This window comes from Esox lucius, chromosome 7, assembly GCF_011004845.1.
Source record: "Esox lucius isolate fEsoLuc1 chromosome 7, fEsoLuc1.pri, whole genome shotgun sequence".
Classification (NCBI taxonomy): domain Eukaryota; kingdom Metazoa; phylum Chordata; class Actinopteri; order Esociformes; family Esocidae; genus Esox; species Esox lucius.
In genome coordinates, this window is record NC_047575.1 from 44,882,478 (window position 1) to 45,026,656 (window position 144,179).

Sequence of the window (144,179 nt, forward strand, 5' to 3'; positions counted from 1 at the left end):
GTACCCAATATTAGGTTCTGCTTTTCTGATGTATCAAATACTTATGTTGTGCAATAGAATGCAAATTAATTACTTAAAAATCATACAATGTGATTTTCTGGATTTTTGTTTTAGATTCCGTCACTCGCAGTTGAAGAGTACCTATGATAAAAATTACAGACTTCTACCTGCTTTGTAAGTGGGAAACACTGCCGATTCTCCCCACTGTAGGCAGAGGACTACTGGGTCAAAACGCGGGTGTTTCATGTGTACCTGGACAAAGTGTGTGTACAGTGAGCTGCAGATGCGGTTATCAAAGGATAACATAGTCATTCTTATGTATCATATTGTTTACAGGCACAGCAGAGCAACAGTTAACTGTGAACGCTGAACATGACCGCATGGGTGCATCAGCTTAACCATTGCAAATAGGGGTCATCTTGCAACATTTATTGCATAATTTTCCCCTTTAATTTTTTTATATTCATAGTCCTCTATCAACGTTCCTGACCCAAATGGGAAAACAGAAAACAACTTCTATAGCCACTGAGGAGGATAACATTTGCAGTATGGATTCGTACCTTATTCCCAGTAATTACTTTGTCTTTCACATTTTAATTGCCCTGGTGATAGCCCAGTGGTAGCACTCAGTATGTTGTAATGGATGTGCATTAAACTACCACACATTTCCATTATTCATCAAGTCACTCTCATAGTGCAACAAAAAAGAAGTGAGCTGAGGCACTTCTCCATCCGTGTTAAACCCATTTCCTATTTTCAGTTCTTTCCGTACCATATACAGTTTTGTCTGGATATATTTGGACCCTGACACAATTTTCTTAATTTTGGCTCTGTACGCCACCACAATGGATTTGAAATGAAAGAAACAAGATGCATTTAAGTGCAATCTTCAAGGGGTTGAACAAAAATATCATATGAAACATTTAGGAATTGCAACCATTTTCATACACAGTCCCCTTATTTCAGGAGCTCAAATGTAATTGGACAGATTAACACAATCATATACAGTGGGGAGAACAGGGATTTGATACACTGCCGATTTTGCAGGTTTTCCTGCTTACAAAGCATGTAGAGGTCTGTCATTTTTATCATAGGTACACTTCAACTGTGAGAGATGGAATAAAAAAAAAATTCCCAGCTCTCTTCCAGTCATTGACCAGGTCCTGCCGTGTAGTTCTGGGCTGATCCCTCACCTTCCTCATGATCATTGATGCCCCACGAGGTGAGATCTTGCATGGAGCCCCAAACCGAGGGAGATTGACCGTCATCTTGAACTTCTTCCATTTTCTAATCATTGTGCCAACTGTTGTTTCCTTCTCACCAAGCTGCTTGCCTATTGTCCTGTAGCCCATCCCAGCCTTGTGCAGGTCTACAATTTTGTGATTTTCTGGATTTTTGTTTTGAAGCGTACCTAGATAAAAAATTACAGATCTCTGCATGCTTTTCAAGTGGGAAAATCTGCAAAATCGGCAGTGTATCAAATACTTGTTCTTCCCACTGTATAAAATGTGCATTTTAAATTTTTTGTCGAGCAGGCAATGACTGCTTGAATTCTGATATGCCAAACATTGGGTTTCCTCCTTTGTGATGTTTGTTCATGGGTCTTTCTGCCTTAAGTTTTGTCTTCAGCAAGTGAAATGAATGCTCAGTTGGTTTGAGATCAGGTGATTGACTCGGGCATTGCAGAATATTCCACTTCTTTGCCTTAAAAAACATGGATGCTTTCGTAGTATGTTTTGGGTCATTGTCCATCTGTAAAGTGAAGCGCCGACCAATCAGTTTCCCTGAATTTGTCAATCTGAGCAGACAATATATCCCTATACACTTCAGAATTAATCGGGCTGCTTCTGTCTTCTGTCTCATCATCAATAAACACTAGTGACCCAGTGCCATTGGAAGTATGTCCATGCCATCACACTGCCTCCAGCGTGTTTTACAGATGATGTGGTATGCTTCAGATCATGAGCCGTTCCAAGCCTTCCCCATACTTTTTTCTTCCCATCATTCTTGTACAGTTGATCTTCGTTTCATCTGTCCAAATAATGCTCTTCCAGAACTGGGCTGGCTTTTTTAGCTGTTTTTTAGCAAAATCTTTTCTATTCTTGAGGCTTATGAATGGTTTGCACTTTGTGGAGTACCCTCTGTATTTGCTCTTGTGAAGTTTTCTCTTTATGGTAGACTTTGATAATGACATGCCTACCTCATGGAGAGTTCCTCACTTGACTGGATATTGTGAAAGGGTTTTTCTTTACCAAACTGTTGATTTGGCCATTCCTTATGGTCCTGCTATCTCTCTGATGGATTTCTTTTTTGCAGCCTAAGGATGGCCTTTTTTCATTGAGAGTTCCTTTGACCACATGTTGTCGGTTCACAGCAACAGCTTCCAAATGCAAATGCCACATCTGGAATCAACTCCAGGCCTTTTTACTGCTTCATTGATGAAGAAATAACAAAGGAATAGCCCACAACTTTCCATTAAACAGCTTTTGATTAAATTGTCCTATTATTATTGGTCCCTTGAAAAAGAGGGGGTAACATATTAAAGAGCTGTATTTCCTAAACCCTTCCTCCAATTTGGATATGAATACCCTCAAATTAAAGCTAAAAGACCTTAAGCCCATATTCATTATTTAACTGTAACTTGAATATATTTTGGTTAATAGCCAAATAACAAAACGTGTCAGTGTCCAATTATTTCCAGACCTAACTGTATTTTTCTTATTGTTGCCTTATCACAGTCCTTGAATGTACATCTGAAAAAACAATTTGTCATTTACATTTATTTAACCAACAAATAAATGGAGAAACTCTGTAGAAGGCTAGGCTGGCTGAGATGCCATTCTTGTCCTTGACACATCTAACCACAACATCCTCTGGTGACTTCCTACATGCTGTGAGACGATGGAAAGAACACATCAGGACATCTAAGAACACAAGAACAGTGAGGAACTAAACCTGTACTGGCCAGGTGAGGCATCCATGAAGAAGGGAAGTAGACCATGACCATGACATGACAAATGTCTTTCAGAATCTTAGAAATCTATGTTTTTTAAAATGTAAGCTGTACAACTAGCTGGAGCCATGAAAGGGATCAAACTAAAAAATCCTTCAAAGTCGAAGAAAGGAACCAGTGCGGGCTGTCTCTGTCTGTGGAGGTTGAGTTAGGTCAAATCACTCAAACCAATCAGTCTAATTTTTTTAACAAAGCCCTTTTAACGTCAGCAGTTGTCACAAAGTGCTTTTACAGACACCCAGCCTGAAACCCCAAAGGGCAAGCCACAGTTAATGCGCAGTGGCTAGCAAAAACTCCCTCGAAGGGTCCAAATTTAGGAAGAAACCTAGGGAGGAACCAGACTGAGGGGTGGCCTGTCCTCTTCTGGCTGTGCTGGGTGAAGATTATAAGAGCACATAACCTTATGGGCCAAGTCAATGTTTTTCCGATTATTGTGCTTTGTAAATCAATGATTTTTAATCTACTGCATAACTGCCTTGGAGACCCACACTGAGTGTGTCTAAGGTACTTCTTATGCAATACTGTAAATTACCTATTATTGCCATGCCTGTTAGATTCAGTAGTACAGGGGACAGACGCTCCATCATTAATCATACTTACAGATCACTGATAAACGCTGACAGTTTAAAATGGAATCCTTGAGTTGTTCAGGCATTCCTAAGAAGCGCCTGTCTTTTGAGTGATGCCATCCTGTGGCTCAGAATGAACCTTCAAATGACACTTAGCAGGACAGGACGAGTCACAGGGGCGTGCGTGCGTGTATACAGCGTACGTGTGCACGTGACAGGGCATGCACGTCAGGTCCAGACCGCTGCTGACCTCGCAGATGTTTCTCTCCAGGCCCACGCTCGGACCAGATGGTGTCACTGCCTGCCAGCTCTGTTACAGGAGATGGAGTCACACATGGAGCTCGTTGGGCTTTGTCAATGTTATCGACACCTCTGGTGGGTGAAAACTCTGAGGAACAGCAGCGATGCAGGCCGGGATGTGGGTAAGCCATTCACGGCCTGCCTTCACCTCACTCATCATACTAAATCATTTAGCAGTCCATCTCCTCCCGGGTTATCCCCTCCCTGGTTGGGCCCCACACCACAGCAGTCAGGCCGGCATCCTGTGGAAAGGCCAACCACCGGAGAGGCTGAAAGTGTCGCTATTTGTGGTTTGCAGACTGATGGATGACATTTCAACATCACTACAAATGACCCACAACAACCCCAGTGGATTGGGTAAGAGAGGCTGAGATGTTTGCTTCTGGATCGATAGCGGTGCATGTGAAAACCAGAGGGGTATTGGGTTGAGTAAGTTTGGTCGTCACCAAAACACTGGGGAAAAGGGATCCATTTGCCAAGGCAATGCTACTGCTGGTACCGTCTCCTAGTTGGTTCAGAATGAGTGGACTTGAGCTAAGTGTCGTCTTTACACATCCTAAATCAATCCCTGACTCATGCAGTCACAGAGTCATCCCTCATTTTGGCCTTGCAGCAAAGCCATTCACTGCACCAACACAGGATGCTCAGAGATGAGCTTCAGCGTGCCGTTCTCAGCCAGAAAACCGCTGAACGTTCACGCACACTCGACGCTTAGAGACGTAGCAGACGGGTTAAGGCACGGGTGCGTTGGTGGGGGTGGGGTGGAGAAGCCTCCTCAGTGGTCCTATAGCAGCTCCACTCCATTTATTCAGCCCAGTCCACACGTGGCGGTGACTCACACCGCCTATTACGCAATGGGTCACACTCTTGCATCCAGTGGCGCTCATTCCACTTGGCTGAGCCGTGAACCCTCTCTCTCTCTTTCACAACATACAGTAAGCAGCTTCCACTACACAAGCCTGTCAGCTTGATTTCCACACACTGTTGAGGCCGGCATTGAAATGATGGACCACTCGGAAAATATCTGACCTCCTCAAATAGCAAAACAGATTAATAACGCTACACTTGGGATGATTTATCTTTATTTTTTATTTTCTTTATATGACCCGTCACTGGTGATATTTTTTAACGTTTTTGTAGCTTAGCAAAGGGTATAGTGTCCTACAAATCTGCTTAGGGCTGTCATAGATAGACCACTATCATTCGCTGTAATTGAAAGCATTGGAACAGCACTGTTTATCTACTGTATCCCACAGACGAATAAATACGCGTTTGTGAAAAAGCGTTGCTGGCGCGACAGCTAAGGGTAAAAAGGACAGAATTTCTGGGGTTTCAGAGTTGCCACAGGTCTGTGCTGTGCTCAGTAAGATCGCCTGGCCTCTAGGTAAGAGTCTGAAAAGAGGAAATGATGCACTTCTCATCTATTCCCGGGTTTCACCTCCGTCACTCGGTCGCGTTGTAGTCATTGTTATCATTGTTATTCTACAGAGCCTGCAGCCATAATGTTAGTCAAAAGAAGAACGGGATATTTCTAAATGACTTTGAATGGGGGACGATTACCGTTTCATGTCAATTTCACTATATGGGCTTGAACATGCAGTAGGTTGACATTGCTAGTTAAATATTTAGTAGAAAACATTGCAACTCTCATCAATATTACTTTAGACAAAAGACAAGGTTGTCCTTGCTGTACATTAACTGCAAAAATCATTCAAGGCAATGCAAATGTTAAAGTGGAGGTTCAGTGACACTTCATTAATCTAATAATATCATAAAACATGTTACGAACAGCCATCTTTTATATAACAGAAAACATTTTAAACAGTCCTGCTGACAGATAGGGTGCAGCCATCATGAAATGATGAGGTTGGTGGACGTCATGTGCATGGTTCTTCAGACTGACTGCTAGCAGGGATAACTTGATAACAGATTTCCAGATTGATAGCACCTAGTGCTTAACAAACCAGTAAAAAAGAAATGCATGGGGGGGTCCTAGAGTTTAGCCCAAGGCTGCACAAATTAATTTGACAGGAGAGAAATAATACAGAGCCATGCCCTACTGCTCAACACCAATCAGTTTTGGGAAAATAGAGGCGCATTTAAACCCACTGTTTACCATGGTTACCCATTTTTGTTACCTACAATATATTAAATTGGTGTGGTCCGCCAAGTGTTGCAATATGTCACAGTTTCATGGTACATTGCAGCTAGGTGCTGTGTCCCGGGCACATGCCCTGGTGACATGGTACATTACATTAAAGATCTGTCCTTAACTGACTATAATTTGGAACAGCATATCATTTTGAACACGCACGTTGTAGATTCAGACTCACAGAGTCTGCCCCTGAGAATTGAATTTAAGACCGATTTAACAATAACACCACACAAGAAAATACATAAGGACCCCAATCCGGCTGAAGTACTCACTGTTAGAGCAGTAAGCCTACTGTTAGTGCCACACCTCCAATCTCATCTGGAAACTTGCCTGTTAAGATTTCTATTGGGTGTTAGTTTTCACAGGTTTGTTGAAGGTGGGTTAAGTGTGGTTTCACTATTTCTTCAAACTGGATAGAACATTTCCTGAAAGTTTTTACTTCCTACATAAGTTGCAAAATATAAGAAAATAAGCAAAAAATTTAGGAAAAACTTTCTGTTTTGGAAGAACTGTGCTCTATTCATAAGACCGAGTCAATAAAGTCACTACAACTTTCAGATTCAGAAGAATACTATATTAATCCCGCGAAAAAATCTTTTGGCGTGCCTTTCTAAATGCTATGGTAAAAGTTCAATTTATCAAACATGGCCAGCCTGCTATTTATTGACATTAAAAATGGACTAGTGGTACAGTGATACTAGTGGTTACTCCTGGTTTCAATAATCAAGGATCAGATTCGTGTTCTGAATTCAAAAAGAATCGCAGCAGCACACGAAGGTCAAAACGAGACAGAGGACGAGAAAATTCTTTAGGCAAAAATCTTTTGGTAGCCTACATCTGGGGGTTGAGACTGCCACCTCCTTGCAACAAAAATCCTATTTTCCCACCTCTTTGCAACAAAAATCCTATAGGTATTCCCAGGGGTGTAGTGGTGACCAGAGAAATGGGTATACTGTAATCCAGTGGTGTAGTGGTGACCAGAGAAGTGGGTATGTTATAATCCAGTGGTGTAGTGGTGACCAGAGAAGTGGGTATACTGTAATCCAGTGGTGTAGTGGTGACCAGAGAAGTGGGTATATTATAATCCAGTGGTGTAGTGGTGACCAGAGAAGTGGGTATACTGTAATCCAGTGGTGTAGTGGTGACCAGAGAAGTGGGTATATTATAATCCAGTGGTGTATTGGTGACCAGAGAAGTAGGGATATTGTAATCCAGTGGTGTAGTGGTGACCAGAGAAGTGGGTATACTATAATCCAGTGGTGTAGTGGTGACCAGAGAAGTGGGTATACTATAATTCAGTGGTGTAGTGGTGACCAGAGAAGTGGGTATACTGTAATCCAGTGATGTAGTGGTGACCAGAGAAGTGGGTATATTATAATCCAGTGGTGTAGTGGTGACCAGAGAAGTAGGGATATTGTAATCCAGTGGTGTAGTGGTGACCAGAGAAGTGGGTATACTATAATCCAGTGGTGTAGTGGTGACCAGAGAAGTGGGTATACTATAATTCAGTGGTGTAGTGGTGACCAGAGAAGTGGGTATACTGTAATCCAGTGATGTAGTGGTGACCAGAGAAGTGGGTACACTATAATCCAGTGGTGTAGTGGTGACCAGAGAAGTGGGTATACTATAATCCAGTGGTGTAGTGGTGACCGGAGAAGTGGGTATACTGTAATCCAGTGATGTAGTGGTGACCAGAGAAGTGGGTATACTATAATCCAGTGGTGTAGTGGTGACCAGAGAAGTGGGTATACTGTAATCCAGTGATGTAGTGGTGACCAGAGAAGTGGGTATACTATAATCCAGTGGTGTAGTGGTGACCAGAGAAGTGGGTATACTATAATCCAGTGGTGTAGTGGTGACCAGAGAAGTGGGTATACTATAATCCAGTGGTGTAGTGGTGACCGGAGAAGTGGGTATACTGTAATCAGGGGCGTAGAATTAGGGGGATCAATGTGACCCTCCTGGAAAATCCTGGGATTTTGCTAATGACTCATAATTGTGTCCTAATTTAGTTACTTGGTGTTTGGTAATGAAGGGCCTACTTTGCATCAGCAACACTGACTCAACAACACTGAGTCATTCATAAGAATACAAAAGATGGCACCTTTATTCATATCAACTTGTTTCTAAGTCATCATTTGATTGTTTATCATAAATATAATAATAAATAGGTCAGGCTGTCATTCATGCAATGGTATCCAAAATCATGATCCTATTAAACAGCTACTTCAATTAGAGGTTGGAGTCTGTTTGATTGAGTGTGTGGACAGGTGTCTTTTATACAGGTAACAAGTTCAAACAGGTGCAGTTAATACAGGTAATGAGTGGAGAACAGGAGGGCTTCTGTGATTTTCTGGATTTTTGTTTTAGATTATGTCTCTCACAGTTGAAGTGTACCTATGATAAAAATGACAGACCTCTACATGCTTTGTAAGTAGGAAAACCGGCAGTATCGGCAGTGTATCAAATTATTGTTCTCCCCACTGTATTTGGAAGTTGAAAACAAACATTTCAGCACTTTGTTAACAATTATTAAATGATCAATATGTTTTGATTTTAAATGTAGCCAGAAACATAATCAGAAAGTAGCAACATAACTTATCAAGAAGTATTAACACAACTCCAACCACTGAATCTATTGAGAGATGCAGAATATAGATATAGACACATACACATTAATAGTGTAGTAAGAACATTTACTTGAACTCCATTAGAGAATACTACATTAGAGAATACTACATTAGAGAAAAACTAAAGACCATGTATCCCAAAACAGTTCAAAGGTTGTACCAAAAACAGTCAAACGTATGCATGACTGTGGGTGAGAAAGTAAGCATGTGATTGAGTGAGTGTGTGTGAGAGAGGGAGTGTATTGAATGAGTGTGTGTGAGAGAGGGAGTGTATTGAATGAGAGTGTGTGTGAGAGTGGGAGTGTATTGAATGAGAGTGTGTGCCCTTTGGCCTACATTGCAGAGGTCTCTTTAGCAACTGATGCCTTTAAACACAACTAACTTTTCAAAAGGTGTGGCATTGATGGGGCCGGTTGATCAGTCCAGCAAAGAAAAATAAACGCTCTACTGGAGCTGGGGATGGGATGATTGTGTTAAACGCTCTACTGGAGCTGAGGACGGGATGATTGTGTTAAACCTCCAAAAAGGTGCTTGATTAGGGGATACTCCTCCAAAGATGCCAAGTACATGTTTCTCACCTTGACCTTATTCAGGTACCGGTGCCTTTTCTGTTCTGATCTCGACAAGTCTGGGCAAATTACTGAGTAGGCACCAATCAGAGGCAGCATTTTTCTGTCATCATTTAGCCTTTTCACAAACTATTTGACAGTATTTTTAAGCTACAAAATACAAAATGCTAAAGTATTTTGATACAAAATATGAAAAACAATTCATCAAATACAATAATTTTTTGTATTTGAAATATTTAAAATACATATAAAAGCTTTCCCGCTGTCGGCTACTCAAGGGGAAACACTTCTAGTGATGGAAACATTTCCAGACGAGGCTTCTTTAGTGTTATTTTAGAAGCAGGATATTATGCTGGCAGCACTCAGATTTTCTTCATCACAATAAAAGCCATCATTGAAAATTATAAGGCAATATAGGTAACAATCTAGTCTGTAGAGAAGAACAGACAAGAACAACATTGGGACAGACATTAAACATAAAATGACAGACTAGATTGTTGATTATATTGCCTTATATATTTCAATGATGGCTTTTATTTTTAAAAAGAAAATCTGAGTTAGCGGTGCTAGCATAATATCCTGCAGCTAGAAGAACGGTAGTGAATGGCCATTCTGGCCATCCCTAAATACTACTAACATTATGACGTCATTCATAACGAAAACGTACAGTTTTCACAAACCGCGACACGCCCAGAACAGTGGGCCCACTCTACCGTATCATCCTTGGTGCAGACCGGTTCATATTTTTCTTTTGATTGCCTCTTCCAGTGCTGCAGAATCACTGTAAACTTTTGGACCATACCTTTCCATACACACTTGTCTGTTACTCGTTTAACTGTCAATATGTACAATGTCATTCATAAACATCCCATCCATTTTTCTAAAAGAAACATATTAACTTCAGTATAGCCGTGTTTCTTTTTTTTGGAAAGTATCTGTTATGCCCCTTCTGGTGGATTCAATTGGAATTGTAACCCTTTGTATTGCTTCATAAAAAAGGGCGATGCTTAAAACTAGGATCCATTTTCAATTCTCCAATAATGCTTGATTTTAATTTGCATAACGGCGATGGCTTAATTTACTTTTAATGACTTTCCCTACTTTTATTTATTTATTTCCTAAGACACTCACCAACAAAACTCAGGCCCAATTCCCATTCTCCCTCTGAGTGGCTGAGTAGATGAATGGGGCATACTAAGACACAAAGAATACTTGTTCTCCTGTATTATCTACCGGGCATGTCTGAGACCAGCTTACCTTGAAGTACAGAGAACCGTTCCTTTTGTCCTCATCAAGGTTCTGCCCTCCTTACACTGACTAATATAAACACACACACACACACACCTGCCTTATTCTGGACGTGTCATTGTGTGTTGCTCTGCTCTAGCCACTGACAGGTTGATGTCTGCAGACGTGCATCAGAGTGGGCGCTAGCACAAATGTGATATAATTGAATCCCTGATGCCACTTGTTCTCTCTCCCCGATCTCGCTCTCCAGTCGCAGTTTCTAGAAGTCTCTGTCAGCTCGTCTGCCTGGAATCTGTGTGTGTGTGTGTGTGTTCGTGTGTGAGTGTGAGAGAGTGTGTGTGAGGCATCAGCCGTACGGGTGTGTGTTGAGTGAATCCTGAGCTATTGCAACTGAAACAGTCAGACATGCTTCATCACCCTCCATTGTACTCTCTTCATTTGACACGTCATCCGCAAAATGGGTTTAGATCGCCAGATTGGACATGCTTCTTCGATCTTCTAGTCTATTTGAAGACAGACAGTGCTCATTTATATTTAGCGCTTGGTCATTTTTTTGAGTTCTATGAAATTTTAACTCTCTGATGGGGGAATATTATGATCAGTGGATAATAGCCATTATTATTTAAGTTACTGTAGTTAGTGTGGCGTCGAAGCAAGACAAGCACGAAATTGGGCATCATTGTTTTGAGATAAAGGCATCAAATGGAACAGTGATTTATGGACCCTGAAAATATGTAAATCTGGAGCCTCCTGAGATTTGCCTGTTGGAGGCTATTGCAGTTATCTTTCAAGATGACTAGTGATGGTGCCAATATTTCACAACTCTGAAGGACACATGTAGGATCATGGCATCACATTTGGAACAGATGTAGGACCCTGAGCATGTGTTGATGTGCACTCCCCCTATGCTAGGTTTATCCTACACTAATGTAACCCATGTTAAAATATGACATAAGTATGAATAAATAGTTTAAAAGCTGCATAAATAAGTTGGAAGGTAAAAGTGATTCATTTAATGTAAGTTAATTAAAATGTGTACAACAAAAATGTTGTGTTTAAGATTAAAATAAAATGCATGTCGCTGCCCCTTTAAGGGTCTAGTGACGCAAGACGCAGCACCTGAGTGACGCTGCAGTAGAGACCTGAGGGAGAGAGCGGGAGGAAAATCGGAGAGAACGAGTGGTGACTAATAAGTAGTGAAAAGAGTAGAAAAGTTGATTTTGCAGTTGAAAAACACAACTTATCTGGTCGGGAACTGACAGGGATTTTATGAGAACTAAGCCACACCGGTTTTAGTCAGTTTTTTTGGTGTTGAAGCTCGGTCGGAGCGAGGATTGGTCTGCAGCGTTCAGGCGTGCACGTGCATAGACGGGATTCAAGATGGCGAGCCAGGCCCAGACCTTCAATTTCTCCATCGCACCAGTGAGGAAATCTCTTGCGTATGGTGACTCGCTGCCAGAGTGGTAGGAGTGTCAGGAATTGTTTTTGAACTGAACTGGGAACTGATTTAATTATTATTTTTGGACTGAATCGAACTGAAACTTTTTATTGAACTGAATAATTGAACTGACATTTGGTCTTGAACTTGAATTTAAGGTGTTATACTTTTATTTTCATATTGAGTTCATATTTTTGAATGTGATCCGAAATGATTGTGGTCCATTTTGATTTGATTGTGTAATTGAAGGTATTCTTTGACCCTTAAAAGAAAGGAAAAAAGTTAGTTAACTCAGGAATAAAAATAGGAATTCTAAATTAAGTGCAACCTAGGAAAAAGAGACTGGTCTAACTTTGATTAGTTCGACTAAAATAACTTTTAACAAAAAGAGAGTCTTTCATTTATTATACTTACCTCAAAATTAAGAACCTGCAGGGTATTTTTGTTTTGTGTTCTGTATTTTATAAGTGTGTTTTGTGTTCAGTAAATTGCCGGCCTTTTTAATTTAAAGCAACGGTCTCTGGTGTAATAATCTTAGAACCTAGAACTGGTCCAGTGGCGCAGTAAGTGGTGCGGTACCGGTGATACACTAGGCCTGTAAAAATAGTTTAGCAAATGTGTTTAAAACCAGCAGAATGCCAGTGTAAATCAGACACTTCACAACATGTCAACCATATCAAATGCCTTGCATGGCTGGGGCTCCAAAGATTGCTGTCTAAATTGTAACATTGCATCAGGCAATGGCTGGGAAATTGCCAGTTAAACCACTTCTGTCAAGAACAAACAACCAGTCGGAAAACCACTGAAAAGGCTATGTTTATCATGTGTGAGGTGAAATGTAACATCATAGAAACCACATAGAAATATGATGGAAGCCACTGGAACATTCAAACCATTTTTGAAACATAAAACATTCAGATCTCCTAGCATTGTGAAAATATTTGGAGGTATGGCCTTCCAAGACTAACCCAAGAGCAGACTGACATTATTTTAAATTGAGGAGGATTGTAATCTGTTGGCCATGGGAGCCATCTTGGAAATGTCTACTGAAGGTGTTTTTTCAATGTTTTTCTATTAAATAGCATTAATAAGCAGTTATTAACTGTTATTGCAGCGAAAGATGTCTCTACCATGTTAATATCTCATCTTCATCCGCTTATCCGGTATCGGGTCACAGGGGCAGCAGCTCCAGCAGGGGACCCCAAACTTCCCTTTCCCGAGCCACATTTGCCAGCTCTGACTGGGGGATCCCGAGGCGTCCCCAGGCTAGTGTCGAAATATAATCTCTCCACCTAGTCCTGGGCCTACCCCGAGGTCTCCTCCCAGCTGGACGTGCCTGGAACACCTCCCTAGGGAGACGTCCTGGGGGCATCCTTACCAGATGCCTGAACCACCTCAACTGGCTCCTTTCGACGCAAAGGAGCAGCGGCTCTACTCCGAGTTCTTCGAGGATGGCTGAGCTTCTCACCCTATCCCTAAGAGAGAAGCCTGCCACCCTCATTCCCTACCTGGAGTTGGCACTCCATCGGTTTCCTGCTGTGAACCATGGCCTCAGATTTAGAGGTGCTAATCCTCATCCCAACCGCTTCGCACTCGGCTGCGAACCGGTCCAGTGAGTGCTGAAGGTCACAGACCGATGATGCCATCAGGACCACATCATCCGCAAAAAGCAGCAATGAGATCCCCAGCCCACCGAACTGTAATCCCTCCCCACCTTGACTACGCCTCGATATCCTGTCCATAAATGTTACAAACAGGATTGGTGACAAAGTGCAGCCCTGGCGGAGGCCAACCCCCACCTGGAACGAGTCCGACTTACTACCGAGAACCAGAACACAGCGCTCACTTTGGACATACAGGGATTGGATAGCCCTCAGAAGGGACCTCCTCACCCCATACTCCCGCAGCACCTCCCACAGTATCTCCCGGGGGACCCCATCATATGCCTTCTCCAGATCCAAAAACACATTTAGACAGGATGGGCATATTCCCAGGCCCCCTCCAGGATCCTTCCAAGAGTAAAGAGCTGGTCGGTTGTTCCGCGACCAGGACGGAATCCGCATTGTTCCTCTTCAATCTGAGGTTTGACTATCTGCCGAACCCTCCTTTCCAGTACCTTTGAGTAGACTTTCCCAGGGAGACTGAGAAGTGTGATACCCCTGTAATTGGCACACATCCTCTGGTCCCCCTTTTTGAACAGGAGAACCACCACCCCGGACCGCCACTCCTTAGGCACTTTCCCAGACTCCCACGCAGTGTTGAAGAGGCGTGTCGTCCAAGACATCCCCTCCACACCCAAAGCTTTCAACATTTCTGGACGGATCTCGTCAATCCCCGGAGCTTTGCCACTGGGGTGTTGTTTGACTACCTTAGTGACTTCTGCCATGGAGATTGACGATGCATCCCCATCAGCCTCCAGCTCTGCCTCCACTATAGAGGGCGTGTTAGTGGGATTTAGGAGTTCCTCAAAGTGTTCCTTCCATCGCCCAATTACCTCCTCAGTTGAGGTCAACAGTGTCCCATCCTTACTGTACACAGTTTGGATAGTTCCCCGTTTTCCCCTCCTGAGGTGGCAGACGGTTTTCCAGAAACACCTTGGTGCCGACCGAAAGTCTTTCTCCATGGCTTCCCCAAACTCCTCCCACACCCGCTGTTTTGCCTCTTCTTTAGTCGGACGGCTTCCCTGACCACCGGTGTCCACCAGGGTGTTCGAGGGTTACCGCCCCTTGATGCACCTAAGACCTTTAGCAACAGCTTCCCGCCACAGCTTCGGCAACGGAGGCTTTGAACATCGACCACTCAGGTTCAATGCCCCCAACCTTCACTGGGATGCCAGAAAAGCTCAGCCGGAGGTGTGAGTTGAAGATCTTTCGGACGGGGGCCTCCTCCAGACGTTCCCAGTTCACCCGCACTACCCGTTTGGGTTTTCCCGGTCTGTCCAGACTCTTCCCCCACCCCCTGACCCAACTCACCACCAGATGGTGATTGGTTGACAGCTCCGCCTCTCTCTTTACCCGAGTGTCCAAAACATGCGGTCTCAGGTCCGATGACATGATCACAACATCAATCATCGACCTTCGGCCTAGGGTGCTCTGGTACCACATACACTTATGAGCATCCTTATGTTCGAACATGGTGTTCGTTATAGATAATCCATGATTAGCTCAGAACTCTAACAACAAACGACCACTCGAGTTCAGATCAGGGAAGCCGTTCCTCCCTATCACGCCTCTCCAGGTGTCTCCATCATTGCCCACGTGTACGTTGAAGTCCCCCAGCAGAATTATGGAGTCCCCTACTGGAGCCCCATACAGGACTCCATTCAGGGTCTCCAAGAAGGCCAAATACTCCGAACTGCTGTTTGGGGCATATGCACAAACAACAGTCAGAGACCCCCCCCCCCCCCCACCAACCCCACAACCCGTAGGCGTAGGGAGGCGACCCTCTCATCCACTGGGGTAAACTCCAACATAGCGGCACTCAGCCGGGGGCTTATGAGTATCCCAACCCCGGCCCGGCGCCTCACACCCTGGGCAACTCCAGAGAAGAATTAAGTCCATCCCCTATCCAGGAGTATGGTTCCAGAACCGAAAATGTGAGTGGATGTAAGCCCCACCAGATCTAACTGATAGCGCTCCACCTCCCTCACAAGTTCTGGCTCCTTCCTCCACAGAGAGGTGACGTTCCACGTCCCCAGAGCCAGCCCCTGTCGCCCGGGTCTGGTCCACCGAGGCCCCTGGCCTTCACTGCCACCCATATGGCAGCGCACCCAACCCCAGCGGTTCCTCCCATGAGTGGTGGGCTCATAGGATGGAGAGGTGGGTGCCACGTTGCTTTTTCGGGCTATGCCTGACCGGGCCCCGTGGCAAACCCAGCCACCAGGTGCTCGCCGGCGAGCCCTCCCTCTGGGCCTGGCTCCAGACGGGTCCCCCGGGCTTCCTCCGGGCAAGGTAACTCCTCCTCTTCCTCGTTTATACATAGGGTTGTTTTGAACCATTCTTAGTCTGGCTCCTCCCCTGAGACCACTTTGCCATGGGAAACCCTACCAGGAGCACTAAGGCCCGGACAACACAGCCGTCAGGTTCATAGGAACAAACAAACCTATCCACCACGATAAGGTGATGGCTCCCGGAGAGGCCATATTGATATATAGGGGTTAAATATGTATATAACCAACACAAATATGTATATAACCACATTTAAACGTACCCATTCTACGTATATTTACACTGTACAGTAAAATCTAGCCTACAGTATTGTTTGATTTCTGTAACTTCAGTCACCAAGAATTTGTCCAGCCCGTGGACAGGACGTTTGTATATCACAGGTCTTTTGTTCTTAACTGTCTGTTTGTTGTTTACTAGTTAAGTAACATTAAGATCTGTAATTAGTAACCAAATATGTCTCTTGACATTAGTCACCTGACACAATTAGTTAGCCATCTCAAGGTGTGGTCATTCTAGTTGATTCGCTCTGGCCTCCAGGGGCCATGTCTAGGGTGGTGCCTAATCTACACCTCCTCAGGAGCTGTAAACATACACATGTTCCAAATAGGCAGCTTTCAAATCAAAACAATCCTTCTGATTTCCAAAGTACTGCTACCATCTGTTGTACATACTTCAGACCCCCCCCCACAGGCCCAAATCTGAAGTAGCTCCATATCTGAATCTGTGCAAACAAACATCTGTGCCAGAGTTAATTTCATCACAAAATGCACAACTGTTTCAGATTTCTTTAGCTTGGTTGCCACAATACATTGACTAATAAAGCTTGTACTGTTGTTGTTGTTGTAGTAATGAGCAAATTGTAGCTGGCAACATGGAGTCATTTGTAATGGATGCATTTTGGAAGTGGCAACTCATCTGTCTACTGAAATTATTTAGAAGTGCGTGTGTGTGTGTGTATCTACACATATCAGAATATATCTAATATGATTCCGTAATTAAACATATAGCTGCCACTGTTTCAGGAATAATACTGTAAATGGTGGAAAGGTTGCTGACGCGCTATCTTTTCCACTAGTGCTCTGTGTATTGAAGTTGGTGCTGAGGCCGGCATTCCACTGCAGGAAATATGACAAGCAAGTCTCCTAAACAGTGAAGCTTCAAGCGGACCCCCAGCCAGCGAGGAGAATCCACTTGTCACAGGACTATACATGCAGCTCAGTGATAAGCTAAGCCATTTCCTGCATTTGGTATCAAATGCACAGGGCACGGAAACCTGCCTTAAATCTCTCAAATGTTAGTGAAATTATCAATGGGGACCCACCCCCTGCTCCCACAGTTGCCTGCAGCACAGTACATTACTTAATTTGAAGTATTCATGGATTTAAATGCCTTCTTTTGCCACGGCGCCTTAATCAGCTGGTGACGTAGTGGTGTCGCCGTGAAATAAGCCAACTTGATGAACCCTCCAGCTCTGTGTTAGAGAACTGCAGAGATCCTTGGTTACTATGTGGTTTAACACATCTCCCCAACTCCCCTCAATCTGTATTCCCCTATAGACAAGTAGAACGACGGAAATACCCGCCTGAGCTACTATCCATCTTACAAATGAATATGCCAAAATAATGACTCGGGATGTGTAATGAAGTGCGGGGGGCCATTGAGTTAACTCCCGGCAGAAATTACTATCTGGATCCCATCCCTGTCAAGGGAGAGAACTACTTGCTTTATTGAAAGGATCTCAGTGGGTCCAAGGTCAGGTAGTCCTGATCACCCCAGTGATTGATTTAAAGATGCAGGTGAGATTTTTAAGAATACCAAATGTTTTTAAAACATTTCGTTTTGGGCTGGATGTGTAAAAAATATTGCCTTAGAATAACTATCGTATACCTCAGATAGCCATAGAATTTCAGGTTTGAAAGAGGTTGTTTTTTATGGCATGGGGCACATAGCCCCCTTTTTTTTTTTTTTACAGGCAGTGGCTAAAAGTCACAGAATGCATCTGTAATTTTCAGTGGGATAGCTCCAGGTCCTGTTGTTAAGGGAAAATGCAAGTGACCAACAACCTGATGTTTATAGTATCTGTGGACTCCGTGGAGGGAGCTGCTAGATACACATGAGTAACAAGACTGTGTTACCCAATGAGAAGGAGAGCAATGACATACTTAAACAGTGATATTGCATATGCTATTTTCTAGCACACTTTCAGGCTCTGAAGTGTTATGTCAAGAACTTTTAGCTGAACTACAAAAGTTAGCAAATGATTCTCTACGTGACAGATTTGCTGCTTGTGAGTTACTCAGAGAGTAAAAAGTTAATTGCAATATTCCCAGAGAAAACAATGAATAATTCCATTGAGGGATCGAGAATCTGGTATCTGACAAAAACCCTGCAAGGAAGGTGGTCTGGTCTGATGAATCACGTTCCCTTTTACATCACGTGGATGGCCGGGCGTGTGTGCTTAGCTAACCTGGAGAACACATGGCACCGGGATGCATTATTGGAAGAAGGCAAGCCAGTGCAGGCAGTGTGATGCCTTGGGCAATGTTCTGCTGGGAAACCTTGGGTCCTGCCATTCATGTGGATGTTACTTTGACACGTACCACCTACCTGAGCATTGTTGCAAACCATGTGCACCCTTTCATGGCAACAGTATTCCCTGATGGCATTGGCCTCTTTCAGCAGGATAATGTGCCCTGCCACAAAGCAAAAATGGTTCAGGAATGGTTTTGAGCAACACAACAAGTTCAAGGTGTTTAGACTTTGCCTCTAAATTCCCCAGATCTCAATCCAATCGAGCATCTGTGGGATGTGCTGGACAAATAGGTCCGATCTATGGAGGATCCACCTCACAACCTACAGGACTTAAAGGATCTGCTGCTAACGTCTTGGTGCCAGATACCACAGCACACCTTCAGAGGTCAAGTGGGTCAGGGCTGTTTTGGTAGCAGAAGGGGGTCCTAGATAATATTAGGTAGGTGGTCATGTTATGGCTGATCAGTGTATTTTTCAAATTTCTTACATTTAAAACTCATTATGGCTGCTTATGGGGACCCCAAACAACAACACCATTCAAAAGCCTATTTTTCCTACTGTAACTGTGACTTCTACCTTAACCCTTAACCGGAAAATGTCTTTTTCCACATGGGGAACAAGGAAATGTCCCCACGGGGTACTTTATTTCTTGTTTTACTATCCTTGCATGAAGTTTTTTTTCACTAAAGCATCAATGACATTCGATAGCTCTCGCCCCAATAAAAGCCCCTAACAGCCAGCAATAGGAGACTCCACGCCACAACAGATGAAAGAGCACCAACATCAATGGAGCCAGGACCTCCTGAATCCTGCACATAGAGCGAGATTAAAGACACATTACTTAACGGCAGGCCCCGGCACAACCTTCCTCATGAAGTGGTTATGCCACTACCGCTGGAGTGGCGAGCCAGGACGAGGAGGATGAGAGACAGACAGACGGGCTCCTTCTGAACAATGAGGCCTGTCCTTACATCAATCCATATACCTGGAGGGAGGGCGAGGGTGGGGCTCCGGCAATGACGTGCCCCCGAGCCAAGACACACGCAGTGGACAAAGAGAAAACACAGAGCACACTCGCTCTCCAAAACAAGACGTTGGTAAGAAGCCTAAATAATGACTGTCAACCCCTAAAGGCCTTGGGCTACGGTTTGTGACCATTCATGCGTCGCGTGTTACACAAAATGTCTCCCCTCCGTCTTTTATGGCCTAGCCGGGAATACAGTGAAATATTACACCGACTGCAAACCTCCCCTTCTGGCAGTGTCCTTCTGTAGGCTGTGGAGCCGGCTTGTACGCCAGGCTCCTAACATCTGAATCTCCCTCCCCAAGCATGTGCTGCTCAGGGAAGCAGTCTCTGTTATGTAAGCCCCAGGTGAACGTTGTTGCCCTGGGTAGAGTTATCACCGAGGGGACAACTCACCGTGCCAACTTCAGGTCCCCTGAAGCACACCTCCTTTGCTTACATCCTCCTACCCGCGTCATGTGCCGGTGCTTTGAGAGGCCGAGACGTGCTCCGCAGGAGGGAAACCTTCCTGGGCTGCCCACATTTCAGGAAACCTATTAGCGTGGCAACTCCGCTTTTAGGGATCGTTTCGACAGATGCTGGACACACACGAGGTCTGGTTCATGCCAACATGGAAGGGCTTTCCTCAGAGGAGACTATAGAGGAAGGCTGAGTCCATCTACTTAATCTGTGCTGCTGCTGTTGTTTTCCCCCATTTCTTCCCTGTCATCATCTACCATCAGCTCTGCAGTGGTTTGGCTCCAGCAGCGCGCGCCGTGCCCCCCTCCCCCCCACCCCCCAAGGCATTCACCACAGACAAACAGCATCACTGGCGCACCTGGTGCACCCATGCCGGGAACACGCACAGCTTTTACGATTTTCTGGCCGGGAGGCAGTGGAGCAGCGGCAACGCAACCCTGAGGCCACACCGCCATCTGTTGGCGGGACTGTGTAAACGCAGCAGGCTAATGCAGGTTATCCGGGCTACACAGCACACTCTTCTCCATCTGGCTCAGTCCAGATTGTCATTAGGCTGGCTAACCTTTCCCATAATGAGGGCATGATGCTGATCAAGGGTGGATGATGGAGTCCCCTGAAATGATGACACTATGTTTCCATACTGTCAGGCGCCAGCCAGCTCATTCGTGCACGTTTAATTCAAGGTCAAAGTGTATAGAAAGGGTTATATGTAGATTAACAGACAAAGATTATTTTAGAGGCAGCTATAGCTTTTTGGGGCCCTAAGTTAAATCAGGGAGGGGAGCCCCCCCCCCCCCCCCGTCTCACATGAAAACATTTCAGTGGCACATTTTGCTGTTCTATTTTCTTTTTAACTCTTCCACTCATATTTCACAGCAGCAAAACAGACATCTACTATTAAGACTCTGGCAATTATGTCTTGGGTTTTGAATGAATTCACATAACATTACAGCTTTAAAGCTACTTTTCTACACAAGTTTGCGTGGCCTTTGCCGTGTTCCAATGACTTCCCGGTGAGTATGACAAAAGAAATACAAATATTGGGACACCCTGAAGCTGACCACCGATTGGTTGGTAATCAGCCATGATCACTCCAAATGTAGACGCAGTGCCAATGTGAACATTGACAGGGCTAACTGGCAGTTGACCATCTGACATTAGAGACAAACTGGTGATGCATGATCAGATTTTGAAATTGCATCCGGTGCGTTCTTCTACTCGTACCAATCCCAAACAAGGGCCTGGAGTGACCGAATTTGCCTGTGGCAGACCTGGATACTTTGCCTGTTATGCACCCACTAACTCCGTTCAATGTGCCTGAGACACTTTCAAAATGTCCTGCATTTGGACGATTGATGCCGAATTAAACGATCCACAGCAGGTGTGGCACATCAGTAGCAGTTAGTAAATTGCATATTGAGCCTTGGGATACATCCCAGCCTCGTGAGTTAATGACATTTTCACATCCTGGTGTAGGCTGGCATTTCAGGTTCAGAAGAGGCTTGTGCACTATTAGATCAACAGGATTTTCAGTCAGCCACAGGGTAGGGTCTGACACAGAATAATAAAACAATAATGCAAACATGCAAACAGGTTTTATTATTTAGTGGCGGAGCCTACACAAAGCGTTTTGTAAGCCAGGCTAGAATTAGAGTTACAAACATGTAGATGTGCAACACTGAACCACCAAGCCTATACTGAAATTCCCCAAAATAATAAATAATACACTTAAAATGCATCTTCCTTACAAGTTGTTTATTTTGCATATCCAGGCACACAACAGAAATGACCTCAAAAAACCCTAGGACGGAACTTAATGGGCCCCCGTAGCAGGTTTGAACCTAACGGGGACCCGTAGCATGATGAACCCTCCCCCCTCCACAGGTGCTTACGATTGCCACCCCAAACACCTGTGACAGGACACGCCATGCTGTCAGGAGCACTGCAGCGCAGTAGACACCTGGTAAGTCTGGCTCTTCATCCTCCTCTTCGTCTCTCGGATCATCTGACAGACGGCCAGGGGGTAGCAGCAGTACACTGTGGTCCAGTCCTCACAGATGCTGCCCTACACATCCAACCACATCCACACACATCCATACACATACGCAAAAGAACAGGTGGCCGGGTCATATCTGTTCTCAGGCAAGGAAGGTATAATCTATCTGGCTACAGAAAACACTGGCTGGCATTGTGGTTTACTGAGACCTTAAATAACATATCATAGACCAACTGTCAGTGGCATGCCACAGAAAATAACTGGGTTACCCTGGAAAAAATAACAAACACTGAAACCTACATTGACACCAAGTTGCTCTGAGCGAACACTGTGTTGGTTCCACACGACATCAGCCGGTCTTTGGTACATTCTAATAACACCCACTAACTGGCCTGGCTGCAACGTAGTCATCCTCACCCGTATCTTGTACCTCTCCCGGATGCCCACCCGCATGGCCAGCGTGGAGCCGGGGAGCAGAGGCAGGCACAGACACTCTCCATACTGGTGGGCCAGCGCTAGGTCCAGGCAGCAGGGCACAAAGGCACCCAGCAGACCTAGGAGGGACGGAAGAGTGACACAGAGCTTTGGGGGAAACGATCAGCATACCTCTCCACTCTGAATGTCTAACAACCCGCGTGTACTGACAGACTGCCAGGGTATATCCCTCTACCCAATCTTCATGTTTACGATTCGCTCAAAATGGTAGAGAGCGGGTGGGCTGCCCACCCATACAGAGCAGTGAGCTGGAAGTGTGAGTGGGGGCGTGCAGCAGGGCCGGGTCGCCTCACATGTGGTCCGGTCCCCGAACACGTCGAAGAGGCCGCTGCTCCAGTCCCCTCCCGTCTGGGTGATGGTAGTCACCGTGGTGGTGGTCACCCCCAGGCCGGGCTGCGTGACAACGGGGAGGTCGGTCGCAGCGCCGTCGGCACCGCGTGGGTTCCAGCCGGCGCTTCCTGTTCCAATGTCCCAGCCCACGGCTTCCTCGTCACCCGGGTGCTGCCGCCTCGCCGCGCAGGTGCCGGTTGCCACGCGTCTGAGGTAAACCAAACAAACAGGACGTACAGGGGGTGTAGCTGCCTTCAAAGTGTAGAGCCGAGCTCAGGCTCAGCGAGCGCTGCAGTGCGACTCGCGCAGGGTAGAATTGAAAAGAAAAATGCAACAGAACACCTGGAAACATTGAGGACATGCCGGGCAACATGCAACGGACGGCCAACGGCGCTGATCTCTACTGATAAGGGCCGAACACTTACTTCTCAGAGGAGACCGTGGATGTGGTGTCATCCATTCTGACTGCGGCTCACTGCTCCCTGTCAGGGAAGGGAGGGAGGAGGGATGGGCTGGGCTTCCCGCCGACAGGGTGTGCTCCTTCAGATAGGACTGGAGCTCAGCGGCCCGGCGAGCGGCTGCTCTGAGGAGATAACACATTCTGTGGTCCTCTTCTAGGGTCTCATAACGGGCCTCGTGTCACAGAGGCGCTGAGCACGCTAGCACAGCAAACGGCAACAGAACACGGAGCTGACCCGTTCAAGAATGAAGCGTCTAATAGAACTGGCGAATACCACTGTGGCCAGGGTGAAGAGCCTGTGGGTTCATGACCCTGAACTGAAAGGGCACCTCGCTGGAAACGAACACACAAACACAGGCCAGACAGACAGAGACAGCATGTCCACTGCTTAAGAAAAAGAGCCACATACCTTCAATTACAGGCACCAGAAACACACGACTGTCTTGTCCCGTGGAGAAGACCAAGGATGAGAGCGTCTGACGAGGCAGGAGAGGCTCGGTGAACGTCTATGCGCACATCGGTGTGGTCTTAAAGCGTTTCCTGTTAACACAGGCTCTGCACACGTCCACCTGATCACATCTCCTTTTGTGGTGCATGGGGCCTGAGTGACAATTGGCTGGGGAAGGCCCACAAAACACTTGGTTTCTCTGTAGAGCCGAGAACACTTCCTGCTGGGTGAGCGTGAGAAGGAGGCGGTGTGCTGTGTAGCTTTTTACAGAAACAGAAGTGGAGGGTTTCAACCGTTTGACTGAATCAATAGGCAGTGTTCATATCCCAGTAGATTTGCTACAGTCAGAAATGTTTTTTTGTGTTGCATTGTTGTTTAGGGCTGGAAATTGCCAGGAAACTCACAACTTATAATGGCGATCTTTGTGTGGCCTTACGATATGTTTTGATTTTATTAGGGTTTCCAGACATAATGAACATCATGTGGCTGCTTAAGATGGACAAAAGACAGCCATGATAAAACATTACAGTCACAGAAAAAACCAAAATGTCTTCAAAAGAAAATAGTTTTTGTCACAGACTGTAAAATATTGCAATTTCGTCAAAATGATACATCCAATGATATGTAGACATGTATTTTCCTCCATGACTAGGCGTTAGTGTAGCCATCCCACCCAACTGGTCAGCTGCAGCATTGAAATGAGAATGAAAACAAAAGGAAAGACAACCTAAATATGCCAAATGTTCATTTTATTTTAGAAAACGTGTTGATTTCCCTTGTACAATGAATTTACACCATAGACAGCCTGCAACAATTATGCCTGAGGAAGAAAAACAATGTGGGAATAACTCTATGTGGGAGTTCAAGGACCTAACGAAGAGCACTGCTGAAGGTACATATTTAGAAGAAGCCTGCGCAGTGAACTACTCCACATACAAACACAAAATATAAGGGTCAGATCTGGTGGAAACACAGTAGCCAGAGAGCTGCACAGTTCTGCTTCAGACACTTTACTCGCTGACTACTAGATGACCACGCTACGACACACTGAACCGCTGGTAACAACATCATTGCATTTCATGTAAGATGAGTGAAACACGTTCCAATTTTTAACCACTTCAATAGAAAAGTTAAAGGCAAGACTGCTGTCTGGCTGTACATAGAACTGTCTGTCAGAGTAATATCCACAGCAGGGAAACGCGGTCTTGTCCCTCTGCCACACATGGGACCCTGTTCAAATACTGCTAACAAGCATCCTTCCTGCCTTCCTTGAGGTAATCACTTATATTCCCAAGAAGAGGGAAAAAGGACTGCTTGTGAAAGTATAGAAACGGTACCCAGACCTGTACTCTATTGTATCAGGTAGACCAGGGTGTCTCCTACATCAACACTAAGGCCATTGTCTGTCATGAAGACCTTCCTGTCGGCCAGGCTGATGCTGAACGAGGATTTGTCCGTGACTGTGACCTTGCCCTGCTCCTCCCTCCCCAGGATGGGCACCCGACGAGGACCCAGCACCGGGTCCTCGAAGCGCATCAGCTTCACTTTGGACAGGTCTGCAGGGGTACAGAGGGTTTGACCAGGATAAATACTAATGGAATCTGAATCCGTTTGAAATCAAAGGTTGTGAACAACTACTGCAAGCCTTAAACAGTTCACATCTTGAAAACAACAGGGGGGAAAAACTAAACTAAAATGAATAACGTTACGAGATACGGTCTAATCACACAGCATCGACAGAAAGGCAGTTAAGGTCTGTGGGAGGCCTAATGGTACCTTTAATGAATCTGTTGACTTTCGATAGTCTGCGGACGATGCTGGCCGCGCTGTCGCCCTGTCGGATGTCAATGATGGTGGTGAAGAGGCCGTTGGATGGTTGGGGGTTGACCAGGGACACTGCCACACCAGGCTGGGGGACATGAACACACAGCTCACTGACAGCCCAGCCACATGATCAGAAACAACGCAGAGTTATTTACCGTCCCTTTCAAAGTGCACATTGAGATAAGGACCGACTGAACACATTACTAGTAAAACTATGCTGATGTAACTACATGATAGTATGGCAAACAGCATCTAAAATCAGCCTGTTTCGCCAGAGCGCTGATCAAACAGAACTGGTAACAATGAAACAACAGACAGGTCTTTGTGACAGGTCGGACAGACAGGCCTTTGTGACAGGTCGGACAGACAGGCCTTTGTGACAGGACGACAGCTCAAACAAAAGGCTACCTCCGATCTGAAGACACTAAATGGTTTCCCCGGGCAACAGTCCTCCTTTATTTTGTCATCTGCCTCGGATGCAAACAGCACATCTATCTGATCAAGCTGGGGACAAAAGGAGGAGAGAGGAAGAAGGGAGACAATGAGAGAGGAGGAGTCGGACAGAGATTGAGAGTGAGATGGGGAGAAGCCATTAGCCCAGTAGTTTAATATTTGATGGGGTCAGTGTGACATGCACAGTAGTGTTGTGAATTCCTGCAGTGGGGAATGGGGGGGGACATCTAAATCCTGGTGTGAGTTTGTTGCTGCAGCAAAGCAACCCTCATTACACATTCAAGGCAATGGCTGTTGTTTCAGTATAATTGAGACGGGTTAGAGGGGGCAATACAAGCTCGTTACAGTAGGACAGGCCTGGGGTGCTAGTGAATGGCCCCACATAAACATACCCAGCCTGGATAAATCACTCGGCTCAATATGGGAGTGATTACAATACTCCAGTGGGCAGTTAGCTTTGATAACCAACAGGATGGGAGATTAGTTAGATTGGTAAAAACACAGGGTTGATGAACAATCGTGCTCTTAAGCAGATGGACAAACAGCTGCATTTAACTCTGGAGGACAATATATTCGCTCCAGGCAAACCGGTGGAGGAGTCCAGAGGAACGAAGGTGTTTAACCGCAAAAGGCTTGATGGATGCATGTACTTGTTCCAGTGGTTACCAGGGAGCAGGATTTAGAGAATTACAGTGGGTTAGCGGAGCATTGTTCAGCGTACCTCCAGAGAGTTGGTAAGATAAACGATGTTCTCCTGCAGCACAGCGCGCTCATCAAACTCCAGCTCCAGGTCCAGAACCCTAGAACCATTCTTCTCCAGGTTCTCCTGAGAAACACGACGCCAAGATCAGTTAGCCTGGGAGCCGTCACTTTCACGGCAATTGATTTGATACAAACACAAAATGCAACAGAGTCCAAACACAGCCAATCACCTGGCTTGGAATATTTCTTAGATACAGATACAGCAGCTGATCTCTCTGGCACAATCTTACCTACAACTATACAACATGCAAAGATCTGGACCACTGAAGTGTTGTGCTGTACTGACCCCCCCCAAGTCCAGGAACCAGGGGAGTGGAGAGGGCCCAGCCCTCCCGTCCTCAGCCTCACCTTGATCATGGCAACAAAAGGCATCACTCTCTTCATGTACTTCTTGAGCTCCGGCAGGGCGCCCAGCTCCATGGCAATGACCTTGTTATCAGGCAGAGAGCCCTTGTTGTTCTGGGGACACACACACACACGGGAGACTGTCAGAGTCTATGATCAGGGGGATTCCAGGTCGTCGGCTGCACATTCTCAGCCTCCGGGTGATTCACAGCTTCCATTCGGCAGCCAGTCCTCCGCGAAACGGGAAGAAACAGCTGGACCAAGCCCATTGCAGAACGTATATAACGGTGTTTTGTTACTAAAACGTTACAGCTCAATTACTCTCTTTTTTTCCCCACAAATATTTTGTGCATTTTGACCAATCATAGAAGCTTTTTTTGTTTGCCAATAGCTGGGAGAGCCAAGATGAGAAGGAGGTTGGCAGAGTGAACACATTCCCTTTCCATTCAACATTTAGGTCCTCAAACCCAGCCCAGTCAGGTTCATTCCTGCTTGCCTTGTCTGACTGCCTAACGGGCAGATCACAGGGAAAGGGGGGGGCACTCACCTTGAAATGCTTCCCCAGCAGAGAGAGGGCGCTGTGCTGCCAGGAGGGGTACGTCTTGGCCACGTAGATGGTGCAGTGGGAGGGCTTGGGTGGGGGCTTCACATCACCTTTCTGTGGAGGGAGTGGGACAGAGAGAGATTCATATGGAGAGAAAAACAGAGATACAGACAGAGAGATCCAGATGGAGAGACAGACAGAGAGAGAGAGAGATACAGACAGAGAGAGATGGAGAGACAGACAGAGATACAGACAGAGAGATCCAGATGGAGAGACAGACAGTGATACAGAGAGATCCAGATGGAGAGACAGACAGAGAGAGAGATACAGACAGCCAGAGAGACAGAGAGATCCAGATGGAGAGACAGACAGAGATACAGACAGAGAGATCCAGATTGAGAGAGAGAGAGAGGTACAGACAGAGAGAGATACAGACAGAGAGAGAGATACAGAGAGACAGAGAGATCCAGATGGAGAGACAGACAGAGATATCCAGATGGAGAGACAGACAGAGAGATCCAGATGGAGAGACAGACAGAGATATCCAGATGGAGAGACAGACAGAGATATCCAGATGGAGAGACAGACAGAGATATCCAGATGGAGAGACAGACAGAGATATCTAGATGGAGAGACAGACAGCCAGAGAGACCCAGATGGAGATACAGACAGAGAGAGAGAGAGATACAGACAGCCAGAGAGATCCAGACAGCCAGAGAGACCCAGATGGAGATACAGACAGAGAGAGAGAGAGAGAGATACAGACAGCCAGAGAGATCCAGATGGAGAGACAGACAGAAAAGAACAAAGCTGGGTCAGTCTGCCGGCTAGCGTCACGCCAGTCTCATACAACGGCTGAGGTAGCTGGTTAGCTGCGCTGAAATGGCTGTCAGCCCAGGAGGTGGTGATATGGCCTGACACCCATTACCACAGCACTTGGGCTAACATGACTGAGAAAAGTCTCTCTCCAGTTAATGCGGCAAAGCCCGCACTCCGCTTCATTACATAAGACCCCACCCCTCCCAAAAACTGGCAGAGGAGCATGCATTGTCCCCCTCTAAAAGCTACTGTGTATGAACTAGTCTCAGTGCCAAGTGGAGCTGGGCATCCGTGAACTCATTTTACATGACAGCTGTCGACTCTTTTCTAGTCACAGAGCAGGACACTTCGCCAAGTTCCTCTTTCCCCCCTTCTCTCTGAGGAGGGGCTGTGTGTGTGTGTGTATGTGTGTGAGAGAGCCATATATTAAATATGCTGTTTAGTCCCTCTGGCGGGAGGCTACAGCTAGGCTAATGGTCTCTAAATAGGTCCCTTTGAAGTTGAGCTGCTCTCACTGATGGTCACTAACTATCGTGCTCAAAGGGAATGTGTAATCGCATGTTTTTATGACTCCTATTGAATAAAGGTTTAATGTCTCGGCTTGATACACCAGAAAATATAAACATTAGTTAATCAAAAGCCATCTGTCAAGGCCGCCAGAATACAGCTTTGTGTTGCCAACTAAACCCGTGGCAACAAATGGGACCATACATGAGCGATATGATCTCTGGGCTCCTTGCTGCCTCCAGGCACTAGATGAGGGAAACACAGGGTCAAAACAGAAACAAAATGTACCATACAGATCTCCACCTGAAAAACTCCAACAACACATGAACAGGGTAGCAAATCCAGAGCCCACAGGATTTGACAGTGTGACATGACCACTGCTACATATCAATGAGATGGGACTGTCAAAACGATTGAAGTATGCAGAGAAGACCTCTGTGTAGTACTGCAACCACTTTCAATCCATTTGGAGTGACAGCTCATTGGTTTCGGCGGCGCTACAGGAACATACAAAACCTTTCGAGCTGACCGTCCTTGGGTCATGAGCGCTGAGGACATATGCCTGTAACCAAGGCTGCTTGGTATTTCGGGGGATTAAATTAAGATACTGGATTTCAGTCTCTGCAGAACCCAGTACATTCCATCCAACAGAAAGCCTCTTCATCAACACTACCAACAATGGTCCATTTTCTAGGGACTGTATTCAATGCGCCACATTTTCAGAGACATTTTGAACAGGACAGTAGATTGTTTTGTTATGTGTGCGCCACATTTTCAGTAGAGCACCCCCCCCCCCCCCCTTGCAGGGGTGAGGACGGAATCGTGACACACACACACGGCATGATTTTCCTACGACTGACGGCCGGAATCCTGCGTGGTACGTGGCTCAAACACACCAGTGTAAAGTCAAACGCTATGAAAACTTATGATAAAGGTATCTGGCGTTTTATTCCCTCTCTTGTAATGTAAACAAGCCCCTAGTTCAGCTTCATTACAGCACTAACAAACTCATTTTAATTTGCGCTATTGTCGTTACTGGTTGAAATGAATTGTGACTGCAATAAAACAGCGCATTCTAACTTGGCTTTCTGCCCACAAAATCTCTGAGAACTGAGAATGAATGTTACCTTGCTCTTCCAGCGCTATGTTGCTTGGTGTTAACTTGCACTTGGAAGGCCGCAGGTAGCTAGGTCTGACCTTATTCTTGGGGGCGCTGCAGGTAGCTAGGTCTGACCTTATTCTTGGGGGCGCTGCAGGTAGCTAGGTCTGACCTTATTTTTGGGGGGGCTGCAGGTAGCTAGGTCTGACCTTATTCTTGGGGGGACCGCAGGTAGCTAGGTCTGACCTTATTTTGGGGGGGACCGCAGGTAGCTAGGTCTGACCTTATTCTTGGGGGGGCTGCAGGTAGCTAGGTCTGACCTTGCTAGAGGGCTCACAAATGCTATTTTGCCTGAATGGGTACAAATTCCCCCAGAGACACCCGAAAATATAGTCCTCCCAGAAGAGAAGCCTTCCCAGAAGAGTGGCAGCTGTTATAGTTCCAAAAGGGGGGGGGGGGCAACTTGTATTAATGTCCATGGTTTTTGAATGGGATGTCAAATAAGCTGATATACAGTTGTGCTCAAAAGTTTGTACATGTAGCTATGTCTAACCTTGCTTTTAGAGGACTACAGGTAGCTACGTCTGACCTTGCTATTAGAGGGCTATAGGGAGCTACGTCTGACCTTGCTCTTAGAGGGCTACAGGTAGCTACGCCTTACCTTGCTCTTGGGGGGTGCCAGGTAGGCCTTGAGACGTATTCTCAGGTCATGGGCTGTCTCCATGACATATTGGGAAGACCTGATTAGCACCTCGTCCACTGGGCCTGCCACGGGCCACAAGGCCTTCATCAGAGAGTCAGTCTGAGGAGACAGAATAATTAGGATATTACTAGTATACAGAAGCTAGCCAGTTAGCAAGCAGTTAAACCGCAAGGTTAATTTAAGACAAGTCTATTTTTATAAACCTGTCAGGGTTAAACTTTAACAGTCACTTTTTGTGCTCCTGAAACGGTTCTAGTGGGTGACTGCAGTGTTGCTGACCAATAACAGTCCTCCTAAATCCTATGAGCATCACAGCCCCTGCTCACCTTGCCCAGGAGGCCCCAAGTGTATTCGCATAGATGTGGGCAGATAGGAGCCAGCAGCAGGGTCTGCTTCTCAATGAACTGGAAAACCAGGTCCCGGTGCATCCCCTCGATGGCCAGCTCCCGGTATTTATCCTTGGCCGCCTGCACGGATAAGGACACACTTTGAGTCTCGTCACTCGGGAAACACCCAACACACTGCCCTAACCATTCAGATTGTTACCTGGAACTCGAAGAAGCCGCTTTTTAACGCTTCCTTGTACATCATCCTCTCGTAGTGCAGCTCCGTCTTAACGATGCCTGCATTCATCTCACTGAGCGGGAAAACAAGGCAACATCTTAGAAACTGTGCTGAGCTCAGACATTCCTCCGTGCCGGGGAACGACCGGCTCACGTCCGTGACATGACGGCGAGTCACAAAGTACCTGGCGAACACGCGGTCATTGAAGGTGTTGGCCGGCCCGGTCCTCAGGTTGTTCTGATTGGCTATCATCTCCTTGACCCACTCCACCCAGGTGTACAGACGGAGGATGCCGGCGTCCGCCATGGCCTCCACAAAGTTGGCATCTTCCACCGTGTCCCCGGCGTCCGCCAGTGCCATGCGCATGCCTGGGCAGAGACAATACGGTAAGACTTGTGGTAATTCCATCCGGGGAGACAAGGGCGGTTGCCCTCATTACGTTTCCTGGGTAAAGAGGTGGCGGTACTCAGGAGTCTGGAAAGCCTACCGTCGGCAGAGAACTTGCTGATGGCTTCGCGTAAAGTCAGGAAGTTTCCTGTGGATTTGGACATCTGTTGAACACAGAGACCGTAAGGAGTATGATGACCGCTCTCTCACCTCCAGTAGTGCATGCATACACACAAACAAACAAACACACAAACAAACAAACACACAGACAAACAAACACACAGACCAGCTTGTGCACACAGGCAGAGAGAGACAGACAGACACACACACACACTCGCAGAGACACACACACACACACACACACACACAAGGAGACGCACACAAGGAGACACACACACACAAGAAGAGAGAGACACACACACACACACACACAAGCTGAGCGACACACACACAAGCAGAGTGACACACACACAAGCAGAGTGACACACACACAAGCAGAGTGACACACACACACACAAGCAGAGCGACACACACACACACAAGCAGAGCGACACACACACACACAAGCAGAGCGACACACACACACAAGCAGAGCGACACACACACACACAAGCAGAGCGACACACACACACACACAAGCAGAGCGACACACACACACACACAAGCAGAGCGACACACACACACACACAAGCAGAGCGACACACACACACACACACAAGCAGAGCGACACACACACACAAGCAGAGCGACACACACACACACAAGCAGAGCGACACACACACACACAAGCAGAGCGACACACACACACACAAGCAGAGCGACACACACAAGCAGAGCGACACACACACACACAAGCAGAGCGACACACACACACACATACACAGAGCGAAACACACACATACACAGAGCGAAACACACACATATACACAGACACAAGCAGAGCAAAACACACACACAGACAACAAGCAGAGCGAAACACACACACACAGACAACAAGCAGAGCGAAACACACACACACAGACAACAAGCAGAGCGAAACACACACACACAGACAACAAGCAGAGCGAAACACACACACACACACACACACACACACAGACACAAGCAGAGCGAAACACACACACACAGACAACAAGCAGAGCGAAACACACACACACACACACACACAGACACAAGCAGAGCGAAACACACACACACACACAGACACAAGCAGAGCGAAACACACACACACACAGACACAAGCAGAGCGAAACACACACACACACAGACACAAGCAGAGCGAAACACACACACACACAGACACAAGCAGAGCGAAACACACACACACACAAGCAGAGCGAAACACACACACCCAGACACAAGCAGAGCGAAACACACACACCCAGACACAAGCAGAGCGAAACACACACACACACAAGCAGAGCAAAACACACACACACACACAAGCAGAGCAAAACACACACACACACACAAGCAGAGCGAAACACACACACACAAGCAGAGCGAAACACACACACACAAGCAGAGCGAAACACACACACAAAAGCAGAGCGAAACACACACACACACACACACACACAAGCAGAGCGAAAAACACACACAAAAGCAGAGCGAAAAACACACACAAAAGCAGAGCGAAACACACACAGATAGAGAGACAGACACAACAAACAGAAAGAGGCAAATTCAATGCAGCGGTAACCTTGACCGTGTTTTTGGTAAACAAATCCTTGTTATGAGATGGTAATGGAGAGAACATACCTTTTCAGAATTCAATAAGAGGTGACCATTGGCTCGGACTGCCTGGGGCCATTTTCCACTGTGTACACAAAGATAAACATAGCCTTCTTCAAATCCTATGAGTGGCTGCAGCCATAACGAGTTTGACCGTGTAGCCGACTGCCACTAGGCTTATAACGGCTTTGACCATGTAACGGTCTGTCACTAGGCTTATAACAGGTTTGACCGTGTAGCGGACTGCCACTAGGCTTATTGCGGCTTTGACCGTGTAACGGACTGCCCCTAGGCTTATAACGGCTTTGACCGTGTAAAGGACTGCCATTAGGCTCATAACAGGTTTGACCGCATTATAATGTGCAGCGCTGCTAATACTACACTAGAAATAAATGGTTTCAGCTAATGTTCAAGTACATAGCCTTTTATGGTATAACAAGGAGAACAAATTACACAATTTAGTTTTACAAAGCCTATTTAGCATTATTTATTTACTGGAACTATTCTTTACAGGCTTTTTATTCCGTATGAGACATGAAAATCTAGAGAGCGATTGGGCACAGAAGTCCCCAAACGACATTTTGATTTATTGTCCACACACAGAATAACAACGCTAAAATCACCCCCAAAGCCCAAACCCCAAAAGTGACAAGAGTGTTGTATGACACTTTGTTAAATGACACTAGACCAAACCCCAAGGTAGGCCCAAAACCACGTCCTCTGAGTGATACGTAGGTAAATATTGTAAATACGCTTCAAACACCAATCAAGTCATTGACAGAAACACACCTCGGCATTTTCCATGCTCATTAAACTCAGCACAAAACAAAGGCCAAAGTAACTCCTAATGAACGTCAGAAACATCCCCTGGTTGCCCACCGGCTTCTCTCACCTGTCGCCGGGCCACATGGCCACGTGGTTGTACAGGTAATAGGACAAGTGGTTGGGCACCAGGTCCTTGCCAGACACACGTGCGTCTACTGGGTACCAGTACTCAAACTCTCTCCTCAGCCTCTGCAGGTGCTCCTTGGGGATGTCGGTCTTGGGGAAGGGAGAGCTTTTAAAGAAGATGAAATCCCACACCTCCCTGGTCATCTGCTCTGGCCTGAGGGAGGGAGGAAAAACAACAGAGAGGGAGAGCGACAGAGTGAGAGTCGGCAAGATGGGCAGCAAACAGACTGGGGTCTGTAACTGAATGCACAAGCAGTTGTAGGGATCTAGCACTTCAAAATCCCTACAGAACATGCATCCACTTCAGGACTGTACAGAGCCACATTTACGCTGCACATGCTATGATAAAAAAAAAAATCACTGTGTGCAATGAATTAATTTACCGCAGTAGCAACCGTGAGAGTGTTTTACACGTGTGGGTGTGTGTGCACGCGCAACAGAGTTTGTGTGAAGGTGTGTGCGCGGAGAATCGATGTCACATCGCTAATCTACTATGTGGTGGTAGTCTTATCGTGCGATTTAAAAGTCATGTGTGCATAGACGCCCATACAAAACAAAAGGGAACGTTTCCAGATATAACGCCGATTGGAAAAGGGACTTCCCTTGGCTAACTTCAGCTCTTTTCTATTGCCGCTGCAGGGAGGCCTTAGAGATTTACACACACTCTTCATTTAATATAAATCATGTTTTAAGTATGATGATACACAATTAAATTGAGATTTGCTCTGCTAACCTGAATTTATTTTTGCATCCAGTTGTTATTTCCCTGTAATTTACCATTATGAGCAAATAAACAAAATGTGTGTCTGATTTTGTGTGCAGCATTCATGTGCTTTTCCAGTCACACACCTGTTCCAAGTGATCAACGGCACTACCTGTGCTTGTTTTTAGGGACGGTAACAAGACGCTTCATACTCCTGCCACAATGTTGTGGCCTGTGCTAAAAAAAAAAATGTACGCAGGTTTGAAAAACTCCATCATTTTACATTTGCAAATGCTCCAGTAACAACGTGTGGTCCTTGTTCTGCGTGTGTCGGCCCTATACGGCTCACGGGAATAGAGTGGCGCTTACTTGATCCCTAGAGGCGAGGGCCCCTGTCCATTGAGCACGCCCCCCTGGAGGAAGTGAGCCACTGTGTAGTAGGCCATGTAAATAGTGGAGTCAGACAGGGATTCGATCAGCCACTGCTGGTCCCATGGCAACCGTGTTCCTATGGCAACAAGCACACCAAAAAAAAAGAAGAAAAAAACAGAAAACAGAAACAATGAAATGAATCAACGTGAGCAGTCAGGTTACAGACATAACACCATCGCTGCCGTGGTTTAACGATGCGGCCTCCACCGCTGAATTGTAAAGGTGTCTTAGCCTGCAGCACATGCCCGATGAAAACACACTTCCACATTCTGGTCTATGTCTCCCTCTAAAGTTCATGCAAACACTACACATATACAACCATCCCCAAAGTTCTCCCAACGCCTCAAAATGGTTCCTGGTGATGCTCTGAAACGGTGTGTCCTTGGCCGGTGGGAGGTCCCTGACACTCCCCAGGGCTTCTGTCACAGACTGTCTGTCATAGCCACAACTATGCACAGCGGTTGGTCAGGACAACATCCTCAGGAAAAAAAGCACATGCGGCCCAGCATCCCCACATCCCCAACTTCCTCCTCACCCAGCCCGTAGGTACGCGAGCAGGCATGCTCCTGGAGCCAGTCCAAAGTGGCCTCAAAGTTCTTCCTGGTCTCATCACAGAACCTGACGGGTCAAACACAAAGAGCAAGCCCTGTGTAAACGTCTTTCCAAAGACGAAAACATCTTTGAAAGTTTGGGACAGACACTTTCTTTAACAAGGAGCTGGCTGGGAGACAGCACGACCACTCACGTCTCCATTGGCTTCAGGCATTCCACGGCCAGCTGCTTCCACTCCTTATCCCCATAATCCAGATACCTGTAAGAGAGGACACCACACACGTCCAGGAACTTTCAGTAACATTCAGTCTCTATAATAAATAGCTATGTGTTTGGTCAAATACATTCTGTACATGTCTATGAGGTCAGATAGCCAGGAATCCACACTGAACACAGTCCCGCTTCATCACTGTATACAGTGAACCGATATTCAGAGTGGATTTCCAGACTTGCTCTCAGCAGTTTCCATTAGGCCAATCCGCTCACCACTGGTCGCAGAGTGCCACCACGCACTCGTCTGCCGAGCGCGACATCACCTGCTTCTCCGGCTCCATGTAGATCAAAGCCTGGCCCTGGAACGGGGGCGCAGGTTAGAACTGGGTCATCGTCAAGGGAACACATCCAGCAACAAAGACAGCGGGCCGTGCCAGCGGACAAACCACGGCATAAACAAACAACAGGAGCACAAACAGAACCGCAGTAAAGGTGTCCCATCACTGGCTGGCATGGTACCTTCTCCACCATCATCTTCTGGATGGGTTTCTTCACATCCTGCACCCTCTGACCCTTGTAGGCGTCAACCAGCATGATCTTCAAAATAAAGACGGGTCATTTAGAAAAACCAGGGACTGTGATGTCTCCTGTAGAATACGCTGTTTTGTGTGGCTGATAAACTTCCCAAGAAACTGCTGACATGCGTAGCTGACGTAAGGACTCACCCCTTCATAGAAACCCTTGAGGTAGACCTTCTCCTTGGCCTCCGCCAGCTTCTCACGGTCATTCTGGCTCTGGATCTTCAACTCGTCACACACCAGAGGAGCAGACATGTTCCCATAACCGGGGATGTCAATAATGGGTACCTGGGGGAGGTGGGGGGAGAGACCAGGGGGAATCAGACTAACCCACACTACCTGACCTCTGACCTCTGAGGACACAATGGGTGTCGGCGGGACTCCAGCTCACCGGCTCGAAAGGTAAGACCATCTTGTCCTCGATTCCATATTTCTCTCTCAGCGCCTACAATCGGAATACAAGGATTCTCCAGTCACTGACCAGAGCACATTCACCGAGGGTAAAACAAGGACAAACTAAACCGTTGGTGGCACGTTAAAAGCGTCACCTGTTTCTTTTTGATATCCCTGAGGGCCGCGATGTCATCTGGTGCATCGGACGGCACACTTGTGACAATTCCAGTGCCTGGGAAAGTGGGGTGGGGGTTACAAAGGAGAGAAACCAAAGTCACACAAAGACACACAACCAACTACATCAGTGACTACAGTGAGGCCGATGAACTGCCACAGCTGTTTCCTCAGAGAAGTACACGTGCTAAACCCAACATGGAGGATGAGCTATAGTTACCGAATCTCCATTCGGACACTTCATCTCAGTAGCACTTTGATGCAGATGTAAAGTCACTGTCATGACTCGAAGCAAAAGAGGCAATCAGAGTGCAATGTGGGCAGCATCCTCCCCCCCAGGGACAACATCAGGAACTGCCTTCTTTGTGCCCAACCCCCCCCCCCCCCCCCCATGTTCATTGTGCTCCTCAATTACTTGTGCCTCCCCTCACTTTCCCTTTTCAGGATTCAAGAGGAGGAGGAGGAATGCCTCAAGCCCTGTCTCATTGTGCTGGAACTGAGGATGGTTACAGTTGAAGTGCTGTATTGTGACCAGGGCATTATTAAGACACTATTCCAATACCTTTGTCCTCCTTGATAGTGAGCATGGGGAGGGCATAGATGGTCTGGTAAGATGTCAGAGGGGCACTCAGAGCACATCCAAGGATGTCCTGCAGAGAGGAAGAGAAGCCATTTAACGCTCTGTGGGTGTGTCTGATGTGTGGGTGTGTCTGACACGTGATGTGTGTGCCTGCTTGCATGGTTAAGAGATAGAAGCTGCTTGACTTGACCAGCAAATTTAGTTCAGTGGGCAGAGAAGCTGTCTATGCATCCATTATTTGTGAGTTTGTGGCCAAGTCGAGGATATACTTTGTTTCTATAAAAATGTGCCTACTCATTCAAAACGACACTGTAGTTTATTTACAAAAACTTGAAAAGATCAAAATGCAAATCCCCAGGACTCTGAGGGGTGTCTCTGGAGAATTAGCATTACAACTGAATTCAGTGGTGTTTTTTGTTATACTACGTTACCGCAGGGATGGTTGTGTTGTACTACGTTACCGCAGGGATGGTTGTGTTATACTACGTTACCGCAGGGATGGTTGTGTTATACTACGTTACCGCGGGGATGGTTGTGTTATACTACGTTACTGCAGGGATGGTTGTGTTATACTACGTTACTGCAGGGATGGTTTTTGTTATACTACGTTACCGCGGGGATGGTTGTGTTATACTACGTTACTGCAGGGATGGTTGTGTTATACTACGTTACTGCGGGGATGGTTGTGTTATACTACGTTACTGCGGGGATGGTTTTTGTTATACTACGTTACTGCGGGGATGGTTGTGTTATACTACGTTACTGCGGGGATGGTTGTGTTATACTACGTTACTGCGGGGATGGTTGTGTTATACTACGTTACTGCGGGGATGGTTGTGTTATACTACGTTTCTGCAGGGATGGTTGTGTTATACTACGTTACTGCGGGGATGGTTGTGTTATACTACGTTACTGCGGGGATGGTTGTGTTATATTACATTACTGCAGGGATGGTTGTGTTATACTACGTTACCGCAGGGGTGGTTGTGTTATATTACGTTACCGCGGGAATGGTTGTGTTATATTACGTTACCGTGGGGATGGTTGTGTTATACTACGTTACCGCGGGGATGGTTGTGTTATACTACGTTACCGCGGGGATGGTTGTGTTATACTACGTTACTGCAGGGATGGTTGTGTTATACTACGTTACTGCGGGGATGGTTGTGTTATACTACGTTACTGCGGGGATGGTTGTGTTATACTACGTTACCGCGGGGATGGTTGTGTTATACTACGTTACCGCGGGATGGTTGTGTTATACTACGTTACTGCGGGGATGGTTTTTGTTATGCTATGCCAGGGGTGCTCACTCCTGCTCCTGGAGAGCTACCATCCTGTAGGTTTTCATTCCAACCCTAATTTAGCACAACTGATTCTATTAATTAGTTGGATGAAGAACTTGATCAAGTTAGTGTCACCTGGGGTTGGAGAGAAGACCGACAGGACAGTAGTTCTCCAGGAGCAGGAGTGGGCACCCCGGTATCTATGATATTAAACTTGAACTGTTGCGGAATTAATTCACCTGGCCTGCATGGCCATTTGTCTCAAAACTGGATAGGAAAAATGTGGGGTTATCAGTGGGGTTGAATAAAATAAATTATAAAATATTTATTATTTTACCCATCTCATGTTTTACAGCTAAGCTAGTGCAATATTAAACGCTTTAGTGAAAATGGGCAGATTACCATGGTTTTTTCTAGTCCCAGTGGACCACCATTGTTGACCCTGAGTTTAAAAAACACAGTGATTGAAAGAATTAGAGTTATCAGAGAGAGAGAGCCAAGCGAGTGAGAGGTTCTATGGGAAATGTGTAACAGAGTTACAGGTCGCAGCTCGATTGAAACGTTTCTGACTGAGAAATTGGTATATTTTGTATAGCTCAGGCGGTTAGAAGACAGGAAAGGTGGGCGGTCTCGTGTCCTGCGAAGCAGAGTACCAATGGTTCACGCCTAACATAGGGAGAGCAGACTGTAAGCCAAGGAAGCTAAACGGCTAGAAGCAGCATGTCGACGTTAGGTTCTCACAGCAGTCTGGCGAAGGAAGTGCCACAACCACAACCCTGAGGATTTTTGAATGACGGCTGTACACTGATTTCAACCAAGACATCCCAAGCATCTATATGACAGAACTCTGTTGCAGTGACAGATAATTAACCTGTGTGTGTGTGTGTGTGTGTGTGTGTGAGAGACTGTAGAGAGGCTAAATGTCCACACCTTTCCCAGAACATCCATGATCACCGGGACCTTGCCGTTCTCCTTGGTGAAGCCCTGGTAAGACATGTTTCTGGCAGACCGGCGTGTACTGATGAACACTTCTCCACTTGCCAACTCGAAGGCAACGTATTTGATGTCCGGATGGACCCAGCAGTTAGTCTGGCCAAACATGGTCTCTGGCCTGAGCGTCGCCGCCACCAGGAAGATGTTCCTGCCTGTGAGGGTGCTGCACGTGAGGACAAGACTGATCAGAAGAGTGCATGAACATTGCTGTACGCTCACACGGAAACCTGATAAAATCTGCTGCGATCTGTTAGCATGTCAACCAACGTGAAGCTAACGTCCCAACACACTTTCGATTGGTTAGATCACCGATATGACACTATTCTGAGTCACATGCTACAAAACAGGAATGCGCCACTTCTTCAGTATAGATACCTATCCTGAGGACTGAACCCCGAGGGCCTGCTAACTCCTAAAGATGCGAAAAAGCTGAGGACCCCGACCCATGACTTCGCAAAAATCAAAGAAACATAAACATGATTGAACTGTAAAGACTTAAAGTGAGTGTTTCAAAACAGCCACAAATTATTACGGCAAAATCCAGAAGCAACTCTTTTCACGTTACACCTTTCATTTCCATCTGCAATTATCTGAAGGGAGTTAGATACAGTAAACACACAGTTAAATAGTTGTATTCTCTATTAGCGGGCTGGCTTTTTGCTTTAGTTACGTAGCTTCTCTACTCCCATCCATTGAGACTCTTGCTTTGCAAGGTGTCGGTTTCACATGTAATCCCTGACTGCAGGCATTACCGTAGCTGACGCATGTTCCCGGTCTCCCCAACATCAACAGCTCTCAGGTTTGGGGCACATTGTTAGGTCAATCTGCGCCATGACATTGGCTCATTACATAGACTTCCAGTATCGGCCCAAAACCGACTCCCAGAAACCGACCGATGCATTCTTCCAACAAACCGCAGAATGTTGGGGTAATATAGAGTATTACCTTAATTTCGCAGGGTAGGGTCGGACCACCTTCATCTTGATGAGGGTATATTCCTGTGGTCCAACACCCTAGAACGTAAAATGTTTATTATCGAGCTGAAGTCACACAACACACGGACAGAACTCAGTGAGAGGTGTTCAGGACGCCATACCTCCCCAGACTGCCTGTCGTGGTCCATACACGGCTGTCCATCTTTGGGTGAGTAAATGGTATACCTGCATAAACGCCAGGGAACAATAATGTAGTAACGTAACACGGCCGACGGTTACAACATTCATAACCATTCCCGGCAGCATTACCTTTTACCAAACTTTATTTTCTTCCTCTCTTTAAGGGTGACAAACTGCCACCTCACAAAGGAGTCGTAGAAAGGGTTCACGTCAGTGGTGATGAAGGAGCGACGCCAGTCCACCTGTGAAATGGTCAGGCTTCAGAACACGGAGAGCACCGGAAAGACTCACTCAAAGTACACGCAAGCAAGGTTGTCGAAATGTACACTCAGGTTGGAACCTTAAATCGAGACCCATACATTTAAATTTAACATGGAATCAGTTTAACTGAAATTCAAGTTCTTGTCAGGATTCAGACATTGTTTATACAAATGGTATATCTACAGTAACCCCATATTTCTCACTATTTGACAAACCAAAAATCCCAGGTTCCTGGTAAATATCACTGACCTTAACACCCATCATCTTCAAGTCGCTCACGGCAAGGGGAGGGAAGTACTCCAACCAGTGCTCGGCGTCGGCAAATGGCACAATCTCCTGGTCGCTCAAGCCGAGAGACTTCATAATGTCCCACTGGAACTTAGACCCTCCAGCCTTTGCCATTGCCTTGCTCTGAAGATCACACATACACACCATATTGAAATTGTTTATACACTGGGTATACATTTGAACAGATTCCCCCAAGCATATGAATACCGGTGAGGATAGACAGATTAATAACAGCATCAAAGTTGGACCTTTTTGCCCTTAGATTTGTCCTTGATGACGAACTCATCCGCAAACTTGGGCTTTTCCTCCTCTTCCTCCTCTTCGTCGGGAAACTGAGGTGGGTTGCCGTAAACCTCCATCTCCCTCTTCAGCTTGTCAGCACAGGCCTGTGGACAAACAGTTGGTTAAAAGCCTGTGGTGACCAGATACGTTGCTAGGATCACAATACATTCTGGGCTTAACCACCCCCAGACTCTAGACAAACAAAAGTAATAGACTCTAGAGTGGAATTGGGATATTTTAAGAATACTCGCTTTTAATAGAGGCGTGATCAGAACAATGTACATTGTATAGTTTGATTGACCAATTTGAGACACACAGCTGGACATTTGAATTGTAAACGTGTATTGTCTTAAAAGAGTAAAAGGCAGGGGAAGGTGTGTGGTATGAGCGCTTGTAGATTTGTGTTGACTGACACAATCGTGCCATTCACTTGCCAGACTCCAGCCTTTGATAATCGGAATTATTATTTTTAAGCAGGCAAACAGATTCCAAAATCAACTCCTAATAAATTGCATACAAATACGAATATAATTATAGTGAAGATGATAAACCAGGAAAAATTATTATTTAGATTGATTTTTGATTAGATTTTTCCGCTCTAAAAATTTGCTGCCAGAATCAGATGCCAATAACAATCAGCCCTGTAATCTCTGCACTCACTCACTCTCGGCGGGGTCACACAAAATACGCACGTTCAAAAAAGTGCACAGATCAGCTGCTTCAAAGACACACAGAGGACCCAAAACATTTGTGTTTTTTAATCAACGATATATTTTCTAAGAGTTTTAACGCATTATCGGAATTACATATGAATAGATCAGGGGCTATATTTTCACTATTCCCTTTGTAATAAAAATATTAAACCAGGCAAGCCTAGTTCAGCTGGCCCACAATAGAAAGTGTTGCCATCTCAAGATTCGAACCCGAGTCGCCCACGTGAAAGGCTGTGTTGTTAACCACTACACCATGGAGTTGCTGGGTGTCAGTATAGCCTCGTCTCTATCATGAAACAAGTCCTCTTTTGCCACTGGCCATTTTAACAGCTAATTGTCCATTTGTTAATGACATTGATACTGTTAAACTGACTAACGTTTCTTACTAAGTTTACCTCCACCACAAATAGTGGCTATGTACGGCGTTTGCCACTGGCCGTTTTAACAGCATATTAGCCAGTAATAAGATTTACCGGTATCTACTAACTTACTGGAATAGTCTTAAGAATCTAGCAATTGCTAGCGAGTCTGCCAAAGCTATTTCATTTCATGGCATAAGAACGTATCTTATTCTTTCATGGCAAAACAACATACTTTTTTCTTTCATTCGTGAATGACATTTATACAATAACTATCAATAAAGAAGACGATAACTAACTATTTCATCTAGTGAAAAGACGAGAGAATCATGGAATCTACCATAAATAATTAATAAATGGCATTGCTCTCAATAGATTCGAACTTTGGTCTTCCACATGAGAGGCACTTTCTTTAACCACTACGCCACAGCATTACACGTTTCAGCAGTCGCTAGACTCCAGTGAGCATTGTGTTAAACTGACTAAAATGTTTTATTAAGTTTACCTCCACCATAGCGTCTATGAACTGTATTTATTTTGCCACTGGCCGTTTTAACAGCTTATTAGCCAGTAATAGGCTTACTAGTATCTACTAACCTCCTAGGAATAATCATAGGAATTGAGCAATTTCTAGCGAGACGGAGGATGAACTTTTCCATGCCAGAAACAGTCGCAATATAACCATATATAGTTTCAGTTAAGGCTTACTATAACGTAACTACTGTATGTTAAGCCAGCAAATGTGTTTGTCTATCCTGACCCAAAACACATGCACAGATACGTTCTTCAAAAATCCACCAGAAACAGTCGCAATATAACAGTAAACTGTTTTATTTCAGGCTAAAATGTAGATACTAACGGTTTTACCCAGCGAGTCTATACGGAATAATTCATAATGCGTACTTTGCTTCGCCTGTGAGGAGATATGAACTTGGGACCTATGGTCCGCTTCCCTAACCACTACGCTATTTAACAAGGGGTAGTCAGTCGGTCACTCAGTCAGTAAGAGACATTTGCTCTTCTTGGCCGGCTCCGCTTGCGTGGTCCGGCAAAAAAAAAAAAAAAAAAATATATATATATATATATATATATATATATTATATATATATTATATATATATATATATATATATATATATATATATATATATATATATATATATATATATATATATATATATATATATATATATTATATATATATATACACACATACACACACACACACACACACACATTTATATACACACACACACACACATTTATATACACACACACAATTTGAGATCCGGGGCTATTCATAAAAGATCCAGGGCTATTCATAAAAGATCCAGGGCTATTCATAAAAGATGCCCATGATGCACACAGCAAGAAAGACATTTTGAGTTACTCACTTTGATGGGCATTCCTGTGCAATGCAGCCCGAATGGAAACAGGCATTGCTTCCCTTTCAAACGCTGGAAACCAACAGCAAACTACAACAAAAAACACACACACACAAGTCAGCCGTTGCTTAAAATAAATGTTCAAAGATTGACATAAACCAAATAACAGTTTAACATTTATTAAATCTACAGCATATAAACCTTACCTCGCACTTCGAAAGGCAGAAGGTATGACCGAGATGCAGCCTTCCATTCATGTAAGGGTAGGGGAAAGTGACAAAATACTTGTTTTTGCTGTTGAAGAGAGGGTAGAAATTTGAGAAATTTGTTAGGATATGTCTGAATCAGAATGGTCTTTAGTCAAAATGTTCATTTACACATAGAGTGGCCATGGCTATACATTTGGTGTTAAAGGGGCTACTTGTGGTATAAATTATAGGAGCAATACAGCTCCGGAAAAAATGAAGAGATCTGCACCTTATGCTTTCCTTTCCAAATAAGTTGAAAGGGAAGGTTTTGAGTGAGGAACAGAAGTGTTAAAATTAAGAGGCCACTGCAAATTGAACGCTTCTGTTCCACACTCAAAACCTTCCTTTTCAACTTTTTTGGAAAGGAAAGAAAAAGGTGCAGTGGTCTCTTCATTTTTTCCGGAGCTGTATATTCAAGGGACACATTTCTCAAATTCTAATGTTATGTAGTTTTGAGTGTTAAACGAATGTAGAATTGACGATAATAACAGTACCAGTTGACTTACTTTGTGCTTTCCCCAATAGTGGTGGGCGCATCACAATCAAATGTTTTTTCCTTCTCCCATTTCTGTTGGATTTCCTCCTCTATCTTTCTGAGGAAGTCCAACTTCGCTGTTCCCTTTCGCTCCTAAAAAAAAAAGTATGAGGTACAGTATAACTCATTAAGATTGAAGACGATCGACATCATTAAACGTCATCCAAAGAGAGGCTCTGTCCACTTGCGTCAGCATTTAACAAACCACCCCAACAGTGAGCTGTTTAAAATGTTTAACTCACCACATTACCCGTTTTTGACAACAAAAAACACATAGCTAATACACTACGTTTAAAACTGACTTGTTAGAAGAGTCCTAACAACTCTGTCAACTATCCCCCTTTAAACTATTAGTAGCTAGCACATGAATTCATCCCTGCTAGTGACGTTTCTTAGCTAAGCTAACCAGCTAGTTAGCTGAATTAGCCATTAGTATTGGATAAGTGCTAGCTAACAAACAGCTTGGCAATCTCTGCATTCTATTAATATTAATAGTATTAAACCTGAAAAACATTATACATTCACAACACAATAAGTGAACATGACGAACCGTCATTTAGATATTCCAAAACACAGACTGTAAAAACGGATAGACTGTCAAGAAAAGATAACCCACGCCACCGGCATCGGCACTTTACTGATGACATCAGTGGTTAGGGACAACTCATTCATACCGCGAAGAATTCTGGGGAATGTAGTGGGACTGTACGTTTCAGATTATACGTCAGCTGCAGCCGAAGATACAGTGACATCGGTGGAAACATAGTTTATATATGCACAGTGTATGGATTTTATTTTTCTTAATTGTTTTTGCGGGACAGGATGGGGGAGGATGATGGGGATTGGGGAGGAGCCCTGTTGTTTATAATATTATTACAAATGTTTGTATATTTACTTATTTTCTGTTATTATTATCTGTATGTGTTTACTGTGATCATGGATATGTACTCATGTTGATATATATATGTATGTTTATTTAAACTTTTTTGTCATTATTATTATCATTATTATTTGTTTATTATTATTACTTTACCTGCATCCTTAAAACCAAAACTACAAACTTGTTGACAAAAAGGTTCAGTGTCCAAATACGAGTGGTAGGAAAACCCATAAGAGGTAAAACAATGACAGGATGGGGATGAAGGGATAGGTAGGGAGAACAGTAAAGGGCACTGAAAGAAACGGTATTGCTGAAATCACCCCCTTCCTTTTGTTACTTGAGTGCAGTATGATTCTGACATCTAATCAAATGCAATTTCAGCATCTTGCAGTAATCTGGCACCAAAGTACAAAATACAAATTGCCATATTTGACTGATTGGCAAAAAGATAATCTTTCAACACAATAATGAAACCAAAACTCTGCAAAGAAATGCAGACCTACTTTGAATGCAGACTGGACACTGACAGAGACCTGACCTCAAAAACGGTGTAAGAACTTTGGAAGAATTTATAGGACAATTTCAAAAAATATACATATCACTCTATCAAAGCAATTGGTTTAGTTTTGTGTCAAAAGGCTACACAAAGGTTTACTTGTAGAGTAACTTGTTGTTACTTTATTTGTATTGATCTTTCTTTGTGTTCACTTCAGATTTATATAGTGCGTTTGTTTCTCGAACAAATAAGATAAAGTGCTTTAAACATTTTTAACACAATATTGTGTATGTATATATAATTGGAAAGGCTCCGTTGATATTATTTGGCCATAAGGTTTCGGCCAGCTGAATCTGGCTCAGGTTTGTCAAAATAATATTTATAAAATACATTTTAGAATACATTAATTTCATAAATCTATTTCTAAAACTAGAGAGAAATCCTACAGGAGCGCAATAGTGATGGTTCTCAAAGTCTATATTAGGCTTGGCCCGCTAAAGTCAGTTCATGCCTGTTTCTTAGAACTGCTACGTCCTCATTCACCGCGTGGCCCAGTGTGGCCATCTCATTGGCTAACGACATTGCCAGTTATGTTGCCATGTCTGTGTTTGAACGTAAAGCAATTCGTCCGACCTGCAAGTGAAGTGACTAGTGGAGGCCTAGCTAGCTTATATACATTTATAGACGATGAAAGTAGCAATATCATAACGCAACTTGAACTTGTAATCAGTATTATTTGGTTGTTTTCACGATGATCATAGAAAATGTGGAAGCTTTAAAGTCGTGGCTGGCAAAACTACTGGAGCCAATGTAAGTGATGAATTGAAATGACATTTCGCTAACTACTGTAGCTTGCACGAGTTAGCGCACTCGCTAGCTACGCCACCGCTAGCTTGTTATGTGGCAATAAAAATAAAATGCAGCGTTTGTTTGGTATATTATAGTATGTTGCACATTATGCACATCGGATTTGTGGAGCAAATGGTAGCTAGACTAATCCGATTAGAACATTTATAGGTGTGTGATTTGTGTTGTCGCTGCCACAATGCCAGTTAGCTGGTCAGCTGGAAAGCTAGCTTCCTTAACCCACGTAAGCTAGTTGACTTGGCTAGTTCGTACAATCTAGAAAGCTAACGTCGTTATCTTGTTTAGTTAACTCAAATAACAACATCGTACCAATCATTGTGGATTGTTGATTTGACTAATGGCTGCTCAGTAAGTGTGTCATGTATGTATAACTTCTTGAGAATTTAACAAGCTGTTGGACTCATGCTGTCATAGCTACTTATAAATATAAATCCAGTGTCAGTAGCTAAGGTAGCTTAGCTAACTGCTGTACCCTAGACTTAAGTGATAGCAGTGACGACTAGCTTTTAGCCCACAAACTCACAAGGCGGTTTGGAAGCTTGCCATACAAGTTGATATTAATACAGTAGACGTTTCGTGTGTGTTGTTATTGGTCGTTGCACGAAATTTGTGTCTAACCTGCTGCCTCAATATTCTGTCCATACCTCTCACGTATAAGAAGCTAACCAAAATAGGAGTAAGCCATAATGGTGTATTCCTACCTTCTCCTTGTTTCGCCTTCAAAATACAAGCCGCTCGTGTAAAGTAACACAAAATGGACAAAAACATCTAAACATTACAAATGTATTTATTTATGCTAGTTGTTGTAATGTTGTTGAGCAATTATACATTCAAATTGTTTAACTAACTGCAACTCCATGTATTACTTCACAAAATTGCATTGACAGCATACTAATATACACTGAGTATTGAACATTGTATTGGACTTGCAGACAGTGGTGTACACATTAAAGGGGGTATCAACTTACTTGGTGACACGCACAGAATACAACTGTGAAGAGTTTATTAAAATATTAGCATCCTGGCGCTCATAATTGCTTGCCACAATGAGAAGTGTCAGCTACAGATTGTGCTCCCATGAAGGGGGATGTCCGCTTTGTGACACAGAACCGTGAAGAGTTTACACACACTTTAGTGTTTACGCTCTTATTATAGGTCTTTAAATAGTTGTCACAATGTGCTCAATCTATAGCATAGGCTGCACCGTCCAATATGAATATGTCATACTCATTATGGGTACAAATCCTTATTGTGGCTAGACCCATGGAAAGAACTAAGAAGCCAATTTCACAGTGTAAGCTGATAACCCTTGTATATGTGTATTAGTATGCTGTCATTGCAGTTGTACAGTTTAATACATCCACAGTGGAATTTCAAAAAACTTTATAGGAGAAGGTAGTAATCCACTTTTCCAGGTTACTCCTATTGTGGCTGTCTTAAAAATAAATGTCTTATTATTAATTCTTAAATATTTGTCTAGTGCGCAACCTGTTCAGAGTATTAGATTGTTTGTTTGCTTTTGTAGATGCGATGCTGACCCCTCAGCTTTGGCCAACTATGTTGTGGCTTTGGTAAAGAAAGACAAACCTGAGAAAGAGCTGAAAGCACTCTGTGCTGATCAACTGGATGTCTTCTTACAAAAAGGTGGGTTGCATAACCCCTCAGATGTTTTGTTTTTCTCCTCACTGACTTTGAATTATGTAAAAATGGACTTGATGGTATGAGAAATGTTTATAAAAATATAATGCCTTGATGCTTGCCCACTTGCAGAAACCACCGGTTTTGTTGATAAGCTCTTTGAATGTTTGACAACCAAAAACTACTTGGGGAATCCACCTGGTAAGGAAGTTCCCAAAGAGGAGCCCAAACCAGCTGTGCTAAAACTGGAGGTTTTGGAGGTAAAACCATTTGTTGGGTTACTTGTAGTCTATATATATTATATATAAATATTGTCACGTTTATAATTGTGATGTAGCTAAATAACTATTGTTGCTTTTTTAAGGCTGAAAATATAGAAGAGGATAGGGGAGATATCAGGAGAAGGAGAAGTCCACTAAGAAACCGCCCCGACTTTAACGAATCAAGGTAAGGTTGATACCTACACAACCAAATTATTCTACACATTCAGGGCTCAACGTAATTTTATTTTGCCGTGGGGCCTGTGGGTTTGATACCTACTGGCCCCAAAACATTATTACTCTCCCTCTTTCCAAAAGTTGTAATTAATCAGTGTTACAACATATAATCAAATACTTTTGTTACTTAACATGTTTAATCCTTTATTAAATGCATTCTGCATATATGAAAGAAAAATATATATATTTTTCATCAAATTTCTAATTATAAAAATGTATTAAAAGATAACAGTCAACAAAACATTTGACAAGGTGAAATGCTGGTCCATTACTAGGTAGGTGGTTATTATAAGTTGTGCAGTCACCCAAAGGGCATCTGCATTTAAATTCCTGCCCAGTACAGTGAAGGGCCCTGAAGATGAATTGTCAGCCACCCGCTTGGCTGTCATGCAGACCAGGTGCTGTTTGCTATTGGCATGGCTGGTCAGAGACTGTTTGCAAAAGTTGTCAGTGCCTTTGTAAAAACACCCGCGTTTGTCCGCTCTAGCCAGGAACGACAGACGACACAGTACGTCTGAGTTCCATCCAAGTAAAAAAAAAAAAGGTAAAAAATATTTGTGCCTTCTTCACTTGAGTGACTTGAGTATTTTTTTTTTTTATTGAAAAACAATACCAGACAAGTGGGTGTTACATCACTGCTCAATGCTTGACTGGCCAACAGCTTGGCCGACAAGGTAGTTATTTGTGCGTGTGCCAGATTATGAAACGATTTATTATTTTGTCAATCACAATTATTTTTTTAAGTGGCCCAATTGGGACAATGTCTTGATAGTCTTATTGGTCCCAACTTGACTTTTTACTGGCCCGGGGCCATCTGACCATCGTTATTGTCGAGCCTCGACATTCCTCGTGCTCTTTATTTCGCTGCCTTAAAACTCAATAACCTTTTTTCTTACAGATCTAATTTAAGTAAAGCAAGAACAATTATACAACCGTATTGTAGTTACTAAGAAGTTGATCAGGTATTGATTGCGTATGTTTTCACACGCCAGAGTTTTCACACACCTTTCTTAGCCAATACAGATTTATAGCCTTTTCTATTGATTTTTATAATTGCTCAGTAAATTTCGGTGGGAATCAGGAATGAATAGCAAGTTTTCGAACCTCGTCTCAGCCACTGCAGCCACGTGTGTAGTTTAGCTACAGTGGTATTCTGCCCCTCTTTGCTTTCTCAGAGGTTTTCTTATTTTTTGAATTTGTAATTGCTAACTTTTTTGCCATCAGTCTACACACAAGTTCCCATAATGACAAAGCAAAAACAAATTTTTCGGAATTTGTGGCGAGTTATTGAGAGAGAAAAGAAATCAGAAATATCTCCTGAGCACAACTATTTAGACCCTTTATTTAGTACTTTGTAGTGTGATGAAACCAGGAATACCCTGCTGACAATCCCTTTGGGTCCTCGGTCAACCCAGGCGAATTTGCATAGTCCACGATGCTGTAAGACGCCTGGTGGCTGGCGGCCCAGTCAAGGCTTGAACCTGGACTGTGGTGGTCCACTTGGTGCTACAAAAGGGCGTCTTGGACCGCTGCATCAAATTGGAGGATCGTCATTACATGCAGCTGCTGCAACCCTGCTGGCTGGCACCATAGTTTGGAAAGAAGGAAGACTGTAAAACCAGATCTAGTCCCAACCCGCTTTTCTGTCTGCAAGAAGTTTACAGAACAATATGGCAAAGACGTTTATGAATTGTGTGATATTACGAACTACTCACAACATTGAGGGAAACCTTCTGTATTTTAGTATATTCTTGTGGTAGCGTCATGTAGTAATTATCTTTGTTATCGGCGGAGACCGGGAGTTTGTCAGGAAAATCTTTTGAAAACCTAGCCCTCAAATCGCTTTTTTCCTAAAATGCCAAAGACACCATGGCTTTCTAATAGGTGTCAAGTTTTCCTAAGCGATCCAATCTATGGTCTTGACTTAAGTTGGCTTGACAGTCAAATATTTGTTCTTGTATATTGCTGTTCAATAATTCCTAAACAATTTACTAGTCTTAAACAATTTTTTTGACAATGATGGACAGCTGTTCTCCCGATTTACCTGTGATGAGTTTGGAGCATACTTCAGGCATAGATGATTTTATATTTGTATATATAGTGTGATATCACAATTTTAAAGGATAATTCACACATATTATTACAAAATGCGATGTTGCTTTCCCTGCCCTGCAGCAGGGTATAGATTTGATTTCACAGCAATCTATGCTTTGGTTTATGTTTCTTCACTGGTTCCAAATGTTATATCATCTGTGGCACAAAGGAATTTTGCTTCACAATCAATCTGCTTTCAGATGAATCGGATGTGATAAATTCTAATATTGTTTGCATTTGTAAACTGTTCATTAAAATGGATATCACATTTGACGTTCCACAAGGTTCACTTTACTCCTTGGCAGCGTTATTAGAAAGCACTTCATAAATATTTACTGCTATGTGGACAATACACAACTTTTTAGCCCCAATGATAAATTATTCAATTTATGGTTCTACATCCTTAAATGGCTTATAACTTCCTTTAACTCAACCAGGACGACTGAAATCAACGCCCGAACAAAATCTGATGCACATTGTAAAGCACAAACACTGAAGACAAAGCAGTGTGAAAAACCTTGTTTGCTTTTTAGAATTTGGCCTTAATGAAGAAAATTATTTTAAATGATTAACAGCTGTAATGGCTGCCAAAGGTTCCTCCCCCCAAGTATTAACTCTCGAGTGTGAAAACTGACACGATCTCGATTTCAAATGAAACATGAATCAACCGGAAAACGTTAACGTCCTTTAACTTTAGGAAAGTGTATTAAATTATGTAGATAAAAACAATAATAATTAGAGTCCTGTTTTTAACGGTGTTGTCATAGTAACGCCACGGTAACGTGACTTGACCGCCTCACCCCACAGGGGCCGCGAGGACCGCAGGCGGGACGACCGCAAACGGCGAGACGCCGACCGCCACGGCAACCACGGCAACCACGGCACCGACTCCCACCGGGAGCGACACGACCGGCGCAGAGGCGGCTCCCGTGGCCGCGGCAGCTACAGCCGGAGCAGGAGTCGGAGCGGTAGCCGGGACCAGAGCAGGGACAAGGAGCACGCCCGGGGGAGAGGTGAGGGCCGCGTGCACCCGTGTCTCCGGATAGGAGGCTGTTTCGTCGAGGCCGTTGAGGTTCACTGTCGTTCTGCAACCTTTTTGGGGTTCAAGCTCCGCCATTTTGTGTTTGTGTGTGTTTTACAGACTACAGGTCAAAGTTTGAAGTGGAGCGGAAAGAGCCGGAGAGTCTCAACCCCTCCTCTGGGTCCCTGGGCGCCGCCCAGCAGCACCCCCCGCCGCTACTACCCACCCCCCAGCAGCCCCCGTTCCCCTCCTCCGGGAGCCAAGCCGTCCCTAGCTCTGTTACCGCGGTAACACCCGCTCACCTACCCGACAGCACTACAGAGAGCTGGTCCAACTACTACTCCAACCACAGGGAGGGCAAGACGTACAACAAGACGGCTTCAGTCAAGCACCGCTGCCGCGACTACGACGGTAAGGACCTGCTGAAACGGTATCCGGTCCGAGGTTGCATCTTATTAACTGAGGTGTTCCAGAGGTTTTGTGGATTTGCACTGAATCTGGCAACAATATCAGGGTCCTAGTTTTGTCAGGTAAGTCATTGGGAATAGGTTATTTTTTGCAAGTGCGACCTGTTGGGTAGCTAAACATCTGTTACTTTCTCGTTGAATGAAATGTGTAAGACTCAAAAACATCCTAAATAAGTTTAAATGTAATGTACATGTAAAATTGTGTTGTCTGTTGAAGCCTTTTGATTGTCTTGTTCTTTAGGATTCGTATGTTGTTTGCCTGTTCAGCTCACATGATTACCAAAAGTTTCCTGTCAAAAACAAGTCACTTTATTGATGGATATAGTGCTGTTTGTTGTGTAGTAATCCACTCCTCCTTGGGGTGTTTTGCTGGTTTAAAGCACCACTAATGACCCAGGTTGAACCTTCTTCCCCTCAGGGTGAAGATCAGGAGTAAATCTGCTTCTCCAATGGGATTCTGTTTATATTTATCCTACAACACAACAGACATTTCTTTTTTTACTTCAGCCAGCCTTGAACATCCTTTAGTTTACATTTCTTTTTTTACTTCAACCAGCCTTGAACATCCTTTAGTTTACATTTCTTTTTTTTACTTCAGCCAGCCTTGAACATCCTTTAGTTTACATTTCTTTTTTTTACTTCAGCCAGCCTTGAACATCCTTTAGTTTACATTTCTTTTTTTACTTCAGCCAGCCTTGAACATCCTTTTAGTTTACATTTCTTGCGGAAACAATTTCTTGTAATGCGTCGTCCTACAACAATGTAATGTGTGATGATGTGTGGGTTGTGTGTCTTTCGCAGAGAAAGGTTTCTGCGTACGCGGCGACCTCTGTCCCTTTGACCACGGCAATGACCCTCTGATCGTGGACGACGTCACACTGCCCGCCATGATACCGTTTCCCCCGCCGGGAATGCCGCCCCCGGCCCGGATGACCATGCCACCCATGACCGAGCCGCCCCCCTCCATCCGAATGCCCATGCCCCCCCATGGCCAGCCGCCCCCGCCGGGTATTTTCCCCATGCCGCCACCCCAAGGTGAGGAATGACCCCCTCCGATGTTTGTCCGTTGAGGCTGACGTCATTGAGTATAAAGAGCTTTCCGTTTGTGCCCGGCCTATCTGTTCCACGCCGTGAGGACCGTTTGTTGTGTGTCGTAAACGTTCACTTCATGGCTGTGGTTGTCGTTTTGTTCTGAACTTCACTTCTTACCTTCTACTTGTCTGCATGTCTGTACCAAGTGGAAGTAAATGCCCAGTGTTTTGGTATTAGTATTAGCTGGGTTCAGTTTGGAATTGTATCTCCCATAGGGTCCCCATTAATACCAACAACTGGGATAGAAACTCCCAACCACTCAGGGACCAGTTCCGCCAACTCTCTGGGACCGCCTGGAGTGGGACCTCCTCCTCCACAACCACCACCTCCTCCCTCCTCCTCTTCTGTCTCTCTTCACCCCCAATATTCCCAGTCAGAATGTAAGCAGCTATGCCTTTCTCAATTAGCTTTGCAGCGTTGTTCTTTAATAAGCATAGCTCTCATATTCTGTCTATTTGAAGTCCGGTTGGTTTGAAACCGTATATGCTGATTGGCTCGAAGACAGTGTGTATGAGACCGGTCACCACGGGTACTGATTGCGTTGGTTGCCAGTTTTAAAATGGCACGGAGACTCCTCAGGGGTTTGTGGTATATGGCCGATGTATTATGAGTGAGGGCTGGTCTTCTGCTCTGAGCTGCGCTGTGTTGCCATTCTCAAATCCTCCTTTTTTATTTCTTAAACCGGTACAGTTTATTATAGTGTATATTGTGTCATAGACTTCTAACTCTTCACTCCAGTTGAACCAAATTGTTTTTGTTTATTTTGACTGTAAATGGGGAAGGATCCAGCCAATCTGTTGTTTGAAAGGGTTTATGGTTGCGTGGTTTAACCTGATTGACGTGTTGCAAAACATATTCTTTTTGAGTGGTGGTGTGTGTGTTGCAGCCTGGTCTGCCTCATCTAGTCTTGTTTCTTTTTAGGGTGCAGTAAGTCATTTTGACCAGAGGGGAGCACTGTTTAGGAGCAATGTCCACTGTTGATGTGAGCGTTCGATATGTGGGAACTCTACCAGAGTAAATGCTATAAAATGCAGTGTAAAATGGTCTCTTTGGATTTGCTCTGGGTTTCTGGATGCTTTAGTTGAGTGCATGCATTATAACCGTAAGACATTGCGTATTACTTTGCAAAAGCCGACCGTATAATAGAGACCTAAACTATATCCATGCTTAGATTAACCTTACCTACCGACAAACACACACTGTTAGAATAGCTGTTGTTTATTAGATACATATTCTAATGTGTGTTTCCTGTCCCTTGTAATTGACAGATAATTACGACCCAGAGGGCTACAACCCTGAGTCTCCGGGCATCACTGCACCCGGCCGGCCCCAGTACCGACAGTTCATCCCCCGCATCCAAACCCAGAGGCCCAACCTGATCGGGCTCACCTCTGGGGAGGGCCAGGGGTTCAGAGGTACCACATGTGGGTCTGTTCTGTCCCATTTTCACGTGGATGTTTTGATTAAGGCATCCTCAGATGAACGATTTGTGCTAGCGTTAAGTAATTCACTTGGAGGATTTTTATGTAATTTAGCAGATGCTCTCATCCAGTGAGTGCTTGATTTTCATACGTTTTTTTAAAATTAATAGACAACATGATCGTAAGAACTCTTGTTTGGAGAAAGACAAGGATGTCAGAAAATAAGCCCTGCAGAGTCATGATCAGTCCACTTATCCTCAATGTCCCCGAGGTTCCAGGCTCTAGTCCTGACCTCACGACTGACCGCATCTTTTTCCCCGTCCCAGCGGCTAACATAGTGATCCAGACGGAGCCGGCAGTCGCCAGTGTCCCCGGCGCTGTGTCTCGCTACAGCACCGCCGAGCAGGAGATCAGAAAGAGGCCCCTGGGGGCCACAGAGGGACCACCACCCAAAAAACCTTGGATGGACAAGTAAGATCACAGACGGCCAGGCCCACTGCAGATCTGCACAGTGCCTCTCCCGCCTCTAAACCAGATTAGAACAGTGCCTCTAAACCAGATTAGAACAGTGCCTCTCCCGCCTCTAAACCAGATTAGAACAGTTGGGGGAAAGTTTCCTCTGCCATTGTTGCAATACAGGCTTTTATTACACAAAATCTCACCATCTGGGTCTAGTTGTGGAAGGATGGACTGAATAAACTGCACTCTTAGAGGTGGTTGACTGCCAATTTAGCTCAAACACCTGTTAGCCTGTGTACTCTGAACTGTCAGAGGAAATCCCTTTTATAAATGACAATTAAAATCGTGATTAACGAAGTATGAAAGGGCAAAGAGGTTGGGAGAGTGTGTGAGGTGCTCAGGTTGTTCTGGTCATATCCATGTTATCAGTGTTGTGACTGTTTGATTAAGCACACGTGTGTGTCTGTGTGTCTGTGTGTGTGTGTCTGTGTGTGTGTGTCTGTGTCTGTGTGTGTGTGTCTGTGTGTGTGTGTGTGTGTGTGTCTGTGTCTGTGTCTGTGTCTGTGCTCTGAAAATGGTCTGTCCCTCCATGTTTTAACCTTACACTGTGCCCTGGATTCCAGGATGTCAAGGCTGACACTCGCGTCTCATTGTCTTTCAGACCAAACTACCAGGCCAACAACCAGGCCACCTTTCCTGGCAACAAGCTTCAACATGGGGGTTTCCCCAAGAAGAACCACTATGTTAACACTAAACTTGAAGTTCGCAAAATCCCGCGGGATCTCAACAACATCACCAAATTGAACGAGCACTTTAGCAAGTTTGGTACCATCGTCAATATTCAGGTAGGATCCGTTCAATAATTTTGGCTGTTGCACATTCTCTGGCTCAAAATGCACACCTGCCGATTAAAGATGTTAACCACCACAAGGGTTGGCCAGCCACGGACCCTAGTTGGATGTTGTAAACTACATTGTTGTAGGCCAGTGTTGCATTGATGCATGCTTGACCAGACTGCTAGCAACCTCCCATGTTGAAACACTTCAAAATATTATTGTATATTAAAAACCAAAATGTTCTAAGTCAAATAGCTGTCACCCCTCACTGTGACAATAATTGGTGTAATCCGGTGAGACAGTATGGCTCAAGTCAGAGAACAGAGACGCGCCATCATCCAGAGAAAGGTTTCCTAGGGCGGCATCTAAATGCTGTTAACCCCAGAATGGGAATCGGAAAAACACAGATCTTCTTGGCTTCCTCGCCCCTTCCCGAGCCACCCCTGACCAGTCCCCTCCTGCCCCGCCTCATGACAGGTGGTGTTTGGGGGCGACCCGGAGGCTGCTCTGATCCAGTACACGGCCAACGAGGAGGCGCGGAGGGCCATCTCCAGCACAGAGGCCGTGCTCAACAACCGCTTCATCCGTGTGTACTGGCACCGTGAGGCCACCGTCCCGCCGCCGCCGCAAGCGCAGAGCGCGGTTCCCAACCCGGGGGACGGACCCGGGCAGTGCTCTGTCATGGGCCAGCCGCACCCCAACGTCCACAAGGTGAACACGCCAGGATACGCCCAACATGGTCGTTCGCTCACCGGACCCTCCTCCAGGGTTTCTGAGGCTTTTTAGGTCCTGAGTTCCAGGTTAACAGCGTTTGTCCTTCTTGACTCTCCGTTTACAGCAGCACAGTCCCGGTGCCTACGTGCTGAATAATAAGACCGCGCCCAAGCATCGGCTGGGTGTCGGTGCTGTGGCCGGGGTCAAAGGGGAAGCCCAGCACCCCAGTGCGGACCCGGCAGGGGTAAGACACCGGCTCCTCCGCCGCGCTGGGGGTCTGCCTCGGTGCCGGCCTGCAGCTTGTTGTACGATGGCGTTGGATTGACAGTAATCTTAACGGTCTGCCTCCTCCTATCCTAGTCACTCCTCTCTACCTCCGGGGCTCTTCAGAAGGGGTCCTACGCCACCACAGTTCTCAAGGCGGTGTCCAAGTCACTCGGGAGGACCGCCAAAGCCATCGAGGCTCAGGAGGTCTTGAAGAAAAAGCAGGTGAGTTGTTTTTGCTGTCCGAAATTATTCCTGGGTCTCGTATGCGTTTGGCAAGCTTCTGATCCACGGGTCAAACAGTAATCAGTTGCTCTTGTTTCAGGAGACCTTTAAGTTGCAACAGGACATGATGAAGAAGAAGCAGGAGATGCTGGAGAAGCAGATTGAGTGTCACAAGGTAGGACTCACAGTTGATCTGCATGCCGTGATCCCTTTTAAATGTCACCTTCTAAACCAAATACACCAGGTTGTGTTGTCCTGGATATCCTGCATGTCTGGCTGAGATGAACCCCTCCCTCCCTCCCATGTGCTTCCTCCCTGTAGGCTCTGATCAATAGACTTGAAAAGAACAGGGCAACGTTGAAGCCAGAGGAGAGGGCCAACATTATGAAGACTCTGAATGATCTAAGAGGCAAGATCTCCCAGCTCAAGAACGAGATGAACCCAACCTCCCACTCCACAGCCAACACGGCTCAGTCCAAGACCAAGATAGACGTGAGTCTGCCTGCCAAATCTCCTGGGGCAGTGTTACTTAACCGAGCTGTCTCCGCCTTTAGAGGGTTTGCTGAGTCAATGCAAGTGCATGCATTGTGGAAGCCCTAAAATAATTTAAATGGCACTCTGTCTGATGTGCTCTCCTCTCCCTAAGGCACAGAAGGAGCTTCTGGACGCGGAGCTCGATTTCCACAAGAAGATGAGCTCTGGAGAGGACACCACCGACCTGAAGAGGAAACTGGGCCAGCTGCAGGTTGAGGTGGGTAGACCGGGCATCTCCCAAGTCCCCTCTTCACCACTGAAGACACGGGGGCCAGTTTACCAAAAGGGTCCTGAGGTGATACGTTAGTTGGTTGTTTTTCAAAAGTAACATACATTTTACTAGTATCTTTTAAAAATGTTTTTTTATCTTAAATTAATGGGGCAAAATGGGGCCTCTGGGTAAATGAGTGGCAGACTGGACAGGTGGTGACACTTGGACCATTGGTGAAAGGTTTAACCAGAGGACTGGTCTGAAGTAGGGCCTTGGATGTGAGATGGTGCTTTGCCCTGCAGCTGCTCTGTCTACTGCCAGTCACTGACTGTTGTCCTCTGTGTCGGAGGATCAGGCTCTAAACAAGGAATGCGTTTTTGTTAACAACACCCCTCTGCATGACTTTTACAGCCCCGTGTGCTTAAATTAGCCGCTGTGAAATATGCATAGCTTCACCCCCTTTCTGCACATTAACTGCAGGCACTTACCAAGCCCAAAGGACCCCCGCTAACGAATCGTACCGAAACACAGGTCCCGCGTTGATGCATCTGATGCCATTAAAGTTTGAGCTCGAGTTCCGTGTAGGAAAATAGAGGGTTGACAATTAGTGGGCGTGGGGGGGAGGGGAGAGAGAGGGTGTTGGCGCACCACAACCAAGCCTCCTGGTCCGTGTTCCCATGGACTCATGAAAGATGAATCCCTGGCCCGTGGGGACCCTTGTTCTAGGTAGGACTACATGTTCTTCCTGGATACTGACGCTGCTGCTTGCCACTGTCTGGTGAGGACCTCTCGGGTGGACCCGTCGCCGCCTCCTTGCAGTGGGAAGCTGTTCGGGTCGGGACGGCGCGGCGGCTGTCTGGCTTCCACATCTGGTGTCTCCTAGTGTTACCAGGTGGCCTCTTGTGTTATTAACGACAGCCGTCGACCCTGACCGTCTCTTGTTGGCTGTGTTCCTCCAGGCCTCGCGGTTGGGTCTGATACCGACCGGCCGAGGGAAAGCGGAGGATCCGGCGGGCGCGAGGGGCCGGGGCCGAGGGCGAGGAAGGGGCCGGGGCCGCGGGCTCCGCGGAGGAAGAGGAGGAGTCAACCACATGGTGGTGGACCACAGGCCACGGGCCATCGCCATCCTGGGAGTCACGCAGGAGGAGAAGGGGGAGCTGCTGCCTCACTTTGTGGTAAGGATGTCCAGACGGAGGACACGCGCGTCTCCATCACACGTCTCCGTCGGGAAAGGATGGAGACAGCCCGGGAGGTTTGACAGGGTTAATGTCCACCTCTTAAAACCCAGTGCGTTCTTAAGGAAGCCCTGCGTGGGGGAGTGGGTCATTGTTTGCAATAGTTGCAGCTAAAGGTGGGCAGCAACATTAGAGAGGGGGGGGCAACAGTTCGACCTCTCATCCTTTTAGGTTATTAATTCATGACATAGTGTTGCTCCGTCATTGAGGTTCTCTAGGTTTTGGCTTAGTCAGATCACAGTCCTTTTTTTAGGACACTGTATTAAACACGGCTCCCGCCAGATCTGTGTGGCTGCCATCTGGTCCTCATGGTGTTTCATGTTGTCTTCTTTGTCGCAGAAATTTGGTGAAATAGAAGAGCTCCGTGACCAAGATGCTACCAGCGTTGTCATGACATTCAAAAGCCGGAGTGAAGCGGAGAATGTATGTCTTATCAATCTTTCACTCTCGCGCACACACTCGGAAACATGTGAGGCAACTGTACTGTAACAACGAAAGGTTTAATTGCTTTTCACCCCTGTGATAATTTTTGCATTTATAGGCTGCGAACCAAGGAGCAAAGTTCAAAGGTCGTGTCCTACAAATTTCATGGTACAAGCCGAAGACGCCGTCTGTGTCTACAGAACCTGAGGAGGAGGAATCGAAGGAAGACGTAAATGCGGTATGTGGCTATACATGGGTGAGACCCATTCCTTCCCCATTTTGACCTCATTGCCTTTTACCACCATGTCATGTTAATAAATCATCACACGATCGACTTCATACGCTGATGAATGTTATTCATTTCTCTCCTCCAGGAAGAAGTCAGCCCCTACCTACTTATGGAAGAAGAGGAGGAAGACGACGATGAGGATGATGAGTACGAGAGTCGCTCATGGAGGCGATGAACGTCACACCTTTCCGTGCGATGGATTTTTATTTTTCGAGAAAATGAATTTGAGTCGATTCTAAATCCCTTTAGTTTTTTTTAGACCAGTTTCCAGTATTTTGAGACTGAAGGATTAAGGACATTGATATAAGAGAACTCCTATACTTAATGAGGCATGTAAGGCTTGAGAGGGCAGACTGTTTTGTATCTCTTCAAACATCTGAATAATTATTCAAATCTCACTTTTGCTGAGATAAAAAATCTAAACCGTTATAAATAGATGTATGTATGTTTCGATGTGGTTACCAGATAATAATCAGTAATGCACAACATTTGTGGCTACTGTCAATAGGTATTTTTATACATATTTAAGCTATGGTTTCCTCCTTTCCCTCTTTTAGCGAATGTTGTCTATAATTTTGAGGATCAAGGTCCTTAGTCCAGGGATGGCCTTGCTGTCTTAGATCTTGTCGTCTTGGTCTACAGCAGATATCACTGTTTACAGAAGGCATCAGCAGCCCCTGTTGAAAAGCCCTTGTGAATTCGATTCAGTCTTGGATATTTCCCTGAGTATTTTGTTGAGTAATTGTATAGTGCCACTTTATGTACATATGAACACCAAGGCGAATGTTACGCACTTTGAAATGGTAACAACAGTTCTCTCTTTTTTCCCAAGTCATCCAAGACCAAAGCCATCTTTGGATGTGGATCTAGTCATCTGTTGTTAAATGTGTTGGAAATCCTTAGACAATGGTGTTTGAATGTATACTGAAAATTTGATTTTATATATAATTTCGCCTTACATAATCAGCAGAAGGCTGAGTTTTTATGAGATTTGTGATTTTCTTTTGTACATTTTGTAAATGTTTGCAATAGGAACTACTTTGTTGATACTTTTTTTTCTTTCATTTTTAGTCATTGGAATGAATGTTGGAAGAGAGGTCCCATATTATTTTCAAGCAAGAGTACTTAATATCTCTGCCTGTTTAAGGTAGGATTGTGTTAAACCAACCCTTTTGGCATCACTTAACAAAACACATTCTTACAAGCTCATCTCTGCCAGGTTTTGCCTTTGAGGAAAGTGCATGGTTTTCAGAGCTCTATCAAATACCTAGTCATTTTTAACCGCTTCAGCGGTTCTCCACAAACACCTTCTGATCTTATTTTACGATAGCAACATTCAGCTGCAATTGATACATTTGATGTATACCAGGCACCTACTGTTATATTGAGGGACTCCCGCCCTGCAAGCTAAGAAACATTGTGTTGGTTGCTCTGAATGTGCCAGAATTTAACATCAGTTTTTATTAATGTGTGTACATGAGGGAAACGTTGTTTTGTCCTACAAAAATACTGTATTTAGGTTTCTTTGAAAGAGGGAGATATTATGTTCTTTATAGAAGCCCCCTGAGGTATAGCTGTTGATACCTATGGCATGTTATGCTTTCATATTTGGCTAGACCATTTACTAAGATGTTGACCCCTATTCATTTTGCAGTCCTATTGGGGGACTTAGGGGATTCTCAGTGGGGACAGTAAAAGTACTCCCAAGGCTTTGCCTTATCCCAGACAGTGTGGGATGGGACATTACCTTTAACAGATGTCAGTATCAGACTTTTGTATCCGGTTGAATATTGGTGACAAGAAAGCCCAGAAAATGTGAGAAAAGGATGACGGTCAGAACAGAACAGTGAACGGTACCCTCCCTGGTTTGCTATTTGCTTTTCCTGATTTTGAAAATCATAATTCAAAAAGCAACCTACCGTATAAAGTCATTTTCCTGTTTCAGTGAAAGACTAATAACTATTGCGATGTCCAAGTGAGATTTCAGAAATTGCTTTGATTTTTCTTCCCTTTGTATTGCTTTGTGAATGCTACTATGACATGGTAGTATGTAAAACATTTAGTTTTGGATTTGTTACTGTTTATATTTGCAGGATGTGGATGTATTTTTGATTTATTCTGTTTGTAAAATTTCTAACACACTAGCATGTTTGCTTTTACCAATAAAGATGGAGGAATGGGGTATTTGGAAGAGACAGAAAAAAATATTTAAGTAATTTCAATTGGAGTAAAAAAAAAAAAAGTATTAAAAAAAATTTAAAAAAAGAATAAATATATACATTTGAAAAAATACCATTGAAATTTCAACCTGTGGTGCTGAGAGAGAAACCATTCCAACAAAAATAACCTTCAAACCGTTGTGGTGTCCTTTTTCTTTAGTATAACATTAATTATGTTGGCTGATTGCACCTTGCCCTTGACAACACTTACATTTGAGTCAGGCTCCGTGGCAGAACATTGGCAGTTGGCAATGTCAGTCATAGAGCAACGGTTCCTTATACTTACTGTCAGAAGACTCACGTCGTTTCTGCATACACACCCGTTCAAAGGCTTGGGGTCATTTAGAAATGTATTGGAGCTATAAATAACATCAAATTGATCAGAAATACATTGTAGATTTTGTAGACATAATTTTGTAAATAGCTATTGTAGCTATGAACAGTTGATTTTATATGGAATAACAACAGTACATAGGCATATAGAGGCCCATTTTCAGCAATCATCTGTCCTGTGTTCAATGGCATGTTATTTGCCAATTCAAGTTTTATTCCATGCAAGAAACTGAAGATCTTGTGCAATACTGTACTACTCCTTTCACAGAACACAGCAAACGGGCTCTAACCTGAATAAGAAGAATGGGGGGGCCCGTTGCACAACTGAGCAAGAGGACAAATACATTAGACTAGCCCCATTGGTGACTAACCTGATTTAGCTTTTCATCCAGCTAATTATTTGAATCAGGTGTGCTAAATTAGAGTGGGAGAGAGAACCTACATGACAGTAGATCTCCAGGAACAGGGTTGGGCAGCCCTGCATTAGTGTGTCTAGTTTGAGAATCATGCCAGTCACAGGTCCTCACTTGGCAGCTTCATTATATAGTACCCACAAAACACCAGTCTCAACAGCAACAGTGAAGAGGTAACTCCGGGATGCCGGCCTTATATAGGCAGAGTTGCAAAGAAAAATTATAACTTTTTTGTGTAGTGCTTTTCACACATTAAAAATAGAAATGCATTAAAATAATATTGAAAATATTTGAAAACATTAAAAAAAAGAATAAACATTAATTAAAAAGAATAAACAAAATATAAAATCACAATGATAAAATATTTGTAAAAGCCATCTTGTGAAAATTAGTTTTTAGGTAAGATTTAAAAGAATGCACTGATGGAGCATCTGACATTCTGTGGTAGGCTGTTCCAGTGTCTAGGGGCCCGTATAGCAAAGACCTGGTTCCCTTCAGTTTTCAGTCTAGACTGTGGGACAGCCAGAAGTCCTTTTTAAGCTGATCTGAGAGGCCTAACAGAGCTGTATGGGTTGAGCATGTCACTAATGTAATCAGGTGCCTGACCATGTAGTGCCGTGAAAGTGATACGTAAAATTGTAAAATCTACTCTGAAATGTATCGATAACCAATGTAGAGCTGCCAACATGGGTTATATGAGCCCTTGATTTAGTCGATGTAAGACGTCTGGCAGCTGAATTCTGTACAACTTGGAGTTTACCTAGAGACTTATTGTTGAGGCATGTAAACAATGCATTTTTTTAGGCAAGAAGAAATAAAAGCATGTATAATTTTCTCAGTGTCTTCAAAAGATGAAACCAATCTTATTTTAGCAATATTTTAAGTTGATAAAAGCATGAGGGAACCAAATTTGTGTGTTATATTGAAATGTTTGCTAGCAATCCTAGAGCCAACTGAACTTAATCTGAAATAGATGAGGGGCCAATAATTAAAACTTCAATTTTATCAATGTTAAAGAAGAGAATTATTAGAAATCCAGGAAAAAAGCCATATCTCAGACTGGTCAATAAAATAAAAGATTAAGATGAGCAGAAGAACACCAACACTGGACAGACGAAGATTGGAAAAAGGTACTATGGACAGACAAATCTAAGTTTAAAGTTTTTGGAATCTGTCAAGCATTGTGGAGGCAATGTGATGGTCTGGGGGTGCTTTAGTGGTGGTAAAGTGGGAGATTTTTACAGCATAAAAGGGATCTTGAAGAAGGAAAACTCTATTTTGCAACACCATGCCATACCCTGTCACCGGATCTCAACTCTATTGTGCGCTTTGTGGGAGGAGCTTGATCACATGCTACATAAGTGTCCATCAAGCCAATCCAACTTGTGGGAGATGCTTCAGGAAGCATGGGGTGAAATCCCTTCAGATTACCTCAACAAATTGATAGCTAGAATGCCATAGGTCTGTATGGGTAGTAATTGCTACAAATGGAGGATTTGTTGTCAAAGAAAGCATAGTTTAAAGGACATAATTATTATTTCAATTGAAAATCATTATTTCTAACCCTGTCAGTGACTATATTTCCTATTCATTTTGTTGTATTTCTCATTCAAACTCATTTTATGTATGTTTTCATGGAGTGAGCCCAAACTTTTGAACGGTAGTTTATATCTGAATGCACCCCAACTCACGACCACTAATTACATTTATCGGGGAAATGCATTGAGTCTTGAGTCACTAATGTTTTTGGATTAGGTTAATTTGATCTCCCAACTGATCCTGACTAATAGTAATTAAATTGGAGGATATTGAAAAGTAATTGTTACTAGAAGGGTGGTAACAGTTTTTTTCAATCGCTTTGGCAATTTTTTTTGAAAAAGTCTTAGCATTCTCTAAACTATAAGTACAATCATCACAACTGTTTCATGAGACATCACAACTATATGGCATTTCTGCAAAATCTAGTTACTTGCCCAAAACATTTAATTCATGCTTCAAAACCTAGTTGTTCCCCAAAATGAAAAGTTATTTTCTCTTTGTGTGAGCTGTACTGGTCAAAATGTTTAGAGGTTTTTTCACCACGGCATTCAACCCTGGAAATGTTTGTTATATATAAATGTCTGTTTTGTTCTAACTTTTCTGTCTAGCTGAATGTTGGTGTGTATCACACTGAGCTTTTTAGAAACCAATTTCAACAGTGGTAAAGTTTACTGGGAAAGGGAATACTGTACAATTCTGTAGTACACAGAGAAAAGATACGCACATCTGTATGTATATAATCAATTTAGCAATGTGTTTAAAGTTGGTTTGACCATTCTAAAATGCACTTCCACATGCTTTCGACCTAAAGGGTGGCTGAAGTAATCAGACGTTTCAAATGCCTGAAGAAAACAGAACAATGCATTACAGGATATTAAAATCCACCGACTACTTTCAGTGTGAAAAAAACAGTTAAATTGTTAAGTTAAATCGTCCTTAATAACTTTAGCAACTATTAAATAGTGTAAAATTACAATATATAGCTTCTGAAATCAGAATAGTGACAAGAAATAAGCCAGAGACTGAAAACCGAATTGTTTAATGACAAAAAAAATGTACTATTAAAAATGAAACAGCAAACACAAACAATGATGTAATTTGTACAGGTAAAATAAATTACCAGTGTTAGTAAAACAAAAACTAAAGCATACCTGTGAGGGATTTAAGTTTTTTTTTTACTGTACCAAAAGCCTGAAAGTAAATTTGACCGTTGGAAAAATACTTCTTGCTCTTGTGAGTTTGAATTGAGTTCTTAACAAATCTAAGGGACCAGGAGGGACTTCCTTTAAGGTCACATGTCCTCCCGTTCTTGTTGGTAGCCCTATAGGTATTCATCACAGATAGATTTCATCCTTTTTTCTATTGGTCCAAGTTGTGTCTTTCCGTGCAGGACAGTATACAGACTACATCCTCAAAGATGGCCGTTCCACACTAATATCATAACATTACATTTTATTTTCATGATGATGGGAAAACAGGCACATTTTCAGGTGTGCTTTTGTAATGACACCCAGCCAATCCCAAACAGAATTCCAACACAGAGAATAACTTTATTTGGCTTTAGTGACTTTGACATATTCAAATGTTGGTGAATAATGCATGAACATTCCGTACTTTAGGAAGTGAAGTGAAAAACACTCAGAGTCTATTTGATTTAATGCAAGCACTGTTGGGTTCCCCGTGGGACGGAATGTCAACCACAGCCACTCGTCATACTCGCATCCCCTGTCGCACGGGCCATGAGCACGAGCCACCGATTCTAACGTGGAAGAAGCCTACAGTCGGAGGGTCATTTTGCGGAGGAGACCTTAAGAGCCGCGTGCAGGGAGTGGGGTGCTGCTGTCACATTTCGCCACAAACAAATCCATAAAATATGTCAGATGCAATCTTCTGAACGGTGACAAGCCGACAATAGACCACAATGAGCACTGAATAATACACACCGTTATTAAGAAGTCAAGGAATTACAAGTTAATGTGATGTGAGTGAGAGAAGGATATGAAACTTAATTCAGGCCAACATCTTGGTTGGAGTTGATAACGAATGGCAGCATAATTTGTTGCGAATATCTTTCTCTGAAATGTTTTTTTCAGCCCAGCTGGGCAGTTGCTGTAAAAGGGAGTTTGGAGGAAAGAATGGCCCTATGCATGCAAACATACCATCTGCTCTACATAGGCTCTCTTGACCTCTCCAGCTCTCTTTTTTGCTTTGTCTCTTCCCTTCTCTTCTGTTCCAGCTCTCATCTCTTTTATCTATATCTCCTCTTCTCTCTCCCACTCTCTCTCCCATCTCTCTTTCGTGCACGCATGCGTGCAACAGGTCCAATGGTGAGAAAAGACCCTGCCTGTTTTAATCTCTATAATGAATAAGAACATGCCAGCGGTGTAATGGATGCCTGCCACCATGCTGCTGAATTATTCACAGTCTGGGGAACCAGAGTAGAGGTGGCAAGGATCAGATGGAGGAGCTGTGTCACTGGCCTGCCTGACTCTTCTTTCTATTGCTGGGAGAGGCAGGCAGTCTGCCACATGAGATCTAGTGCGCTGACGACAGGTGCTCTATTCAGCCGCGTGGGGTGAGTTGAGCGGAGCAAGCTCTGCCCAATTCAATTCAGCCAACACCGCTGTCGTGTGGTACCCACAGGATTCTGTAATCAGTATAGGCCAATGTTGACCGTCTTGAACTGACACTATCCCAAATGCCATGACGGGCAAAATGCAGGTTGGCATGTGTGTATTTAAGGAGTTCCACAACGCTGTTATCCAGAGCGACAGAGTGTAGTGTGTGCATCCATTTTTCATTCCAGCCGTAGCAGTGTTCATTCAGAACCTTCATTGACAACATTCGCCCTGTGTGCACGTGTCTAATTCCTGTGAATTAGGCTACATGTGACAGGGTGGTGTTATTTTTACGTTTGTTTTTGACCAATAGAAAAAAATATCTACACAAATCAGGAACATTACTTTGAATTGTTGCATACATTGACTGGATGACGGGCATTGGATTTGTGGTATTAGTTTTCACGTCTGCTATTTATTTGCCACAGCCTCTGATTGTTACTGAGAGTAAAAGCAGAGATCCTATTGAATTATCAGCTGGGCCGTGTCGTAAGAACTCAAAGTTCTAGAATGAGGTGAAAGTAGCAGCCATTTTGGTCAGGAAGATTTCCAAATGTAATTATTGCAGGAAAATAAGCGTAAGGTATGTCAGATATCAGAAATGAATGTGTAATAAATTCATCATCAATCATCCTGTAGGGTTTTGAATGGCATTACATTAATGTATTGTTGTTTTCTTGGGATGCTGCAAGTTATTGCACGATACATTTGTACGCACTCCAACTTTTATCATGAATTGATTTCAGACAGTTTGTCTGTGTAGTCACTGAACGGTTTGTATGGAACGTTGAGAGGTTTGACGTAAATTAAAACGAATGGTATCATCTAAAACGGTCTGGCTAGCAAGCTTCCCAACATAAGGGCAGTTACATTCTTAAAGTTCCTTGTTTTACCCATCTTATTCTGAACTGAAAATTATTGTTGACGAACTCCCTGACCAAGACCGATTGACGATTCTGTCACCTTAACAATGTTAATGTAAACTAAATTCTGTGGACATCGTGTTCCCTCGTTCATCTCTGTAGATGTGACCCGTCGCCACGCGTCAACAAAACTCCACCCGCAAGGTGCTGTCCATCGTGCTAGAAGTAAACACTTGTGTTTTACCCTTGATTAAAAAAATACCACATAAAAAATCAAACCAGATAAATGTAGGCTATTTTACATATTATTTTTACATTAAGCTAATATTACGCCTGAAAACCTATAGTTAATGCAGGAGAGATACTAACTGCAGCTATGTCCAGGCTATCATTTATGAGAACAAACCTTTCAACAATTACAGCTGTAGGCCTAATGATATGAATCTTCACATGTTATGAATGGTTGATAATGAGGCGTGTAGGCCAGTAAGTTTCATGGACAATTGAATTGCGTCCACTTCCAAGCGTGTATCACGCTTGCGCACACGTACATGCACCCATCCCATTACCGTGACTTGTTACTTGTAAGTTGAGTACAGGAGCAGGTGGGGGAGAGAGGCAGACCGGGAGGCGCTGCCAATGGCAATAGCTCACTCTTCTAACAGCAGTGAGCCAGAGAGCCGAGCCAGCCTCTATGTCAGGGCCACTTACCTGAAAGGTGCGAAACGAAGATGATGACCATGAACGGCAAGCAACATTTCTCTATGCACCCAGTGCTACAGGAGCCCAAGTACTCTGGCCTGCACGCGAGTTCGGAAAGCATGCGCAGAGTTTGTCTGCCTGCCACGCAGGTACGTTTCTCGGTCAATTATTTGAGTCACAAATGTATTAAAAATATGAACGTAGAACGGTTTAATTGGATCAGAAAGGACTTTGTTCCTATCCACTCTTGTTCTTTCCCTTTCTCTCCCCCTCTCCCCCACAACCCCTCCCTCCCCCTCCCCATCTTTCTCTCTCTCTCATCCACATGTCTATTCAAGCAAAGCTGCTGCTTTCATATTAATTTTTATGACCTGTGCTTTGAGGAGGGTTTTCCCTGTGCTTGAAAATGTTTTTTAATCCTGAGTTGACAGAATTCCCTACTGACTCCAATATGCGCACTTTCGCTTGCAGCTCCAGGGCAATATATTCGGTGGCTTTGATGAGAATCTACTGGCACGCGCGGAAGCTCTGGCGGCTGCTGACATTGTCTCTCACAGCAAGAGTCACCCCTTCAAGCCAGACGTGACTTACCATACCATGAGTAGTGTCCCCTGCACCTCCAACTCCTCTACGGTGCCCATCTCCCACCCTTCCAGCCTGACCTCTCATCACCATCACCACCACCTAAACCAGAGCTTGGAGGGTGATCTCCTGGATCACATCTCGTCCAGCCTCTCGGTAAGCGGGATGGGGGCTCCGGATTCCTCTATGATGACCACGCAAGCCCACCAGCACCACCTCCAGACCATGGGTCACCTCCACCAGGCAATGACCATGGGCCATCCGCACTCTCTGTCTGTCCACAACGGAATGTCGTGTGTCAACGACGTGGAGTCGGATCCCAGGGAGCTGGAAGCCTTCGCGGAGCGGTTCAAACAAAGGAGGATAAAGCTCGGAGTGACCCAGGCGGACGTTGGCTCAGCTCTCGCAAACCTGAAGATACCTGGTGTGGGCTCCCTCAGCCAGAGCACTATCTGCAGGTTTGAGTCCCTGACCCTATCTCACAATAATATGATTGCGCTAAAACCTGTCCTCCAAGCCTGGCTCGAGGAGGCTGAAGCTGCTTACCGGGAGAAAAACAACAAGCCTGATCTTTTTAATGGCAGTGAAAGGAAACGAAAACGCACATCAATAGCCGCACCTGAGAAGCGTTCTTTGGAGGCGTATTTTGCAATCCAGCCTCGTCCATCTTCAGAAAAAATCGCTGCAATCGCTGAAAAACTGGACCTTAAAAAGAACGTGGTTCGTGTGTGGTTTTGTAACCAACGTCAAAAACAAAAACGAATGAAATATTCTGCTGTGCATTAGTCCACATGCACGAATAATAATACAACATTCTGAGGAGACTACAGGGATCATCATCTCATATCTGACTGGAATTTATAGGCTAAGGAGACTCGTAGCCTATTGGAATTATTTAAATTTGAATTATTTAAATTATTTTGTCTAGTTCACTTTTTTGTCCTCTAACATGCACTTTTTGTTGTGGATTGGAATGAAACGTGTCGTGCTAAAGGTCTCTTGGAGGAAGTTGTGGCTTTTACTTGACTGCACCTCACAACTCTCTTCAATCACATTACTATAACAAATAGAGAGAGAAAATGTCATCTCTCTGTCATGTAATAGGCTATGTCCTGTTGAATGACGGTTAGTTGTTTGGACAATTTCATCAATTACACCAACACTTTCACCGTTATGTGTTGTTTGGATTAATATTTGTATAGGATTTAATGAACGTGTGTTCACTGTGTAGGGGTAAAACACCTTAAAAACATCTTGCAAATTAATGTGCTTGTGAACTGAACTTTTGAAAAAATCACAGCTGTGTGCATAATACATTCAACAGTCGCATTTCACAATATTTATAACACGAGTTGTTTTCTTTAATCATTTCAAAATGTAATTATTTAAACTTTGAAGGCACCCCAAACGGGCATTGGAAGGCTGCTATATTTTGACATTGCGTAACAGTTTGAATCACTGAAATACTGAGTATTTTTCATCACTCTTGGATTTCACTTGAGAAAATGTGTGAAGTTTAAACTTAATAAATCATTGAATATTTTCTAAAATTCCACTGAATCATCAATTTATTATTTATAATTTATTTATTAAATGACACAAGTGTCTTAATCAGTTTTTGGCAATTAGAAGTAAAACATCGTTTAAAGACCGGATTAATGCATTTTCTCCCACATTAAAGAAATGTTGCCGTTTGTGTGGGACTATGGAAATTAAATATCCGCCAATAGGCCCATCTTTTTTGTTTTCAAGGGAATACTGACTCATTGTCTGTTACTGCATGGTCTTTGAAAAAAAAATCTGGCCTAAATCAAGATAGGCAATACGATTATTTAAAATTAATAAATTAACGTTGAAATCAACATTATAGTACATGAAGAACGATTGAATTGATACAAAAAAATCTAACACCATGCAACGATATTTAACCAGATTCTGCTTTTCCGTTTCTTTGACAAGTCCATGGTCTTAATTAGATCTGTTTTAATAATGAATGGCCGTGTGTCACTGGGATATATCGTGGGGTTTAAAATTATTAAGTCATGATGATGCAATATTAATTATATATTGGTATAAAGCGAGGCTTGGATCCGTGCGGAGGGCAGAGAGTGTGTGGGGAGCTCGTGACTCGAGGGATAAAGTGGACTCAAAGTCAGGTAAGGATTTGAACATTTAAATAGGTATTTTAAACGAATATCAAGGCATAAACCACTCTTATATATATTATCTATATATTATCGAATACATTTTTGGGCATTTAAAATCTGTAATGTTCTTACAATTAAATCTGTAGGCCTGGCTGTGATTTGTTTCAGTCAGTTGGATCTTTGTGCTACTCAAATTAAACCTGTTATTTTACTAATAGGGAGGCGTCTTAAAATATTATGACTATCATTAGTAGCCTACTGTTATTTTTATTTAAACTTAACAATAACCATATTCTTTGAATTGTCCTTGAATCGTTTTCTGATTATTCTGTTGTGTAAGTAGCCTAATTCATCTATTCTGTAAAAGTGAAACAGCCGTTGTAGTCTTTAAAAAAGATTTGGTTCGATTAAATTGGATGCTTATACTAATGATAAGTAAAATCATAAACAAAATATTGTTTGTGAATGTTTTTTTTTTGTGTGTTATCTATAACCTGAAGTTATACGTCCCCCAACAGTGATGCTGGCTCTATCCTCGATATTTTAGCCACATTATATATATTTTTTTAATGAAAAGGAAAATCTCTTATTAATATTCTCTTTGATCTTGCGATGTGATTAATTGCTTAGGCAGTGTAATTTATGTTGATGAAAAATGTGAAGAGGGGCAACAATGCAAACATACTTGCTCATTATGATAACCAAACGGTCTCAATCTCACTTTTCCGTCTGTTAATCACGTGACGTGTGGCTACCGTAAAGATTGTTTTTATCTCGTTAACGTTCATCAAAACGTAAAAAGCTTTTTTTAAAGAATTGTTTGCAAATGTTCTATTTATTAAATTAGAGATAGAGCATTTTTTATAATTTATTTTCTGACTGACTGAAGTTGTGTGGAAAGTTTTTGAGAGGATTGTTACTTCTTTTTAAAGCCTGGAAGCAGGGTCTAAATTATTGATTACTGTAATACCCCTATTGATATCATCATAACCCTCGTGCAATGAGGTAAGTTGAGCCAAAGGTTAGTGCAGACACCGAGCATGTGGCGAGTGAGTTCGGTTCTATTATTAATTCCCATTTGAAAGTTAATAGCAATTTATTTTTATTGGGTCCGTGGAATTTTTTTCTTTTTACAAACATTATGTTCATTTTACTTTAATTGCAAAATAAATGCATAGATATTGGGACATAAAACTATAATTAATTTGACATGACATTTTTCAATTAGGATTAATTCAAATAAAACACTGAATACGAATATGTATTCTAAGTCTTTTTGGGTGGTGGTGTCTGTATTTGTGGGTATGAGTGGGTTTTAGTAAAGGAAAAGCAGCAGGGGAGAGAAAGAGAAAGAAAAGGGTTTGCATGAGATGTTTTTATGGAGAGAGACAGTGCTTGACAGAATGGGGATGAGAGGAATGTTTAATTGCTGAAGACTGCCTCCCGGACGATGTTCTGCACTCACACTCACACTCCTCTTCCTTTCCCAGCCCGCCATGGATGGTTGTTCAGTTTTCGGCATGCCCTATGAGCAGAGCAAGGGGGTAGGTAGGGCGACGGCAGAACCAAGACACCGCCATTTCAATTATTCATTAAGTGCCAGCAGCAACAAATGAGAATGTGACCAATGTGGAGGCAGAATATCTCTTGTGCGTTTTATTAGTCTTCTCCTATTATCATCACACGCCAAGCCAATTCCAGGCCTCAGCTTCTACCCAGCATGTCACCGAGTCGTCCAGAGGGATTCTGTTACTGAGAAACATGAGGCCGCCCTTCAAACGTGAACTTCGGGTGTCCTCTATTCCTTCTGACACCTCCTTCCCTTGGTTTTTTCTTTTACTTGTCTTCTCTCTTCCTATCTTATTCACGAAACATTTTCAATTGTGAATCATCTTAACAGAGATTCAACAACAACGACTAAGGTGATGTATTGGACCAAGGACGTTTATCACTACAGCGGTAGAAGATTCCCAACACACATTTTAATATATTTTTCACAACCTCAACCATTGTTTAATCAATTGACCTTACTAACCAGATTATATATGGCAAACAACCAGACTCTACCTTTACACGGATGTAATTGCATATTAATTTCCAAATATCTTTGGAAATGGTTTTAAAACGAATAATAGAATTTCAGCACAACGGAATATTAGGGACCACGTGGCAGCTCTTCCTCTCCGCATACAAAACAATTCTGTACAACCTAGCTGCACAGAAAACCTGTTTCCTCATACAGTATCCACCCTATGTATAGCTTGTCCAATTGGATATTGAGTAAGGGTATGTGGAAAGACAGATCTAGAATAATCATTGTGCCACAACCTTTAACAGGGACCATCTTGTTCTTAATTTCAAAAGAGACTCCTAACAGTCCACACTCAGGGGGTTACCCTCAGATCAGACACACAAGCTGCCTGGTTTGATTGTATGCAAGCGTCTGCTGTGGTATTGGTTTGAGATCTAAAATAAATTGTGTCAAAACAAGTTTCCCTTTTCCCTTTCTTTAGTTTTTGAGTAAACAATAAGTTTGATGTGGTTGGGGTGGGTGGGGAAAGCTCGTCTCCTGCTGTGCAAGTATTTTATACAATACCCAAATAAAGCCTGACCAAGAAGATTAGTGGGATCACACTGGAGGTTGGGCATGTGTGGCCTGTCTATTTAGCCATGGACAAAACAACTGGCTAAATAAATGAGTAAAAGTAAGCTGGCATAACATGAGGAAAGCTGCTGATGGTAAACCAAATTTAGAAATTGTTCCTGGTGTATTCTAACATTTTACCTTCAATGACAAATTAAGACTAAAAATTAGTTCCTTAAATACAAAATTAAAAAAATATATATATATAATCTCGGGTTAGCCCTGTTGTGTTGGTATCTGTAGTTCAAATGTGTTAATAAAAATAATAGTATTTAACGAGTCAATAACCTGCTTTTTATGGCACAAATAAAACAAAGGACATATTTTCAAAGCATTACTATATTTTCTTAACAGCTTTTTATTTTTACAGTCAGCATATAAACACTAGTACATTTTCCTTTTTCTGTGTCCCACCCAAATCAGTCATGGGAGGGTGGGCTACTGATATGACATATATCCTGGGATGCCACCTGCTTAATTCACAGTGCCTCCAAAAGTATTATACATTACATGCATAATTTAACAGGACTCCATTATAAAAGTCCCTTTTGAAATGAGATTAACAAACTCAGAAATAACTCAGACGGGCAAGATTCTCAGAGAAAAGCACTTAAAAAGAGTCGTCGAAACCGGAAAAAATACGAAGACATCCACTCAGTCTGTACGAATCTCATCCCAGAAAGTTCTCGGAGAGAAAACAGCGCGGCCATCTTGTTTTGCCTTCACTTTTCCAAGTCAATCACATCAGGTGGGTTCACTTTGTGACCTGTGGAGTTTGACAGTGAGTTCTTGTGACAACGGAGGCCCGCCGAAAGCCTCCAGACCCGGGCACCGGAGTGGTCCAGCAGCACAGTATTGTCAGGAGTTCTTCCTGTCTCCTGTTCTCTCCACGCACTGGCTTTTTCAGGAGACATGAAAACAGGGCGGGTCCACAGAGGGCCCCAGAAATCCCACAGCAGACATATCTGGCGGTCCCCCGCTGCCTGGACTGAAGACTGCCCCGGGGCTAAACCCCCAGTCACAAGGTAAAAAAAAAATAAAAAAAATAAGCCTGCCTATGCATCTGGGCGAGGCTTACAAATAGTACTATTGAGTTCAATTATACGGGGCTTTACTGTGTGGTCACACCAGCACAGATCAGATGTGATCGAGTTGAACAGGAGGGCAGATTCCATAGCCTCCAGGCACTAGCTCATTATGGTTTTATTAAGGATCTCCTGGGCATTGGGATCTAAACTGTACTGTGGAGACATACAGAAAGCCAGAATAAGGGGTAACGAAGCCTTCCCTATCTCCAATAGTATTCAAGGCAACCCTTGGCCTTGAAGAGAAATACACTTCTGCAGTTTCACCTAGCATTCGTTATACTGACGATACACAAATCTGCAGCTAACCCTAAAAAGGTTTTCTTCAGATATACAAATAATGGCAGGCAAAGGACACGCAACACCTCGGAATATATCAAACTAAATCTAGCTCACCCATGTTTACCTTGAAAAAATATTAAATATTAATAAAAAAAGCTAAATAATTCAGCAACACCATGAATAATCATATCTGCTGTTGTCTTAATAGGTCAGCAGAAGGCACCACCGGCAGGCCGTACTGTTGCCTTATGAAAGGACGAGGGCGCTGTTGGGTTTAGTGACACGTTCGCGCTAGCAGTTATAACCCGCTGCTTGCCAGTAGTGAATCTCCTTGACGTAACGGTACAGCCTCTCGTCAGAACTCTGCATTCACTGAGGGAATTTGGCAAGGAGGGGAGTTGCAAAACATGTATATTTCAAATTGCTATTCCGCTTCAGCAAATCAACACCATATTACAGCTAACCATCACTAGAAGCTGAGAATCTAAAATCATGGCAAAAAGGTAAAAATCGATTTTATGGGCATGCGAGTGGAATGTTTGTAAATTTTGCCATCACCATTTAGATATAATTTGCGATTGCGGTTGACACGCCAGGCTAAATATTTTCAGGCACAACTCTGAAGTCACTGTATCTATTTGAAAAAGAGGGGAACAATTCTGGTAAATGTGAGTTAAAAAAAAATGAATGTAGACTAGTCATGTTTTGTTTTCTGTAAAAAAATATTTTAAAATCCAATTGTCTTTATTAACAGTTTTTATGAGCACATCAGAAATATGTACTTCAGGTAAAACATGTTTAAAAAATTAAAATGCTCCATGTAATTTAACACGACTTTAACTTACTTAAATAACACTTAAGAAATTATAAATTACAATGAGCTGTCGAGTTGGCCTAAACCTTATTGGAGTTGATTTTCTGGCCACATCCTTTAAGGTCATGTAGAAGTCTCTTCAGCTCCACTTGGTTGCCTTGGCTGTGATTCGCATTGGGGCAATTCATCTAATATAAGAGAATATAAGAGATCAGATATCAACATCCACCTTGTGTTTTCATGTCATGGTTTCTAAGGATACAAATACTGCAGGTCAATGGGAAACTATTAATAGATATCTTAAGTAATTTACATGTTTGTTGTACTGTTCCAGTGATCGGACAATCTCTCCCCTTTTACCAAAGAAGTGATGCTCCAGAGATGCCAAAACTGCCTCAACTTCACAAAAGAACTCCTGTAAAAGAACATTTAGTAAATTAAGTTAGCATTTTGTCAAGCAGCACTTTCTCATAAATTGTCCTACATCAACCTAATATTACTCTGTACCATATGTGTGTAAGGTTTATTTAAAAATGAAATCTAAAAAGGCAGAAGACTTTACTACCTTGCATTTATTTGTGGTCTCAGTCAAATGTGTTAAATCTTTGCCAAGTGTCTTCAGAAAGTCCTGGAGTGAAAAAATATGCAATCGTAAGATATTACACTTTCAAAAAATCACAAAACCAGTAAATCCTAAACAAGTGCAGTGCTCTTTATTTCTATTGTCAACAAGCTACCTTGAAAGTTGGTGCTTTTGAGGCGATTTAGTCAGCGCTTACCTCAGGCAGAGTTCTTACGTAGTCCTCTGCCAAGCCAATAATCTTCTCTAAGTTGGCTTGGATGGAATCCCCGTGTGTTAACGGAATTGCAGTGACAACCAGCGCCAGGTTAACCGAAAGCAGAAAGATCAAAGTCTTCATTGTGTGTTGGGTTGATTTGCCAAGGCTAAGAAATGCTAAGGAAATCCCTGTACTTCAGAGAAGTTACAATGGCAGGAGAAAATAATTTAAAGCCAGAAGTGAGGACTACTCTTTCAACACTGAATATTTATACACAGGACCCAGCATTTGTAATGTAAACTTTTTTTTTATTCAAATGAAGTGTCAGCAGATTATCAAGTATACCTAGAATGAACACAATATCTTGATTGAGATGTGGTTGATTAGCAGCGTCGCCAATACAAGAGGCTTTTCTCTGAACACCGGATACTAGCGGTAACCAACAACCAGGCCCCAGAGACTCAACTGGGTCCCTTCCTGCATTGATTGCATCTTGTCTAAGAACCAATATCCTTCATCAATGACTTCCATTGATTAATGAAGGAACAGACAAACTACGTGGCACAAGTCTCAACACCAACTGGAATTATAAGCACAGGACATCCATAAATGGGGCGGGGGGGCAGTCACCTTTAACCATACAGCATAAAATGAAAATGTACATCCAAAGAAATTTCTAAATTGAAATTAGACTGATGAGGATCATGTCTAAAATTGACTACTTGTCTGTCTGTATGAATCAAGTCTTTGGAAGGTGTCTGTAACTCAGTGCAGGTAGGTGCTGAGGGAAGATATGCTGCACTTGGTGATCTCCGAGCACTGATCCACGTTCTTCCTGATACGGTAGAAGTGTTCCACGTAGCTGGAGCGTCCCAGGAGCTCCACAAAGTCCTCGTCATGGGTGATGATGAGCAGCTGGAAGTTGCGCTGGCGTGAGCGGCTCTTGATGATTCTGAGAAGGAGCAAGTAGAGTGTTTTTTTTTTAACATGCATTTCCTCAATCCACTGCACAAATACATCAAAGACAATACCCACCCACTGCAAAAAATACTTCAAAGACAATACCCACCCTATAGCACAAATACTTCCAGAGAGCTGCAGTCATCTAGAAGAGAGCTGCAGTCACAATAAAGAATGTCTGACCAATTCTAACAGATTAGTGAATTACAAATTATACCTAAAAAAATATCTAAAGCTCAGAATCAATTAACTCTTATACACAAGTGTCTGGCAGAGCCACCTTTTTGCTGGAGTAACAGCTTAAAATCTTACTTTCACTTTATTACTTATACTTCTCTAACTGCAGAATGCTCATATTCCTTCAGATTTTCCAGCCCCACCAATGGGTCAACAGTGAGTTTTTATCCAGAAAATGGGACAGACACTTGAGTGGTTCATAGGTGAAGGCCGGTGGTAAGGAAACGGTCCTTCTTTCGAGCAACTTCTTTTATCTGTGCGAACATGGAGCTTCCACAGCACAGAGCTTGAATTCATGTTGAAGTCCCCCCCCAATGGTGAGGAGTCTTACCACACATGACTAAGTATTGTACTGTGTTCAGACATTTCAGCTAGGAACTCCAGGTCAGGTATGGGATGGCAGAGATGGCTGCGTCGCAGGGTCCTTTCTGTTATTATACCAAACGTGGCTGGAATCTATGGTTTCATTCTGGATTTAAGGAACCCATGTGAGTAACTATTCAAAACAAGGCTATACAGTTGTGCTCAAAAGTTAGCATGCCCTTGGAGAATTGGTAATATATGTACCATTTGTAAAGAAAACCGGAGTGAGCAGGCAAAACATCTTTTTAATTCTCAAGTTATAACAGAATGGCACAAACATAAAACCAAACATGGCAACAAAGAAAGAACTGACCCCTGTTCATAAGTCTACATACCCTTAGTTCTTAATACTGTGTATTGCCCCTTTAGCATCAATGACAGCGTGCAGTCTTTTGTAATAGTTGTCTGAGCCCCCACATTCTTGCAGGTGGTATAGCTGCTCATTTGTCTTGGCAAAATGCCTCCAGGTCATGCAATGTCTTTGGTCATCTTGCATGAACTGCACGTGTGAGATCTCCCCAGAGTGGCTTGATGATATCAAGGTCAGGAGACTGATGGCCACTCCAGTCTCAACCTGGCCTTGTGCTGGGGGTCATTGTTGTGCTGGAGGTCATTGTTGTGCTGGAAAATCCATGAGCGTCCCATGCGTAGCTTTCGTGCAGAAGAATGCAAATTGCCTGCCAGTATTTTCTGATAACATGCTGCATTCATCTTGCTATCAATTTTCACAAGATTTGCCGTGCCTTTAGAGTTCACACACCCCCAAAACATCAGTGAGCCGCCACCATGCTTCACAGTGGGTTAGGTATTCTGTCTATTATAGGCCTTGTTGACCCCCATCCAAACATAGCGCTTATTTATTTTGGTCTCGTCACTCAAAATTAGTGTGCCAAAAGGCATGTCAAGGTGTTGTCGGGCATATTGTAACCAAGCTTGTTTGTAGCATTGGGACAGTAAATGCTTCTTTCTGGCCACTCGACTACGCAGCTCATTTTTGTTCAAATATCGTCGTATTGTGCTCCTCGAAACACCCACACTGTCCTTTTCTTTGTATCCCAAACCATTCTTCTGGCAGTTTTGGCAGAAATCTTTCTTGGTCTACCTGACCTTGGCTTAGTATCAAGAGATCCACAAATTTTCCACTTCTTAATAAGTGATTGAACAGTACTGACTGGCATTTGCAAGGCTTTGGATATCTTTTTATATCCTTTTCCATCTTTATAAAGTTCCATTACCTTGTTACGCAGGTCTTTTGACAGTTCTTTTCTGCTCCCCATGGCTCAGTATCTGGCCTGATCAGTGCATCCACAAGAGAGCTAACAAACACATTGACTATTTATACACATACACTAATTGCAATTTAAAAAGCCACAGGTGTGGAAAATCCACCTTTAATTGCCATTTTCACCCATGTGTGTCACCTTTTGTGTCACATTCAAGGATATGTAAACTTGATCAGGGCCATGGAGTGATTTCTGTTATCATGATGATTTAAAATGGATCCAAACAACTATGTGATAATAAATGGCTTCATTTAATCACTATCCTTAAATAAAAAAGGCAGTTTTTTTTGCATGATCAGTCATTTTCCAAATCAATGCCAACATTTCACATTTTCTGCCAGGGTATGCAAACTTGTGTGCACAACTGCACCATGTGTCCGCGGGAGCCATTAAAAGCAGGGAGATGGGGGGGGGGGTCTAATGTGCTTACTCCACAAGGGCATAGGCGAGGGACTCAATGTTCTCTCGGTCCAGATTGGTGGTGGGCTCATCCAGGGCCAGGATGCCACAGTTAAGGCAGAAGGTCTCAGCCAGAGCCAAACGGATGATGAGTGACGCCAGGACCTACAAAAAAAAAAAAACAACACACACGCATGTCATCCTCAGAAACACCAAACGTCGCCCCTTCCGGTGACGCCGTACTACCATAGCCATGTGTGGCTCGACCTTAACAGGAAGTAGGTGACGCACCTTCTGGCCGGCACTGCAGCGCCCCCTCATGTCCAGCGCGGTGTCCCCCTTCACCATGACCACACGGTAGTTGTAGTTCCTCCGCTTCACCCCGGCCCCCGAGGCACTCTCGTCCACGTCAGAACGGATCTCCACATACTCAATGTCTGGAGGAGAGAGGGGCGGGATGAGCATCCGGACGGATACTAAAAAGGGGACTCACTGGGGAAAGTGCGGGCTGACACAATAAAGGCAGCGAGTTTGGTCGTTACACGGCCGAGCTGCCCCAACCAAGTTCCCGTTGGCGCTGCCAGATCATCCGGACGACCAGTTCGGTAGACAAGTGGAATCAGGTTGAAATTTAAGGCGGAATTAAAACCTACATATGAAATGCAAACAATCACACCGCGGCTTAGAAGCAGGCACATACAGTTACAGGTGCTGGGAGAAGCACCAGATTTCACTCTATAATGCATAGTCACTATAAAACTTCCACCCACAGATGATTAAAGCAAATTGCAGTTGAATTTAACATTTGCTTCGCATAATCTTAACCATAAACCATCCTGTTATCTCTCCAGGAAGAGTGTTGGGCAGCCACAGTATACAGGACCGACATACTAAATGTTGCAGTATGTGCAAGATGGATGGGATTGGATTATTTAACTGAAACACAAAACGATACCCCAGGCGCACAAGTTAATATGTGGTCCTGAAAAACAACTATTACATGATTAAATCAGATAACCTTGTCCTCTGTACGTGCTGCGCCACAGGTCTCGAATTATTTTGTTGATCTCCTCCATCTTCATGCTGTGAAACTTCATTATGGTTCTGTTAGAAGAAGACATTGTATAAAAGTTAAATGGGCACATCTGTGGACAGGAATTAAGTAATATGCTTTTTGAAAGGACAGACCTGCCAATAAGTAAAAACAAGGTTAAATATAAAGATTACGAAAGGGATAAGGAGTCCTTATTGGGCGGACGTTGAGCTACGATGATTACCCAGAAGGCTGGGATGATCAAGTCTGAATTGCTGAATCAGCCAATGGCACAAGTGTGTCTGTTTTTCAGTAACTTTCTCCAATCACAAATGACATTACATAATAGCAAATTCCTCAATACTTATTTGTCAGAATACTCGGCAGACCAAGTGTTTATCAATAAAGACACGGACGAAGTTTGGGGCGCCTGCTGCTATGATTGGAATCTGATAAGCCGTGCTCTCCTCTCATTTTCCCTCAGAAGCGCTCACACTAGTGATAAAATGTCCATATATTTTTACTGACTCTGATATTTGAGTTGTTAGGGCACAAAACTACCTTTCAAGTAATTCAGTTGATTTGTGTCAGTAACACCATATTTACCACTGGCAAATTACAGGGTAACATGGTGAAAGACTCCCATACTCAACAACACACCGTACCAAATTATTCCAAAACGATATTGATTTTAAAAATCATTCAAAAAAATAAATCATTTTTTTCTGGCTGTCACTAGGCTTGACTCTAAAGATTGTTGGAAATTAATATCCTGACTTACAGGTTTTGTTTCACTTAATGTCACAAGTTAATGTTTAAAATAATAGTTTTCTACTAAATTAATCTGAGTGCCAGAGATGTAAAACTTTTCCATGTAAACTTTCTTGCCAGTCCGTCTATCAGTTTGCATTGATTTGTAATCTCAATACACTGGCTTTTACGACCCTCGTGGTAGTATCCTTCCCACCGTAAACAGCCCTGCATTAGCTAATACTATTCGGGTCTCCTTTGGAAAGGGAAGTCGAAGAGATGTTATTGTTCAGAGGCAGTATTCTACACAGTGCCTCTTTAATATCTTAATACAATAAAACCAAGGACTTTTCAAATATTCTTTGCTGTACAATCTACGATTATGGCCTTGCCTCTTAGCGACAACTCTACAGACGTTTTGGAAGAGTCAAAGATGGAGATGTGTCCTCTAACGCACCTCTCGTCGAGCTCTTCTGCTTCTTATCACCCTAGGAAGTGTTTGAAGAGACATACTCACTGGAGAACACTGCATTACATGGCCAACAACCATAATATAACTTGGAGGTCCTCAACCTACCACTCTGAGTCAACAGAGCGTGACAAGACATGCGACACTGTCCGGTTTCTACCCGTCCGCCTGGTGAATTCAGAAATTTTTCTCATGTCAATATCGACAGTATGAAATGGAACACACTAATCAAATTGAGTCTACTGTACATTACTTTGAGAGAGCACAGTGCTTTCAACCCCAGGGTTGTGCGATTTATTCCAAAAAGTGAGGCCTGTATGAAAATGTGTATTCTAAATCAATATTTAAACTTTAATATTATTTAGGGGGGTACCTTGGACTAAAGACAATGCCCTTTATACACACAAAGGACAACTTCCTAATGCAAACTTGGGCTAGAAAGACTGCATGGGCACCATCCTTTCTGCATGGCATGCATTCACTGAATGATAACAGAAACCACCGAGAGACAATCGTCCCTCCTCACCATGCCGCCAGCCTGCTGGTGTGTTCTCGGCAGAGTTAATAGATGCTATCTCAGTGAGAACTGATCGGTCACTTCCTCCCAGGAACTGTCCTTATATGGATGATTCACATCTTGTCTGCAGTCGACAGGGGAAATTCACATTGTTTTGGTAGAGAGAAAGAATCCACGTCATAAAGCATGTGGTAAATGTTGCTGACCACTTGCTGAACTGAGTGCGTGTCACATCCTGGTATCGATACCAAGTGAAATGGGTTTCGCAATATCAGCGGTTCCCTTGCCGTCATCTTGGCCGAAATTGTTGTGTTGGCATCATGCGTTGCCAGACAACCTGAAATTTACAGGTAAGAAAACACTAAATTATATGGATAATTTTGATTTGTTCGATTTTGAACAACCTTTATGAGTCATTCGAGTGGACAGCAAAACACACTAAGGTTATTCTACTCTCATTTAACTATACCCCTCTTTACACAACTCTTCAAATTGCATACACAACAGACCCTACCAAAACAAGATTTAAAATGAACCCCATTTCTTTTTATTAACTCAGTTCTAATGTCTGCATTGTGGTAAGATGTCTAGACTGTATCGGAATTCAAAATTGTCAAATGAGATTAAAATTAGGGCTGTACAATTGATCAAATTATAATAGAAATTGTGATATACACACCTGCAATAATCGCAAACTCCCCCGTTTTGAGTTCCATAAATGTGTAAATGATACGTTCAGGGGCACCAGTCACCTGTTTTTCCATGTGGTATGCCAGTAATGCTCAGGGTTCATTGTTATGTAGAGAAAAACAGTCTGTTAGTGGTTTTGGAACCATTTTATGTCTCAATTGTATGCAATGACACAGGAGTTGCTGCTGCAAACTGCACAATACAGGCCACCTAGAAAGTGGGTCAATGTTACACTTTCACTTTTGTGAGACTTGGTCTTCATGTTTCTTTGCTATTTAAAGGTTCCTTACCATGCCAAATACTCTTTGCGCCCCAGGGAAATGGTAATCTATGATTCAATTTTATTTAAACAACTATTAGAAGCATAAAACCTTTAGCCACTGCTAACTAAAAATGAGTGTAATTGGGGAATGCAAGCATGTTTTACAAAAACACTTGAAAATCAACTGTATACGCTCACCTAAAGGATTATTAAGAACACCATACTAATACAGTGTTTGACCCCCTTTTGCCTTCAGAACTGCCTTAATTCTACGTGGCATTGATTCAACAAGGTGCTGAAAGCATTCTTTAGAAATGTTGGCCCATATTGATAGGATAGCATCTTGCAGTTGATGGAGATTTGTGGGATGCACATCCAGGGCACGAAGCTCCCGTTCCACCACATCCCAAAGATGCTCTATTGGGTTGAGATCTGGTGACTGTGGGGGCCATTTCAGTACAGTGAACTCATTGTCATGTTCAAGAAACCAATTGCTGGAAGTAGCCATCAGAGGATGAGTACATGGTGGTCATAAAGGGATGGACATGGTCAGAAACAATGCTCAGGTAGGCCATGGCATTTTAACGATGCCCAATTGGCACTAAGGGGCCTAAAGTGTGCCAAGAAAACATCCCCCACACCATTACACCACCACCACCAGCCGGCACAGTGGTAACAAGGCATGATGGATCCATGTTCTCATTCTGTTTACGCCAAATTCTGACTCTACCATTTGAATGTCTCAACAGAAATCGAGACTCATCAGACCAGGCAACATTCTTCCAGTCTTCAACTGTCCAATTTTGGTGAGCTCGTGCAAATTGTAGCCTCTTTTTCCTATGTGTAGTGGAGATGAGTGGTACCCTGTGGGGTCTTCTGCTGTTGTAGCCCATCCGCCTCAAGGTTGTGCGTGTTGTGGCTTCACAAATGCTTTGCTGCATACCTCGGTTGTAACAAGTGGTTATTTCAGTCAAAGTTGCTCTTCTATCAGCTTGAATCAGTCGGCCCATTCTCCTCTGACCTCTAGCATCAACAAGGCATTTTCGCCCACAGGACTGCCGCATACTGGATGTTTTTCCCTTTTTACACCATTCTTTGTAAACCCTAGAAATGGTTGTGCGTGAAAATCCCAGTAACTGAGCAGATTGTGAAATACTCAGACCGGCCCGTCTGGCACCAAAAACCATGCCATGCTCAAAATTGCTTAAATCACCTTTCTTTCCCATTCTGACATTCAGTTTGGAGTTCAGGAGATTGTCTTGACCAGGACCACACCCCTAAATGCATTGAAGCAACTGCCATGTGATTGGTTGATTAGTTAATTGCATTAATGAGAAATTGAACAGGTTCCTAATAATCTATTAGGTGAGTGTATATACTAGATTTAATAAAACTTAAAGGTGGGGGTGTGACGATGCACTTAGCTCATGAGACGAGACGATACACGATATTGGGTTCACGAAGAGAAACGATATTTTAAAACTATTTAAGAAATCTTCAATGACAAAATATATGACTGGAAAAAGTATTTCATTCGATGGAAAATCACAAAATGCAAAACCATGCAGGTGCATTTTGAAATGTTTTAACTGATCATCTTGTAAAGTTCTATTTTCTGAGTATGCTTACATATTGTTCGTGTCTTGTCTGTCACTCTGTTGCCCCTCATTGTTTCACCGGGTACCAGCCTAGGAATTTCACGTCGTTGCCCTTGGCTCTGGCAGTGATGCCCCGAAAATCATTGTATGCTCTACGGCAGGGGTATTCAAAACTGGCCCTTGAAGCCAGTTCCACTCCATTTTTTCATTGTAACCCTCTAATCAGGGACTTATTCAGACTTAAGACATCAGGTGGGTCTAATTAATGAAAACCAGCAGGCTCCGGCCCTGGTAGGGTAAGATTTGAATACCCCTGCCCTACGGCTACCACGGCCTTTGTGCCCCTGCTGTCAAAATCCCACAGTCAGCAGTTTGTTTGTAATTCGCAGCTGAGAACAACCACAAGAACGGACTACATGTAGATATGCAAGCTATCTAGTTATCGATAAACAGCTGACTTATTTAGTGCTTACCTGAATCAAACCTCAGTTTTGGAAGGTGCGTCCGTGAGCAACTGGGAAAGTTCTGTCCTCCAAGAGGGAGAATATTGGAGAAAACACCTGAATGCTTTTTGAAAGCTCTGAGAAGTAACGTTAGGTTTTCAGCCAGCCCGCAACAGAAAGTGTTGATCGTGGCTGCCTTCTTGAGATTCGAACCCGGGTAAAATCCTGAGACATAATTTGAAAATCCACCAGAAATACTCACAATATAACAGTAAACAGTTTCCTTTTAGGATTCCGGTAGCTACTGAAGGTTGTAGCCAGCAAAGTTTGTCTATCCTGAACAAATCCTCTTTTGCCACTGGCAGTTTTAACAGCTAATTAGCCATTCGTTAATGACATTGATACAGTATCGATTAGAGATGGGCACAGATATTCGAATATATACTTCTTAGCCTACTGTTGTGGATGAAAATCAACGAATTCAGGGGAAGATGGAATATATTTAGTGAATTAATAGTACCACAGGAAAAAATATTTGGCCACAAAATGCTACGTAAAGTTAAGCTGTTGAATCGAAAGGCGGTTGAGAGTGCAGAAAAGTTAAGAGTTAAGCAAATGGCATATAGCTGGCTAGCTTAGCTAACTAGCTTCTCTAGATTCTTCCATCCAATAATCTCAATGTTGTGTGTTGATTAATATTGTGTTCTAGTTCTGTTGTTTTGCGTGTCAACCACACAGCTTGCTCCATACATGCAATCGCTTTTTTAATCACACGATCACTGAGCCGACGTACCATATGAACAACACCCTGCCCTTCGCGCGTTATGTAGTAGTGCTCATGTGGTTTCGGTATTATAATAATTTTTTTAAACATGTATTTTGGTTAACTGAATACTAATAGATTAACAACACATACTATTCGGATAGTAAAATAATGTCCAATGCACATCCCCAGTATCTATCAATATAGGTGACGATAACTTTTTGGTTAAGTGAAAAGACAGAAGAGTTTGTCTATCCTGAACAAATCCTAATATCCACCAGAACTGTTTTATTTTAGGTTTCCTATTACGTAGCTACATAAGGTTATAGCCTCAGGCATAATGTGTTTCGTCTGTTGCGGGAGTGGAAAGCGGGACCTGATGTTCCATGGACCGCCTCTCCAACCACTGCGCTATTTAAGAAGGGGTAGTCAGTCACTCACTCACTAAGAGAGGTTTGCTCTTCTAGGCCGGCTCTGCTTACGCGGCCTGGCAAAAACAAAAATGACTTGCCCCGCGCACAAATAAGTCACTGTATTTGTTTATTTAGCTCATACTCATTAGCGCAGGTGTTTGTGATGTTAAAGGATACTTAGCGGTGTACTTTTGGGTGACTGAGGTAATGTTATCCTTCTGGCTAGCTAGGGCCTTGTAGTAGTCCCCCACCACTCCCTGTCAACCACTCACTGATCCAGGGCCTTGTAGTAGTAGTCCCCCACCACTCCCTGTCAACCACTCACTGATCCAGGGCCTTGTAGTAGTAGTCCCCCACCACTCCCTGTCAACCACTCACTGATCCAGGGCCTTGTAGTAGATGTCCAAGTCCTTGTTTGCCAGCTCGGTGGTCCTCATTACAATCATCTTGTCCCGGAAGCGCTCGTCCGCCTTGCCGTACTGGTCCTCTCGGAGCTCCTTCCGGAAGCGGATGATCTCCTCCTCGAAGCCCTTCTGTCGGCCCAGGGCCACGCTGCGGTTCTTCTTCAGGTCCTCCATGCGGCGCTCAGACTCCCGGCGCTCACTGGGGAAGATAAACAGGGTCAACGGCTATGAAACCTAAAACAACAAGTCAATAATGTACTTGTCATCGGAAGCTCAATCTGTAAGTAGCTCACTAACTTCATTCAGAAAGCATGATATACAGTCTGTGGCCAGGAATGTACAGTGAATATAAAAAGTCTACACACCCCTTTTTGTGATGTAAAAGAAGGAGACACAGATAAATCATGTCAGAACTTTTTCCACTTTGAATGTGACCTATAATGTGAACAATCCAATTGAAAAACAAACTGAAATCTACGAGGGGGATTTTTTAAAATTAAAACCTGGTTGCACACCCTCTTATAACTGGGGATGTGGCTGTGTTCAGAATTAACCAATCACATTCAAACTCATGTTAAATATTAGTCATTACACACCTGCCATCATTTAAAGTGACTCTGATTAATCACAAATAAAGTTCAGCTGTAGGACAGCTAGTAGGACTTTCCTGACATTTTCTTACTCGCATCTCAGAGCAAAAGCCATGGTCCGCAGAGAGCTTCCAAAGCATCAGAGGGATCTCATTGTTGAAAGATATCAGTCAGAAGAAGGGTACAAAATAATTTCCAAAGCATTAGATATACCATGGAACACAGTGAAGACAGTCATCATCAAGTGGAGAAAATATGTCACAACAGAGATATTCCCAAGAACTGGACGTCCCTCCAAAATTTATGAAAAGATGAGAAGAAAACTGGTCAGGTAGGCTTCCAAGAGGCCTACAGCAACATTAAAGGAAATGCAGGAATTTCTGGCAAGTACTGACGGTGTGCTACATGTGACATCAATCTCCTGTATTCTTGATATGAATGTGCTATGGAGTAGGGTGGCAAGATGGCCTTTTCGTACAAAGAAAAACATCCAAGCCCGGCTGTTTGCAAAAACAAATATCAAGTCCCCTAAAAGCACATGGAAAAATGTGTTATGGTCTGATGAAACCAAGGTTGAACTTTTTGGCCATAATTCCAATGGTATGTTTGGCGCAAAAACAACACTGCACATCACCCAAAGAACACCATACCCACAGTGAAGCATGGTGATGGAAGCATCATGCTCTGGGGCTGTTTTTCTTCAGCAGGAACTGGGGCCATAGTCAAGGTGGATGGAATTATGAACAGTTCCAAATAACAGGCAATTGTGGCACAAAACCTTCAAGTGTCCGTTAGAAAGCTGAAGATGAAGCTCACCTTTCAGCACGACAACGACCCAAAGCACACATCCAAATCCACAAAAGCATGGCTTCACCAGAAGATTAACATTTTGGAATGGCCCAGCCAGAGCCCAGACCTGAATCCAAATGAACATCTGTGGGGTGATCTGAAGAGGGCTGTGCACAGGAGATGTCCATGCATTCTGACAGATTTGCAGCGCTTTTGCAAAGAAGAGTGGGCAAATATTGCCACGTCAAGATGTGCCGTGCTAATAGACTCCTACCAAAAAGACTGAGTGCTGTAATGAAATCAAAAGGTGCTTCAACAAAGTATTAGTTTAAGGGTAATTTTTTTCCCCCTCAAAGATTTCCGTTTGTTTTTCACATTAAAGGTTGAAAAAGTTCTGACATGATTTATCTTTGTCTCATTCTTTGACATCACAAGAACCTGGCATTTTATCAGGGGTTTGTAGACTTTATATCCACTGTAGGTAAACCCAACTAGTGACTGATCAGATCCCTCATAATTTAAACTAAAAATCACCAGAAGTCTTTCTAAACGTTTGTTTAATTTAAGGAACCTGAAGCCAATCATACGTGCTAGGTCTTTGGACCAGGCACATGCAACCATTGTCAAAGAGGCAGTCTTACTTGCGTAGCTGCAGGACCTGCATGTTCCCCATTTCCTTCATCAGAGACTCATGTTTCCTGATCACTTCCTTCAGCTCCTCGATGCGCTTCCTCAACGTCAGATTGTCCTGCAGCCAACGTTCTTGGACCTTAAAGCAAAAATGACATTCATAACCACTTCCTTTCATCGTTCCTTCATCAAGGAACAGTGGTGAGTTAGTGAATAGGAGCAAAAGGAGAGATGTGGACATGGAATAAAGGAAAAACAAGAAGCAATGTGAGATCACCTTCTGAGTATCTATGTCCTGCCGAATGTTTCCGATGTCTTTGTTAATCTTCTCCTTGTTCTTCTCGGCCTCATGGAGCTGAGTATTGAGCTCTTGGAGCTCTGCCTCTTTTTGCTTGAACAGAGACCATACATTTGCCAGACATACCGAAATAATGTTTAAGAAGAGGACAAAAAAAAATAAAACAGGATCAATGCATACCTCCTTGTAGTCATCCTTGCCCTCTCCTGTGTATTTGGTGATCACCCTTTCTAGGGTGTCCATGTTTTTCTTTTTGTCTTTGATGCCATTTATCTGTGATGGAGGGACAGAGCAGGTAGTCAGCAGTGCTGCATTAAAATAAACAAGAACAATAATGGCATGACTGAGACACTGCACACCGGCCAATGACATGAGGACCCCCAACAGACGGCAAGAACGCCGTAGTCAGACGAAACATGCCGGGCTTCGTCAACACGCTGACAGAATTGGCCAAGCCAGGGCGTGAATAAGGACGAGGGTGAAGGGTGAGGTTGCTGGTACCTTCTCCTGGCCCTCCTGCTGTTTCTGCTTCCTGCGCGAAATCAGGTCATTCCTCTCCTGCTGCAGCTTCTCCAGGGTGGCGGACAGGGGGGCCATCTGCTCCTTGGCTTCCTGGATTCAAAATGGGGAAGGAAAAACCAAAACAACAAGTAAGCTACTCTGACCATCTTTTATCACTTCAAGACTTCAAATCCCCAGTCAATACACAAATTACAGATAAGGAAACATACCACCACCACCAAAGTGATAGCTAGTCATTTTGGAAATGAGATGTTAATCTACTAGTCTCGAGTGAGATTAAATTGTGCATACCAAATGTGCAGGGGCGACAGAAAGAACTGCAAAATAATTATTTGTATTTCTCGAAGATTACTTCCTATAATTTATTATCTATGAATATAGCATCTTCCTAAATTGCATATCATTTGTGTTAGGATATTATTTCATGTTCATTGGTCCCCGCCTTGCTGCTTCAGACTGCGTTCTGCCGATTCGAGTTTGCAGTAGTAGGCAATAAGCTAAGCGTGAATGTGGGTCTAGCACCTCTCTCACAATGCAATGAACATTGTACGTGTGAAAATATTAATACACATGCTCAGAATGTTAGTGCGATCAATGTAGATCAAACAAATTTGATGCCAAGTGGGGCTGACAGCCGGTAGCCCCACTACAGCGTCATTTCGTCTTTCAGACCTGATTGGCTGTTTGTCTGGCACCAACATTAGTCGGCAAGAAGAGCGAGGAGGGTAGATTGTCTTAGCTAGCTTGTTAGCTTCACAAATGCCAGATAACTTGAGATATTGAATAAAGTGGATTTCATACTCAAGCACCGGTTTGAAACCCTTAATTTGGAGGAGAAACTTGAAGCGACTTGGTACCCATCAGACACGGGATATTGTCATCACGGGTTTAACATGGAGTGGTTTTTGAAGAAAAAGTGGCTAGCAGTTAGCATACAAAAGAAGGCACTCTTCTGTTTTCCATGGCTGCTATTTGGTGGAGATGGTACTTGGTCTAGGACGGGTTACAAAGATTTAAAACATCTTTGAGAGAATTGCAAAACATGAGAGCAGCAGGAGTAATCTGGACACTGCGGGCACGACGAGTTGGTGGACTCCCTGAATCCTGGAATATTCAGATGCATTTTCAAGACTATGTGAGAGGTCGATTAGAGACTTCAGAGGCACTATGACGCTCAGCCCATCTTCAAAGGGACATCTAACTCTTTACTAACCAAACTGTTAAACTGTATGTATGAAGTGTACAGGGAGGAAATTGCCAAGCAAGTGGACGAGACATCATTTGTTGCCATACAGGCAGATGAGACAACTGCGGTCTCCTGTAAATCACAAATGGTGGTTGTGTTGCCACACATGTTGCCTGACAATACAGTGACAGAGAGGTTTTTGGAGTTTGTGGAAGTCAAAGATAAAACTACACTCAGCCTCTCTAATAGCATCAAGGGTGTGCTGGAACCACTGAAGCTGGGAGAAAAGCTGATCGCTTAGACTTATGATGGTGCTGTAACATCCGAAGGGTACAGACGCTAATGAAAGAGACATACCCACATGCCCAGTTTGTTCACTGCTATGCTCACTAGCTGAACCTGACCTTGCAGCAACTTTGTTCAGCAAGGACCAGCATAATGAAGGTGTTTTTTGCAGATTGAACTGCTTTTGCCACCTTTTTCTCTGGTGCTCCAAAACATGTTGCGGCACTTGCTGAGGCAACACAGAGACAAATTCCAAGGCCACCCACTGTACGATGGAACTTTAAAAGTAGAACTGTCAATGAGTCCGTCACTTTACTGAAAATTATCATAACACCTATGACGACATCCAAGTCAGAGAGGAACTTTTCAACCTTGACGAGGGTAAAAACCTTCACTCGCAATACCATGGGACAGCCATGACTCAACACATTGGCCATGTTGTCCATTGAAAGACAGCTGATTTAGCAGCTACATTACTTAATTCCCTAAGTCATAGAAAAGTTTGCCCAGAGGAAGAACCGCCGTGCCACCTTTCTCTTCAAGTGAGCCCTCAGCCTTGGTGAGTGAAAGCATATTTTATCAACCTGCCTTTGTGGTGGTGGTCCGTGCATTGATCATATTTTTGCGCTGGATCGCTTGATATAGATGGTGACAGTGTGTCCATGCTTATCTATTAAGGTTGTTGTCATAGAATAGATCTGTATCCCTAAAAGGTTGTGGCTTTCAGTGGTGTTGAGCTTATTCCTGTTCATGTATGGCCCTGTAGGCACACTGGTTCTGAGCTTGGTTGCATTTATAATTTAGGTTTGTAAATGTGACAGTGGTAATTCTACATGTGTGTTAGAGAGAAGAGCAATTCTCACACACACACACACACACACACACACACACACACACACACACACACACACACACACACACACACACACACACACACACACACACACACACACACACAGACACACACAGACACACACAGACACACACAGACACACACAGACACACACAGACACACACAGACACACACAGACACACACACACACACACACACACACACACACACACACACACACACATACACACATACACACACATACACACACACACACACAGACACACACAGACACACACAGACACACAGACACACAGACACACAGACACACACACACACACACACACACACACACACACACACACACAGACAGACACAGACAGACACACAGACACACAGACACACAGACACACACAGACACAGACACAGACACAGACACACAGACACACAGACACACAGACACACAGACACACACATTTGTACAGCTACCCTCATGGGGACCAGAAAATAGAAATTGCATGCTCCCTTGCCCTAAACTTAACCCTAATATAACCCTAAACCTAACCCTAACCTCAACATTTCGGCCTAAACTTTACCTAGATGTAATGCCTAACCTTAACCCTAAACTTAACCAACAACACCTGGACCTTAAAGTAACCCCAATTCTAACTATAAAATAAATTGTAAGTTTGACCCTAAACCTAAACCCTGAGCCTGAAATTGACTTTTGCCTCACGGGGACCGGCAAAAGGTCCCAATTAGGTAAATTTTTTCTGGTTTTACTATACTCATTGGAGCATGCGGTCCCCATTCGTTCAGTAAGACCTAACACACACACACACACACACAAACGTTTGTACAGCTACCCTCATGGGGACCAGAAAATAGGAATTGCATGCTCCCTTGCCCTAAACTTAACCCTAACCTCAATAAAGTAACATTTATGCCAAAACTTTACCTAGATGTAATGCCTAACCATAACCCTAAACTTAACCAACAACGCCTGGACCTTAAAGAAACCCCAATTCTAACTATAAAATACATTGTAAGTTTGACCCTAAACCGGAAATTTACTTTTGTCTCACGGGGACCAGCAAAAGGTCCCAATTAGGTACATTTTTTCTGGTTTTACTATACTCATTGGGTCATTTGGTCCCCATTCGTTCAGTAAGACCTGACCTAACACACACACACACACACACACACACACACACACACACACACACACACACACACACACACACACACACACACACACACACACACACACACACACACACACACACACACACACACACACACACACACACACACACACACACACACACACACACACACACACACACACACACACACACACACACACACACACACACGTTAAGTGTTTTCTGGAGCCACGCTGTTTGTTGATGTGTTAAATAAATACATCAGTAGCAAGTGGCAGATGGATAGCTTTACTGGTATGTATCATAGATTTTGAAATGGTTTGTGCCCCACTGCCAAAATCCTCAACTATCCTGCTGACGAACCGCCTGCGGTTACACAGCGCCACCAGCACTGACAAGTTTAAGATGTGTCCAGCTGATCTCCTCAGCCAGGTGTTACCCTGAGGTCCCGGTGCAGAGTCTGGATCTCTGCCGTCATCTCCACACACTGCTGCTCCAGTTGCTGCTGCTTCTGCATGTCGCTGGAGATCTGCAGCTTCTCGCCCCGGATCTCGTTTACGCTGCTCTTCAGGGTCTGGATCTGATCCTGCTGGTCCTGGATCATCTTACGCTTCATCTCCATCTTGCTGGATGCTGCAAGGAATTCAATAGTATTGGAATTCTTTGTGCTTGTATGTGCTGTTATATAGATATCATATAGGAACTGAACTGCTCCAAATACGCTATTACAGTATTCACAATCTCAGATGTACTATGAACTTCACATAAAATACCAACAAGTAATCACTCTATTAGATTTCCTAAAAGGAAAATCCTGACTTGTTGTCGATCCTAAGGTCTAAGGTTAATTATCCCCAGGCAGTTCTTACTTGTGTCCAGGCAATGCTGGGTCTCCTGTTTCTCCTGGCTGACCTGCTGGATGGTGCGGCTCAGATCCACACCTTGGAGTTTGGCAGCCTGCTGGGCAATCTTCCTCTCCACATCCCTCAGGTCCATCTGTAGACCAATGACACACACAGACAACCACATCAGCTGAGAATGGAACAGAGGAGAGGAAAGAAAACAACAACAGAGAAGCATATAAAAATAAAATAACAGAAATATATTTTTAAGTCTCAACATGGCAAACTTCACGTTAAAAGCCGAGACCACACAGGGCGTGTGTTGTAGGTCCCGACCTGGTATCTGTCCATGAGGGAGATGTCCTGCAGGCAGGCCTTGGCTGTGTCCTCCTCTGACATCTGAGTGGACAGCAGGGTCTCCTGCTCCTCCACATCTCCTTTGAGCCTCTCAATGTCCCGGTTGACATTCTGCAGCCGGTTCCTCAGCTCAGGAAGCTCCTTCTCCTTCAGCTCCACAATAGATTGCCTGTTGGATAGCAGAGAGAGAATAGCCCAGGTCAGGGTTCTTCACTCTTTGTCTGGCCGGGGGTAACCTTTGGTTTAGAAGGACCCTGACCTGGGTGGAGAGGGCTTATATGGGAATCGGGTGACAAAGGGCCACGACCAAAACTGAGCAGGACATTTGAAAGACACAGCAACAGCTGTAGTGGGTGAACCTCTCTGCCCCAGTTAAAGAGCGGCAACTCACTCAAAATACATCTTTTAGAAAACATGTCTATCCATTATGAAGTAGCGTAGCATAAACCTCTCTCATAGGATACATGCAACTTTGATGCCCCATCAGAACACGCATGCCTCCTCTAATACAAGCACAAACTACCACCTAGTGGAAACACACTACAACTGCAACCTGATCCGACAACCTCCCAATGACAAAGCACCAGCGCCGGTTCCCTTCTCACCTGATCGGCTTGAGAGCCATCATCTCATCCTTTCTCCTCTCCTTCTTCTTCAGGTCCTGCTCGGTGTTCTTCAGCTTGTCCGGGACCAGGCGCAGCTTGGACTGCATGTCGCTGATGACATCCTGGAGCTCAGCCTCCGAGGGGAACACTCGCTGGCAGACGGGGCAGCAGGGCTCGCCCTCATCCGTAAGCTGACTAATGAACTGCGTGTACACTGCCGTGGCGCCCGCCAACATGGCTGGGAGTACACGAGACAAGGCCACATTCCAGACGTTATTCACAGAGAAGTAAAAAAGTAAACTCTGCTAAAACCAGCACGTCACAGGCCGGGCACGTTGCGGTGCGCAGAATATACATTTTGTCACAAGGAGCAGCAATGCCTCCAATGTAGGTATAATCTCACGCGCCGACTCAAAGTTACCTCTTTGCTTGGAGGTCTTCTCCAGGTCCTCCTGCAGCTTGCCCAGGTCCTGCTGGAAGTCCTGACTGCCACAGACGTTGAACACCTTCTCCTCGTAGCCGGCCAGCTGCTGCTCCTTCCTCCTGATCTCTACAGAGCAGTGCCTCTTATTTTGCTCCCCGGATGCCAGTTCTTTACTGTGAACACACCGCGGTCAGACATAGATGGCACGTCTGGAGCGTCTAACTGCTACAACACAACCAGAAATGTATTTGCGTGCGGCAGAAACACTCACTTGATCTTGGCCAGTTTCTCCCGGGTGGATTTGATCTCTTTTGACTTGGCATGGATCCAGTCCTCTAGCTCCTTTTTGTTCGGGAAGTGACCGAGCAGAGACACCAGATCCTCGTTGTGCCTCGACTTGATCTTCCTCACCTGTTCTTCTTTATCCGTCTGTGGGAAAGAGAGAGGACCGTAGGCTGATGTTTCTACTGACCAGATCAGAGTTAGCACTGGTTCAGAGTGAAGGTTCGAGCAGGCAACTAACCAATCAGAGTAACTAAAACAATCAAATATGTTCTACACTGAGCTGTACATGAAACAATTCACAGCTGCAAATGGTTCATCGTATACCTCACATCTCAATTGTGTAAACTGACAAACTATCACGCATAACCTTTTGCAGGCATCTTTAATTCTTGTTTTTAGATCGGCCCTACCTTATCCTTTTTGAGCATGTCCATCTGTGTGCGAACGGAGGTGTGTGTGTTCAGGGTCTCCATCTCCTGGTCCAGCTGACGCAGTTTGCGTTCCAGCTCTGCCTTGCTCTTCTGGAGCTCCAGCACTTCCGCCTTCAGCCCGTCCACATTGGAGCTTTCCACAGCGCTTTCCAGCTCCCGCTCCTATAGACACATCACAGCAGAATCAAGCATGATACGACCCTAGCAGGCACTGAATAAAAAATAAAAAAAAGGACGGCTGCTCAACGGAACCTCACTCCTTATAAGGCACCTATTATGGAAATGGATGGTGATCAGCGTTGGGTGGTTGTCAAGGGGATGTGTAATACACAACCAATAAAATAATTCCTACATCAGCAGTTGTCACAAAGGGCTTTTACAGACACCAAGCCCGAAACCCCAAATAGCAAGCAACAAAAAGGGGTGTGCGCACTCGTACCGCATTGGTGAGCTCCATCTCCAGCTCCTGTAGCCGGGTTGAGGAGCCCTCCAGTCTCTGAAGGCCAGACCTGACGTTTTTCAGCTCCTGCTGCTTCTTGTTCTGCAGGTCCTTCTTCAGCTCCATGGTACTCTCCAGGCTGGTCTTCTTGTCTCGGATCTCGTCAATGCTGCGCTGCTTCAAGGCCTCCTTCTCTTGCATGTCCCTCTGTGCAACACATGTGGAAACAGGTCTCAGAAGAACACAGCAGCGGAGGTGTGAGGAGACAGTATCCACACTGTCATAACATGGTCTAATCAGAGGTGCGTCCGTACGGGTCTTCTTCCTACCATGACTTGCTCGGCGGCCTCAGTCTCCTGGTCAAGTCTTTCTTGGACCTGGAGGTGGAAGCTCTGGAGCTGCCGGTCATTGAAGGGTGTCCGGTCGTAGCCCTCCATCTCCAGATAGGCTGCCAGGGCTCTGACTTGGGAGTCGCGGGCCTTAATGTTCTGGGTGTGTTGGTCGGACTCCAGCTGGAGGCGGCCTTAGTGGAAAAAGCGATCATTTTCAGGTATATGTTTAACATTCAAGAATATATATTAACCATGTCATTGGTGGCACGTTCACTCAGCGGGTCGTAATGTTTGCATCTGCAGAAGTGTAACTCTTTGGCAAATCATGTTCAGTGACAGTCCATGTAAGAACGTTCATATAAAATGACTAAAACGCACAATTTGGAACTCTGTGGGTCTGCAGATCACACCTTGTTCCACTAGAAGGTCCGACTTGAGGCGGGTCAGTCTCTGGCACTCTCTCGCGGCCCGCTCCACATCCCTTTGGCTGTCTGTGAGCTTCCTCTCCTTCTCCTTCACTGTCCTCTGGTGGTTCTGGTAAATCTCCTGCAGTTGCTCATCAGAGCCCTGGAAAACCTGAGCCACGCCCAGAAGCCACACAACAGGGTTTCACTTACAGGCCTAGGGCTGCAAAATTCAGTGACCTTCCAGTTAATTCTCTGGTTTTCCAGAAATACGGGCAGGAGGATTTCGGATTTCCTACTTAATCCCTCGCGTTTAGGAGAAGACTTCAGCTGGGCTTTAGGAAAGAAAACAAAAACAGGAAATGTATGGAAAGTTCACTGAATTCTCCTGGACTACAAAGGCCATGTCCGGGAACCTTTCTTAGACAAGATAGAAACAACCATTAAAGATAAAAAGTGGGAATTGTTCCAAAATAACCGTTTTTGTTTATTTTAAGATATGCAATTAAGGACGTATTGCACTCTGTTCTTTGCTAGCGGGTGTTGACCTCACCAGTTTATCTAGGGACAGTACTCTCCATTGATAAAAATGCAACAGTGCCCAAGTACTACTGTACCCAAGACATGCTACTGTGAAACACTCGCCACACCTGCTCCATCTTCTCCTCCAGTTCCTGGTTGTCTTCTTCCATCTGCCTCTTCCTGCTGTCTAAGGCTTTGATTTCATTGTCGAGCTTCATCACTTTCCCCAGGTTATCGTCAATGTCAGCCAGTCGGTTCTGAAGTAAAACCGGTAGAGAAACTTCATGACTGTCATGCTGTCACATTCAAACAAAATTTCTAAACAAAAATGACATTATCAATTTGTCCTTACGAAGACTAATGACAAAAACAACATGCAAAAAGTAAAAACAATCTCAACGTATTTGACAGTGGCATATAGGACCAGTTCTCCCCCTGGCAACAAAACCCTGTTACACTCAAATGCTGCCCATTCCTACAGCATTTACCATGACAACATGATCACATTTCAAAGAGCACACACAACTTTGCAGGCAAAATTGGAAGGAGTTCGTAGACCTACACTGACTGGTTTAGCTCATTATTGCTGACATAGGTTAAAATCTTTCAGAATAGCAATGTTGCCAACTAAAGTATAAATGGACTAGCTAAACTGGGTTACCTGAATGTGCACATGGTAGAGAGTAAAGGAAAAACAAATGACTGTGACATAAACCAGTCTAGAATTTACCAGAGTTTTAAAAAAATTGCTCAAATGTCAAATAAAAATACATAAAAACTGAATCTAAATTAACTGCCTGAACGAACACTGTACATGCCGTATAAAAGACAAATGAAGAATATCATCATATGCTAACACTTCTATTTAACTCATCAGTTAAACAACTGTTCCCTTTCTGTAGGATACTAAAAGGATCTAAAAAAGAAAGCCTCTAAATTGGCTTCCATACGACACGCTATATAAAACAACAACACCACATGAGCAGACCTCCACCATTACACTGCTAGAAAAAAATATTATCTGTGGAACGAGGACCCACCTCCAGGGGCTCAATCTGGCCGTCTATCTTCTGAACGGTCTCCTTGGAGGAGGCCAGCTGGGTCTCCTTGGTGGAGAGCAGATCCCTGATCTCCTTGGCCTTCTCCTTGTTCAGCTTCAGGAACTTCAGCTCCACCTGGCACTCCCTTACCTGGTTGGACTGTTTCAGCCTGAGCTGCCTCAGGGTCTCCAGCACCTTGATGTATCTGACAGGGAGGGGCAACCATTAGTCTATATTTCTATTCATTTATATGGGAAAATCATGGTTTTCCAGGTGGCAGGGTGAAAGAAAGGGTTACGCGAGTTGAAATTAAATATTAATTTTAGGTAGCTCTTGTTAGATTTACCTGCTCACTAAGTAAAACAACAGTGAACACAGTAACCCATTTATTAGATCAAAAGATCAGACCAAACAAGACGGTGTGAAATGCCATGAGTCGAAAGACAGTCCAGTTAAAATGAACACTATAGAGGGACCGCGAGCAGCACCACTTTAACAGTACCTTGTAGCGGAGAAGATGGCATCAAATTTTGTCTTGAGGGCCTTCCCTTCCCCCAGGGGCCAGTTGGACTCCTCTTGGTGACAGAAGATGACGTGGTCAAGGACAGCTTTGGACACACCCAATGCTGAGATCATCTCTCTGTCCAGCTCTGCACACTTGGAACTCAGACTGACCTTCTCTCCATATCTGGGGCAGATCAGAGTGTCAATCAAAGTTGAAGACGCAGCCAAGGTTATGAGTTGGATTTGACCCCAAAAAAGGAATTAGGCCAATTGCATTTTAAGTCAACACAATAAAGTATATAATATCGAAGACCTGTTTTGGTCCTTGAGGAACTTTTTAGCTATTTTACACAGCAGTAATTTATTGTTGAGTATGTACTGTAGCACTGCTAGACAAATTATAGGTAACTCCTTGAGACAACACCTTCATTGCATATTCAAGATAGTAGTGAATTTATTGAGGGAGTTTTCTAAAGAGCACAGAATCTTGATCTTAACGTTAACCTGCATTTTTCGCAGTGCTTTTTTGGAAACATCCGTGTGTTACCTAAGACATACACAAATGGGCAGTCTCAATAGCTTTCTGTGACACATTTCACAAGTTGCCAGGACAATTCCATAAGATACTTTGTTTGTATTATTTAAGAATATAAACATAGAAATGTGTGAATTTGGTAGATTACCCCTTTAATTCAAAAAATGTAAAAGACTATTAAAGGGGCAATGTGCAGGTCCATTTTAAGATTATAAAATTATAAATGGTGAATAAGGAGACCATTATCTTAACTCACTTGATCCTGGTGATGACCCCCTCCAAAGTTTTGAACTCCGGTGTCTTCTTGCCCTTCTGTGTGGACTGCATTGACCTTTGAACTGCAACCTTCTCCCCGTTGAGGTCAGTGAACTGCAGTCGGATTTGAGCGCGCACCTCCGTCTCATGAGCATCCTAAAACACCAACGACATTAGTGGGTTTTAGTTGAACATGCGACCTGACAAGAAATCTGATCAGACTAGAGCACTTGGTTGACCAGGGCTTATTGGGACACTGACTGAGAGGAAAAAACCTAAACCAGCACACACTCGGTCTTCCGTGGAATTAGTCTGGTGTAAGCTAGGGCAAACAGGCAACATTTGGCATGGCTGCCCTGCTTGATGGCTGCATTGTTTCGGGCTGACAGACTCAGGCAAATCAAGTTAAAATATAATCAAACATTGTTTCTGACATTGTGTTGCTGTCAACCACCGTCAACAGACAAACGATGTTGTCCCATCGCCAAACCAAAAGTAGCAGCTCATAGCATACGTTCCCTTTTCATGAAGTACTTCTTCTGATTCTGATATTTTATTCAGGTCCTTCTTTGATTCCAGGCCCACTCTACTCATTGTTTTCCATTGTGTCTCCTCTGTCAATGTAAATTCAGATACATTTTGTTTCATTATATTTATATTAGGGGTGGCAATCATTTTGACACCCATCTTTTTTAGTATCCTATATTTGAATGTTTATAAACAGGCTCTCTGAGCTACTGTACGAGTATAAAATAAACTAGTTCAGCATAACACCTTTTTTGTATATCTTTATCGAGGGTCCCAATAATGTTGGAGGCGACTGTGTGTGTGTGTGTGTAGTATATAGATTTAAATGTCTACCTTGTCACAGATTAGAGAAACTCAAAAAACTAAAAAAGCCCAACAAGAATTCCTCACCTTTGGATCATGAACAAATGTATTTCCTTTGCTCCCTGGTGGAAATTCTCCAGCCGTTACGTACTTCAGACACTCAATGATAGTCTGTGGGCAAAGAAGGATGAGAAAGAAACAGTTGGCGTGTAGACAGTGGGTATTACAGAACAAGATAATGGGATTGCATGGAATATCAATGAATGTAGTGTACTGTAACGTATGCAGGGCAGCAACCTACCGTTTTACCTGCACCGTTGGGTCCCACTAACACCGTCAAGGGATTAAAGAATGAAATGATCTGTTTGTCTTTGTCTTCCACGCCAAAGCTCCTCACTCCGAGGATGCTCATCTTCTCAATCCTGGCCATGTCGGCACCTTTATTGAGTTCGGCTGAAATTGAGGGCAAGAGGAACAAGATTCTCACCAGATGCCAACTTCTGAAAAGCAAACTAATACATTTTTTGTACGGCCACAACTCAAACGCCTCCCTTCTGTAGTCTCAGGGATGAACTCACTAAAGTTTCGAAATGTTTATTTTAGCCATGCATGCATTATTGACTGGCAATAAGTGACGAAAGATACAGCCGAGGTTTTGCTGAAAGCACCAGATTCGAGACGATGCGGTAGTAGAACATATACACCGGAGGCAGCAGAGTTTGACTGCTGGAACATCAGACGGCATTCGGGACAAATCTTAGATATTACATTATGTCATGTCATTAACTAACATGAGTTGGGTAACCTAGAGAAGTACATGTATTAATTTGGGAAAAACTGCAAAAGCTCCTAATACGTAGGTATACCGTACTGCTTTGGACCACACGAATGTGATACACAAACATTGTTCAAACGTGCCACTGATGTTACAGAAGACCGACAAGCTAGCTAACGTAACGTTAAATATGTAAGGGCAGTGCACTTGCCAGCTAGTTAGCTGCACCTTACACAGCAGGCTAGGCTTGAGTAGCAAACAAACTTGGAAAGAAGACTAACAGGATAGCGAATAGCCGAAACACGAAACAGAGCATAGACTCAACGACCAACTCGTGCGCTATGTGAAAGGTTTACGTCAGGGTATATTGACAATTGGGGAAAAAAATACCTTACTAGCTTTTTTTAGAGTACTAACAGTTGATGCCTGACTTGCCGCGCTGACCAAATTCGTGACGTCACTTAGCCGCTCATCAAAACGCGACTGGTGGTGTTCTGACTTTTTTTTGTCCAGAAGAGGGCAGGTATGTTCAGGGAAGGAAGCCGTTTAGTTTCCCTTCGTTTAAATAAATACACATTTGACCCCATTTCCATTATATCCAACTCATTAGACTTATTTAATGAGAGTTGCGATTGACCAGGGCATCCATTGTTAATTGGGCAATACGAAACTGACGTCATAAACAGGTTTAAAAGTACAAAAATAGTTATTTGTGATATGCGCATGATTACACAGAATAATAACCATAATTAATTGCTTGCGTGTTCACCGCACAATGCTCGTAATCAGGGGCGACTGGTCATTATGGGCAGGTGGGACACAGCCCCACCGGTTGTCAACAGAAAGAACTGCAACAAAATTATGCTATTTTTATTTCTCGAAGATCACTTGGTACAATTTATTATCTATGAATATAGCATCTTCCGAAATTGCATATCATTTGTGTAAGGATTTTATTTAATGTTAATTGGTCCCTGCCTTGCTGCTTCAGACTGCGTTCTGCCGATTCGAGTTCGCAGTAGTAGGCCATAGGCTAAGCGTGAATTTGGGGCTATCCCCTCTTTCATAATGCAATGTACATTGTACGTGTGAAAATATTAATACGAATGGTCAGAATGTTAGCGTGATCAATGTAGATCACAGGAATTTGATGCCAAGTGGGACTGACAGCGGGTAGCCCCACTACAGCGTAATTTCGTATTTCAGACCTGATTGGCTGTCTGTCTGTCTGGCGCCAACATTAGTCGATTGTCTTGGCCAGCTTGTTAGCTTCACAAACGCCAGATAACTTGAGGAAAAAAGAAAAAAGTGGCGCACCGGGTTTGAAACCCTTAATTCGGAGGTGAAACTTGAAGTAAAGCGACTTACTGCCCATCAGCCACGGGATATTGTCATCACTCAAACTGCTGGTAAAAGTAACCACGGGTTAAATGTGGAGTGGTTTTTGAAGAAAATGTGGCTAACGGTTAGCATACAAAAGAAGGCACTCTTCTGTTTTCCATGTATTCTATTTGGTGGAGATGGTACTTGGTCGAGGACGGGTTACAAAGATTTGAAACATCTTTCTGAGAGGATTGCATGACATGAGAGCAGCGGGAGTCATCTGGACAATGCTGTGAAATTGGGCTTACTTGGAAGGGTAAATGTCGCAGCCCAAGTTGACCGTGCATACATGCGCTCCATTGAACAGCATAACAAACAGGTGGAGGAAAACAGGTACGTTCTCAGTCGGATCATAACATGTTTTAAACTGTGTGGACAATGTGAAACCGCACTGCAGAGTTGGTGGACACCCTGAATCCTGGAATATTCAGATGCATTTTCGAGACTGTGAGGTTGATTCGAGACTTCAGAGGCACTGTGAAGCTCAGCCCATCTTCAAAGGGACATCTAGCACTGTACAAAACGAACTGTTAGACTGTATGTATGAAGTGTAAGGGGAGGAGAGAGCCAAGCAAGTGGACGAGACATCATTTGGTGCAACATAGAGTAGAACTTTAAAAGTAGAACTGTCAATGCAGTTTGGGAAAAACCCACTGCACTGCTCCTGTGTATGGAGGACATATGCCCACAACCAGGATGGGATGAGGCCACCATAAGTGAGGAATATGGCCTTTTCAAAAAATTCTGGGACTCTGTAGCTGCTGGAATTTATTTTCTTCCTTATGCCAGAGGTTGATGTTTTATACAACACTGCAAAAACGGACCATCGATCCATCTGGGATTAGCAGTGCGCTCAACCATTTCAAGGGGAATGTCCAGAATATGCGGAAGCAAACTGATGAATGGGCTGCCACCGTTCACGATGGAACAGACGAGCCAGGCCGTCGAGTAACCAACACAGCGCCAGGTGATGGAGGCATGCAACACAGTCATCTCCCAGGTGGAGCAGAGGTTTTCACAAAGTGACCACCTTATCTCTGCCAACCTGGTTGACAGCTCGCACTTCCCACAATTTGACCTGTCATTCCCTACATCGGAGTTTGACTGTGCGGTGAAACTATGTCCTCTAGGAAACGAGGAAAAGTTGACTTCTGAGCTGACCACTCTGTACCACCACACTGAGCTACACACTGGTAAGATGGCCCTGTCCATCCATGAGAACAACCTAGAGGAGGCTTTTGCTGAGACCGTCACTTTACTGAAAATTATCATAAAAACACCTATGATAACATCCGAATCTGAGAGGAACTTTTCCACCTTGAAGAGGATAACAACCTTCACTTGCAATACAATGGGACAGCCGCGACTCAACACATTGGCCATGTTGTCCATCGAAAGCCAGCTAATTCAGCAGCTACATGACTTAATTCCCAAAGTCATAGAAAAGTTTGCCCAGAGGAAGAACCTCCGTGCCACCTTTCTCTTCGAGTGAGCCCTCAGCCTTGGTGAGTGAAAGCATATTTTATCATCCTGACTTTGTGGTACTGGTCTGTGCATTGATCATATTTTTGTGCTGGATCGATTGAAATAGATTTTGATGAGTGTCAGTGTGTCCATGCTTCTCTATTAAGGTTGTTGTCATAGAATGGATCTGTATCCCTCTAAAGTTGTCTTTCCATTTCGTTGTGGCTTTCAGTGGTGTTGAGCTCATTGCTGTTCGCGTATGGCCCTGTAGGCACATTGGTTCTGAGTTTGGTTGCATTCCTAATTTAGGTTTGTAAATGTGACAGTGGTAATTTTACATGTTTGTGAGAGAGAAGGAGCGCAATTACACAAGAAGGTCTCTTGCAAGAGGGAGATTTGTAGCTTTTCTGGTATGTATCCTATATTTTGAAATGGTTTGTGCCCCACCAATTTTTTACATATAAAAATGCCACTGCTTGTAATAAACATTATTCAAAAGCACTGCCTATATAGCATTTTCAGACAGGCAGTACATTATTTGAGAAACCATCTGTCATGCAAAATGGATTGTCATCTGAAGTTTCCATTTTCGCTCCTAGCTTAACGTGCCCTTCATACATTAATGCTGTCCAAGTCCAATGCAGTTGATGGATTGAAATGTTACAGATTGAATTCTTTGGAAGAGAAAACCTGAAACAGTCCAGAAAACCATGTCCTGATGAGTTTGGGTGCTTGGCATGATTGACTTTGCCCTCTCTCATGAATACAAAAAGGAAGCTTAAAGAAAAATATAAATAAAAATTGTAGCATGGTAGTGAATTGAGGTTGCACAGACAATAAGAACATTTCTGAAGTTATTGAGATTAAGGAACACTTTCACAGAATATATTACAGCCTGAGTTTTTCACATTAAGATGATACAGCACTTGTTGGAGCCATTTCATTGGCAACCAACGTGTGGCGCTGGGAGTGGGAAAAGTATATTTAAATGTGGCCTAATTGGGTAAGCTGTGTTGTGCACAGCAAGGTCACAGTTTTTTTTGACCGTGGTTATGTGTCTGATAACGTGGTAGGATCAAGAGGAACTATTCGTTTTGTTTGTGTTGACGTTTACTTAAAATAAACGGATTGTCATATCCAAGTTTAATTTTGAACTCTTGGACAACAGGTTATTCCTTGGCAATTGTTGGTACAAAACACGTATCTACCACGCATTAATTGACGTCCAAACAAAGGAACAAATGTGCGCCAACAAGAAGTTAAAAAAAAAAAAAAAACTGATTTCAATACGGACGGACATTGGGTGTTGTTGCCGGGCAGTGGATTATGCATTGGAGATCGTGGGCAGCTGGAAGCGGTTGCGCGGAGCGGTGCAGATTGGAAACTCGACAGCTGAGGTCGGTTTCTTTGAACCAAGGCCAAGTGATAAAGGTGAGACTATTCTGTTAAAATGTTTGTTCAAAGAAGGTAAAGTTTAAGTCAATGCTTTATGTGTTGTGAATGCAACTGGCACTGGTTTCGAAGTGCAAGCCCAAGCTGACAATGAGGGTGCGGCCGCTGTCAAAATGCGACCTGAAAACCTCACCGCAAAGGCATTGCTTCATAAAATAGATGGCCTAGAGAAACTAAGAAAATCAACACTTAATAAAGCTGCTAACTTAATATTAGGGTTGATGTTTGAATCTGGTGATGATGCTGAAATAAACCAAAACTTCAACAAATATCAAAAGTTGATCTAGGACGCAAAGGATGCACACAATACTTTGTTAGAGTTGTTACCTGTGGAAGAAATGGAAAATTTGGTTCAAGGCAAAACCTTTTGAGTGTCAATGAATTTTCCCAAAATGTGACAAAACGTTTGACCAAAGTAAATGAGGGATCTGCTGGAAACGAGAATGTTGACATTGATGACTATGAAATAAAACCAATGGACAATGCGTCAAATGTTGGATCAAGGGTTTCGAGTCGATCAAACAAATCCTCAATTAAAAGTGCACGAGCCGAAGCCAAGAGAGCCGCGCTTCTGGCGCGTGCAACAGCTATGAAACGGAAACATGCACTGGAGAAAGAGGTGGAGTCATTGCGCAAACAAATGGTGCAATTGGAAATCGATGCTCCGATTGAAGCCTCAGGTGCAGAAATTGCAGTTTTGCAGGCCTTTTCAGATCAAGATGGAATGGAATCCTATTTGGAGAAACACCTTACAAAAGAAATGTATTTGGATTTAAAGCTCAAAGCCAGGATGTTTAAATAAAAACTTACCAGTCACAAGAGCAAGGATTGAAAATGTTGAACATGCAATGAATCAAAATACCACAATACAAATTCTGCAAAGACAAAATGAAATATCAGAGTTGTTTATACAACAACAAAGGGCAAACCAACTACCACCAAGAGATATACCAGTGTTTGAAGGTGATCCTTTGAAGTTCAAAGTTTTCATGCAAGCTTTTAAACAGTGCCTGGAAGAGAAAAGTGCTACTAAAGGGGACTGCATGTATTTTTTTGAGAGGTAAACTAGAGGTACAGAACCTTGTGCAAAGCTGTTTGCACATGAGACCTGAACGAGGTTTCGAAGCAGCCAAAGCTCTCCTACAAGACCACTTTGGAAATGAAACCAAGATTGCAGCAGCTTATATTGGAAAGGTGCTCAATTGGCCTGTTGTAAAGGCTGAAAATGTGTCTTTACTCCAGGATTATGCCTTATTCTTACGTGGATGCAACAACGCAATGTCTGATTTGCAGGAGATGAGAGAACTTGACATGTCTGCCTACCTCAAAGTTGTCATTTCAAAACGTCCTTATAAACTGAGAGCGATTCCGAAGCATTGCGTGTGATGTTCGTGAAAAAGAAAAGCGCAAACCAAACTTCAATGACGTTGTGCAGTTTGTGGAACATCAAGTCAAGATTTTATCTGATCCAGTTTTTGGGGATCCTCAAACTGCAGAAAGAGGAATGCATATCAGAAAGGATGTAGATAAAGGAAACGTGACAACTTCACTAAAAATGTCTATGCTACCAATAAACTACAACATGAGGAGAAAAAAGTAACCAAACAGAATTACAAACAGAGCAGTGTCAATTGTTTGTTCTGTTTACAAGGTCACACACTGGATGAATGTCATAAATTTGCCAAGAACAACCATTGTGAAAAAATCTACTTCTTAAAGGAAAAAGGAGTTTGCTTTGGGTGTCTCAACACTGGGCATTTGAGCAAAAGTTGTGAAAAGCACAACCTGTGAAAAATGCAAACTGAGTCATCCAATAGTTTTGCACATTCACGTCAAAAGAAAATTGGACAAGTCCGTGAACACCGATGGCCTTAATTCCTCTGAACCTGAACCAACTGGAAACTCAACTGTAACCCAAACTTTTGGAAGCCATACTGGGGCCGGTAGTAATGGAATACTACCAATCCTTCCAGTTCAGGTTTAAGCAAAGGGGCAACAAAGTGATTCAGACCTATGCCTTTTTAGACAATGGATGTTTATACACAAAAAACAATGCCGGTGAATACAACAAACATAATCAAAAGGGAAACCCTCACAAATTGAACTGAAAGGTCTTACCTCGATCAGATCTTACCTTGATCAGAAATCCAGGCTGAAGTGGAGTTGTTAATTGGTACTAACGCTTCAAAGTTGCTGGAACCATGGGAAGTTGTTAACAGTCAAGCGGATGGACCCTTAGCCATTAAGACCCTACTGGGGTGGGTTGTCAGTGGCTCATGTGGAGATTGGAAAGGCAACCTTAATGATGATGACTGCCACTTTAAATAAGGTATCTGTCAAGTCACTTGAGTTGCTATTGGAGAAGCAGTACGAACATGATTTTAATGAAAGAGATGCTGCGGACAAAGAAGAAATGTCAAGAGAAGATTAATTGAAATCATGGATCAATCGTGTGAAGTTGCAGGATGTTCATTACAGTTTAAAACTGCCATTCAAAAACCAAGACGGGATAATGTCAAACAACTGACCTGTTGCTCAACAGCGCCTCATCGGAATTAGGAAGAAAATGGGAAGAAACGAAAAATTCAAGCAAGAGTACACAAAGTTTCTTGAGGATGTTATCAGTAATGGTTATGCTGAAAAGTTCCCACAGGATGAATTACGTTGTGGTGAAGACAGTGTGTTTTACATTCCACATCAAGGTGTTTACCATCCACGCAAAGGCAAGTTGCGGGTTGTTTTTGACTGTGGAGCTGAGTTCAAAGGAACCTCCTTAAATGAGCAACTTTTGCAAGGCCCGAACCTTACAAGTTCCTTAATAGGAGTGCTCCTAAGGTTCAGACATGAACCCATTGCCTTTGTGTCTGATGTAAAATCCATGTTTTACCAATTCAAGGTAGCAGAGGAAGACAAGGACTTTCTGTGATTCCTATGGTGGCCCAATGGAGATTTGACCAATGAAGTTACAGAATACAAAATGACTGTACACCTGTTTGGAGCTGTGTCGTCTCCCAGCTGTGCATGCTACGCTTTGGGAGGACTGCTGATGACCATCAAGACAGCTTTCCAGATTAAATAGTGGACACTGTTCCTGGAAATTTCTACGTGGACAACTGTCTGAAAAGCTCACCATCTGTGGAAATGGCAATACAAATTCTTAAAGATCTTGGTGACCTTTGCCAAAATGGAGGCTTTCATGTAACACAGTGGATCCGCAACAATCGCAAAGTCCTGCAAGCAATTCCGGAGAAGGACCACTCTAGCAAAGTGAGTGAGCTCAATTTGGACAGGGACCAACTCCCAATGGAAAGAGCCTTGGGGCTTCAATGGTGTATGGAAAGTGACACCTTCAACTTTCTCATGGACAGCAAAGAAAGGATGCAAACTCGACGGGGGGTTTTATCAGTTGTTAGCTCAGTGTATGATCCCTTGGGGTACCTTGCATCAGTTACTCTTCCAGCCAAGCACATATTACAAGACTTGTGCAGAATGAACTGTGGCTCGGATGAGGAAATTCCGCAATTTCTAGGACAACAATGGATCAAGTGGTTGACAGACCTTAAAGGGCTTTTGATGTTCCGAGTGATCAGGTGTTTAAAACCATGTGACTTTGGACCACCTGTCAACGCCTAATTGCACCATTTTGCTGATGCTAGTGAAGTAGGTTATGGCACAGTAACATACCTGAGGTTACAGAATGAAAAAGGTAAGGTACATGTATCTTTCACTCTTGGAAAAGCCAGAGTGGCCCCACTAAAACCAGTAACCATTCCTCGTTTGGAGCTCACTGCCGCTGTCTCAGCAGTTCGGGTAGACAAAATTTCTGGACTGACAGCACCACAGTCTTGAAATACATCCACAATGAGAGCATAAGATTCCGGACGTTTGTGGCCAACCAAATATCTGTCATTATGGAAGCATCAAACACAGATCAATGGCGGTATATCCACACGTCACAAAACCCTACAGATGATGCGTCTAGAGGTGTGATAGTCCACAAACCTTTGAACAACAAGACATGGTTGGCGGGTCCAGAATTATTGTGGAAAGCGAAGGAAACATGGATGCACTGCAAAGTGAAACCCACTATTGATGAAGGTGATCCAGAGGTCAAGAAGGAGATCTCCGCAAATGCTATTAGTTTACAGAACAACAGTGCAACCAGTCAGCTGATCATGTATTACTCTGATTGGAAGAGACTGAAAACTGCATTATTGTGGATATTGAAAATCAAGAAGGCTCTACTGGAATTGAGTCGAAAGAGAGAAACTTCAGTTGCATACTCATCTGGATCTCAATTACACTGAGCTGGAAATGTCAAAAGCCAGAGGCTTAATGGCACAAGATGTGTCAACTGATGACCTGTCAATGGCAGAAAGTGCTATCATCCAATTCTGCCAAAAGGAAAGATTTAAAGATGAGATTTGTGCTTTGTTGTCTGGAAAATCTGTGAAAAAGAATAGTCCCATCTACAATCTCAACCCTGTTGTAGGAGGTGGACTGCTGAGAGTTGGTGGAAGGCTGTCCAGGGCTGCTATGCCAGAAGAAAGCAAACACCCAATTATCCTGTCAAAAGATCAGCACATCTCCATGTTAATTCTCCAACATATCCATGAACAGATAAGGCATGGTGGGAGAAATCACATCCTCTCCAGATTGAGAGAAAAGTATTGGATCACACATGCCAATGCAGCTGCAAGAAAAGTATTGTATGAATATGAATATAAAAACACAATTATTCAGTTTTTTGAAGAAACGTTGGGTTCTTGGAACTAAAAGTGACCCTGAAATGTTCTTCTAAGGAGGTGGCGAGTGTCATTGATTTAATGCTTTAGTTTCTGAGAATTCTCACAGAAACCTAACTGCACAACTTGGGACAATACTGTATAATCAATGTTTTCATATTTCTGCAGATATGTGTTGTCAACCCATTTTCTTCTACAAACAGAAAAACGTGTGTGTGTCTGTCTGCAGGTATGTTGGCAAGGAAGCACATATATGATATATTGGCAGACTGATTGATAATTCTGTTACACAGGTCACATGTCATCTACAAACAAATTTGCCATTCGTGGTTTATATAGAATGTTTACACATACCACCAAACACACACATACAGATCTGGAAAAAATTAAGAGACCACTCCAAACGTTTCTTAAATCAGCATCTCTAAATGTATGGCAGCATTATATTCCAGTGTCTGTTAAATTCCCACACAGGCACACGTCATTTTACTTAATGAGGTACTGATTAGGTGAATATTACCTGAACCAAAAGTATAAAAACCCCTGCTATGGTCATCACTATCCTCTTGCAATAGGACCAGCTGGATGGCAAAAACAGTGCAAGTAGTACAAAGGTAATTTGAATAAAAAAATGACCATTCAGCATGACAAAAGAGATGAATAGAAAAGCTTTTAGTGAGGAAAAGGAGGGTTAAATTCTGGCTTTACTGGCAGAGGGATACAGTGAGCGTCAGGTTGCTTCCATCCTGAAAACTTCAAAGACGCCGGTTCATAAAAACAAGGTCAAGCAACAGACATTGGGGACAAGAAAGCTACAGACTGGCAAAGGGCGAAAATGACTGTCCACTGACTGAGGTGAACGTCAACTCATTCGAATGTCACTCAACAACCGTAGGCTGACTTCAAGTGACCTACAAAAAGAATGGCAAACAGCAGCTGGGGTGAAGTGCATGGCGAGGACAGTTCTAAACAGGCTCCTAGGGACAGGGCTGATGTTGTGCAAAGCTAGAAAAAAGTCCTTCATCAATGAGAAGCAAAGAAGAGCCAGACTGAAGTTTGCACAACACCATAAGCATTGGACCGTAGAGGAATGGAGTAAGGTCATCTTCTCTGACCAGTGAAATGTTCAGCTTTGCCCAACACCTTGTCGTCTAATGGTTAGACAGAGACCTGGAGAGGCCTACAAGCCACAGTGTCTCGCACCCACTGTGGAATTTGGTGGAGGATCGGTGATGATCTGGGGATGCTTCAGTAAGGATGGAATCTGGCAGATTTGTCTTTGTGAAGGACACATGAATCAAGCCAAGTACAAGGTTATCCTGGAAGAACACTTGCTTCCTTCTGCTTTGACAATGTTCCCCAACTCTGAGAATTTTTCCAGCAGGACAATGCTCCATGCCACACAGCCAGGTCAATCAAGGTGTGGATGGAAGACCACCAGATCAAGACCCCGTCATGGCCAGCCCAATTTCCAGACTTGAACTCCATTGAAAACCTTGAATTTGATCAAGAAGGAGATGGATGGTCACAAGCCATCAAACAAAGCTGAGATACTTGAATTTTTGTGCCAGGAGTGGCATAATGTCTTTCCATGCTTGTTGGGTGTGTTGACCTAATCCTGACTCTTACCCTAAACCTAAATAACCAAACCTTTATACCTATAATTAAAGACAATATCCACAATGTTTGGCTTCTGGTTGTAATAGGGTCCATGAACATTATGTACTCCGCTGGTTTGTTCTCCATGTAATCAAAATAATTTGCTTTAAAAAAAATCATGGCTAACAGGTATGGTAATGAGTAGTGACTCTACTTCTAGAGTATGAAAATTGACAACATATTACAGGTTACAAAAATGTTGTTTCTCGCAAAAGTCTCAGACAGTACTTTAACCAAGCCCTAACTACAATTCTAACTATTTCCAATTGTACATTTTCTCTAAACCGATCTACTGGAAATTGCATTTTCCTTGTGGGAGCAGATTTTTTAGGTTTTACTATCTTTCTCTCTCGCTCACTCACTCACTCACTCACACCAAGCAAAACGAGTAGCCAAATAGGCTGTCAGGAGAAGAATTTTGAACATACGGTTTTGTAGAGCTGAACAACAGATCAAACAGTACAGCCTCTCTGTTGCCAACTGCAGACAGTCTTGTCCAGTCACTTTGAAAAGACCAGTGACCTAAAAGCTTTTTTTTTTTTTTTTTATTAAAATATAAGATCCAATAATGCACAGAACCTTTACAGTATCCACATTCGATTCAGTGGCAGAATTCTACTCAAGGTGATTCTCACTATTGCTACTGAAGCTGTCATATGACTATGAAAGAGCAAAAACCACTGTATATACCAAAAGGCACTGGGAATATCAGTGTACTGCGCGCTACAAAGACCCAGTGCTCTGAGAACTAGCGAGAGACATAAGACAGTGATGTTTGGCATATAATGAGCTCCTTTCACATGATTTTTAGTGGGCTCCTTTCCCACGAATTGCAGTGCTGATACCTCATTTCAAACGAATGGGATGGTGGTTAGCACATGATGGTTGCAATGTTGAAGAGCCCCAGTTAGTGGAAGTGGTATCGATTTCTGCATCAGAGCAGGAGAGCTGTCTGTCAATGGACCCACTGCTTCCTATGTATGGTGATTTCAAACATCTGATAGCACTCATCCATCCCCAGCAGCCAAGAAAGTCTTTTGCACAAACATCTGAAAATGTAAGTGTTTTCAGTTTTCATACAATGTTCTCTCAAATCTCACAAACTAGGCCTCCATCCAACGGGCGACAACTTGTGAAAATCTGTACCTTTGTTCACCAGTTGTGTTGCCACCAAACAGACTTGTGGACAAAAAAAGAAACATCTGATGACACAATAAACACCAAAAATACTTATTCAATTCAGTTTTAATTCGCCGAATACAAATCTGAAGTTTAATGTGTTGCATCATATTTTCAGCTTTGCCAACAGTTCGTTCCCCCAAACTGTTCCAATAAATATAAAATGTGACAACTCTGGACTTGGCCCCAGAGCTCTAGGATTAGCTAATAATTGCATCTAGATGAATGTCTTCCTCAAACGGCAGCCATACATCATGTCACTAGAGTAAGACCTCCAAAGCTTTATTGGAAAAGAGCCTCAAACCTATCACTGTAAACTTTCATCACCCTTTTGAATCACATATTTAATGTGTAACATAAACTGGATGCTCTGCTTAGTGATAATGGGCTGTCCACTGAACCAAGTTGACATTTATATAGTAGTTATTGTATAATTCTAACCTTACGGCTTAAGGCAAATTCTAGGACTTGAATTGCTTTCATTACGGTCATCATGTATGCATACTGTCTTTATCTAGAAAAGCTTATCTATATTTATATGGCATCCTGAGCTTCCTAAGCCATTTAGCTTTTTCCCCCAACGCTCATCAAACCAAGAAGTCACATCGGTCACCACTCGCAAGGGCATGTTCTCTCACCTGATGACCTCTGTTGGCTTTGCTGGCGACTGAGCCACCTGAAGCCATCACAGAAGCATGATTCTCCCATAGCAATACTGGCCAATTTGCCAAGTTTTGTTTTTAGTTACTGTACTTAGTTTTCAGAAAATAAAATAATTGGCTTGTACAACAGAATGGGGGGGGAAAGGTGAAACATTTTAGCCAAAATGGAGGCTTATATCGAGGCTTACAGGCTAAATTTAACTCAAGGACCACAGTGATGGATTTTATCAATAAGAATGATATTGTCCTGACATTCAATCTCACTTTATCAGTGACTAAAACCATTTCCAAGTGCAACAGATGCACTGCACGATAGTAGTAGTCAGTTCAAATTCACACAAAATTGGATGTTTTAGAGTGTCTGATGGTGTAATTTGACATAGCACCTGTCTGTTGAAGTTCCAGTAAATACGCTACAAAAATGATATAGCCCCCAAAGAAATGTAGTAATAAAGTAGATACACCGGTATTTTAGTACAGGTGCGATATTAATAATACTGCTTTATCTCAAATGTTATTGTATGTAATATACTTGTCTAACTGTTTGAAAGGCTCTCAAACACAATAAATGACTCCAGACGTTATCTTGACTTTTGCCTGTAGCTCCATGAACCGCGGTCAATACGGCACCAGTCAGTGTCATGTTTTTCCATTAAAGAGTATGAACCAGCTTTTTGGAAGGTTTTTGTATAGCCTATTATAAATGTTTGGTTTCAGTTAGGCTGCATTCCTAACAAAACCTGACAGCCATTTTCCCTGTTTTGATTTTTTTTTTTTTATTGTAGCCGATTTAAGCCAGGAAACCCAAGTGGTAATTAATCAGCTGATGCGGATCGATCCTATCACAATGTCAGATTTTATACCAGTCTATTTAAACATCTGATTACTCATTCAGTCTGGTATGCTGTTGGGCGTCCTAGCTTGCTGGTTAAAATTCACCCACCAACCTTGCCATCACCTGTTTGGTTGCATTTCCTTTGTGGGGCGATTAGTTATTGTGTATCCTCCTCATTGTCTATGGGGATTGCTATTAATAATATTATGGTTATATTTTTGTGAGTAGTATTGTATAAACAGTCAGTGTGAAGGCAGTGAGTTACTCCAGAGGAGCAGAGCCTAATGCCAAGGCATTGTATGTGCTGTACACTGCTGTACACAAGTTCTCTAATAAATGGTTAAACTAATGTGGTGTTTTCTATCTGAACTGAGTTCTTCAATCTAGCAAGATAGCCATCTACTGAGTAATGTGGTAGTATCTCCTTTCCTTAGAACTCTATGGCATTGGGCATTCAACGGGAGTTGTTTATTTTATGCTGGGGAAGAAAACAGATGAATAAGATGAATGGAAAGAACTCCACAATTGTTAAACTTTTAGCAGATGCCTTTTCAGTTTAGAATGGATATTTTCTATGTCTCTGTTATTGTGTTAAAGGAAACTCACCGCTAGATTCACTGAGCTCGATTAAAAAGAGAGGACCAGGGGTCGAACTGATAAAGATTTCTGTATACTGAAACTAACATGTTTATTTTTTTCTTCTAGGATTGGAACAGTGCCTGGTATCAAGTAATCTGATATTAAACAATCATTCCTTGCCCTTGGAAAAAGCCTTCCTAAAGATCACAGCCAGGAAATTAGATAATGACTACATGTTTTCCAGATGAGAAACAACTGATAGTAAGGCCATAGAAAGGAGCCGATAGAGAATGGTTTGAATAATTCAAACCAAAGGAAAATAAAGGAAAAAATATTTTGACCTCTGCATTCACCTGTGGTTGAGGATTTGATCACCACTAAATGAAAAGCTTAGAGACATTGAGTGAAATGTAAACTTAATCTATAATCTAGAAATATCTGAATGAATTAAGATGATTGCCTGCATTTGAACATGTGCCACATCCTGGGTTACACAAGTGGATTCTCTATGAATGTGGTGAAAGTGTGAACCTGGTAGAGCAAGTGAATGCCTTGATGTTTGTGAGAACAAAATGTTGTCTAAGTCAAACCAAGGTTCTTTCCAGTCTGGAAGAAGGGACAGAGTGGAGTTGTCAACTGTGGTGGACAGGTTTTGGAGCTAACAGGCCTCTCCCTGCAGGAAGAGGAACTCTGTTTTGTTGAGGTTGGGCTTGAGGTCGTAGGCAGACATCAAAGCAAAGAAGTAAGCCTGGAACACTGAAATACAGAAAAGGAGCAGGCCAGCAATCAGGCCCTAGGGGATAACCGTGAGAGATAACAAGGGGAGACCACAATCCTTTTTGTGTCACCTGGTAGGAAAACCCTGAAGGGGAAGATGTATTACAAAAGTGTGCAGAGACGGAGTCACCCAGCCCAGAGAAGGTGGAGAAGTGGATCTGATGTTTCAAAGTGTCAAAGGCAGGGGAAAGATCAAGGGGTGAGAACAGAAGAGTCTGTCAGCCTGTGCAAAGAGCCTATGTGACACAGAGGAGAGCAGACTGTTTCTTGGTTTGAAGAGATTGAGAGCGAACATGAGAGTGCATATGTACTGTTTCAGCATAGGTTTGAATCTAGTCTGGTCTGATTGAGTGGTTTGCCCTGGATAGTAAGTTTTATAGATAATGACACATTTACACTCACCTAAAGGATTATTAGGAACACCATACTAATACTGTGTTTGACCCCCTTTCGCCTTCAGAACTGCCTTGATTCTACGTGGAATTGATTCAACAAGGTGCTGAAAGCATTCTTTAGAAATGTTGGCCCATATTGATAGGATGGCATCTTGCAGTTGATGGAGATTTGTGGGATGCACATCCAGGGCACGAAGCTCCCGTTCCACCACATCCCAAGGATGCTCTATTGGGTTGAGATCTGGTGACTGTGGGGGCCATTTCAGTACAGTGAACTCATTTTCATGTTCAAGAAACCAATTTGAAATGATTCGAGCTTTGTGACATGGTGCATGATCCTGCTGGAAGTAGCCATCAGAGGATTGGGTACATGGTGGTCATAAAGGGATGGACATGGTCAGAAACAATGCTCAGGTAGGCCGTGGTATTTAAACGATGTCCAATAGGCACTAAGGGGCCTAAAGTGTGCCAAGAAAACATCCCCCACACCATTACACCACCACCACCATCCGGCACAGTGGTAACAAGGCATGATGGATCCATGTTCTCATTCTGTTTACGCCAAATTCTAACTCTACCACCAGAATGTCTCAACAGAAATCGAGACTCATCAGACCAGGCAACATTCTTCCAGTCTTCAACTGTCCAATTTTGGTGAGCTCGTGCAAATTGTAGCCTCTTCCCTATTTGTAGTGGAGATGAGTGGTACCCGGTGGGGTCTTCTGCTGTTGTAGCCCATCCGCCTCAAGGTTGTGCGTGTTGTGGCTTCACAAATGTTTTGCTGCATACCTCTGTTGTAACGAGTGGTTATTTCAGTCAAAGTTGCTCTTCTATCAGCTTGAATCAGTCGGCCCATTCTCCTCTGACCTTTAGCATCGACAAGGCATTTTCGCCCACAGGACTGCCACATACTGGATGTTTTTCCCTTTTCACACCATTCTTTGTAAACCCTAGAAATGGTTGTGTGTGAAAATCCCAGTAACTGAGCAGATTGTGAAATACTCAGACCGGCCAGTCTGGCACCAACAACCATGCCACGCTCAAAATTGCTTAAATCACCTTTCTTTGCCATTCTGACATTCAGTTTGGAGTTCAGGAGATTGTCTTGACCAGGACCACACCCCTAAATGCATTGAAGCAACTGCCATGTGATTGTTTGATTAGATAATTGCATTAATGAGATATTGAACAGGTGTTCCTAATAATCCTTTAGGTGAGTGTATTTAGTCATATATATTACAAAATATGTCAATATAAGTCATGTGTGTGTATATGTGTATATGTGTGTCATGACAGTGTTATGACAATATTATATTGTTACGAGACAAAAAGTAATAGTGTCCTATGTAATACACACAGCGTATTTTGCCCCCATGCACAGTGAGAAGGATCATTCAAGTGGCCAAAAAATCTCTAAGAATCACAACTGGAGAAATGCAGAAGGTGGTTACATTTTGGGCTACCAAATCTCCAAAACATCTATTAGATGCAACAGCTGTGCCATGACAATTCCAATGTTGGACTTGGACATATTTTGTGATGATGCTTAATGATCGACATTATGATGGCTATCCTGGTATGTTTGGATAGTGAATCTTTCCCTATTTAAAGGTAGAATTTTTCCCTATTTAAAGCTAGTATTGTTCACAGATACAACAGGATATGCGTATAATATCATATAAGTGTTTTGTATGATATTGGCGCATGGATCATGATACGGACAGGTTTTTTAAAAATTGTTCAGTGGACTTTGGGGGAAGGTTTTAATCATGATGTCATGTTGAGTCAGATTTTCTGCTGAACACCGTTAACACTGATAGTAACCTGTTGATGTCAAAATGTTTTTCGACCCTTATAATCTGAGGTGGGGGAGGGATTGAGGACTGTCATACAGTGAGTTATGTGTCGGAGTGGGGTGTGTCCGTTGTCTTGTTTACATTCATTTTCATTTGAGGAACAATAAGACCTCATTGGTCAGATACTCCTTTTGTTGTTTTGTCTTAGTCATTTCTAACAAGTGTGTAGGCCTGTTCTTTTCATTAGGAATTGATTTGTACTTCAGATATTTTATCAAACACAATGTTTTTTCTTACATGTGTGACGGGGGGGGGGGAGTGTTGATGTGTATGAATGTATGCTTGTTATGTTTGGATTACAAAGGAACATCCGTTTATCCATACACGGGAAGTCACATTCAGTCAAAGCCAGTACGGTGTTATTCTGTCCTGTGATGTCTAATCCTTGTGAATGTAAATGCAGAAATGAAGATTTCCGCCTAAATAGACATACCCAAAAGTAACTGCTATTCATGTGGACTTATGTTGTTAGGACATGCACAATCCTGGTATCCTGGATTATGAGGAAATAATCAGAATATATATAGGAATGAGGGAGTTCTAAATACACAAGACGAAACACAAGTTTTAACAGTTTTTACTCATTTTTATTTAGATTTGATTAGATATTTTGAAGAACAAGCAATCATTAAATTATTGCTGATTTAGTCTGAAAACACAATAAATGGCTTCCCAAACATGTCACCATCATCCCCCAGAAATTGAAATTAATAGACATAAGAGTATGAGCTGGGTTGCTTTTTTTAGTATGTGGTGTAAAGAGCGATGAATAAAAGGTCAAACTACATTCCTTATCAAACAATTATAAAGTAGTGCAAAATTCAATAACTGACCAACTATTTAAAAATGGCACTGTTTTTGCAAATTGGATGTGCCTAAAAGTAAATATTCACTAAAAAAACAACACTACAGAAAGTATAAAAATTATCAATCTAATTATAAATAGCAATAGATAGAAATTCCCAAAAAGCTAAATGTCTAATTAAACAATAACACACTTATAAAATAGTGCAATATCAAATGACTATATTCACACATGGCATTGGTGATCAGTTTCAATCCCATTATTATGTTTTACTGTTCCCACAAGCTGTGCAGGTCATGGTTCTCCTTGAAGCAGTCTCTGTCTTCAATGAAACAAAAAGCCAACTGGCACAGCAGATGCTTGCAGTTCTTCCTTTTGTTTCTAGGCAAGTGTGTGGGATAATGCCGTTGACCTTTAATGGGGGGTTGTAGGATGGTAGTACTGTTGCTTTGGGCCCCTAATTCAGCCATTTCCAAAACCAGCTGTTCTCGGAAGGCCAACTGGAAGAGAAGGGTTTGACCCTTTGCTTTGGCCAGTTGTTTGTGGAGAATGAATGAATTGATGGTGGCAATGTACACAAAGTGGTAAAAGAAGGTCTTGTACCACTTCATGCTCTTGTGCAGGACCTGGTAGTAGCCTATCAGAGCATCTGATAGGTCAACACCCCCATGCTGGCATTTGTATTCTTTCACGGAGACTGGAATTGGGACATTCTTCCTCACCCATTACCCATCAGCGTTTTTCACCCTTCTGGAAACGTTGTCATTACTAAATGCCTTGTGCAATGTGGTGAGCATTGTTACCTCACAAGGGTCCTTCCATTTCCCAAAAGGCTAGTTTTCATTCCGGATCCAACGTATGGCCCCCCTGTCTGCATTCTTTGGCATGTCATTGACCTTGGTCTTGGGGAAACCGACCCTGTTTGGTCAAATGGTGCCACAAGCCCCTATTTCTTTCTGCAAAAGAGCTACAAAAAGCATGGGACTTGTGTAGAAATTGTCCAGAAAGAGCCTGTACCCAGTTCCAAGCAATGGGAAGTCCATCAACTGCATGACTGAATCATAACTCCGGCCCTTCCCAGTGGATGTGTTCACTTTGCCTTCATACACAGTTCCAAGTGTAAGCAGTGACTGAATCAGCCAATACAAATAGCTTGTAGCCCCACTTGGTTGGTTTGTTTTTCATGCATTGCTTCAAGCCAATGCAAGCCTTTGAGGCAACCATTCTCTCATCAATAGAAATATTCTGACCCGGCCGAAAATGTGCCTTGCGTGCCTCCACAATGTCAGGGTACATAGGTTTTGATTCTTGCCAGACGATCATACCCTGGAGTCCCCTTCTTTTGATCATTCTCTTGATCCATCTCCGGGTCACTCAGGTGAACAGTGCGGTTGATGGCCAGCAATCGGTTCTCCGTCATGGTGGTGGCAGGAAACTCAAAACGAAAGAGCGGACACTTGCTCCAGTAGTCCACCATTCTGGAAACCTTTACCAGTCCCGTGTATACAACCAGGGCAAGATAGTTCCACATGTCACCTGTGGTGACGTTTCCAGTGCATTTTCCTTCCCTCCTGCTGCCTCTTTTCACCGTACTTGTTTGTGTTTGAAACAAGTGTCCCCATCACAGGAGTGGTGAAGAAAAGCTGGAAAGGTTGTAGCGGGCTGTATGTGGCATCCCTAACCAACTGTGGTCGTTTGGGTCTGAAGGCGAGGGGCTCTGGTTCCTCATCATGCTCAAGGACGGTACGTCATCTGTCCTCCGTTGTATCTCCCTCTGTTGATGTGGTTCCCCTGCCACTTCCTCTCTGTAGAGACCGAGCTCTTCTCCCTGTCCTCACACCTCCAGGTAAAATAGATGGTGTGGTGCAAGGGCCTGGGGTGGGGGTGGTTGATGAGTGGGGCCTTTGTGCTGATTCTAAAAAAGCAGTGGGAGAGGTAGACACAACAGTGGGGAGTGGAGACATTAAGGAGCGGGGGCGCTTGCTGGGGAGGGGTGGCTGCCAGTCCTCATCTTCAGAATCTTCCTCTCTGTGGTAAATAAAATAAAGGGATATATTGTTGTGAGATGCACATCATTACAACAGATAAAAAAAATCTACATTATAATGAAAAGAACATAAGAACTACATCCATCAGGACTTAGTGAGGAAGTTAGAAGTATGAAACTGAGAACTGCAAACTAATAAAAAACAAAGAACTACTTAAGATACTACTGGACTATTTTCAAAGTCTGATAAAGACGTTTTCAGTTACTTCATGCACACACCTGTGGATCAAAAAAACTGGCCAATCATACAAAATAAATACATATAATACATTACATATAAACATGTATGACAATGAAGTTGAATCTAATGTAATGTCAAAGTATTTTATTTATCTAACGCACCGAATAACATAGTGTCGTCGTGAACAAAGAAATTATATTCCAAAGGATCAAAAAACTGGATAATCATACAAAATAAATACATGAATAACATGCATGACAATAAAGTTGAATCGAATCTAATATCAGTCTTATTTATCAAACGCACCAAGTAGCATAGCGTCATTATGAACAAAGAAATGCTGTTCACATGGCCCACAACACAATGTATATAACGTTGCAATGAACATGTATCTAAGCCAATCATACAAAATAAATACATATAATACAGTACATGAATAAAATGTATGACAATAATATAATTACTGATCTACTACTGGATCCAATCCTTCGACAAAACATTGTTCTTCACCGGAGTCGAAATCGTCCAGGTCCAAATCGCCACCATCATCCGAGTCCGATGAGACTACAGCTTGCAAAGCCTCCAAGACGGACAACTTACTCGTCTTTTTAGCTCCCTGCTCAATATTCTTAGTTTTATTGCTTCTTCTTTCCTCCTTGCGAAGCCATAATTCTCTTATAATCGCTGAATCTAATAGTTTACAATAGCTGAGTAACGTGCACAATGCGCCTCGTTCCAGAGCAGAGTAACAGTGGTACCTTTTGCCCGAAAGATTTCCTTGGAGTGGCTATACCCCACCCAGGACATCTGCATATCACTGGAAAGCTTATTTCATTGGCTACAAGGCTAGCTAGATTTCATATTAGCCAATTGCACGTGAACTCGATGCTCACGGTGCGTAAGCGAACAAGGCAATGTATTTTGTGTGAAAACATGTTGGCGCTCTGTGGACATTTGATATTGCTATGTAGTCATACATGATCAGAAAACAATAATTCAATTATTGTTATACATTTCTGCATGCCCATAAAAGGTAGTAAGACCTAAACAGAGGTGTTATACACCACCGGAAAGAGGAGATTCACAGCTTTCAGACAACATTCAGTTTTAGTGGATTGGTTAAATGGCTCTGAAACGTCAGCCCATCTTCTAAGTACCTACCTCAGTTCTGGGGTATTTACGTTTAAGGAGATAAAGTAGAGGATGACCGGATGTTCTTTGAGATCGAGTTTGTTTGTAAGACTGAGTAAGATCGGGTCTGTATCATTAACTGTCAAATGCTGCAATAAATAATTGAATTACACTCTCCCTTGACGACCCGGTACATGCTCATTATTTCACCGCTATACGAACGGCTGATTCCTAACACAGCCAATAATTAATTTGGAAAACTTCACTTCAACAGGCACACATTTTTTAAAACATGTTTGGATAACTACAGTAGGGTTGTTGAGGAGTACTGGAGACAAGTGTCAGAATTGTCCTTTAAGTCCGAAACATAGACATATTTGGGTCAAGCAAGGGAAGACTCATTTGAAAATGTTTGATGTCATTTTGACTCGTTTGGCCTTTCTAGTGTTGAAGGACCTTTTGTAGTTTGAGGATTAGAAAATACATTCCTTTATCTCGAAGACCAGAAGGAGGAAATGTTGAGAGATGCATTCTTTAGACAGTAGTTGTTCTGCTTTTGACTGTCAATTTGGGGAAATTACCACTGTAGTTTATGTATCAAGGAAGATCAGGTAATAACTGTTCATAATCTTTTGTGTAGCAGGGGAGTAGCATGAGTTGTGGAAGGGCTGCCACTAGCCAACCCTAAAACATGATTGGACACCTATAGTGACTCCCATTGAATCAAAGCTATGTCAATCTGGCTTCTTTTCTCTCCCCTACGGTTCTTTTTATTTTTTTTATTTAAAAGGGACAATGCACATTCATAAAGTGTTTACACTCAAAATGTAAATGCGCCAGAGTTAGCTAAAAAGCTATTTTTCATCTGTAGTCCCTTGGCAGGTCAACACAACATCATGGTACACAAATAAAATACATGAAAAACACCAGACAAATTAAGAAACTAGCTAGCTAATAATAAGTAGAATACAAAGATGGGCAGTACCTACTATTGATGAGTGCAGTTTTGAGTGTTTTTAATCCATTTCTTGAGTTTAAATTTAAACGATAGGTAGCTGGTGCTATCTCTGAGTTCAGTAGGGAGACAGTTCCAATAATTTGAGGCCCGTACGGAGAAGACTGTTGGGCTAAACTTACTTCGCCTATACTGTACAATACAGTCTCCCCTAGTAGCTGCCCTAGTTGCCCTACCTCTGCTGTTCTTCTGTTGTACAAATTTACCCAGTGGTGGAGGTGCAAGCCCATGTAAAATAAAAAAAATGGGACAGGCATCTAGATAATGTAAAAAACTGTTAAAATTTAATAAGTTGTATTTAGTAATAATAATTTAGTAATTATTGCAATGGTGATGACTGATAGGTTTTCGATGTAATATTTTTAAAGTTTGCTTATATTTAAGAGTTGTGATGTTTGCTTGGGACCAGCTTGTGAAACAGTATGATATGTGTGAAAAAATCATGGCATGCATAAGTAGTTTGGCTGCCTCTGTTGTTAAATATGGCCTAATGTGTCTGAAGTTAGCCATATTATATCTGATGGTATTAGCCACTTTTTTAACATGCTTTTTAAAAGTTAAATTAGAATCTAGAATACGGACACTACCAAGATTTTTTCTCCTTCTATAAAAACATCAGCTTGTTGTACACTTGTGGACCTCTTAGAAAAGAACATACAGACTGTTTTGGTAATGTTAAGATGTAGATCTGACATTTTTAGCCAGGTAGAAACATGCACCAGTACTTCGGTTAATTTAGTTGCAGCCTGTTGTTTGGTCTTGGTATGCAAATAAATAACCGTATCATCTGCATACATTTATATAATAACAGATTGACAAACTGTAGGCAAGTCATTAATGTACAAGCTAAACAAGATGGGGCCCAATACTGACCCCTGGGGTACACCAATTTTACAGTCGAGGTAAAGACAATAAGAATGACCAATATGTACGCTCTGTTTCCTATTAGTTAAATAGGACTCCATCCATTTCATGGTCTCATCTGAGAAATTAAAAAAAGGATACTTTTATCAAAATTATCTGGTGATTCACAGTGTCGAAAGCCTTCTTGAGGTCCAAAAACACTGCACCAACTATACCACCCTCATCTAATTTTGACTTGATGTTTTCAAGGAGGAAACGGTTTGCTGTCTCTGTAGAGTGGTTTGTGCGAAATCCAAATTGCATTGGGTGTAAAGGAGTGTGGCCCAAGTTTAGATGGTTTTTCAACTGTTCTGCTACCCATTTTTCTGTCACCTTGGATATTACTGATAGAATACTAATGGGTCTATAATTTGACACCATTGTTTTATCACTGGACTTATAGATCGGAGATACAACTGCTGTTTTCCAAGAGCTTGGAAAAATACTTTGCCTAACTGACAGGTTGATCAGATGTGCTATTGGGCAAGCAAGTGTGTCCCTGTGTAATTTTAAAAATGCGGTATCAAAACCATGTGTATCCCTAGCTTTTGAATTTTTTAGCGAGGTTATAATTTTTATAACCTCTGATTCAGATATTTCCTTTATTTTAAAAATTGGTTTAGCTTTATCAATGGGATTAGATGGTATAGTTTCAGTCGGGATACTTTGAGCCAGCTCCCTGACTGAATTTATAAAGAAATCATTAAATATACTTGCTATCCTATCAGTATCTTGGGTCAGGATTCCATTCACTTTCAAGTTCAGGTAAAGTTATGTTTTGTTCTTTATTCCTACCAATTAATTTATTAAGATTTCTCCAAATAAGTTTTCCATTTCCATGAGCTTCATTAATAGATGTGATAAAGAACTCTGCCTTAGACTTTCTTAAATTCCTTAATACCTCATTTCGCAGAGTTGTGAAGATGAGCCGGTCGCTACTATATCCTGATTTTAGAGCCCTCTTTAAAGCAGAGTCTCTCTCTTTCATTTGTTGCCAGAGAGTATCATTTAGCCATGGCTCTTATCTCGGTAATGGTAGAAAATAAAGTGCTCGAGCTAATCTCAGTCTTAAAACATGGTCACTGTCTTTGATAAAAAAAAAAAGTTTAATCAAGTCAGTCACCACACACATTTTACGAGTCATGTTGAAATTCAACACTACTGTTGTTTGCTCCTTGGGGTTTAAGGCCGGGTGTCTCTCTAAAGCACTTTGTGACAACTGCTGTTGTAAAAAGGGCTTTATAAATACATTTGATTGATTGTTGAATATGGAAATATGTTAATTCGTCCCGCTTGCATCTTTTTTATGTTTAGGGCCCTGAACACTTGAAATCTGTCGGTTCCCTGTGTCCTTGCCTGTTACAGTATTAACACTGCCATGAAAATCGTTCACCAATTGGACTGAAACCTAACTAAGCTATTCTGTTGATCAGCCTAAGGATCGTGTTTGATGGAAGATGATTGTACCTATACGATCAGCTAGTTGTAGTACTGACTTATTTTTCACTGGAAGACAGAATATTATCTTTGCCTCTTCAAGAAGAACAGCCAAGGAATTGGGGACCATTATTTAAACAATCCTCTAATGCTTTGCCAGAGGGGTTGTGCATCCATACAGTGTATGTAGAGGACGTGTGCTGGCTCTAGAACATAAGGATAAGACATAGATCACATTAAGCCAATGTTAGTGCAAATTCAATGCCTGCTTATTTGAACCACTGAGAAACTGACCTGTTACATGCTTTGATCTAGTTCCCGCAATCCATATATTACGTGTTATTTATTTTTTCACACCGTGTGGGAGTGAAAAAAAATCACGGAATTGAGGGATGTACTTGAAAAGGTTACAGAAAGGTTTGTACAGTCTGTCCTACTTGTCTACTGGAAAGACTCATGGAAAGAGTTGAAATAACCTGGCTGAGTTTGACATCAGGTTGACCTCCAACTATTGACTGTAGTGTGGAGTGTATTGAATAACTGAGCACTTCATTGTTTTTCATTGTTTTTAATGCATCATTAAATGGTATATTCATCATTTAAATAATTATCATTACTCCCACATTTATAAATCATAGTCAGCTACATTTCCCACACATTTATAATCCTCATTTTAGGTATCTAATAAATATCAATAACACAATTTTTTTGAGTGACTAATTTAATTTTTGACAAAAAAGATAAACAAGCAGAAAGAACAGCTGTAAGGTTTTAAAATAGAGAACTGTCCTACCAGATATAACTTGTCTTGCTGCCTATTTCCATTGATGCCCCTTAAAATACAGTAAAGGAAGAATTAGATGTTTGAAATTGAGAACAATTCTCACTACGTTCAATTGACATAGGCCTTAAGGTAAAATATTGAATCAAAGAGAATTCATTTTGTGGGTAATGTGTTGAAGAAATATTGATTTCAAAATGGCACAACTCTCCCACAAAACCTGACATTTTTACTGTTTGTTTGTGAAAAAAGTATATGTATAAAAATAATGAACAGTACTTTTTTTAATAAATGCATTAAATGACAGTGCCAGAAAGAGGTCATTACAGTTACCACCTTGCCAGCTATCACAAATTGTTTTTATCAGGATGAAAACATTTACCCATTTTCAAGTCCCGATAGTCTTACAATATCTCCATAATCACAGTTATCATAAAGCACCTCCCTTGAAGGCTTTGGAAAATGAAGGCAGATTTCAGTGGGTAGTCCAGCTGCCTTTCCACCTCACCTTGTGGGCTCTGAGTGCATAACCTGTTTTCTCTTGAGAACTAGGTCTGCTTTTTGTGGCCTCTCGCGTTAGCAAGGCCATACTTACTGAGTGCATTTATAGACCAGACCTTCCATTCATTTGATCTGTCACAGTTGTGACAGATTTAACACACGTAAAAATATTGGTTGGTGAGTGAACTACAGTCCTCAGAACCACAGAGGGCAATTGTAATGTTTTAGCCAGACCCTGAATGGGCTGTCTGTCATTCTCTGTCTCTGTCTTTCTCATATTATCACTCACTCTCAGCCAGTGGAACAAACATTATATTTGGACATGAAAGCTAAGAAGAACAATTGGCCTGATTCCGTTAAACATTAGGATCATTGAAGTCTCAGTGAAAACAAAAAGGATGTCCTAATGACTAGGGTCAGGTAGGATCTCTTTGCTCCACTCCTTTTCTTAGTTTATCCAACCAAATAGACCCTGTTGAAATAGTCGCAAATGCATAACTCGGGACTTGGGAATGTTGAAGTGGATAATAAAGGTCATGTCCAATGTCATGGCAGCCATTTTGAGAATTAGGTTTCACCCCCATCTGAGGATCAGAACACACATTCAGATTAGCTTCATCCCTCATCCTGGCAGTTATGGTTGCTAATGGCTATAGTCGCTATCAATTTTTTACTGTAATGAAATACAGTCTATGAAAAGTACCTGCCAGCGCTGCCTTTCTCCTCCTTCATTGCACAGTCTATAGCGCCCTACTGAAAATCATAAATATAACTAATTTACTCTATGACACTGTGGGGACCTCGGCACTGTGGAATCTGAGCATTAACAATTACAATATGAATGTACATTTCATTGGAAGTGAATGTGCCTAGATAATGAGAGCAACAGAAACCTTTCTGTTTAGATTATCTCTCTAACAGAAACCTCTCTGTTTATCTCTCTGTAAGAATGTTTACGATGGTCATATGGCATGGGGGTTGACTGCTAAAGACATGGTCTTAGTTAGAAACGCCCTTAATGTATAGGCTAGCTGGTAACCAACATTACAGTGAGAAGATAATGGAACGTTCACCGTATGACATCTGTGCTGCAATTTTCCAATAAACGTGAGCGAACTTCTCCCTCGATTTGATACGGGTTCTACATTATTTGACCACTATACGAAACCGCCGATTTCTAACAGCACCGTATCGGATACTTTTTACTTTGGCATTATTAATTGCAATGTTAATTAAATGTTGACTGTACATAGTTTGTTGTTACAATACATACGGTAAATAATTAAAGTGCAAATACTAAAGTTTCCACAAACACAATATCTGAGAATTTGAAATATGTGCTGTGTACTGCAAATACTATATGTTGCCGTTATAACTGGTCTGGTCTGCAGAACATTTCCTGCGAAAACAGAATACGTGCTACTTAGTAGTCATGTCAGCGTTTTGAATAATGTGTGCAGACAAACCTCAATCTCTAATGCTATGTTTTCCTGTTGCCAAGGATTATAGTCACACCATGAAATGAGGGTATGGCCAGGCATGAATGTATTTTCCCCAGAAGCCAGCTGTTGAAGTGTAATGTAACGATCTTACTGTATCTGGCTTACACCCTCAGGTGACATACCAGAGTGGGTTTTGTCTTTCTAAGAATGGAGACAACGGCGTCTCCTGTAATTTTCTGTCAGATTACTGAGACCCCATTTACAGCTTCGAAAGAGATTCAGCATAACACCTCGAAGCTCAAAGAATAAATCTCCTGAAAAGCAGAACTTTCAATGGCATAAAAAAAGCACAACTCTGGTTAGGTACGACATACTAGGGCAGTTATGTCTCTCTGTCAGAGTAAGAATAAACTCCTGGTTTGAGTGTGTATACTTTTAGCAGAGGTCTGCCAAACATCAGAATCGCCCCTATTTGTTAAGTAAATTTTAGACATACCCCCGAAACTCACTGGATGTATTGTTACAGTTAGTGGTAGGAAACATAGAGACAGAATACAAAGAATCTATGCAGAATTTACATACAGATTAATGGTGACTATGTAAGACGTCTTTATCCAAATCCTCTGATGGAGAAACAAATACAGGGTGAGAAGATTTCGTAGATTTCCGTGAGACTGAGTGCCTCGAATTGTAACATTGTGCAGCTTAAAAGCTGTATAATCTGACAAACCCAAAGCCCTCACTGATACCAAGATGACCCAAGATGACTGATACAGTATTATCTTTATATAGTATCTGTATCTTAATGATATAGCTATGAAAGCATAAAGATGAAAGATAACTCATTTTGTGGGTGATGCGTTGAAGAAAGATTGATTTCAAAATTGCACAACTCTCCCACAAAGCCTGTTGACTGTTTATTTGTGAAAACACTATATGATACAGCTTTAAAAGAATAAAAGCATTAAATGAAGGCCTGGAAAAAGTATTGCAAAAGAGTGTTGAATTGACTGCTGGCACCCACATAACATATCCAATACCAATACCTCCATTTTGGCAGGAGATTAGGTAGTCCAGCCGCCTTTCCACCTTATCTTGTGGGCCAAACCAAGAAGACTGATCTTTATATAGTATTTGAATCGTAATAATGATATAGCTATAAAAGCATAAAGATAATGGCTATTATAGCCATAATTTAACCAAACAGAAGGAGTAGGAAACTGGGTCACTCAGCTCTACACAAGGTCATTTGTCAACGTGGGAAAATTATGGATCTCACCATTGGATCCTAATGGTACCCAACTTGGATCATGTTCATTAGGCCCAAACAAGCCAACACAGGAAAACTGAAAATGGCATACACATACTTTGCCTGTACCGCACTATAGTCCCTTATGTCAATACACACAGCAACCCCCAGGGCACGGACTAAAATAGTTTCAGTGGGATTTGAACAATGTTTTGAATCTGAAAAAAGTTAAACATTCTGTGTCCATTCTGGTCCAAAGATTAAGGAGGATGTATCCCACCCCCCGGTAAATCGTTCCATCTTCAGTGACACTGGACCAAGCAGTATAACTGAAGACGGAATGCAAGTAAGTCCACCTTTACTTGGATGACAGGATTTGCTCACCATTTTCTACACTTCAGTCAAATGTGTTGATTTCACTGTCTGATCTTCCGGCATGGTGGTAACCAGACTTTCTGACACATCTTGGTAAACGCTCTTTCCAGTCCTGGGAATCCAGGGCTTCTGGAAGTGCGTCATTGTACCGGAACAGGATCACAAGTAAGGGTGATCTGGAAGTGGATTTGCGATGTTCAGGACTGTAGTCTGTGTTGTATTGATGGGCATCACTGGTGCATTGTCAGTCGGATGATTGATGAATGAAAGGTGGACGTTTCTGAGAGCATCTGTGAGCTCCATTGAGACCTTGAGATTTGTCTTTTTGGTGCCACTAGATATATTATCACAAGGAAGTAGACATACTCATTCTTGGCCAAATAATGTTTAGCCCAGCAGCTTGTACTCTCCGGCAAGAGTATGGCAGAAGGTCCCCCATCACTGCTCATATGGTAATATATCGTAGGCTTTTCTGGGTCCACACGGATTTGGAAAAGCCACAATCTTGAAGTGCTGGAGGAAACCCATTCTCTGGTGGTCTACACTGACTGATCTCAAGTCATTGCAAGTCTAAAGAGCATGATGAAGCAAGTCTATTAGCATGGCACATCTTGACATGGCAATATTTGCCCACTCTTCTTTGCAAAAGTGATCCAACTCTGTCAGATTGCGAGGAAATTTCCTGCGCACAGCCCTCTTCAGATCACCCCACAGATGTTCAATTGGATTCAGGTCTGGGCTCTGGCTGGGCAATTCCAAAACGTTAATCTTCTTCTGGTGAAGCCATGCTTTTGTGGATTTGGATGTGTGCATTGGGTTGTTGTCGTGCTGAAAGGTGAGCTTCATTTTCAGCTTTCTAATGGACACCTGAAGGTTTTGTGCCAAAATTGCCTGGTATTTGGAACTGTTCATAATTCCCTCCACCTTGACTAAGGCCCCGGTTCCAGCTGAAGAAAAACAGCCCCAGAGCATGATGCTGCCACCACCACGCTTCACTGTGGGTATGCTGTTGTTTTTGGAATTATGGCCAAAAAGTTCAACCTTGGTTTCATCAGACCATAACACATTTTCCTGGACTTATGACTTATGTGCTTTTGGGAGACTTGATGTTAGAATATGAAGAATACGAGAGATTGTTTCACATGTAGCACACAGCCAGTACTTGCCAGAAATTCATGCAGTCACTTTAATGTTGCTGTAGGCCTCTTGGAAGCCTCCCTGACCAGTTTTGGAAGCCTCCCTGACGTCCAGTTCCAGTTCTTCTCTGTTGTGACATATTTTCTCCACATGAGGATGACTGTGTTCCATGGTATATCTAATGCTTTGTAAATTATTTTGTACCTTTCTCCTGACTGATATCTTTCAACAATGAGATCCCTCTAATGTTTTGGAAGCTCTCTGCGGACCATGGCTTTTGCTCTGAGATGCAACTGAGAAAATATAAGGAAAATCCTATAGAACAGCTGAACTTTATTTGTGATTAATCAGAGTCACTTTAAATGATGGCAGGTGTGTAGTGACTTCTATTTAACATGAGTTTGAATGTGATTGGTAATTCTGAACACAGAAACATCCCCGGTTATAAGAGGGTGTGCACACTTATGCAACCAGGTTATTGTAAGGTTTTTATTTTTCCCCCTCGAAGATTTCAGATTATTTTTCAATTGAATTGTTCACATTAAAAGCGGAAAAAGTTGACATGATGTATCTTTGTCTCATTCTTTTACAACACAAAAACCTGTCATTTTAACAGGGGGTGTGTAGACATTTTATATCCACTGTATATCTCATTACTAACCCATAAAAAAACAAACAGTGCTTGTCACATGCAGCCCCATCTGAGTTAATTCACAAACAGCATTCCAGTTCAAAGGACCATGCAGGGGCTCCGAAAGCATGAATATTTCAAAGTGACGTAAACATTTTCTCTGACTTTTCATAAAAAATAAGTTATTGTACAAAGCCAACTGAAGATTGAGAAAAGCCAAGTGTCCCATAACACTATTGGTTGCCATGGTGAATAATTCAATAATAATTGATAGGAGATGTGAAAGGACTCAAAGAGTCTACTTGAATCTCTGAATTAAATATCTGCCAGATCAATATGATGCCCTTGCAGATCTGATTACATTCAGCAGGGTTTAAACTCCTGGGCAGAGGTTGCGTTTGGCAAAGATTTAACTACCCAGACTATCACATTCACAGCTCCTATCTGATGTGGGTTTGTCACAATGGCACCTGCTCCAAAATTGTCAGCAACAATAAGAAAAAATTTACTTCATATGAGCAGACTTTCTTCCTCCAGGGGAGAGACAATTAATATTCAGCAGAGTCTGCATACTACTAACAAGGAAATATATCCCACATGTCGTCAGTCCCAAGATGACAGTCGTACTGGTGCCCCACTAAAATTGACATTCTCCCACTGAACTTCCTCTGTGTACCAAAAATGTACCTCACAAAAAATAATGAACCAATCATCCATCAAAGAGGTTGTTCATTTAAGTATAAAAGATTCAAGCCCAGAAGTGTTTCCAACTGCATGCGAGAGCCATTTCTGAAAATGTCTAGCTGGCCCAAAATGCAGGCACAGATTTGGAAATCTCAATGGAGCTGAGCACACAGGACACAATCTGCCAGTATATGGGGTTGGCAGCAAGAAGGACATACTGGCATTACCACACCCTAAGCTCCTGCCAATGGAAACATTTGCTTGTCACTGCGTCACCCTATGAACCCTGCTAATTGATGCTTGCCTCTACACTATTTTTCTCCATGCTTCCTTGCGTGGGACATAGCTGAAGATGATAGTTAGGTGCTAGCAAGCGGCTGGCGTAGATGTTTTTGACCTACAAGGTTATGCGGAGCACAAACTGTATGCCTTTTATTCCAATGACTCACTATGGTGTTGGAAAAAATTGAGCAGGGCAACTACGTCATCATGAAATTAGGTACCAGGATTAAAACGGAAAGCACAGAACTTGGATCTTTGGAGGCATATTTTATTTTTTGACTATTTCAGAGCTCTGTAAGCTAGCTTACCTGCAAACCGGTGCCCTTTAAAGACATCAGAGAAGAGTTGCCTATGAGGAGCCAGGGAAACAATATGTTTCTATTAAAGAATTGAAACATATTAATTCAAATGAACATTCATGTCATAATAGTAATTCAAAGTGTAATCCATTACCATCAAATATATCCTGAACATACATTTCAGTGATTTTTAAGTGGTTAAGCACATGCTAAGGCTCAACTTTACAAGTTCAACCGTTTGACTAATAGCGCAGAACGCCCCGAGTCAAACTCACACCAGTGGTGTTATAATTACCTCAGAGTGTGTCATGTTTTAGCAGAAAGAAACACCTGTTGGCCAAACAGGATCTGTTCGTTGGACAGAACTTGCCTGGATACTCTAAATTATACTTTCAGTTTATTATTTTTGCGATTAGCTTGAAATGGGCATGATCTCATCGACTCAACAACCAAAAACATATTTCTAAGGTTAGAACTCTTAATAAACCAAAAATATCTGTAGTTATTTCTGGTTGTTTATCAAAGTTAGCGGTCTCACTCATTGATCCCGCTTTGTAGCATACCCCCTCTGGTTTTTGGAGCTATCTTTTGAAATTATTAGGTCATAGTTCCAGCTGTGTATTTGATGTGCTAGCACCAGCCAAGGGGGCCTTCCTCTTTATCGGGATGAAGCGAGGACAGTACAAATGAAAGTATTGAAAGTATTTGTCTTAAAAACTAGTTTTCACTTGAACACTTCATATGTCTGAACTCTGAAGTACACTGCAGTAAATGTTTTATTGCAAATGTTCAGCATATCAAAGTGCTATCAGAAACCCTGATTTCTGATGTGCCAACATAAGCAAGATCATTAGCGAAACCATTCTTCCAGCAAAACATGTAAACAAGTTCATCAAACTATTATTTTATCTCACTATTCACAGTAAACTCCTTCTTTCATGAATGTAACCGTTCCCACTGACACCGTAAAATAATATAGGGCCAATTGACCTTTAGTGCTTTAAGATGAATAAAATATCTTCCTTTTCTAAATCCCCCTTGTGGAAATACCTCTCATATGAGCACTTTTGGATGAACAATATCCCCAAAACAAACACAAATCAAAGATGAATTGAAGAATGAACCAAGCAGAGCAACTTGTAGAAAAGCTGATTGCTTTTTGAACAACACTGAAACGTTACGTGCTCTATTCTTTAATAGAATGAACACTGGAAACTGGATGTTATGTTGAAAATGCTAATTTTACAAGATATAAACTGAATTTTTAACCAAAATAGGTTTTCTTCATATTACATGCTGTAGGTAATTAAATACTTGTTCAATTAAACAACCCAGTTTCATTGCAAATAACTTCATCCAATCTCTGTATGTATTCAGCCACAGTAAACCACTGACAAAACAACTAGAATATATGCCAGGAAACAGCAAAAAAGTTTTGCCTTACAGCTAATTAACCCTGCTGGACAGGACCTGAGAATGGTTACAGTAAAAATCTGAACATGTGTAATCCTTCTCTACGGATCTCATGACCTGGTTATCAAAAGTGCTAAGGTCACTGACTGTACTGTACGTCCCAAATTAACCCCTCCATCAGCCACTCCACCGTCGTCCCTCGATTTGCACGCATGCCTCCGCCATTTGCAAAACTGTCCCAAAGCTGAGGGAGCGAAAATGAACGAGGGTGTAGGGACTAATGACACCCTCGGGCGGCCCCTTCAACCGTGTCTGTACAGATGCCGGCTCCGCAAGCTAGCGAGGCGCAATCCCACAAGGCACCGCGTAATTTGTCAGCCTGCGCAAGTTCACTCAAAAAGAATGGATAGACGTGCCTAATGATAGGACGTGTGTATTTGTTTTTACGCGACTAATATACAAAACAAAATATGTCCAAAATCTAATTTTAAAAAACTGATGGATAGGAGGGATTTGTACATTACAATTCCTTGCTTCTTTCATTGTTTAACCGTGGACCATTCATGGCATCATTTAATGTGTCCCGAAGTTAACCTGTTTACGAAACCCCAAGTGAAGTCCCGCTCTGTGTTTTGTCAGCAACACGTGACCATGGATGGCAAGTGTGTATTAGGTAGGGGTTGGTTTGAGATTCAGACTGGTTTTCTCCTCAACATCCTTGTACACAGTTGTCTCTGCTTTCTTGTTGTTTTGCTGGAAGAGCCTTCAGATTCACCAGCACAAAGAACCCTCAGACGATTCAACTCTGTGGAGAGATGATTGTGAAATGACACTCGCGCCCAGAAATTCTTCACATGTCGTTAATAGAGATGCTAGCAGAGGGATAGGATGAGGCATGGACTGAACAAAGGAATATAATAACAACCTTTATAGGAACTCCTATAACATACCTTTCCCCCAAGGCAAGTGTACGTTTTTGTAGTCGCTCTGTGTCAAACAGGTTGTCTAAATCACAACTATTTTTGTCACATCAACGGTGCTTAGAAAGTCACGTCATTGCCAATCCAGTATGGTGCTTTGGCTTGTGGAAAAAGCATTTATCAAAAATGTGATATGCTCTGGCCTGACTACACGTGAGACTTATATATTCTAATATGTCATATCCTTTTTCAGAGTAATAGAATATCAATATTCACATTCTACATTTTCAGAACCATCTGCATGAAAGAAACAATATAAGATTGGATTCAATGTTTTAAATCAATTCATAATTTTTACACCCTTTGAAATTGAGATATTAACATTTTTCATATTTCAAATGAACTTTTGGTATTGTGGTCAGAACTAAAAGACAGAGTCCCTGCTAATCCAAAGTGGTGAAGGAATGTGGTCTTTTGTGTGTTAAATATCTCTTACACAAACCAGACTACACAGCCGGTAAATGTGAGCTGTGAGTTACAACCTGTAGATATACACCAAACAGCCATAACATTATGACCACCTGCCTAATATTGTGTAGGTCCCCCTTATGCCCCCAAAACAGCCCTGACCTATCAAGGCATGGATTGAGATCTGGGGAATTTGGAGGCCAAGTCAACACCTTGAACGCGTTGAGTTCCTCAAACCATTCCTGAATCTTTTTTGCTTTGTGGCAGGGCGATTATCCTGCTGAAAGAGGCCAATGCCATCAGGGAATGCCATTGCCATGAAAGGGTGCACATGGTCTGCAACAATGCTCAGGTAGGTGGTACGTGTCAAAGTAACATCCACATGATTGGCAGGACCCAAGGTCTCCCAGCAGAACATTGCCTCAAGCATCACACTGCCTCCGCCGGCTTGCCTCCTTCCCATAGTGCATCCTGGTACCATGTGTTCTCCAGGTACGCAATGCACACGCACCCGGCCATCCACGTGATGTAAAAGGAAAAGTGATTGATCAGACCAGGCCACCTTCTTCCATTGCTCCGTGGTCCATCTCTGATGCTCAGTGGACAGGGGTCAGCATGGGCACCCAAACTGCGATGCACTGTGTGTTCTGACACTTTTCTATCAGTAAGAGCATTAACTTTTTCAGCAATTTGAGCTACAGTAGCTCAAACCGCTTTTGATAGGTACTGACCACTGCAGACCGGGAACACCCCAAAATGGCTGCAGTTTTGGAGATGTTCTGACCCAGTTTTTGTATTCATATAGAACATGACCTCTGATGTGACCTTTGCTCTAGATGGCAATTACCTCTTGCTTGGTATTTGCACTGGAATGTCTTTCCATGGCACATTTCTCCAGCGTCCATAGATTAATTTGTTTGGGGCTATCAGTTTAATATACTGTAGTTTGGTATTTGTCAGCAGAGAATAATAAATAACACCATGGCAAACTGCAGAAAAGGCTTCACAAAGGTCAGTAAAACCAAAGAAAAGGCAGTGACTGACATAAGAGATGACAGCATATTCATCTCTTAGATTTCCCCATATTTTTTAGTGGTACCTAATCTGCAGTTACTGCTCTTTTCCTTGGTGTTGCGGTATGATTGATTTGCATAATTGGCCTGCGGTATGAGAAGGGATTTTATACAAAATCTGAGAAGAGAAGAAATTCCATGATCTCTCTTGCATGCACTAAGGCAGCTTATGTACGTTTTGAGTGTATTAATCAGTGGATTCTCCCTTCCTTTAAATAATTGTTGATCCAATAAAGTGTCTTGTAATTATCAATGATCATCAGCGAAATAGAAATAGGTTTAGACACGGATCTAGTACCAACAATTGTTACCCTAGCGTAACGTTGTTTTTTTTTGTTTTTTTTACCAATCCTTCTATCAGTGGTGACTTCAAAGATGCCTGAAATTAAAGATTGATACTTTAATCCAAAACAGGGACATAGGTTTTCCCCTTTTCATTATACTTGCTTGAATGGAATAACGATTCATCAATTACATTGACCAGCATAATCTCGGCTGTAGACAATGCAACCAAGATATCTGACTTAAGCCCTTTCGTCCGGGGCACCTATAGCAATCTCAGCCTTTTAGTTTAATTGTCAAATCACGTTGCTTTCTCTTTGTCTGTACCGGTATGTACGAGGTGGCTGCAGTTAATCATCCACGCCAAAGCCAGCATTTATTTCCAGGAGTTGAAAAATCAACACTTGCGACCTGATCTCTTTTCTACGTACTACTGTCTTAACTGCCATAGGTCGCTAGGTCTGCTGTTAGATCGAGAAGCGCAGTGATAAAACCCGATTGAAGAAGTATCGAATTTATTTTTATTTGAAATGTGCTGTGCCTTGAAAGGGTTGATTGTACAAAAGATTAAACATGTCCTCCAGTAGATGGCCTCATTGTGCCTCTATGCTATAATACTGCCTCCACGTTCAAGTTGGAGACAATTTCAGTTTTCATCAATTAATTTAAATTCCAAGTTATCAGATATGAAATGTCGTTGTTCAAACGTTATAGGTTAAATCAATGGCCCAATGTTAATCTCATGTATAATTAAATATGTAATCATGCATGTAATATCAATACCGAATGGTGAGTGGGCTTTAATATGATTAAATGATAATATTTCAATGAGCACGGTGTTGATCCAAGAGCAATTTCTAAAATGATGTAGAGAACAGCAGATGGGAATGGTTCTGAAACCCTCGCGCGGAGCTGAGTGGATAGAGCTGAAATGAAACTGCTGGTTGTTACGGTCTCATCTTCCCCCAATCTACAAGTGAGAGACTTCACTCCAGACCACGTCAGTGCTGTGAGGAGACTGGAATGGAATTTAGATCTCTTCAGAATAACTTCAAAATTCGAAGAAAATGTCTAAACATCTGCGGGCCGACAACCAGTGCGTATATAACGTTTAGGAAAGCTTGACTAACTCTTGAGCTTTACGAGAAGACACACGAGTTGAATTGATTTTGACGATATTTGCACCTTCTCCGAATGTGGTGGCAAACCTTTTTCTATGAAGGTGTAGTGAAGTTGGAAAGGACAGAACGTACATTTATCACTGCTGGCTCTACGGTTGGCGTCGCGTGGTGCAGCTGCATCTGGAACACACGCAAGGAGAGAAGGGGCAGAGAGACGCCCGCTTCTGCTGTACATAGGGGATAAAGTAGAGACGACTATTTCTAAGTAAATCATGGCTTACAACTGAGCTTTCCTTGAGAATTGATGTGCATTTGCAAAAGGTTTGTTCGGATAAAGTTGACAGCTCATCTTTCAAGTAGTCACATTGCCATTTTGGTGACTGGATGTGGGTGGAAAAACGGAACGCACGGACGGACTGTACTCCAGGATGACCATTGTGTTACTCCACCGTAAGATACAGCCGGTTAGGTGTTGTTTGTGAATATGGAAAGTCGATTGGTAGCCTACGTTCTTATAAAACATAGTTTACAGTTCCAAGCGTAAAGACACGGACAATTGAAGTATTTTTATATGACTGTTTAACAATTTGAGTAAGAAGTGGTGATTATGTCTTACCATCACTATTCATATGGTCTGGCAGCATGTTCAGTGCATGTGCTCTGCATTTGCAAAAACGAATGCTTGTCCTGGATGGATTGTATATAGGAGCATTAATTTTATCACGCGGACACGCCTCGTCAGTCATTAAACAAATCAGATAAACACAGCGCGAATATGATCAATATAGTGTATCGATGAGCCCCTATATAAAGCTAATGATTGGTCCAGCCTCTGTTTACTTAACATGCCTTCGAGAATATGCTGTGAAAGTTTCATATGAGTGCCAACAGCTCATTGAAATAGACACAATAAAGAAGATACTTTTTACAGAAATTATTTCTTCATATATAAATAACCTATTGTACTACAACTGGAATACATCTGATTGAAAGCTGCGGACCTAACAGAATGCCTAGGAAAATCCACAATCAGGATGCATTTTTTGCCTCATTTCTAAAGTGCTTTTTGAAATATTTATAGACAGTACTCTGCAGGATGATCACTGTGATAAGCATGGTGACCCAGCCTCCAGATGAGCTGTTTCACGGGCAAGCAACAAAGGGTACATTTGCCATCTAATTGGCCAGACTTAAGGTGATTGGAATTATGGGGTGATTTCCGTCTCTATAAGCAGGCAGAAACATGGATATGAACTTCTCCACAGTCCGCGACAGCGAAAATTTGCAGGAGAGAGACTCATCCAAACGTGTTCTGACAGGCTGCTTTCTCTTTGCGCTAATCCTGACCACACTGCTGGGGAACACGCTGGTATGTGTTGCCGTCACCAAATTCCGACACTTGCGCTCAAAGGTCACCAACTTCTTCGTGATCTCTTTGGCCATCTCAGACCTGCTGGTGGCCATCTTGGTGATGCCGTGGAAGGCAGCGACGGAGATTGTGGGCTTCTGGCCCTTCGGGGCATTTTGCAACGTCTGGGTGGCTTTTGACATCATGTGTTCCACAGCGTCCATACTGAACTTGTGTGTCATCAGCGTGGACAGATACTGGGCGATCTCCAGCCCGTTCCGCTACGAGCGGAAGATGACGCCCAAGGTGGCGTTCGTTATGATCAGCGTAGCGTGGACGCTGTCCGTGCTCATCTCCTTTATCCCGGTCCAGTTGAACTGGCACAAGGCCGCCGCTCTGGAGTTCAATGGTACCTATGGTGAGCTGCCGCCAGACAACTGCGACTCCAGCCTTAACAGGACGTACGCCATCTCCTCCTCCCTCATCAGCTTCTACATCCCCGTGGCCATCATGATCGTGACCTACACACGGATTTACCGGATTGCCCAGATCCAGATCCGGCGGATCTCGGCCCTGGAGAGGGCCGCCGAGTGTGCCAAGAACCGCCACAGCAACATGGGGACCAGCTCCAGCGTGGAGACGGAGAGCTCCTTTAAAACGTCTTTCAAACGAGAAACCAAAGTCCTGAAGACCCTGTCGGTCATAATGGGGGTGTTTGTGTGCTGCTGGCTGCCCTTCTTCATCCTCAACTGCATGGTGCCCTTCTGCGAGCCCAACGGCACGTCTGACTTCCTCTGCATCAGCCCCGCCACCTTCGACGTGTTCGTCTGGTTTGGCTGGGCCAACTCCTCGATCAACCCCATCATCTACGCCTTCAACGCGGACTTCCGCAAGGCATTTTCCATCCTGCTGGGCTGCCACAGGCTCTGTCCGGGCAGCAGTGCTGTGGAGATAGTGAGCATTAACAACAACGACGCCCAGCCACCGGTGTTGCAGTATCAGCCCAGGGGGCACATCCCTAAGGAGAGCAACAACGCCACCTACGTGATTCCTCACAGCATCCTGTGTCAGGAGGAGGAGCTGCAGAAGAAAGATGAGGTTGGGATTACGACCTTGGAGAAACTTTCCCCGTCCCTGTCTGGGGACCTGGACAGCGATGCTGACTTGTCACTGGAAAAGATTAATCCCATAACTCAGAACGGCCAGCACAAGGTGGTGACTTGTTGAGCGCTGTGTGTACTGGTGTACGGTGTGAGGAAAAAAAATTAACAGAAGAGACCCAGCGGGCAGTCTGCCTTGCCAAAGTGTGGGATATACAAACTGAGCTTCACTGCGAACCTTAAATGTAATCACTATGTATGGAAATCTACAGAATGTTTCAAATGAAGGCACTTTATCCTGGATAACTATCTGCAAAACACCTTCAGCATTTATTAATGAAGTATAGACAGATTTGTCGGTAAATGTTCCATAACTTGAATAAAGGAAAAACAAAAATACACATGTGTATACATGTGTTGTATTTACAAATGTGTATACATTTGCATGTGTACAGTAGTGGCGTTACAGATGTCCTGGAAGCCGTAATAACATGGAGAAAGAAGTAGAAATAGTAGCAAAATGTCTTGTAGGTAAGTGCTTTACATTTGTGTACAGCGTGTTTCATATTACAAAGAGAACTATAAAGATGCCTGGTTTGGAATGTTATTTTGTCAGTGTCTACCATGGGGTGTAATTATACTTTTTTATTTTACAAAATATTTATCATAATTTATCATAATTTATTTAGAGCTGAAGTCTCTTCTGTGGTAATGATAAGTGGATGGTGTAAATAATTAAAAACAACCCTCATCAACTCTTCCATTTGAATTGTTGTGACAGACAGTATGCCTCAGTGTGGTACAGTTGTAAGGTGTGGTGTGAACACACATGCATTTGATATTTATAGCACTTTGTCAATAACTAAGGCATCCTCTCAATGCCTTTCATTTTCAAAGTGACACCAACTTATGCCAAGTAGGCCTATGCCATCTTTCAGAATATTTAAGTTGCATTCCCCTTTTTTAGTACATGTGTTTCTTAATTGAGCTCCAATGAGTGTCAACATTTTCCAATCTGATTGTCAAAC

The 144,179-nt window shown here is 42.9% G+C and overlaps 6 protein-coding genes across 12 annotated transcripts in view; 3 read left to right on the top strand and 3 right to left on the bottom strand.

Moving 5' to 3' along the window:
• Positions 1-21,624: 21,624 nt before the first annotated feature.
• On the bottom strand, positions 21,625-24,244 carry plac8l1 (PLAC8 like 1). The gene is made up of 5 exons (XM_010871104.3): positions 23,575-24,244; positions 23,131-23,283; positions 22,669-22,913; positions 22,298-22,434; positions 21,625-21,949 (listed from the first exon to the last, which is right to left on the bottom strand). Exons 2-5 carry the CDS (start codon positions 23,163-23,165, stop codon positions 21,818-21,820), a joined length of 549 nt encoding a protein of 182 aa, XP_010869406.1. The 5' UTR covers positions 23,166-23,283; positions 23,575-24,244; the 3' UTR covers positions 21,625-21,817.
• Positions 24,245-24,345: 101 nt separating this feature from the next.
• On the bottom strand, positions 24,346-46,050 carry lars1b (leucyl-tRNA synthetase 1b). The gene is made up of 32 exons (XM_010871103.3): positions 45,945-46,050; positions 45,366-45,487; positions 44,818-44,905; positions 44,621-44,701; positions 42,122-42,259; positions 41,835-41,996; positions 41,454-41,566; positions 41,306-41,369; positions 41,155-41,222; positions 40,147-40,372; positions 37,913-38,000; positions 37,332-37,408; positions 37,175-37,228; positions 36,931-37,071; positions 36,725-36,802; positions 36,479-36,564; positions 36,186-36,251; positions 35,976-36,058; positions 35,378-35,516; positions 34,247-34,459; positions 33,382-33,439; positions 31,721-31,784; positions 31,418-31,601; positions 31,216-31,306; positions 30,996-31,136; positions 30,628-30,768; positions 27,545-27,655; positions 27,001-27,111; positions 26,612-26,716; positions 25,846-25,941; positions 25,390-25,522; positions 24,346-25,169 (listed from the first exon to the last, which is right to left on the bottom strand). The coding sequence occupies exons 1-32, from the start codon at positions 45,948-45,950 to the stop codon at positions 24,964-24,966; spliced, it is 3,534 nt and encodes a 1,177-aa protein (XP_010869405.2). The 5' UTR covers positions 45,951-46,050; the 3' UTR covers positions 24,346-24,963.
• Positions 46,051-47,358: 1,308 nt separating this feature from the next.
• rbm27 (RNA binding motif protein 27) lies at positions 47,359-62,151 on the top strand. 4 transcript variants are annotated; one of them, XM_010871101.5, is made up of 21 exons: positions 47,359-47,580; positions 49,163-49,281; positions 49,408-49,535; positions 49,640-49,722; positions 52,674-52,879; positions 53,008-53,298; positions 54,156-54,389; positions 54,662-54,826; positions 55,715-55,861; positions 56,194-56,338; positions 56,988-57,171; positions 57,640-57,873; positions 58,001-58,120; positions 58,237-58,365; positions 58,466-58,540; positions 58,687-58,857; positions 59,018-59,116; positions 60,070-60,285; positions 60,685-60,768; positions 60,887-61,006; positions 61,143-62,151. In XM_010871101.5, exons 1-21 carry the CDS (start codon positions 47,522-47,524, stop codon positions 61,230-61,232), a joined length of 3,099 nt encoding a protein of 1,032 aa, XP_010869403.2. In that variant the 5' UTR covers positions 47,359-47,521; the 3' UTR covers positions 61,233-62,151. The 4 variants fall into 4 exon arrangements, with proteins under 4 accessions (XP_010869403.2, XP_010869402.2, XP_019903588.2 ...); XM_010871100.5 differs by having other exon boundaries at positions 47,360-47,580; positions 59,012-59,116; XM_020048029.3 differs by having other exon boundaries at positions 47,360-47,580; positions 58,469-58,540; positions 59,012-59,116.
• A 7,507-nt stretch (positions 62,152-69,658) lies between these two features.
• On the top strand, positions 69,659-71,789 carry pou4f3 (POU class 4 homeobox 3). The gene is made up of 2 exons (XM_010871099.3): positions 69,659-69,893; positions 70,216-71,789. The coding sequence occupies exons 1-2, from the start codon at positions 69,774-69,776 to the stop codon at positions 71,110-71,112; spliced, it is 1,017 nt and encodes a 338-aa protein (XP_010869401.1). The 5' UTR covers positions 69,659-69,773; the 3' UTR covers positions 71,113-71,789.
• A 6,618-nt stretch (positions 71,790-78,407) lies between these two features.
• rad50 (RAD50 homolog, double strand break repair protein) lies at positions 78,408-104,053 on the bottom strand. Of its 4 annotated transcripts, none has more exons than XM_034293224.1 (26): positions 103,936-104,053; positions 103,067-103,218; positions 102,853-102,936; positions 101,936-102,090; positions 101,143-101,328; positions 100,641-100,845; positions 99,729-99,857; positions 99,085-99,250; positions 98,672-98,865; positions 98,343-98,549; positions 97,883-98,065; positions 97,459-97,616; positions 97,185-97,360; positions 96,764-97,001; positions 96,138-96,327; positions 95,829-95,955; positions 95,399-95,592; positions 91,470-91,580; positions 91,149-91,241; positions 90,948-91,061; positions 90,682-90,809; positions 88,636-88,860; positions 82,338-82,423; positions 81,611-81,756; positions 81,351-81,484; positions 78,408-79,029 (listed from the first exon to the last, which is right to left on the bottom strand). In XM_034293224.1, exons 2-26 carry the CDS (start codon positions 103,193-103,195, stop codon positions 78,843-78,845), a joined length of 3,945 nt encoding a protein of 1,314 aa, XP_034149115.1. In that variant the 5' UTR covers positions 103,196-103,218; positions 103,936-104,053; the 3' UTR covers positions 78,408-78,842. The 4 variants fall into 4 exon arrangements, with proteins under 4 accessions (XP_034149115.1, XP_010869396.3, XP_034149117.1 ...); XM_010871094.5 differs by having other exon boundaries at positions 103,931-104,053; XM_034293226.1 differs by having other exon boundaries at positions 103,958-104,049.
• A 36,412-nt stretch (positions 104,054-140,465) lies between these two features.
• drd1b (dopamine receptor D1b) overlaps positions 140,466-144,179 on the top strand; it is a 6,796-nt gene continuing 3,082 nt past the window's right edge. The window contains exon 1 of the mRNA XM_010871135.3: positions 140,466-144,179. This exon is cut by the window's right edge and continues 3,082 nt beyond it. Within this exon, the coding sequence (XP_010869437.2) occupies positions 141,947-143,278 (1,332 nt within the window). The 5' untranslated portion in view covers positions 140,466-141,946 and the 3' untranslated portion in view covers positions 143,279-144,179.

Coding starts and splice junctions, on each gene's coding strand:
- rbm27 (XM_010871100.5), top strand. CDS start 47,522: ATGATCATAGAAAATGTGGAAGCTTTAAAGTCGTGGCTGGCAAAACTA. Junction 56,339..56,987: donor AAAAAACCTTGGATGGACAA/GTAAGATCACAG, acceptor ATTGTCTTTCAG/ACCAAACTACCAGGCCAACA. Junction 61,007..61,142: donor CGAAGGAAGACGTAAATGCG/GTATGTGGCTAT, acceptor TCTCTCCTCCAG/GAAGAAGTCAGCCCCTACCT.
- rad50 (XM_034293224.1), bottom strand. CDS start 103,195: ATGGCCAGGATTGAGAAGATGAGCATCCTCGGAGTGAGGAGCTTTGGC. Junction 91,242..91,469: donor AGCAGGAGGGCCAGGAGAAG/GTACCAGCAACC, acceptor CCTCCATCACAG/ATAAATGGCATCAAAGACAA. Junction 88,861..90,681: donor CAGGTCCTGCAGCTACGCAA/GTAAGACTGCCT, acceptor TATCTTCCCCAG/TGAGCGCCGGGAGTCTGAGC.
- lars1b (XM_010871103.3), bottom strand. Junction 31,307..31,417: donor AATGACCGCGTGTTCGCCAG/GTACTTTGTGAC, acceptor TTTCCCGCTCAG/TGAGATGAATGCAGGCATCG. Junction 25,170..25,389: donor AGTCAACAGATTCATTAAAG/GTACCATTAGGC, acceptor GTACCCCTGCAG/ACCTGTCCAAAGTGAAGCTG.
- plac8l1 (XM_010871104.3), bottom strand. CDS start 23,165: ATGGATGACACCACATCCACGGTCTCCTCTGAGAA. Junction 22,914..23,130: donor TCCACGGTCTCCTCTGAGAA/GTAAGTGTTCGG, acceptor GGTTTACCTCAG/ACGCGTGGCAACCGGCACCT. Junction 22,435..22,668: donor GTTCGGGGACCGGACCACAT/GTGAGGCGACCC, acceptor CGTCCCTCCTAG/GTCTGCTGGGTGCCTTTGTG.
- pou4f3 (XM_010871099.3), top strand. CDS start 69,774: ATGATGACCATGAACGGCAAGCAACATTTCTCTATGCACCCAGTGCTA. Junction 69,894..70,215: donor TTTGTCTGCCTGCCACGCAG/GTACGTTTCTCG, acceptor TTTCGCTTGCAG/CTCCAGGGCAATATATTCGG.